This window comes from Lontra canadensis, unplaced genomic scaffold (genome assembly GCF_010015895.1).
Source record: "Lontra canadensis isolate GAN:19392208 unplaced genomic scaffold, GSC_riverotter_1.0 scaffold155, whole genome shotgun sequence".
In the NCBI taxonomy this organism is placed as follows: domain Eukaryota; kingdom Metazoa; phylum Chordata; class Mammalia; order Carnivora; family Mustelidae; genus Lontra; species Lontra canadensis.
Window position 1 is genome coordinate 1829345 of NW_022631149.1, and position 144179 is coordinate 1973523.

Here is a 144179-nt window from a genome sequence, read left to right on the forward strand (position 1 = left end):
CCCCTTCTTTTGCATACTAGGATCTGATGTCTCCAGCCTTGCAGTTCCCCCATCCGTACCTTTGCAAGCAAAATTTCTTCACCCTATAAGGCCCTTCCTCTTCTTTTTAACCTGGTGAAATACTCCCCTTTCAAAATTCAGCTACAGAGTGCCCTTCTCTTCCCAGGCAAAGGCCATCCCTCTGGTGCCATCTGGGCATCAGAATTTTTCACAGCTCTACAAGTGATTTTGATGTATGTCCAAGGTTGAGAACCACTGCCACCATATATCGCCAATACTACACTGTACTTCAATCACTTTTCAGCATATTTGTCCTCTTTTCTACACTCTAAGATCTGCGAGGAAATAAACCAAGTCTTACTCAGTTTTGTGTAATCCCATGCTGAATGAATGAACCTTATAAGTAATAGAAAAACAAAAGTTTCCATTAATACTGGTTTTTAAGTGGCCTTCACACCCAACATGGGGCTTGAACTCATAACCCTAAGATCAAGAGTTGGATGCTCTACCAACTGAGCCAGCCAGGCGCCCCTCCATTACTACTTTTGTTATAACCATGTAAAGTTCTCTTTTCTAAAAATACGATGCAATGTTACCTTGTAAGAATGTAAGAATTGTCTTGCTGATTTAAACTAAATATTGTCACTAATAGTATAAAGAACATGGTTGTCCTCACTGACAATATCTCAATCTGCTCAAAGATATGGCCGTAATAATTCTAGCTTCCTGTAATAATTTATCATCAAACCATTGTAGGTAAATTAATAAATCTCTTCAGCAGCTATTTATAATTCCAGCTAGTCCTGTTTTGTGGGGATAGATTTACTATTGGCATGCAAGAACATTCCAGGGCCCGGTATTTGACACAGAGTGCAATGAAGCCACCTAAAATTTTCTTTTTTAGACAGAACTTGATCTTGGGACGGAGGACAATTTATCCCCAGAGCAGCTTCCTTGGATGCCTTCATTACACCATCACATTCTTATCAACAGCTGCTTAGATAAAAAGTCCTGAGGACAGCTCAGCCAGCCTAGCCCAAGGAACCTGAAGATATTTCTGGGATTAGAAGAGAGATAGTTGACAGACCATGGAAATAGAGGACATCTGTTGTTGTCATTCCACAACAAAGAAGACACCAGAAAACTGGAGCCTTTATCCTAGGCGGGAGTGCCTAACCATGATTTGGAGGTCTCTAGCCATGGGGAAATGTGAAGGCCCAACCCAGGCTGGGTCTGCGACTCTAATCTGTGCCCTGCTTTGGCAGGGGTGTCCTATTAAAGGGCCCTCTCAAATCCTTTCACCCCATTTCCCTAGACACACATATGGTATTTGTGGACCAGGACCATTACCCCTCTCTAAAAGAACAGATCCCTGAATATTCGAGAAGGCCGTGAACTGGCAGTAAGAAAGTGCCTTCGTGCATGTGTGGTCAGAACAAGAAAGCCAGTGTTCAGAAGGAGTTGGGGCACATATCCACAAACGCACACAGGAGCATAAACTAAAGCTACAGACAGCTGGGAGCCTAGTTGTTGGCCGCAGACCTGGTCTAAGGAGGACTGTTTGGATATAAAGGCATTCTTCCTCTTTTCAGGACTTAAGGGGTGAGCATCGTGTTCTTCAAATGAAGGGTCTGTGGGGGCTGTTGATGGAATGAAACGGACCTGGAGGGGTGCCTGGGTGGCTCAGTCGGTTAAGTGTCTGCCTTCAGCTCAGGTCATGATCCCAGGGTCCTGGGATCAAGACCCGAATCGGACTGCCTGCTCAGTGGGGAGCCTGCTTCTCCTGTCCCTCTCCCTCTGCCCCTGCCCCCTGCTCAGGCTCATGCACACTCTCTCTCTCTCTCTCTCTTAAATATGTTAAAAATCTTGAAAAGAAAGGAAGGAAGGAAGGAGCCTGCATACCCTCCAGCTGGGGTCCTCATTGCTGTTTCTCTACTGACCAGGTCCCTTGGTCTATTCCTGATGCAAGTAAATTTAAAGCACTAAGAGGAAAATCCGGGTGGGGGAGGGAGCTATTTACCTTTGTAGTGATGGCAAAGTACAACTCAACTCCGCATAGCCCGAGCTACTAACTAGGTCCTTCCGGAAGTCCTGCTAACATTCCTTATAGTATAGAGGACTCCCCATAGTGAGTAAATCCTTACCAGAAGACCAGTTTTGCTAATTAATTTTCCCTACTTGCACCTCTAATCCCAGATTACGATATAAGCCTTTTGGTCTTTTGAGGAGCAAAGTTCTTTTTTTCTTTTTCTTTAAGATTTTATTTATTTGACAGAGAGAGACACAACAAGGGAGGGAACACAAGCAGGGGGAGTGGGAGAGAGAGAAGCAGGCCTCCTGTGGAGGAGGGAGCCCAATCCCAGGACCCTGGGATCATGACCTGAGCCCAAGGCAGCCACTTAATGACTGAGCCACCCAGGTGCCCCAAGCAAAGTCCTTTCTTGTCTAGCCTTCAGCAGACATGGTTTTGGGCTTTGGACTGAAGCAGCACTAACTTTCTGCCCACCTCTCAATACCCAGAGGGCTAGTTTCCCTCTGGCTGCTCCCAGGATGTCCTGTTTCTATCTCTTCCTCCCTGAGGCCCTGAACCCACACTGTTCCTATCCCTGCCCCTAGGATTAGAGCATCCTGAATGGTCCACAGTCTTTCTCTCTGTTGTCTCTCTCCAGGCTCCCTGGCTGCTGCACCTTCCAACTTCCAACATATATTCTGTACCTAGCTTTCTAAAGCTTCTCTCTGTCCCTGACTCTGGTTGTCCTGCACATTTTCTGTCTCTTCTTTTTCAATAAACACTTTAGAATTTTGGATCTGTTGTTTTTTTTTTTTTTTACAAATCTACCCCTAGGGAACACACCCACCTTCCCCAACATTTCCTTACCTCCCTCTAGTTCAATTTTCTCCCCCATTCAGGCTTGAATAACATTTATCTTCAGAACCATCCCACATATATATGCTAACTGCCATCAAGCATTTGCAAAGACTTAAAATACTTATATTTATATTTTAATAGTCCTGGGGTGCCCGGCTGGCTCAGTTGGTGGAGCATGTGACTCCTGAGCTCTGGGTCATGAGTTTGAGCCCCACAGTGGTATAGAGATTACTAATCTATATATATTTATTTATTACTAATATGTATGTATATATATATTTACACTAATATATATAAAAGTATGTTTATAACTACATAAGTATATTTCTATATAAATATATGTAATATATTTGTTACATATGACATACATAATATATATTAGAGTATACATATACACTAAAATATATATATTTTTTAATAGTCCCACTTTTAGACCCCTCCTCCCCACTGTCACAGTCACTTAGAGAAAGGAAGCCATTTCTTCTATAAACGTCTCTTTCTTCTATAAAAGTTTTGATGGCTGGGATCTTCAGTCCGATGGCCAAATGGCAATCCTTAGGTATAAAAACATAACATGAAGCTTCTTCAAATCAACTTTGCTTAAAGTGTTGCCAAAGCACCACCTGCATCACAGTAAAATGCTGATTTCAGGGGCACTTGGCCGGCTCATTTGGTAGAGCACATAGCTCTTGATCTCCGGGTTGTGAGTTTGAGCCCTACACTGGGTGTCGAGATCACTTAAATAACTTTTTTTAACTTTTAAAAAATAAATAAATAAAATGCTGATTTCAGGGTCTTCTCAGAGATCAGATTTGACAGGTCTAGGGTAAAGTCCCAGAATCTATATTTTAACAGGCTCCCCACATGAGTATATAGTTTGGAAAGCACTGCAGTGAGACATGCTGCTTCACGGCTTTATTTCCTTCAGGTGTCAGGACCTTGACTGTGGTCATCATGACAAACCCATTAACAGGTGTTTGTTAGAGAGAGAGAGAGAGAGAGACAGCGTGACTGGCAGAGGTGAGGAGCAGAGGGAGAGGGAGAGAGAGAATCTTAACCAGGCTCTACGCCCAGCATAGAGCCTGATTGGGGCTCCATCTCACATCTCTGAGATCATGACTGGAGCCAAAATGAAGTATTGGGCGCTTAACAGACTGAGCCATCCAGGCGCCCTGTGGTGTTTTTTCAAAGATTTTCTTTTTTTTTTTTTAAGATTTTATTTATTTATTTATTTGTCAGAGAGAGAGAGAGAGAGAGAGGGCACAAGCAGGTAGAGCAGCAGGCAGAGGCAGAGAGAGAAGCAGGCTCCCTGCTGAGCAAGGAGTCGGATGTGAGACTTGATCCCAGGACCCTGACCTTAGCCAAAGGCAGACACTTCACCAACTGAGCCACCCAGGCGTCCCAAGATTTTCTTTTTGAAATCAGTTTCTAACAGATTAAACCTCCATTACTTCCTAGACAGACTAGATACCCTTATACTCTTCCGGAGAGAATGGAGTCTCACTTTCTACCCAAACAGTGCTCGAACCCCTTTCTGCAATTCTCCAGAAAAGTAGCCTCTTCAGAACCAGCTGCGGGGTAAAGTAGTTGACACACTACCTGATCCAGGGCCTCAAACATCCTTATTTTTTCAGAGACACTGTAAAATCTGATGACAACATCTCCACCTCCACAGCTATGTTATAGCCTGATCAAGAGAAAGCCAAAGGCTGAGCTTCTGTATAGTCACTTTTGCTATCTGCCAGACAGACTGCGTCCATGACAATTCTCCCAGAACTGAATCCCCCCTCCAAAGCCCTATCTTTCCGTGGAACAGAACCGAATAGAGGTAATAGAGCAGTGGAGATGGCTGAAGAAATACCTGTAGTATAGCACATCTTAAAATGAGAGAAGAGACAGAGAGAGGGAGGACAGAGAAACTATGTCCTTTTAAAGATTTTATTTATTTGAGAGACAGAGAGTGTGCGTGAGCACCCACGCCGGGTGCAGGGTGGGGGAGGCAGAGGCAGAAGCAGAGAGACAATCCTAAGCAGGCTCCACGCTCAGCATGGAGCACCCCATGCACGGCTTGATCTCAAGACCCTGAGATCATGACCTGAGCCGAAATCAAGAGTCAGAGGCTTAACTGACTGTGCCACCCAGACACCCCAGACAGTGTCCTCTTAAAAGCAGGGCTGATGGTTGAGATGGTGGGAAAATAAGAGCCAATAAGAAGACATTGAGCACTAATCCAGAGGAAACAAAGGAAGCTATAAAGCTGGCTTTTACCCTCCGAGAGCTACTGCTTCTTCAGGATCCTGGAGAGTAGTTTTAATGGGTCAACCAAGTGCAAGGGACAAAAGGAACAAATGGCCCAGGCAAGGTTACAAGTTGGATCAGGCACACAGCATCTCCCTCCTTCTCTGCTTAAAGTCACATCCCCAGAGATGATGTCCTTAATGGATGAAAAGGGGGGGAGGGACCAACAACAACAACAAAACACTACCTAGAGGCAGATGGAAGAGATATGTGCTGGTCTTGGTTTTGTCTCTGGATAGAACAGAAAAAGAGTGGAGAGAGAAAGAAAGAGAGACAGACACAGAGACAGAGAAATTCCCTTTAGACATCATAACCCCAAACTTGTACTCAGGCATGTTTGGGTCCAGAATTCACATTACCTATGCAGTTAAAACCCCACACATCAGAAATGTAGCTTAAAATAGGTTGTATTGGCAGTACAATTGATCCTTGAACAACACAGGTTTGAAGAGCAAAGGTCCACTTACATGCAGATTTTTTTAAATAAACACAATATAGTACTGTAAATGTATTTTCTCTTCCTTATGATTTTTTTAAAAGATTTTATTTATTTATTTGTGAGACAGAGAGCACAAGCAGGGGGAGGGGCAGAGGGAGAGGGAGAAGCAGGCTCTCCTCTGAGCAGGGAGTCCGACGTGAGACTCGATCCTAGGATCCTGGGATCATGAACTGAGCTGAAGGCAGACGTCCAATAGACTGAGCCCCCCAGGTGCCCCATCTTCCTTATGATTATTTTTTAAGTAAGCTCTATATCCATGTGGGGCTTTGAACTCACGACCCTGAGATCAAGAGTCACATGTTCTATTGACTGAGCCAGCCAAGCGCCGGTCCTATGATTTTCTTTCTTTCTTTTTTTTTATGATTTTATTTATTTGACACAGAGAGAAAGAGCACAAACATGGGGAGTGGGAGAGGGAGAGCAGGCTTTCATGCTCAGCAGGGAGCCCGATGCAGGGCTCGATCCCAGGACCCTGAGATCACAACTCGAGCTGAAGGCAGATGCCCAACCAGCTGAGCCACCAGGCGCCCCTTATGATTTTCTTAACATTTTCCTTTCTCTAACTTACTTTACTGTAAAATACAGTGTATAATATACACAACATACAAAATAAGCGTTAATTGGCTGTTTATGGTATCAATAAGTCTTCTGGCCAACAGCAATCTATTAGTAGTTAACTTTTTTAGGATGGCAAAAGTTATAAAGATTTTGACTACATGGGGGTTGGTACCCCTAACTCCCACATGTTCAAGGGCCAAGTGGATTTCCAGGTGACTCGTAGGAGGAAATACAACTCTCTTCCGGAAGAATTCACTTCAAAACCAGATCTCAAAGAATCTCCAAAGAGAAGGGTCCAGTGAAGGTGTGCTCTCAAATAAATATCACATCCACGAAAGGAAAAACATGAAGCACAGCTTAAAACATATAAAGGATCTAATGAGAAGGACCAACATGCATCTAATAGGAATTCTAGAAGGAAATATTAAAGAAAATAAGAGAGGTGGGGCACCTGGCTGGCTCAGTCAGTAAAGTATGTACCTCTTGATCTTGGGGTCATGAGTTCAAGCCCCACACTGGGTGTGAATATTATTTTTTTTGAGACTTTTTTTTTAATTAAGAGAGAGAGAGCAAGAGAGAGAGATAGTATCTAAAGACAATGGCTGAGGATGTTCCAAAAGTAATGAAATGAAAAAACCCTCAGATGTAGGCCACAGTTAGTTAGCAGCCTTACTCTGTCTACTAAACTTACTAGGCTAAGGCCAACCCTTCACTTGCCCACATGAGGTACCCAGTCATGTCTCATCCCCAAAAGGAGCAAAGGACAATTAGCATAGTTGCTTGTGTAAGTCTCAGAAGGACTAGGCCATACCTTGTCATCCTACCACATGGCACATAGTAAGCCCTTAATAAACGTCTACTGAATGAATGAATGGATGATCAAGCCGCCACAGGGAAGCCGGAGAACAATACCGAAAGGTCGTAGTAACATTAACATTGAAACTCAACTCAGATTCTGAATGCAAGGAGGTTCATTCAAGGGTAAAAGACCACAGAAGCAGGGGCTCCTAGTCCCTAATATCACATGGGTAGCAGGATTACAAGGCTTCAGAGATTTTGCAAATGGGGTTGAATTTGGGGGTGTAGTCTGGGTGGGAGTGTACATGAAGCAAGATACTTATTTCATATTGTAAATGCATGTTGGGTTATTTTTTCTAAATTCACTGTTTTTCTCTTCTGTTGCATTACACCCGAATGTTCGCTCCAGCATGAACATTCTTTCCCGAGTGCGTTCAAGGACTTCAGAAAGCAAACAACATCTGTTGACCTATTACATTTGTTTTACCATGACCTACTTAGATCTGCTGTCCTTTTTTTTTTTTTTAGATTTTATTTTTAAGTAATCTCTGCACCCAATGTGGGGCTCGAATTTACAACCCAGGGATCAAGAGTCGCATGTTCTGCTGACTGAGCCTGCAAAGCACCCCTAGATCTGTCGTTCTTAACTGGTAGAGGGAGAATAGGGATATTTATCCCTGTAATTGTTTTTTGTTCTTTTTTTAAGTAATCTCTATGCCCAACGTGGGGCTTGAGCTCATGACCCTGAGATCAAGAGTCACAAGCTCTACCCACTGAGCCAGTCAGGTGGCCCTCCCTGTAATAGTTTTTATTGCTTTGTAACAAATGACCCCAAAGTTAGTGGCTTTGAAAAATACAAATTTGTTATCTTGCAGTTCTGTAAATCAGAAGTCTTGGCGACAGTGGTGGCCAGGCTTGGCTCAGGGTCTCACAAGCCTGAAATAAGGGTGTTGGCCTGGTTGCATTCTTGTAAGGAGCTTGGGGTCCCTTTCCCAGCTTGTTCAGACTGCTGGCCGAATTCAGTTCCTTGCAACCACAAGACTGAGGGCTCCAATTCCTTCCTATCAGGAAGGGGCCATTCTCAGTTGGTAGAGGCCACATTCCACACCTCATCAGCGGTTCACAGCATGTTTGCTTTCTTCCAAGCCAGCCAGAGTGCATTGCTCTGACTTCCTCTTTCCCACCAGCCAGAGAAAACTTGGCTTTTATAGGGTTCATGTGATTAGGTCAAATCCACCTGTATAATCTCCCTATCTTAAAGTCAACTGATTTGGGACTTTAATGACATGTGCAAAATCCCTTCCTAGCAGCACCTAGATGAGCGCTGAACTGAATAACTGGGAGGAAGGGTGAGTCCACTGGAGCTAGGAAATCCTGGGGTCTATCCTACAATTCTGCTGACCACAACACCCAATGTTGAGATGTACCCATTTAGATTAGGAATATATAAAAATAGAAGAGAGAAAGAAAGATCAACAAGTTGCTTTAATCTTTTTGTTGTATGTTTGTCATTTCTGACACTTTGCTTGTTAACATGGCTCAGTTGCTACAGGCTAGTAAAACTACAGGACACTCAGGGGAGATAATGAATAAAATAAAATAAAAGTGTGACCTTCCGCTCAAATCTTGACCACTAAATGCCAGCTGTGGAACTTTGGGCAAGTTACTTAACTGCTCTAAATTTGTTTCCCTAATTGTAAAATAGTATATTCTTCATACATTATATGGATTACGTGAAATAATACATGTAAAGTACTTAATAAAGTACCTAGAACTAACTTAATGAGAGCAATTATTATTATATTATCGTTGAATGACCTAAGAGATGTGAAACTATCTCAGAAAGTATAGTTATTCTTTTTTTTTTAAGATTTTATTTATTTATTTGACAGAGAGAGAGAGATCACAAGTAGGCAGAGAGGCAGATAGAGAGAGAGGGGGAAGCAGGCTCCCCGCTGAGCAGAGAGCTCAATGTGGGGCTCGTTCCCAGGACCCTGAGATCATGACCTGAGCCGAAGGCAGAGGCTTAACCCACTGAGTCACCCAGGCGCCCCTATAGTTATTCTAATGTAATATATTATTACTAGGTACACACAGAGAGCATACTGTTAGGCAAGTACCCTACATAAGGGTAGACATATTTAGCATGTACACATATTAGCCCATACTTCTTTATTTTTAAAGATTTATTTATTTGACAAAGAGAGACATAGCGAGAGAGGGAGCACAAGCAGAGGGAGAGGGAGCATAAGCAGAGGGAGAGAGAGAAGGGCTTCCCACCGAGCAGAGTACCCGACGTGGGGCTCGATCCCAGGACCCTGGGATCATGACCTGAGCCGAAGGCAGAGACTTAACGACTGAGCCACCCAGGCATCCCTGTCCCCTACTTCTTTAATGTACATTTGTGCATTTGAAATTCCCATTTGTCTTTGTCTCTGAACACATTTAGTGTAAACACATCAGTGTATAGTCTCAAAATAAAAAATAATAGAGGACGGATAACCATGTTTAAATAGATTAAAGGTTTTATATAGACTTACTAACCAGAATTATAACCAGTAGATGTAAATTAGAAACACAGATTCGGGCTAAATACAATGAAGAAATTTGTTAACATTTATCAAAAAGTAGGTTAGGAAAAAAAGAACAAAAAAGTAGATTGGGTAGGGGTGTCCTGGTGGGCTCAGTCAGTACAGCATGTGACTCTTGATCTTTAGGTCGTGAGCTCGAGCCCCACATTGTGTGTACAGATTAGCTAAAAAATAAAATAGTATAAAATAAAATAAAATAAAATAAAATAAAATAAAATAAAATAAAATAAAATAAAATAAAATAAAATCAGGGGCGCCTGGGTGGGTCAGTAGGTTAAGTGTCTGCCTTCGGCTCAGGTCATGATCCCCAGGTCCCAGGATGGAGCTCTGCATTGGGCTCCCTGCCCACTGGGGAGTCTGCTTCTCTCTGCCCCTCTGCCCCTCTCATTCTGCCCCTCTCCATGCTCATGCGCGCTCGCTCTCTCCTTCTCTCTTGGTCTCTCTCTTGCAAATAAATAAAAAAATAAAATCTTTAAAAAAAAAAAGGTAAAAAAAAGTGGATTGGGAAAATAGTAAACTCCATGTCCCTGAACAACCATTTATCAGGGAGGCTTGTAAAAGGAATTCATGTTTCAGATATGAGGTCTGGACTAGTGATTTTTAAAGTCCCTTCCCGTTATAAGAGTCCATGAAATTCTAATTGTTGCTATTGAGTGTGTCTCTGTGTGTACACGCACATGTGTGTATTTGCCTGATGACTGAGATTTCTAAAGAAATGTTTGTCATCTGATTCAGTTTTAGCAATTAAAAATACATGTAGGGGAGCCTGGGTGGCTCAGTGGGTTAAGCCTCTGCCTTCCGCTCAGGTCATGATCAGGGTCCTGGGATTGAGTCCCCCATCTGGCTCTCTGCTCGGTGGGGAGCCTGCTTCCTCCTCTCTCTCTGCCTGCCTCTCTGCCTACTTGTGATCTGTCTCTGTCAAATAAATAAATAAATTCTTTAAAAGAAAATACATGTAAATGTCAAGGTGGGGAAAAAAAAACCTCTTCTCTAGTTTTTGACCTTAAGTAATATTTGAAGCATAAAGTTGATATGTTTTAGTTTACCCCTGTTTAGATCAGGCCATATATATTGCTTGTTGTTCTGAAAAACAAAATTATGGTTAGTTCATATTATTAAAAGTAAACCTCTAATATTATACTTTGCCTCTAGAAGCTTCACATCAATCCATCATTTCATAGCTGCTTTGGAAATTTCTATTATCATTCTCTGTCAGGCCTGCAGTGCAAAAAAATAGTACTTTTTACTGGTAGACTAACTATATTCCAAGATTTGCTTTATGGGTATTTTTTCCAAATTCAGCTTTTTAGTGGCACTTACTGAACTGGTCTTGAAGCTAAGTGTGACACCTTCAATAGGCCCAGGACTTAGAGTCGTGTATCATACAGGCAACAAATCTCAGCTCTTTATTTTGTATTTAAGTCTACCTTGGATATGATTGGTTATTATTTCTTTTACTATTTTCCCTCATTTATTTTATTTTTTTAATTTCTTAAAAGATTATTTATTTTTTAATTTATTTGAGAGAGAGTGAGAGAGACAGAGGGAGAGAACATGAGCCGGAAGAGGGAGAGGAAGAAGTAGACTCCCCTGCTGAAAAGGGATTCCAATTTAGGGCTCAATCCCAGAACCCTGGGATCATGATCTGAGCTGAAGGCAGACGTCCCAACTGACTGAGCCACCCAGGCATCCCTATTTTCCCTCATTTAAAAAGTAATATGGGGCACCTGGCTGGCTCAGTCAGTGGAACATATATATGACCCTTGATCTCGGGGTTGTGAATTCAAGCCCTGCTTTGGGTGTAGAGATTACTTAAAAATAAAAATCTTAAAAACAAAAAATAAAAAGTAATATACAGGGGCTGCCTGGGTGGCTCAGTGGGTTAAGCCTCTGCCTTCAGCTCAGGTCATGATCTCAGGGTCCTGGGATCGAGTCCCACATCAGGCTCTCTGCTAGGCAGGGAGCCTGCTTCCTCCTCTCTCTCTCTCTCTCTCTCCCTCTCTACTTGTGATCTCTCTCTGTCAAATAAATAAATAAAATCTTTAAAAAAAAAGTAATATACATTCACTGTAGAAAATGTAATCCTTATATGAAGATATAAATAAGGCACATATCTCATTATTTTAATTAGCAGCCAAAGACCATCATCACCAATCATTTCTGAACACTCTTCCAAAATTCTCTATGCTTAGACACACATATACATAGATAAATGATTTTACATAAATGGGATTATTCCACATGCAGTATTTCATAACATCTGTTTTCAATTAACACATCATGAGCTTTTGTCATGTCAATGACTACAGAGACCAAGCCATTAATAACTGTGGTTAGCACACTGTTCCTGTCTGCTAGTAACCCTCTTTTGGAAAAAAACAACCACTGCATATTCCATGTGGTCCTAGTGAGAAAGATACTCACAGTTGTCTCTTCCCGCTTGGTGTGTAGCAGGGAATAAGCCTGCCTCAGCCTGACAAATAAGAGTTCTCTATGCCCTTATCTAGAGGAATTTCCTAAGGCCAATCAACATCATCTCTGAGACTTAATATATGACCACTGGGACAAAAAAAGTCTCACTTCTTTTAGGATTGAGAATTATTAGGACATTATAAACTCAAGTTGCCTGTAGCCCTCTTCACTGACTTCAAGAAGGAAGCTGTCTGTGATAGGAAAATTGAAGCCACATGACAAAAAGAAGAAGAGATAAGCAAAGATGAGAAATGGGTAAGAGGAGAGAGTACTCATATATTGGACCCTGGATCCCACTATATCTAAAGCTACTTCTTCTGGACTACAGTCAGTGCTGCCATGTGGTGACACATGCTTTCCTAAAAATCACTCCACTATACAAAGTTGTTCAGTAAAAACCCCAGGGTTTATGTGGAAAATGCGGCTAGGAGTACACCATTCAAAAACTTCGATTATAGACAGGGTGCCTGGGTGCCTCGGTCGGTTAGGCATCTGTCTTTGGCTCAGGTCATGATCTCGGGGTCCTGGGATTGAGCCCCACATTGGGCTCCCTGCTCAACTGGGAGTCTGTTTCTCCCTCTAATCCTCCTCCCTGCTCATTCTCTTTCTCCTTCACACTCTCTCTCAAGTAAATAAAAAATGTTTTTAAAAAACAACTTTGTGGTGCTGTGAAGTGTGTAAACCTGGAGATTCACAGACTTGTACCCCTGGGGGGAAAAAATATATATGTTTATAAAAAATAAAATTAAAAAAAAAACAAAAAACAAAACAAAACAAAAAACAACTTTGTGTATAGAGATGTGAAGTCACTATATTGTATACCTGAATCTAATGTAACACTGTTAACTATACTCAAATAAAACATTTTTTAAAAACCATACAAGAAAATATGTGTTTCTGAAAACTGAATAACACCTAACTGCTCCAAAAAAACCCCAAAAACTCACACCGAAAACCTTTGTCAGTGGCACATACCCAAAAACATACAAACCTAATAAAAATGGTAGTGGCAGGATTTTACACTTATTAAGTGGTTATGAAATAAATAGATAAATAATGAAACAAATAGGGCACTTTATTTTGAAAAAGACCCGAAGTTTGCTTGTGGAAATAGGTATCAGAGGGTCTGTAGCTTGTGAGTTATTGTGAATGGGTAGAAGGAGGGTTCTCTGAAATCAGACTCAGAAGGAAAGTTCTAGTGCTTAGATATGGATGGGTGGTGACTCAAAACACACACAATGATCTGAGGTAGCTGGTGGTTGTCTGAGGTAGATGGGTGTGTATTTTGTGCACGCCTATGGGACTTGATTGAGCTGGGTATACTTTTCTGCTTTTACCTAGTGCTGACAAAAATCACACTTAAGGAAATGCAAAATTTGCTTTATGCTCAAATTCTTCTCTAATATATGAATCACTAAGGAACAGACAAGTGTTATCACCGTCTATGTTTGATTACGCAAATGAATAAAATCCTTTTTTTTTGTTGTTTTGTTTTGTTTACGATAATCCCAGTTAGTTTGATTCCAGAGTCCTGAACAGAATACAGGGCTACTTAGTATTCCACTACATAACAGTAAGACAATTTAAATCCCAAGCTGACTTTCCTGCATCTCTCTTTCTTTTTCCTGCCTCTCTTTTTTTAAAAATATTTTATTTATTTATTTGACAGAGAGAGATCACAAGTAGGCAGAGAGGCAGGCAGAGAGAGAGAGGGGGAAACGGGCCTCCCCTGCTGAGCAGAGAGCCCGATGTGGGACTCGATCCCAGGACCCTGAGATCATGACCCGAGGCGAAAGCAGTGGCTTAACCCACTGAGCCACCCAGGCGCCCCTCCTGCCTCTCTTAACACATTTCTAGACTCTCTTTCTCTACTTTCAGTTCTTGTGTGCGCAGATATTGAAAATTCACTTTAATATTAATATCAAGAAAACATCATTAAGAAGGTGGTACAGACCTAAAAAAGGTATAAAGATTCCAAAGCCAAATAGAAATGATTTTTTTTGAATATTTACCATCATAATCTGGAACATAGCTGATCTTTCCAATATAACTGGCAGTTGATGATTACAGAATTTTAGCTTGGTCCTGAGAAATTTTGGCCAGTTTCAGAATTATTTTCTTTTACGGACTCTGATACTCCAAAATCCATAAAAACTCTCACAGAGATTGCAATATTAAATCAGGTCATGTCAATATTGTATCTCAAATCCTGACCCTGTGTATAAAGTTTCTCCCTGCGTTATCACTTTAACTCTTGTTTGTAACAAAAGCCTACCCCCGTGACAGTCTTGTCACTGATCTTCCCAGTGATTACCCTTGAGGTTAGAGCAAAGTTGGCCCCAAGTATACTTCTGGTTTGTATTATTCTTGCCAAGTGAAGAGAGAGAGCATCCCACAGACAAACTCTTCCATACACTGACTGTGACTTCTTGCTTTTTAACTCCTAAGTAGAGTTTATGCTGTGCAGATGAGACAGAAAAATCTTCCTTAAACCCACTTTAGCCTTAGACTGGGTAGTTTTTATTTTATTTTATTTTTTATTTTTTTAAAGATTTTATTTATTTGAGAGAGAGAGAATGAGAAAGAGAGAGAGAGAGAGAGAGAATGAGAAAGAGAGAGAGAGAGAGAGCATGAGAAGTGGAGGGTCAGAGGGAGAAGCAGACTCCCTGCTGAGGGAAGCCTGACAGGGAACTTGATCCTAGGACTCCAGGATTACGACCTGAGCCAAAGGCAGTCGCCTAACCAATGGGAGCCACCTATGCGCCCCTAGACCTGGGTAGTTTTTAAAGCTACTAGGAATGAGCCGGGGGGGGGGGGAGTTTAATCCTCATTCTTATTTGTATATATGATTTTGTGGCATTGTACAATTCTGTTGTGAAACGAATTCAAATAACCATTTAATATGCATGTACTTTCAGTTCTGGGGTACCCTAGACAGTAGCATCCTATGGACCAAAGGTGGGCAAAATTTTGTGTAAAGAGCCTGGTAGTAAATATTTTAGTCTTTGTGGGCCATGCAGTCTCTGTCCCAATTACTCAATTCTGCCCTAAAAGCAGACATACAATATGTAGAAAACTAGGCCTGGCTGTGTTCCAATAAAACTTTACAGTAGTCCTGCTTTATCCATGGGGAATATGTCTGAGGACCCCCTGAGAAACTGAACCCTGCAGTACCTGAAACTACATATAGAACCAAACCCTATATATACTCTGTTTTTTCCTATACACACATACCTACGATAAAGTTTAATTTATAAATTAGGCCCAGCAGAAGATTAACAACAATAACTAATGATACAGTAGAATAATGATAACAAGATAGTGTAAGAAAAGTTATGTGAATGCAGGCTATCTCAAAATATCGTATGGCATTGTACTCACCCTTCTCGTGGCGATATGAAATGATAAAATGTCTATGTGATGAGATAAAGGGAGGTAAACGATGGAGGTGTTCTGATGTACTGTTAGATGACACGTCAGAAGGAAGAGCATCTGCTTCTGAACCACAGTTGATCTTGGGCAACTGAAACTGCAGAAAAGCGAAACCACAGATAAGGGGGAATTGCTGTTTTCACAAAGACAGTGGGACAGATTTGTCCAGTTTACCATCATTTGCCAACCCCTGCTTTGGATCAGTAGCCTCTGATTTTTTTTAATGGTGCCCTGGGGCAGTCTCTGGACCCTCAGGGACCTGAACTATTCCTGCTTCAACTGGAGCAGTTTTTCTTTCTATGATAAGTAGACTTTAGGTTTAATTAAAAAGTTTCATTTCTAATAAGGAGAAAAGCTTTAAAACTACTCCCTTGGACTAAACCTAAAACCTGCTGCTTTAAAACTTTAGATGATTCAGGCAAAACATCTTTAAAAATGATGACACGGGGTGGGGGGAGGTGGCTGGCTGGCTCCGTTGGTGGGAGTGTGCGACTGTTGATCTCAGGGCTGTGAGTTCAAGCCCCATGTTGGGTGTACAGATTACTTAAAAGTCAAATCTTAAAAACAGTTATGAGGGGCACCTGGGTGGCTCAGTGGGTTGAGCATCCAACTGTTGGTTTGGGTTCAGGTCATGATTTCAGGGTTACGGGAACAAGTCACTGGTCAAGCCCCTGCCTCTCCCCCAACTTGTGCTCTCTTTCTCTAAATAAATAAATCTTTTTTAAAAAAATTATGACACGTAGTACACATGTGTTTTGATTTTACCAGAAACTCACTGTCTCACATAACTGATAAAAGCATTTAAACAGGCAACTTCAATAGCTCTAATATGTTTTCTGCTTATCATTTCTCCACTTTAATTTTTTCTAAGCATAATGTTTATGGTAACTGAAAAGGTCCAAGAGGAAAAGAAAGATCCAAGAAAGGTGATATGGTATACTGAAAAAAAAGGCACCAAATTAGGAATCCATATTTGGATCTGTTGCTAGATTGTGAGTTCCTGGAAGACAGGAACTAAAATATCTTACTCATATTTTTTTAAATGATCTCTATGCCCAACATGGGGCTCAAACTCAGGACCCTAAGATCAAAAGCCACATGCTCTACCAACTGAACCAGTCAGGCATCCCAACACCAAACTTAATTTTTAAGGCAAACATAAATTCACTACTAGAAGACTAGGAAGAGAATACACTCAAGTAGTTTATCTTCCCATAATCCATAAGGAAACAAAGCATATCTTTCCTAGTGAGCAATAAAACACATAAAAGCTAATAATTACAAGATTGTGACAAAAGGACACAAGGACCCAGAAATCTGCTATTTTGAAATCCAAAAAGCTCTGGAAACTAAGAATTTTCTTTGTAGTTTTAGTAACTTATTTGACAGTCTAATTAATCTTACCTAAACTTATTTGGCAGTACCATCTGACCTGAACCGAATGAGGTTATTCACTGCTATTCATTTACTCCATATGAATTATTATATGGTTTGCTGAAAAAAAATTACCATATTTGAACATGCAGTGTTTCCCCTGAATTTCCTGGGATGTTACAGAAGTTACAGTATATGGCATTTGGTTTTACGCCAGTACACCAGACAACGCCAGGTCTTTCCCTGGTTGCTTTACAAGGAGAAATTTAGAACTTCATTTTAGCCTCTAAAGCCAAATGCCCATACCCAATTCAGTCTTTCCTGCTGCCATCTTGAGCAGTAGTTGAGTCTGAGCAAACAGTCCTGAGAGCCTTCCTGTCATGACGTCAATGGTAAACAAATGTGTTTCAGCGATCATATAGAAAGTCAATGTTACCACTTTGGTGGTTAATGATCCGGTAAGAAAGAACATCTTGGTCTTTCAAAAACTATTTTTCTATTTTCATCACTGGACATTGGGCAATCAAGGGTCAGAATAAAGTTACTAGCTCTTAGCTTTGCAACGGTATCTGTTCAATATATATTTACCATTGACTGATCCACCTCTTGGCCAGTCTAAGAATTTCTCTCCCATTAAGCATGGGCAGCAACAAATATTTGTAGAAGAGAGTAACTGGAGGCCCTATGCTGGCTCTGATCCAGCAATAAATCCATCATTACTTCATGGAATTGGCACACTCCCCACGTATCTCTCTTGGACCCCACCCTCTGGCCCGTAGAATATTATCTAGGGGGTCTCAACTAGAGATTCTGTAGTAAATAGGGAGAGTTATTCCCGTAACCCTAGAGAAGGTGTACCTGCCTATGCCCTAGGGTGCGATATTCTGGGCTTGAATAAATTAAGACGACGTAAATAAATGTAAACCACAATGCCAATGCTTCCCGACAGCATTTCCTCTCAAGGGAAAAAAGCAAACTCAAAACCACCCCTCTGAAGATGCCTCTCTTTGGAACTGCAAAGTTACAGTGTAAGATCATCTGCCGGACCCCACCTACGTCGGGCTCGCTCGCTCAGCTCTAAGGTACCACGCTGTTCCTGCGCAGGTTTAGACTCCACCCTCCTCGGCTACTTCCGGCCTTCACCGAACGCCCTCAACGCGCTTGCGCCGTTTTGATAGGCCTCCCGGGTAGAAGAAATCTGAGCGCTGCCGCTCTGGAACCGCCCCCGCCTCCTCGTCGCCCCGCCCACGCTTTAACCGGCCCCTCCCGAAATCTCGCGAGGTTAGGTGCGCGTCCGTATTTTGCGGGCAACTGACTCTCTCAGCTGCTGTAATTGCTGCTGCGGGAGAAATTGGAGCTGCTGTCGTCGGCGCGCCCGCCCTCCCCCACAGAGAGCCACCGCCTCTTCTCTCGCTCTCCCTGCACACCTATCGCCGGGAGCGGCGACTGCAACAGTCCGTGGACCTACCGCCGCCTTCTCAGGCTGCCGCTCGGCCGATCATTCCCGCAGCCCGGCAGCTGACGACGGCCCCTGCCCCTCGTCGGCTCCTCACTCTAGATCGTCTCCCCGGTCCCTGTCCTCGCCCAGGACCCACCACCCCACGGTCTCGCCGGAGCGGAGGACGACGAGGAGGAGACGAAAGTCACCCTCCCTCCAGGCGGCGCCGGCCCCCTCACCCGCGGGTGTGTCCTATAAATGGCGTCGGAAAGCGACACCGAGGAATTCTTTGATGCCTCTGAAGATGTGCACCTGGGGGGCGGCTACCCTGTGGGGTAAGTAACTGGAGCTATGGCCCAGAAGCCGCGCGCTCCAGTCCCCGGGCTTCCCCGGTGCCTTCCTCCGGCACCCCTCCCAGGTCCCGCTGTGTCCGCCACCGCTGCTCCTGTGTCTCCCTCGGGCACTTCAGAGGGAGTCGGGGGAGGGGGAATAGCCCACCTCGGCCAGACCCCCTCCTTTCTCTGGTGAGCGGCCCCTGGGGCTAAGGATCCCCCTCTCCCGTCTGGTCTTCGAGGTGGGACAGCTTACGTGCCCGAGAGCTGGCGATTTGTATTTGTGGGGTTTCTGCGCTTTACCTTCGAAACATCCGTTTTGGCCCTGGGGACCACAGATTAAAGGAGCAGTAACAGGACAAATTGCATTTCCCATGGGTTTTTTTCTTTTGCCGCTAACTTACCTGTTCGTTTCAGAGGTAGCTGTAACTATCTGCCGTCCTCTTCGTTGCACCGAAAGAAAAGGAGCGGGGGAATGGTTGGGTATTTTACTTGGGAAAGTCCTCTAGCTGATGTCCTGTAGATCAACAGTGTTTAATTAAAATAGCACCTTACGGTGAGGCAAAGGAAATCAAAGCCAAGGTCCTTACCATTAAGGGAGAATGCCGTCTTAAAAGAGTAGCTGGACTCAGTTGTACATAACCAACTACAGAGATACAAACAAGTGCTGAGTAATCTGGTGGTTGGAAGGAGAGCCACAGCTTTGTGTTATTTATCTAATTCTGCAAGATGTTTTAGTGATGATTCGAATGAGAGATTCTGCGTAAGGAAGCGCAGTACTTGGAATGCTTCGCTTGACTGGGACTTCTACTTACCCGCTCCTCCACTTTTCAAAGTTGAAACAGGATTTAAAGCTATTTGCCGAACTCTTCTACCGACTTGTGTGGAAGTAGAGGCAGTGAAATATATTTTCACGCTGTAAGAACTTAAGAATTGGTAAAACTTGTATGTTAATGTAAGTAGACAGTAATACAGTTACAGGAGTTCCACTGCCTTCAATTCCCACACTTAACCCCTTGGAAGAAATACCGTGTTTGATGCAAATAAAATTCATCTGTACTTTCCAGAAGTCATTCTAAAGCCCAATATATTTTATATATAACATCCACCAAAAAAGTTGGGACAGCAAAATCAGAAAGAAATGTACATTCGTGGGTCGCAGATGTGTTTCCACCAACCTCCTATCACTATTATGAGATTTTTGGGTGGCAGTGACCAGTCTTGAGATGGTACTGAGTCTCCAAGTTCAGTATCTGAAACGAGTTCATAGCTGGATCGTAGAGGATTGAAAATACTTTTGAATTTCCAAATAGATTGGATTCCCTTGAAATTAAATTTTGTTTCCCCTCAAAGTAATGAACTGTTGAACTGTCGATTTAGGTTAAATGACAGACCTAATGCTTTAATGCTTTTGAGTGTGTGTATGTGGAGTGGGGGAAGGAAATAACTATATGATCTTAATCAGTTTAGAAATATGTGAATATTGTTCCTTTTCAATGAATGAAACATTTAATTTTGAAAAATAGTTATATCAGGAGAGGAGTGTATATTGTCTAGCCTAGAACCTGGCACAGAGAAAGAACCCAAATGTCCATTCCCTTCCTTCTTTCTTGGAATTAAAAAATTTAACTTCACACAGTGGTTACTTTGGGAGGAAGTATGCAGAACTTGGAGCTGTTTAACTTATTTAAACCCAATGAGTCATTTTGATAGAATTGATAGAATCACTTCTTGCTTCTTGGGATAATAGAGCTTCTCAAGCACTTTGATCCTTTGATATTAGGTGAAAAGTAAAAACGTCTCTCCCATGGGACCCAGCCTTCTTATTTTAACTCTGACCTCTCCAACCTCACCAAATACTAATGGTGTTGAGCTCTATGGGTAAAGCTTTAGTGTCAGTCTGTGAATTTCATGGCTTCAATCTGTACTAGTTGGGGGAAGGGGTTGGAAGAGAATTAGATTCATCTGGAGAATTGCATCTGAAAAGAACTAGCAGTACCGGGAGGACTGAAAATGTTAGCATCATTAACATTTCCTCTGTCTTTTGTGACTGCTTTTGTCTTTTGCATAAGGTACCATAAGGTACCGTGAAGAGAAAGGCAGTGAGAAATCTTGATTTGTGGAAACAGGTGGTTATCACTAGATAATCTGGTCATCAGAAGTATCTTCTGTCCCTTGATAATGAATTGGAGTGGCACACCATACAAACTATGAGAGGTTAACAGACTGAGTTTGCAAACTTTAGTAAATGATCCTTGCTGTTGGGTGTGCCACAGTACACAGACCATTTCATCAAATTGTAGTAAACGGATGGGCAAATGAGAGTTCTCATATGTTTTGTTAATCAGAATCCAAATACACAATCCTTTGTGTTTCCTGAAATTTATTTATTTCTTCTGTTCCCCCCATTGGTGTCTTCAGCTTTGTTGTTCTACTCTTTGAAAGTTCAAAATCAGCCCAGTTTTTTAATAGAAAGACTTGATTGCAGTACAGCCTACTTTTCCACAGTGGCAGATCTCCAGTCACCCAGCTTTGCAATATTACCATGTTAATTTTTTTTTTAATTTTTAAAAAGATTTTTATTATTTATTTGAGAGAGAGAGCACAAGCGGGGCGGTGGGGGGGGGAGTTGTCCGGGGAGAAAGAGAGAAGCAGGCTTCCCACTGAGCAGGGAGCCTGAAGGGAGACTCGATTCCAGGACCCTGGGATCATGACCTCACCTGAAGGCAGAGGCTTAAATGGCTGAGCCACCCAGGCGCCCCTTGTACCACATTTATAATACTTTATTTTGATTTATATTTTAGGTCAGATTTCCTTGTTTTCTCCATTTTTACCTATGAGGAGCCTTTGGCTCAGAGAGGTTTATGAATTGGCCTCAGAGACATAGCTTGTAAGTGACAGAACTGGGATTTGAAGCCAGTTCTTCAGACTCCTCGTCCGGTACTTTTTTTTTTTTTTTTTTCCAGTACATTATAGCTGTCTCACACTCTGTATGCATTTGTGTGTAGAGATTCCGGAGTAAAATGCTTTAGGACCAGTTTGCTGAATTGAACTGATAATTTCTTTATATAAATTGTGAAAATCGAAGCCTAGGGACTTGTCCAAGGTGCCACAGCAAATTAATGGCAATTAGATCCAGAATTCAGGTCAGTTTCAGTCTAGCATTCTTTTTGCTACTATGCTGTCTTTTGATAAAGCAGGAAAGGGAGGAGGAAGTGTGGTATAGTAGAAAAAAGCCCTGGACTCTGAGTCATTTCATTTCTTCATCTTTAAATTGAGATTACACTGAGAACTCTTCTTAATTCTAAAAGTCTCTCATCGTGTTGAGGTTTAATAGTGTGCTTTTACTGATAAGCTTTTGTTCTTGGGAAATCTTTCCATTTTTTAAAAATATTTTGTTTATTTGACAGAGAGAGAGACAGGGAGAGAGGGAACACAAGCAGGGGGAGTGCGAGGGGGGAGAAGCAGGCTTCCTGCTGAGTGGGACTCAAACCCAGGACCCTGGGATCATGACCTGAGCTGAAGGCCGATGCTTAATGACTGAGCCACCCAGGCGTGCCCCTATTTTCTTAAAGTTTTTGAAAAAATATTTTATTTGAGAGAGAACGCACAAGCAGTGGGAGCGGGAGCCAGAGAATTAGGCTCTCCGCTGAGCAGGGAGCCGGATGCGGGGCTCCATCCCAGGACCCTGGGATCATGACCTGAGCTGAACGCAGACATTTGACGGACTGAGCCACTCAGGCACCCTTTTTTAGTTTTCAGTTTAACAAATCTGTTACTATTTAGTACATGATTCAGGACCCATAGACTTTATTTTTTGTTATTTTACGATCAATAGATTTTATTTTTATTTTAAAAATTTTTAAAAAGATTTTGTTTGAGAGAGAGCGAGCGTACATGTGCAAGAAGGGAGAGGAGCAGAGGGAGAGGCGAAGCAGACTTCCCCGCTGAGCAGGGAGTCCCACATAGAGACTAGATCCCAGGACCCTGAGATGGTGACCTAAGCCAAAGTCAGATGTTTAACGACCCAGCTGCCCTCAGACCCATAGATTTTTAAATTAAATGTTTACTGGGTAAATTATATATGAGATGAATGCTCCTCCTAGTTTGTGTGAATTATACATACACATACTAAAGGCTGGCAGTGAGAACATGTTATAAAAATGAATGACATTTTGAGCAGTCTTTATTTTTTTAGTGGCAACCAAAATATTTTTGAGGCCTTGAAAGGATGGATAGAATGGTAACATTTTTATTTTAATGGAACACAAGCAGGGGGAGTGGGAGAGGGAGAAGCAGGCTTCCCACTGAGCAGGAAGCTTGATGAGGGGCTCCGTCCCAGGAGCCTGGGATCATGACCTGAGCCAAAGGCAGGCGCTTAAAGACTGAGCCACCCAGGCGCCCCTGATGGTAACATTTTTAGAGAGGAAAGGATCAGAGATCATTCAGTCCAACCCTCCCATTTAACTGAAAGAGAAACCTAGGCTCAGAGAGGGGAAGTCAACACATTGCTGATTAATGGCAGACTTGAAACTGGAACCCAAGTCTTCTGATTCCTCATTTATACCATGCTGCCTTTTCTCTGGAAGGAGGGAAGTATTGATAGCTATTCCTGCTCTAGGTTACTGGCACTTACCCTGTTAGTGGGGCTCTGTTTGTTTTTTTTTTTTTTTTCTTCTTTTTTTTTTTTCCTGTTAGTGGGGATCTTAAGGTGGTCTTCTATCTAACGTGATTCTGTTTTGTTGCTGTCAGAGGGCATGGACTGTTCTTTCTAGGGTTCTAACTTTTGCCCACTAATTTTCACCGAATCAAGATGGTGGCAGAATAGTTGATCTAAGAACAGTGATTATTATTTAGTTCAGTTTCAGGAGTCTATAATTAGTATGAACCCCACTCTTTTTTTTTAAATAGGCTCCATGCCCAACATGGGGGCTTGAACTCAAGACCCTGAGATCAAGAGTTGCACGCTCTCCCAACTGAGCCAGCCAGGCGCCCCACTAGTCTATCGTAATGGGTGAAATCTTGATTTTCAAGTCACGAGAACCGAGATCAGACTGTCCTAAAGAATTGTTCAATCTGAAAACAAAAAGTTGCATAGCCGCCTCTGTTGAAAACATAGCTTCTCTCTTTCTTAAGGCATTAGATTTCGTTCTGAAGTGAAAATTGATACAAGTTTGAGTTTAAAAAACGTTTGTGCAATATGGGTTACTTTAAGAATGTTTGCTTCAAATGGCTGTTCATGGGTTGGATTTAATCAGATTATATTTATAAATCCTAGATTATTGTTGATTGCTTTTGGCTTTGTGGATTGATAGAAATACATTTGTAAAAGCTGTTTATCACACCCACATAACATCATGTTGAAGTGAGGGGAACCTACATATAAGGTAAATTCAGGCTCTAAATTTAGTGTCCTCCAGCTGTCAATTGGTGACTCTTGGAGGTAGGACAGTCCTTATTAGTATGGCAATTTGGGGGTCTCAATTTGAATCTGTACAAACTCCTATAAACTAAAAATTTTACTCGGTTCTTGTGATAACCTACTGCATAAAATAGAGTAGATAAAATTTGATTTTGGGGGGCGCCTGGGTGGCTCAGTGGGTTAAAGCCTTTGCCTTCAGCTTGGGTCGTGATCCTAGGGTCCTGGGATCAAGCCCCGCATCGGGCTCTCTGCTCAGCGGGGAGCCTGCTCCCCCCCCCCCGCCCCCGCCTGCCTCTCTGCCTACTTGTGATCTCTGTCAAATAAATAAAATCTTTTAAAAAATTTTGATTTTTGAAATGTATATAGTTTTAGGATGTTGACAGTTCAGTGGTGGACCTACAGAACAGAAAGAAGTTTGTAATTATTGGTATTTGAGACTTACTGTGTAACCTTTATATTACACAGCCATCCATGTGTTCTCTATATTATTTTAACTTTGAAAAAGTCAGGTGAATTTGCCAGGCAAGCCCCTTAAAGACGCTGTTTGTTTCCCCCTCATACTGGGCTGCAATTCTGGTAATTACCTCCTGGGGTAGTGTAGGTGGAGGATGGGTTTGGTTGGTGGGGGTGTGGTGATGGAGGTAGAGGTGGTGGAGGTAGGCCCAGCAGCTGCCATGGAGACCAGGTTATAAGGCTGCTTCCTGGAGTGTAGATAACTGAGATAAAACAAAGCACACCACACCTACACAGTGCGAATTAAATAATCCTTTTTGTAAGAGATTAAGAGCCCATAAGGAATAACTCAAAATTTAAAGTAACAAAAATTAATAGGTACTTTAGGATGTTCTCCTGAAAACTAACTTGATAAATAACCTACATTCTGTTTTTCTACCCAGAGCTAAACTAATTTCTACAGACTTTCACAAGGCCTGTTCTCTTTTAGCTGTGGGATATTAATGAGCTAAACAGCTAAACCTTTAATTGGGTGCTTTCCTTACTCTTCAGAGCAGAAGCCCATTCTCTTCTTTCAAACCGAGTGGTCTTTGTGTTAGTCATCTGGTGATTGAAAATTGAGGAAAGAAGCACATGAAACATAATGTGGGCCTCATACCTGATGGCAACCCCAGTGTTTTTCCCAAGTCAGTATACAAATTTACCTTGGTTACCCTAGCAACCAGCCTATCAGTTATTCTTCCAGCTCCTTTGCCTTGTCTCAGATACTGGGATTACCATATAATCAGGTTCTGCTAAAGCTCTTCAGGTTTTAGCGTTTTATTACCAGCTACAGCTGTCCCGCAGTTTACAGTTTGGCATTCCATCAGGGTCAATTAGTTTTAAGTCCACAAAACCTTTTTGTCTCCCAACATTTTAAGCATACAGAATTTAACAAGACTGCATGCATTTAGGCAACAGTTCCTCACTCTCATGTTCCCAGTTCCATTGTTAGTCCTTGTCCTTGTCACGGACATCCAGTGGCAGGGACATCCAATGGCCATCCTTTTGTAATATCAGCTAGAGTAAGTTTCAAGATCAAGAGTGGCCATGTAAGAAATAGTATTTGCAAATGTGATTTTAGACTAAGTATCATCAGAAGCTAGCTCAAGTGATTTAAAAACCACCTTGATTCATCAGCAGCTACCAAATAAGTAATCTGGCTTATAACAAAAATAATTTCCATAGGTTATAGAAAGAATGGCCCTTAGATTAATTCATTCTAATTTGAGAAAATTGTTTAGATATGTAATAGGAAAGGTTATCTTTCTTTTTCAGCCTTCGAATAAACAGGAAAGGAAAGGTAAAGACTGAATAGTTGTGTGGGTCATTATTATAAGCCTTTCTATTTACTTGACAAGTGCATTTTTTATTTCTTAAAAAACCTCGGAATTCATATAAATATATTAGTTTTGAATTATAAATGTTTACTTGTCTTGCTAAAAATAAGAATATTGAAGGGGCATCTGGATGGCTTTGTTGTTTGTAGAGGGTGTGACTTGATCTCAGGGTCATGAGTTCAAGCCCCACATTGTGTAGAGTTTACTTTTAGAAAAAAAAAGGATATTGAAATATTTAGGATTTATGAATGGTTGGTTTATGTATTAGTGTTTGTGTTACTGTTTGTCTTTGGTGCTAATGCTTGTTAATACTGTATGGTGTCGTAGTGACTTCTAAATATGCACAATTAATCTCTTGGGTTACCTGAATTGGACATGGTTAATCTGCTAATGATTTAGCCAATACTGGTATCTGTTTCCATATATAAGTAATGTCGATTTAAAAATCAAAGTAGAGGGACACCTGGTGGCTCAGTCGGCTAAGCTGCTGCCTTCGGCTCAGGTCATGATCCCCAGGTCCTGGGATGGAGTCCCACATCGGGCTTCTTGCTCAGTGGGGAGCCTGCTTCTCTCCCTGCCTCTGCCTGCTTGTGCTCTTGCTCTCTCTCTGACAAATAAATAAAATCTTTAAAAAAAAAAATCAAAGTAGAATTTCAGTCTTAGGATTTTTTTTTTTTTTTTACTTTTCAAAACATGTTTATCTTGTTGAACTAGAAAATTACATAGTAAGATTGTAAATTTGTGAAATGATTACATCTTCCCGGTTTGAATTTTTGTTGAAATCATGATTTGAATGGCTTCATTTTAGGACTGGTGTATCCTAATCAAAACTGTGGTTAAAGTCTGATAATTCTCCAAGGAGAACTTTATTTTAGTTGCACAGATAGATTTAGGGGCAGTAGAAGTTTTACTTTATCCACAGGGCCCTAATCCTAAACATTGTTTTATAGAAAGCCGGGGGTGTAGTGGGGCGGAAGATAAATAGTTGTGTTGTGTTTTGTTTTGTTTTAGAAGCGTGAAGGGGGTGCCTGGGTGGCTCAGGTCGTGGTCCCAGGGTTCTGGGATCGAGCCCCGAATTGAATCCAATCGAGAATCAGGCTCCCTGCGCAGCGGGAAGCCTGCTTCTCCCTCTCCCACTCCTCCTGCTTGTGTTCCCTCTCTCTGTCTCTCTCTCGCTGTCAAATAAATAAATAAAATCTTTAAAAGTAAATAAAAGCATGAAGCATAAAATTTTTAGAAGCATAAAATTTTTAGAAACTTCTGACTGAAAACCTTAACAATATTTTCCAGTAGGCAGCCTGTATAGAGCAAGCCATTCCTGTGTAAAACCTACCTGAGCACTACTAATTGTCATAGACTGTTCCAGTGCAAACTAATTGAACTGTGGGCATTCTTTTGAACCACAGGTCAGACTTTCTAGAGAACCAATAAATAGAATGTAGAGCTGTATTCAAACCCACTTTCTCAGAAGCGAGCATTCTGGTTACTAAGTAGGTTCATGAGAAGAGGTAGGAGTGGTTTTTTTGTTTTTTTTTTTTCTGGCATTGCTCTTGAACTGGAAAAATTAGCCATGGATGAACTTAATATCAATAGTTCTCTTTTAAATTTGTTCCTGAAAGTGTGTTTAAATTGGGAGACTGAGGGAATCATCTTTCTGGTTATTAGCAGTACTATTAATAATTGGTGTTTTAATTTATTTTTTAAAATTTATTTATTAATAAACATATAATGTATTATTAGCCCCAGGTGTACAGGTCTGTGAATTGATGCTTATTTATTTTTAAAAAGATGTTTTAAAAATGTGCTTATCTACTCATGTCAAACTGAAAATGGCAGGTTGTTTGAACATTACCCCAGCCCCAGTTTCACCCCTTTTACCCCCATCTTTCTCTTTTGCTTACCCTATGTCATTAGTACAGAGATTCACTACATATAATAACTTAATTGTCCCTTAGGACGGAAAAGGGGCCCTGATGGCTGAAATATAGTGGGTGGGTCTTTGGGAAGAGGTAGAGAAAAAAGATTGATCAAATAGGGTGTAGTGAATGTGCTGGTAAGTGGGATAGGTTAGCATCGCAGGTGGGGTAGATTTATTGGGTTAGTGGAAGATAGGTGAACAGAGTGAATAAATAGGTAGTTTGATAAAATTAGGACATTTGTGAGTGAAAGTGAGTATTGTCAGTATTTTGGAATTGGTATTTCTCTTTATTGGGTTGGCTTTAGAGATTACGGCTAATGACTGAGGTCAGGTTTTTTTTTTCCCTTTAGGTGAACTTTACTATCCCTATTTTGTTTCAGGTCATAGCTCTTGGCTATTGACTTTGAATCTTTGCCTTATTTCCCAGCACAGAGAGACGTCTACAGCTGCTGTGTAGTAGCAACAAAGGGTTCAGATGGTGATAGGGATGGTGAGTAGGCATGCTCTGTGGTGTTCCACTTCTTTTCCCATTTTCTTCTACTTTTGAACTTCCTGGTTCCCTCAAATCTGCACTCCCACCCCCACCCTAGTTCCTTTAAGAGCAAAGAGGGAGGAAAAGAAGGGGGCTGAGGCCAGGACACTGGTTTGGATTTATGGAACCTTTGTAACTTGAGGACATCCTGTACTCAGCAAATATTAAATGTTAACAGTGAAGCCTTGGGAGGCGTTGCCAGTTATCCTGTAGTCCTATCAATTTCTTATTATCAACTTTTTCTTCTAGTGATGAATGGGTTCATAATAAGAACCCGTAATAAGAATATAGCCCTATGTGTTGTTACATGTAAAGAATGATGGTATACCATCAACCGATGTTGGTCATTAGTTTACAAGGTACTTCTTTAGTCTCATACCGCTTCTGATTTCTTGCAGCTCCGTGAGACAAAAGGACAATTTTTGTGAGATAGGTAGGACAATTATTATGCTAATTTTGCAAATAAAACTCAGCTCGGGGGTAGATTAAGGCCAGCCAGCAGAAGTGAAACTTCACTACTTTGTGATAATTAGGTGATGGTTTTGAATGAAGATCTAAAACATTAGGTCTCATGGCGCCTGGGTGGCTCAATTGGTTAAGCATCCGTCTTCAGCTCCGGCCATGATCCCAGGGACCTGGGATTGAGTCTTGGCATCAAGCTCCCAGCATCGCAGGGAGCCTGCTTCTTCTGCCTCTGCCTTCCTCTCTTTCTCTGTCTGTCTCTCATGAATAAATACATAAAATCTAAAAAAAAAAAAAAAAAAAAAAGATTAGGTCTCTCCTTATTTTGCTTTTCTAAACTATAAGCATTTGTGATGTCATGTTTTAAATGTGAATTATTAGAATGATGAGACTAACTCTTCTGCCATTTGGGTATGTATAATTTATTGTTTAAAACAATAAAAAGCAGTGTTCTTAAAAAAGATTTTATTAGAGAGAGTGAGAGAAAGAGCGCACACGCACACACAAGCAGGGGGAGTGGCAGGCAGAGGGAGAGAGAGAAGCAGGCTCCCGCTGAGCAGAGCCTAGACCTGAGCCAAAGGCAGATGTTTAACCAACGGAGCCACCCAGGCGCCCCTAAAAAGGAGTATTTTTAATGTTCTTTTCAAACTTTGACGGAATTAATTATGGTACAGTAGCTGGGTCAGAAAATGACCTTGCTACTGCAAGAGCTGGAATTCCAGATACTGCAAACTACATTTCTTAGGGTGTGTTCTTTGTTTCTAAAGAAAAACCCCTCGAGATGTGAGCCCCTGCTGATTGGGCTTCTGTGCTGCATCAAAGAAGTCTTAATCCTAGATTTTTTTTTCCCCTGTATTTGTTTTATAGCTTGTTGTCAGCTGTTTACTTAGACCACAGTTCGGGGTGGGGGGGGGACGGGGGTTAGGTCTTTTGTTTTTTGTTTTTTAGTATAACTGATTCATATTTTTGGCTACAAGCCACTAATTGGAAACACAATGCTTCCTTTTTTCCCCTTCCGAGGTGTTTTCTAGCAGTCACAATGAATGCATGTGGTAGTTATTAATTTTTTCCACCTAATCAAACCTCTGTTGGCTGTCAAATTAATGGGGAAAATGCATTCCTCGTAGCTAAGTAATTAGAAAAATAACATTATCAGTAATTACTATTTAAGATCTAAATAAGATTGAATAACCATTTTTTTTTTAAGATTTTTATTTATTTATTTGACAGAGAGCGATCACAAGCAGGCAGAGAGGCAGGCAGAGAGAGAGGAAGGGAAGCAGGCTCCCTGCTGAACAGAGAGCCCGATGCGGGGCTCGATCCCAGGACCCTGGGATCATGACCTGAGCCGAAGGCAGAGGCTTAAACCACTGAGCCACCCAGGTGCCCCTGAATAACCATTTTTTATAATAAATAATAAACTTGCCACTCAGAATGTGATTTTAAAGATTTTATTTATTTATTTGAGAAAGAGAGAGCCTGAGAGGGGCAGAGGGAGAAACCAACTCTCTGCAGAGCAGGAAGCCGGATGCGGGACTCGATCCCATCCCAGGACTCCAGGTAGTCGCTTAACCAACTGAACCACCCAGGCACCCCCACTCAGAATGTTTTATGTAGGTAAGCATTCTAGGTGATTCGATATTTTTCGAGAGAATTATCAAGTCTTTAATACATATTTCATTAAAGAATGCAAAAGTAGAAATTCAAATACATAAAGCATAGTAATCAAATTTATAAAATAAAATGCTTACTATTAAATGTACTGAAATCTGATCATTTTTCTATTATTCAGGATATGTGTGGAGAACATGAACAATTAAAAACTATCAGTTACACCAACGCCTCAGTTCACTTATTAGTTTTCAGCCTCCTTTCCCATCAACCTTTTATCACAGATAGCAGTAAATAAAAAAAAAATAAAAAACAAAATAAATGGTTTCGTTTGATTTTTGTCCCTCTGCCCATCTTTGGCGATAAGCAGTAAACTCAGAGAAAAGTGAAGAATCTCAAAGTCTGAATAAACCTGTTCACTGATCATAGAATTGATTTATGTAAAACTTTTTAAAGGGGGAATTGTGACAGATTTTTTTAAAAGATTTTATTTATGTATTTGACACAGAGATAGAGAAAGAGCACAAGTAGGCAGAGCAGCAGGGGCAGAGGGAGAAGGAGAATCAGGCTCTCCACTGAGCAGGAAGTCCGACGCAGGGTTCATTCCCAGGACCCTGGGATCATGACCTGAGCCGAAGGCAGACTCCTAACGGACTGAGCCAGTCAGGTGCCTCATGACAGATTCTTTAAAGCTCTAATTTTTATATAGGGTGACCTTAGATGTTACAGGGATTTACTTTTTTTTTTAAAGTAAGCTCTGCCCAACATGGGACTTGAACTCAAGACTGAGGATCAAGAGTCCCCTGCTCCACTGACGGAGCCAGACAGGCACCCCTGGCATTTACTTTTTAAGATTAGTACACCACTGGATGTTTAGATAACTTGCAAAATCATATTAGCACATTAACTTGCTAAAGCTTTTGATATAACCTGTAGACCAACCTCTTGTTTACTTTTTTAAAAAGTAGGTTACAAAGTGATTTAGCATGACTGCATTAGTAATGACTTCTCTAGGCAGTCAAAAATTTAGTTACCTGTTTCTGTTATGGTTTTACTAAAAATTACTTGAAATCATTAAGAGATGTGATTTTATCTAACCCACTCTGACAAATTGGGACATTGTGAGATAGATGCCCTCTCCTTGAATTACTGTTTTAATGGGGGTATTTATTGGAAGTCTGTAAGTGTGCAAAGTAGAATGTTTTTAGTTTAAAATTCTTTTTTTTTTAATTTAATTTTTTTTAAAGATTTTATTTATTTATTTGACAGACAGAGATGACAAGTAGGCAGAGCAACAGGCAGAGAGAGAGGGGGAAGCAGGCTCCCTGCTGAGCAGAGAGCCCGATGCGGGGCTCGATCCCAGGACACTGGGATCATGACCTGAGCCGAAGGCAGAGGCTTAACCCAGTGAGCCACCCAGGCGCCCCTTAGTTTAGAATTCTTGAGTAGGTCCAGGGAATGGATATATTTTTCTGTTATTTTTGTCAGTAAATAGATTATCAAGATGTTCTTTCCGGAATATGGCATAAAACTACATGGAGTATGTAAATTAGTTTTGAAAAATCAGGTTGTCATTTTAGAAAAAATACATATCAATAAGGATCTACTTTAAGTTTGTAATTACTTCACATGTGACTAGATTTATATTTATGAAGTTTTCTTTTATTACAGACTATTTATAAATGTTGTCACAAAAATACACTTTGAAAAAACAGAGCCATTGTGCCAAAATTTTTTTCACTATCTATTCCCATTAATATGATGGATAAAATAGTTATATTAGGTATTTTAGATATATTCTACTTCACTTTCATAGTATTTAAAACTTAAAATGGTCTTTCAAAGAATAATAGAAATAGTAATTCACATCTCGAAGATTCAGTTAATTCCCTATTTGATAATTGTAACTATATTCTTGGCTTTTGTTAATCTTGTTAATAAATCAGTGTCTCCATGTATCTAGGGAAATATAAGTCCTATTTTCAACTGCTTAGTTAAAACATGCCATTATAGATTGTACTAGGAAAGTAAGACTCATTTGTGATTGCCTAGCATTTTTTTTTCTGCTATTCCTGGACTTTTCCGGTTGGGATTTTCACTTTTGGTAGCAGCCAACTTAAAATAGAGCTGTGAGAATGGGTGTGGTACTGTCACAAATTATTTTTTTTATTTTTACAAATGACTCGATTTTGAAAGGCCAGCAAATAATTTTCTCTTAGATCTCATTTCTTTAGTTCGAGTACTGTTATTAATTGAAGGTGTTCTTTGACTTACCACTTTCTGTGGATGATTTTATTGCTTCATATTTGATTAGTAAAACTTACCATAAGAATCTGGGCACCTGGGTGGCTCAGTAGGTTGGATGTCTGCCTCTTGATTTTGGCTTGGGTCATGATCTCAGGGTTGTGGGATTGGGACCCTCATCGAGCTCCACACTCAACGTGGAATCTGCTTGTCCCTCTTTCTCTGCTCCTCCCCAAGTGCGCTTGCATGCGTGCTCCATCTCTCAAATAAATATTTAAAAAATATTTTTAAAAATGTGATTAATAAAATCAGTGTATATACCTCAATTCCAATAATACTGCATAACAAATTTTATTCATTCATTTATTTATTTATTTTTAAGATTTTATTTATTTATTTGACAGAGATCACAAGTAGGTGGAGAGGCAGGCAGAGAGAGAGAGAGTGGAGGAAGCAGGCTCCCTCCTAAGCAGAGAACACAATATGGGGCTCGATCCCAGGACCCTGGTATCATAACCTGAGCCAAAGGCAGAGGCTTAGCCCACTGAGCCACCCAGGCACCCCTATTTATTTATTTTTTAAGATTTTATTTATTTGACACAGAGGGAAAGGGAACACAACCAGGGGGAAGGGGAGAGGGAAAAGCAGGCTTCCCGCTGAGCAGGGAGCCCTATGCGGGGCTTGATCCCGACCTGAGCCCAAGGCAGATGCTTAACAGCTGAGCCACCCAGTCACCCGCCCCCCCTTTTTAAGATTTTATTTATAGAGCAAGATTTAAAAGATAAAACTGTATCTTATGTAAATTTGAACTGTTTTCAGTTTTTGTTCAACCCTGGGTTTTTGTTTTTGTCTTTGGCTTTCTGTTTGATGTTCTTTTCCTGCCTGACCTAAGTGGGGAGAAAATCTTCATGTCAAGGTTTTCTGATCACCAGAACCCTTCTGATTCCTAATTTAGACTTAGCCACTTGGGTGTTGGTCTTAGTTTACCATCATATCTTCCTGTTTCAGCTTACTGGGTTTTAGAAAGCAAAACTCTTTAATTACCTGCTTGCTTTAATGATTTGGTAAGGCCTTATCTATGCTCATATCCTATTCACCTCAAGGACCTTAGAATCCCAGCACCCGCTTTGTACAGGCAAGCTGTTCTTTGTTGTGCTTGATTCAGTTCCCTAAAAAACTGTTTAAGCTCATTTTACTTTTATATTTTCCTGATGGCAAAGGCAGAAAGAAGAGGAGGATGAAAACAAGATCAAGCTGTAGGGTAATTCTCTGTTAAGCCATTGGTAGTCACCTTCTTGTAAGAAAAATGTTCCCCCGGCTTTGTTCCACTTGATTCATTTTATATTCCTTCTTCCATGGCGTTGCTGCTTTTTACCCCTTTAGGACTCTGCCAGGAATTTTGCAACCTGACAAGAGACTTCTTCAGAGCCAGCTACCTTTTTTTTTTTTTTTTCCCTCAGAGCCTAGAAAAAGGTGCATCCTCTTACTGACAGAAAAAGACTTTGTTCATCCATTTTTCTTTGTGGTGCAAAATTGTTTTGCTATATTCTTTTCATCCAGTATAGTATAAAGTCTGGAAATGTGAATGTGAAGTATGAGACTGCTTTTAATATTTTATTTGTGTGCTGTAGGGAGTGGGTCTTTGAGTTCCTAGTCGTTTAGTTGACTATGAAGCGGGTGGCAAATGTAGGTTTAGTTTGCACTCTTCTTCCTTCCTGTTGTCAGAAGGCTTACAGATTGTGTTTGTTTGCTTTTCAGATAACCCTCAGGTAAGAGGTAGAGGAACACCAAGCCCAAAGGCAGGATCTGTAACTAAAGGATGAGAAACTAGAGGTAGGGTGGTTTATGGGATCTGGTTTTTTTGAAACCACAGAAATGCAGTATTCTTTTCTAAAGCAGACTTAAGCACTTGCACCATGATTTTAAGGCCTGATTACCATAAAGCGATAGCACATGAGTGATGAAGATTTAAGTTTAAAATTGGAAAAGGTGGGGCGCCTGGGTGGCTTAGTGGGTTAAAGCCTCTGCCTTCGGCTCAGGTCATAATCCCAGGGTCCTGGGATTGAGTCCTGCGTCGTCGTCGGGCTCTCTGCTCGGCAGGGAGCCTGCTTCCCTTCCCCTCTCTGCCTCCCTCTCTGCCTACTTGTGGTCTCTGTCTGTCAAATAAATGAAGTCTTTCAAAAAAAAATTGGAAAAGGTGATCCAGTGATTGCCTAGAGAGAAACCACTAGCTGAAGCTCTGAAAAAACAAGTCTCCTATCTATAATCACACAGGTCAATACCTGATTTCAAAACGTGGGTTTTGCAGTAAGCCAGGCAAAACAGTGCATGCAACTAGCTTCTATTTGGGGAATTTAATCTATAAAGGTTCTTAATACACACTTGTATTGATTGCCATTCAAATCTAGGAACTATTAGTGCTTGTGGTTGTGGAAGGATTTTGAGATTATGTAATGACAGACTTGGGAAGCAAATCCTTCATATTGCAGAAGACTCATCCATTTTTTGGTTGACAAATAATGTATCTGAAATATTTCTAGTATCCTTTTTATAAAATGAAGAGTGTCCTGGGGTGCCTGGGTGGCTCAGTGGGTTAAAGCTTCTGCCTTCAAATTCAGCCCAGGTCATGATCCCAGGGTCCCGGGATCAAGCCCCACATCGGGCTCTCTGCTCCACGGGGAGCCTGCTTCCCCCCCTCTCTCTGCCTGCCTCTCTGCCTACTTGTGATCTCTGTCTGTCAAATCAATAGGTAAAATCTTTAAAAAAAAATGAAGAGTGTCCTAAAAAGATATTGTATATATAATAATTGAATCCCCCCCCCATTTTTTTAAAGATTTTATTTATTTGGGAGAGAGAGGGCATGAACAGGAGGAAGCTTCAGAGGGAGAAGCAGATTCCCTGCTGAGTGGATCATGACCTGAGTAGAAGGCAGATGCCTAAAGGCCTGAGCCACCCAGGCACCCTGAGAGAATTTTAAGCAGGCTCCATGCCCAGCACAGAGCCCAAGTAGGGCTTAATTTCACAAACCTGAGATCACGACCTGGGCCAAAATCAAGAGTCGGACACTTAACTAACTGAGCCATTCAGGTGCCCCTTATTTATTTAAAGGGTTTTAGTTCTTTAAGTAATCTTTATACCCAATCGTGGGGCTTGAACTCAAAACCCCAAGATCAAGAGTCATATGCTGCACCTACTTAGCCATCTAGGTGCCACTTGAATCCCTTTTTAATGACAACATAATTTTAATTGATATTGATCTAGAAAGTTGGCTGTTGTTTATTTGAACTATATAGGTTAACCTCACTTTGAACATGTTGACTGAGGACAGCTTCAAAATGATATAAATATCTTTAAATAATGGTTATAAGTCAATTTGCGTATCTAGAGGTTTTGTCAATTTCTTACAGTAGCCATCTTGTTTTTTTATTTATTTTTTGCTTTTTGGGGAAGGGGATAATCTAAGCCAAAGTAATTAAGCTATTAATACTCCTTCGTACTCTTTGCTGAGCGCTTTTGAAAAATGTACTTAACTGCATATATACATAGTATTTGCTTTTGGGCATATGCACTGAATGCATTGTGGGAAAGCTTTGAATTCACACATGTGCAAGGTTTTTTTTTTTCTTTTTTTCTGGTCAGTGAACACTATTGTATACTTCAATGAATATTTATGCAATGATATTGGCCATTCAATTCCTCCCACTTTTTCCCTTTACCACACACTAACAGATCATAGGATTAATTGTCCACTTAATTAACTTGGGTGTGGAGTAGAGTCACCAAATAAAATACAAGACTGCCAGTGAAATTCCAGTTTTAGGTAAATATACCAAAAATGTATTTGTTATTTATCTGAAATTGGAATTTAACAGGACAGCCTATATTTGTAGTTGCTAAATCTGACAGCCCTTGGTGGGGGAGAAGCAGAAGATGACTGGTGGTTATGGGCACAGTTGTGAGATTTAAATACAACTAGAGTGTGCAATGATAAAGGTAGCCTTCACTCTAACAGGAATACTAAAATTTTTGAGTGCAGTGTTTAATTTTGAGTCCAACACTTTTTTCTTTGGAAGTGCATCAGTGAAAACAAAGCTCAGAAACAAAAATGTATTGTTTAGGGATACCTTATTTTTTTTTTAAGATTTTGTTTATTTCCTTGACAGACAGATCACAAGCAGGCAGAGAGGCAGGCAGAGAGGGAGGGGGAAGCAGGCTCCCCGCTGAGCAGAGAGCCCAATGCAGGGCTCACTCCCAGGACCCTGAGATCATGACCCGAGCCGAAGGCAGAGGCTTAACCCACTGAGCCATCCAGGCACCCCGATACCTTACATTTTTAAATGATAAAGTAAGGGAACAATAAATCAAATCTGGGCTAGTGGTTTCCTCAGAGGGAAAGGCAGCAGATAGAATAGAGCAACACAGTAGCCATACTGGTCTTGACGCTATTCTCGTTCTCAGGTGACATGGGGAATCATTGTTCATTGTATTTGTTATGCTTCAGAATTACATGCATATGCTACATGTACTTTTTTGTACATATCAAATATAAAGTAAGAGTTTAGAATATGTTTCAGTGAGAAAATTAGACTATATGCAAAGTTTCACTGCCTGTACTTTCCAAAATAAATTCCAAATCCAAAAAGTAGAGTCATTCATTTCCTTCCTTATCTTCTCCAGGTTAGCATCCTTAGTTTTATGTATAATTCTGCTTGGTTTCTAGAACATTCACTAAATCGTTTCTCTTTTTCAGATATGTTCTGTTTCATCAGTGCTTCTCTTAAAATGTGGTATCCTAATTATACACAATATTCTTTATTTATTTATATTTTTTTACAGAGGGAGAAAGAGTAGTGGGTGGGCGGAGGGAGAGGGAGAGAGAATCTCAAGCAGACTCCCGGCTGAGTGCAGAGCCTGATGCAGGGCTCGATCTCATGACCCTGAGACCATGACCTGATACCTAAATGTTTTTACCTGGTTTGCTGTTAAATCACATCTCCCCAGTCATGCATTTTACCATTATCCCTACTATACTGCAGTCTTTTAAGATTTGGTTTATTGTTCTAATGTGTTATAAAATATTTTTGGGCCTTGTCAGTTAGTATATTCCTTATCCCTCACTTTGTGTCATCTGTAAATTTGGTAGATAGGCCCTCAGTGTCCACATTCAAGACATTAATAAGAATAAATAGGATGGGGTGCCTGGCTGGCTCAGTTGGTAGAGCATGAGACTCTTGATCTCAGGGTTGTAAATTCAAGCCACATTGGGTGTCAAGATTACTTAAAAAAAAAAAAAAAGGGAAGGAAGATAGAGCACAGGAGAAATTATTTAATAGTTCTTATGATTTTTCATTGATCCATTAATCAGCATACCTTGAGTAATGTTTAACCAGTTACAAACCTACCTAAGTGTATTCTAGCCTACATCTCTTTGCTGTCTATAAGGATATCATGGCTGGCTCAGTCGGTCAAGCATGTGACTTTTGATCTCAGGGTTATGGGTTTGAGCCCCACATTGGATATAGAGATTACTTAAAAATAAAATATTGGGCGCCTGGGTGGCTCAGTGGGTTAAGCCGCTGCCTTCGGCTCAGGTCATGATCTCAGGGTTCTGGGATCGAGTCCCGCATCGGGCTCTCTGCTCAACAGGGAGCCTGCTTCCCTTCCTCTCTCTCTGCCTGCCTCTCTGCCTACTTGTGATCTCTGTCTGTCAAATAAATAAATAAAATCTTAAAAAAAAAATAAAATAAAATAAAATATTTATTTATTTATTTATTTATTTATTTCAAGATTTTATTTATTTGACAGAGAGATACAGTGAGATAGGGAACACAAGCAGGGGGAGTGGGAGAGGGAGAAGCAGGCTGCCCACCAAGCAGGGAACCTGATGCAGGGCTTGATCCCAGGACTTTGGGATCATGACCTGAGCCAGAGGCAGATGCTTAAGGACTGAGCCACCCAGATGCCCTTAAAATCTTTTTTTAAGAAAAGGGATTTAGGTAGCTCAGTGGGTTGAGGCCTCCGCCTTCGGCTCAGGTCATGATCCCAGGGTCCTGGGATCGAGCCCCACATCGGGCTCTCTGCTCGGCGGGGAGCCTGCTTCCTCCTCTCTGCCTGCCTCTCTGCTTACTTGGGATCTCTGTCTGTCAAATAAATAAATAAAATCTTAAAAAAAAAAAAAAAAGAAAAGGGATTTAGTGCTTAAATCCAGATTTTTTTGTATGTATAGGTATTCCTTTATATTGTAGGCCAGTAACCCTATCAGAGAAGGAAATTAGGTTAATCTCATATGATTGGCTTTCTGTGAATGCTTACTGACTCTTAATTATCTTCTACCCACACCTAGGGCCCTTAATCCATTTAATAGTATACTCAAGAATTTTGCTTAGAATTGACTCTGTTTATAGTTTTTAGCATCTACCTGCTTTCCAGTGTTGACTATCTAGTGTTTTTCTCATTTTCTTCTTCCAGACTCTGATTCTTTAAAGGTTTTAGATAAGGAATTAAGCTGTGTAAATCCTTGGGGGTATGCTAGGGTATAATTTGTCTGGGACAGGAATACTGAAATCATTTAGATTATCTAGATAATTTTATCTCCTTGAATGCTTTGGGATTAAATTTCCTCATTCTGCAGTTTTGTTTTTCCTTTTCTGGTTTGACTATCAGTAATCATGATTGGAAAAAGAAAAAGAATCAAGGCAGCCTTTTACATTATACTATTTGTCTGTACATATAAGCAGACCTGCACCTTTTCTTGTTCTTGTTCTTGTTCTGAATATAAATTAAAATTTGTGTCTGTTTTTTTTTTTTTTAAATCCTAGCACATTTTGAGCACCAGTCTTTGTGATATTGTTCTTAGAGGTGTTTGCAGTTTTCTTTGGACAAGTACCCATTTCCTCCTTCCAGTTTCTTCTGCATGTTTTCCTTTATTTTTTTTTTAAGATTTTTATTTATTTATTTGACAGAGATCACAAGTAGGCAGATAGGCAGGCAGAGAGCAAGAGGAGGAAGCAGGCTCCCCACTTGAGCAGAGAGCCCGATGCAGGGCTTAATCCCAGGACCCTGAGGTCATGACCTGAGCCGAAGGCAGAGGCTTTAACCCACTGAGCCACCCAGGCGCCCCCTGCATGTTTTCCTTTAAAATATTTTTTATGATATGACATTGTGGAAATGCAGTCAACAAAATTCAGACCATGAGAATTTCTACAGGATGAACAACCTAGTTTCTTTTTTTGTTGTTTGGTTGGTTGGTTGAAGACCTTTTTTTTAAAGAGCAGTTACAGGTTCACAGCAAAATTGAGAGGAAGGTACAGAGATTCCCCATTTACCTCCTCCCACTCACACACGCATAACCTCCCACATTATCAGCATCCCTTACCGGAGTGGTACACTTGTTACAATTGATGAGTCTGCATTGACACATCATAGTCACCCGAAGTCCATAGTTTACTTGAGGGTTCACCCTTGGTGTTAGACATTCTACAGGTTTGGACAAATGTATGACATGTACTCCTCATTATGGTATCATAAAGAGTAGTTTAACTTCCCTGAAAATCCTCTTCAGGATGAATAACCTATTTCTTCCAATACATGATCTGCAAGAAATAAGAGATTGAAGGGGACCCTACTCATTGAGAGAGACATATCAACTGATTATAACACATGGACCTTATTTGGATATTAATTGAAAGAAACCAGCTGTAAAAACTAATTGAGACAATCTGGGCAATATGAATTCGTGACTGTGTGTAATATTGTTAAATTTGATAATAGTATTGTGGTTATGTTTTATTTTTTAATATGTTTTTTTAAGAATTATTTATTTATTTGACAGAGAGAGAGAGAGACAGAATGAGTGCAAGCAGGCAGAGTAGCAGGTAGAGGGAGAGGGAGAAGCAGGCTCCCTGTTGAGCCAGGAGCCAGATGTGGGACTCCATCCCAGGACCAATCATGATCTGAGTCGAAGGCAGTCACCAAACCAACTGAGCCACCCAGGTGCCCCTGTGGTGTTATGTTTAAATAGAAGTCTCTTTTAGATACATAACATTTTTATGGGTAAAAATAAAACAGTTTCTGGAATTTGCTTCAGAATAATCTGGCAGGAGTGTGGAGGAAGAGTATTGGTATCATTATTGAACATGGTCAATATATTGTACATGTGGGTTCATAATATTCTCCAATTTTGTATACGTTTGAAATGGCCATAATTGAAAGTTGGAAAAACTCCCCCAGAATATATTTTTATGGTCAGTCACATTGTTACTAGCAGATTCAGGACTAAAAGTCCTATCTCTTGATTCTAGCTCATGTTATTTTACTGTGTAGCTAAACTTCTAGCCCTTCAACTTCCAAATTGATGTTATGTTGCCTTCTCGGTCTCTGGGCCCCCCATGTCTTCCCCGGGCAATTTGTGGTGGCACTTTGGATTATCAAGCCTTCTCGGTCTCTGGGCCCCCCATGTCTTCCCCAGGCAATTTGTGGTGGCACTTTGGATTATCAAGGCTATAATAAGTGGCCAGTTTTACTTGGTTGGCTACATACCCATGTGAAACCATGGTTTTTAGAATTATTAGGGTAAGTTCACAGGCTGCATGGGTTGTTAGAATCAGCAGAGACTTGTGTCCTAGTCCTAACTAGGCCTTTGATCTTAGCTTAAGCTCTACAGTGGTCGGGATCATGTTGGCTTTGTTCCTTGTTTCACGCCCAGTGCTTGGCACTGTGCTGGTACATGGTAAACAGTAGGTAAATGTTAAATGAATGGGTTAATGTCTCCTTATCTAGCCTCGTTTTCCTCACATATGAAATGAGATCATTAGTATAAATGGTTCTTAAACTTCCTTCAGACACTTTAAAAAAATTATTTTCCCCATGGTACCTGAGTGGCTCGATTGGCTAAGCGTCTGATTTAGGCTCAGGTCATGATCTCAGGGTTGGGAGATCAAGCCCCATGTTGGACTCCTTGCTCAGTGGGGAGTCAGCTCCCTCTTCCTCTGCTCCGAACCCTGCTCGCTTGCCCGCTCGCTCTCAAATAAGTAAAATCTTCAAAAAAATTATTCTTCCCTTTAAAAAAAAATCCTTTTAGGATTTCAGGGTTTGGTTTTGTTCTGTTTACTTTTTAGGATTTTGAAAAGAATTACTATAAATTTCTTTAACGCTAGGCAACATCAATAGATAGGTATATGCACTTCTGTCCCCTGTGACAGAAAACCCACCGTTATATTGCATCCACATCTCTTAAAAATAGCCTGCTGCTCTGCATTTTCTTTTTTTTTTTTTTTTTTAAAGATTTTATTTATTTATTTGACAGAGAGAGATCACAAGTAGACAGAGAGGCAGGCAGAGAGAGAGAGAGGGAAGCAGGCTCCCTGCTGAGCAGAGAGCCCGATGCGGGACTCGATCCCAGGACCCTGAGATCATGACCTGAGCTGAAGGCAGCGGCTTAACCCACTGAGCCACCCAGGCGCCCTGCATTTTCTGTAAGACTGATTTTGTTTTTCCAAAGTAAATGAGTATGTTCTTGCATTTACTAGAGAGTCAGGTTTAGCAAGTTACAAAGTCAAGGTATCTAAGAGGATTAATAAAGTGTTGTTTGCTTGCATATTTGTTAAGCTTTCACTGAAATTGTATTGAATGCAGTATTATTGTGTCAGAGTGTCGTGGCCGGCGCGACAAATCGACCAGGGTCGAGAGGGTAAGAGGATGCTGAAAAGAAATTAAGAGACAAAGAGATGGGGGCAGGAGGAGCACCAAGGAGGATGTCCAATAGTGCCAATTTTATTCAAAGCCGCAAGGCATTATATAGCTAACAGAAACAATCATAAGAAAGTATCTATTTTTAGCTGATTACTAAAGAGTTTGCAACATGCACAGAAAATCCTTCAAGCTTTCCCATTCTCTATTTCCCAAGCACCAATAGCAGACCCTCTAGCGCCAGATGTACTGACTTCAAGGCCACTCAAGACATAGTTTATGTAAGCACAGCACAGTCTTACAGTGGTGTAGTCTATAGCCCGTGCAAGGACAGCAAGGACCAGCCAAGAATTTCTGACCCCGGCCAAATCGTTTCTATCTGACTAGCAAATGTGTGGGAAGTCACGTAGGTGAGCGCACAACACATAGCACAGACAGACCCTTTCTCAGTGCTACTCGACTTTATCGACCTAAGCCTTTTGTTCGGCTCTTGAGCCTTTAAAGGAGGCACAAGTCAGGGCCTGGTTTGGTTCTCGTCTCAAGCCTTACCGTGGCCTCCCACATCAGAGCTTATAAAGGATTGGACATTGTGCTTCCCATGGACACTTGGTAAGCAATTTTTAGGTAAGTTGCAGTTATTGTCCTCAGATCCAAGTCTAGTGACTGGGCACCGGAAGTGTGACCTTACTATTCTAATGAAATTGTGCTGAAGGTATGTATAGGCTATTGCTGGATCAGGTCAGAGTTTATAAAAGAAAAATAACTCCTGTACTGTCTTGCACAATCACCAAGGCAATGTTTTGAAGCCATGTAAATTTAAAAAATAATGAATATTGTGCAGACGTTAAAATGAATTGTTCTAAACACAAATACCCTAGCTGCAAAAGGAAAACTATAATTAAAATGCTAAATGGATAGGGACTTAGAGAAGCCATCTGTCACATGTTATTTTATATATAAACATGAACTTTGTTAGTGTAAGCTCCACATAGCGAGTACATGAAAATAACTTTCTTATACAAAACAGAAAATAATGAGGGGCGTCTGGGTGGCTCAGTACATTAAGTATCTGCCTTTGGCTCAGGTCATGTTCCAGGGGTCCTAGGATGAAGCCCGGTGCTGGACTCCCTGCTCAGCAGTGAGTTTGCTTCTCCCTCCTCCTCTCCCTCTGTGATCTCGCTCACTCTCACTTTCTCTCAAATAAAATCTTTTTAAAAAGGGTTTAATGACTTGAGATACTCTCTCTGCATTGAAAATTACTGAAGTTCTAGTTTGATAATTTTATTTGTATTCAAAACCCAAGTGGAAGCCACAGTAAAAATAATTTTAATGCTTGATCTGTAAGCCCTGTGGGGGTTTTTTTAGTAGAATACCAGTAATTTTTTTTTTTTACAACAGCCTTTATTATAAAGCTGTTTTAGAAATTGCTTGTTTTTCATGTTTAAATTTAATAGTGTCATTGGTAGATACTGTCTTCAATTTCAGAAACTTGCAAACTCAAAGATTTTCTTTGTTTGTAACTAGTATTATTAGTATGTTTGAAGTTTTACTTATGCTATTAGGTAGTCAAGGAAGTTTAGCTTTTATGTTTTTGTTCAACTTCAAAGGAGCACATTTATTATTTAAATTAAACTTTGTCAATCAGATATTTAAATATGTTGAAAATATTTCATTAAAAAATACCCTGTTGGGGCACCTGAGTGACTCAGTCAGTTAAGCATCTGCCTTTGGCTCAGGTCATGATCCCAGGTCCCGGGATTGAGGCCTGCATCAGATTCTCTACTCAGCGGGGCCTGCTTCTCCCTCTCGCCCTGCCTGCCACTCCGCGTGCTTGTGCTCTATCTCTGTGTCAAATGAATAAAAAAATCTTTGAAAAAAATAAAAATAAATAAAATTACCCTATGATAAAACTTTTCAAATGAAAAAATGAACTTTTAAAGCTCTCATTTTGGTTTGTTAAGTTTTATTTAAGTAGGGGTATACCACCAATACATAAATATATCTACCTATTTAGAGTTTGGTTTGGTTTGTTTTTTTTAAGCAGGCTCCATACCCAGTGTGGGGCTTGGATTCAGGACTCAAAAACTGAAAGTCCTTTGCTCTACCGACCAAGTCAGCCAGGCGCCCCACTTTAGAATTTCTTTAAGATTTCACTTGTGTGGGGCGCAGTAAAAGTTATTTTATGTAGGCATTTAGACTTTTCCTGGGGAAAAAGGTACTGACCTTATCCTGTAAAAACAAGGAATCTATTTTACAATATTTAGTATCTACAAAATTTTGAAGGAATATTTTTCTAGTTAACTAGATGTATGAAGTAATACTGGCCGTTTCTGGATGTGTGTGTTGGATTATGTCAGTGTTTCCTACAGTATATCTCAAGTTTAAGGGAAATCCGAGGGTATAAAATTTAGATCATTAATCATGGTATAAATCAGCATCTTCTCTCCCAAGCTAATGAACGGTCTTAAAATTTCCTAAAATTACAGGAACTCTTAAAAAACTCCTGCTTAAAGGTCATGCAGCTGTTTGTTGGAAATACCTAAAGTAGAACTTAATTTTCTTGACCTCTAGACACCCATTTCTCCTGTCCCCAAACTTGAACATGAATAGTTTAGGCCCATAATCGCCTTGAAATAGTATAGTGTTATCTCTACCTCAAAGTTAGAGACTGAGAAACAGAGGCTGAGTTGAGCTATTGTCCAGAGATACTTAAGATTAGGGACCCCTCCCTTACCTGGACACTTCTTTGGAAATGGATTCTCTAGTACAGCTGAAAATAAGTAATCACTTAAACAGTCTGACCAGTCAAAAAAAGTGCCACAAAGTCCACAGTAAAATCGTGTACAAAAATTCTCATGGGGAGACCCCCACTCAGAATTTCTGGATTCTTCCTTTAGTAGATTTACAATTCCATTTTTGAAAACCTGGTTTCCCCTCTCAATGAGGATTAGAAGCAAAAATTAGAAGGGGCTGGGGTGCCTGGGTGGCTTAGTCAGTTAAGTATCTGCCTTTGGCTCAGCTCATCATCCCGGGACTCCTGGGGTTAAGCTCTGCGTGGGCTCCCTGCTCCCAAGGGGGAGACTGCCTCTCCCTCTCCCACTGCCTGCCGCTCCCTGTGCTTGGACTTGCTCACTTTCTCTCTCTGTCACATAAATAAATAAAATCTTTTTAAAAAATTAGAAGGGGATGGGGAGAGAAGCTTTTAAAGACAGGTACATGGCCAACTGTAAGAAGTGACCAATTAAAATGACCACTTAAATTGAGGAAAGAGATTGAAAACTGTACAACAGACATTCCAACCATAATAGCCTAGGGTCCTATAGTGTGAAGGCAAATAAAGTCCCTGCAAATAAGTGTCCCTGGAGGGCAGTACTATATTAAAATGTAGTGTGGTATTTGAGCATAATTACTCTAAGTCAGTAAGAAAGAGAAAATTTTATATCCTTTAAGAAGGTATTTTCAAGGGAAAGATTACTGAAATGGCAAGACTTAGCTCACCATGTGCTTATTTACAAACAGCTTTTGAAATGGAAATTCAAAAATAATTAAAATACTTTCAAAAATTTGGCACTGAAAGAGAAGCTTCATCTCTCTTGAAATATTATATATGGAATGTTTCATTATTTTATTCCCTAGCAGTGTCAAATCAATTAGGTGTTAATTGTATGTAAAAGGCAGATTAGGATTCAGAGCTTTTGACTTAATCAGTCTGGTCCAACTCAAGAAGCAGCACTAATTGCTTTTACTTCGGTGTTCATTCATAGCACCAATTAGGATATTTTCATAATCGTCATCTTAACACCTTACCCAGAAAGGAGGCAGTATTGCGAAGTATTTTAGAGAGTGGGCTCTCAGCATCAAACTGCCTGGGGTCTGATTCTGGCCCAACTATTTATTAGCAGTGCAATTTAAATGACCTCATCTGACCCAAGCCTCAAGTTTTGTTGTGTAAAATAGGGAAGGTAATAAAACTACCTCATAGGATAGTTGTGAGGACGAAAGAAGCTGGAACAAGTCAAGTCTTAGCAAGGTTTGGGGCACATGCGTAATAAATGATGGCCATTGTTTTATTATTATTACAATGCCCCATTAGGAACACTTCCTGTGGGAATACTAAATAATGATTTACTGTTTCTTAGGGTGAAACTAATCGTCCTTTTCTCATCTTGGCACATGATACAAATCATTTTAGCTAAGATTTTATTTATTTGACAGAGATCACAAGTAGACAGAGAGGCAGGCAGAGAGGGGAGGGGAAGCAGGCTCCCCGCAGAGAGCCCTACTTGGGGCTCGATCCCAGGACCCCGAGATCACAACCCGAGCCAAAGGCAGAGGCCCAACCCACTGAGCCACCCAGATGCCACTACTTTCACTTTTTACTAGATGCCAATGTTCTATAAATGGTTCAAAAAAATGTATCATAAAAGAATTCTGGTCTTACCTGCAGGCTACCCTGGTAAAGACAATCTTAGGCTTGATTAGCCTAGAAGAAGGTATAGTAGTCTGAAATGTTTTACTGCCTACCAAGGCCATAACAACTTCATAACATTTAAAATATGTTTCAAACATGAGTGTCTTTTGTTACTAGTTTTTTTTTTTTAATGGCATCATAGAATGTAAGCCAGATCCCATTTTAATCACCAGCTCAATATAATCTGATTTTTTTCATATTCCCTGTTGGTAAGTGGGCTGGAGTTTGACAGCCTTTAGGGTATCTTTCCTGTGTTCAAAAACTGGACTCGGGCTCCCCGCTGCTGACAAACTGCCAGAGTATCTTGGAGGCACTTGCTGAAGCTCATCATTTGTGAGTTTGGATGAAGCAGTTTAAAGCTGCTGAAGAAACTCCCACTTACTGTGCGTGCCCCATGGCTCTCACTTAGTCCTTACAGAAGTTCTGTGAAATAGAGTGCTTTTGCCCTTTTACAGAGGAGATTGAGGTTTGGAGAAATTAAATGATTTGATCAAGATCACATGTAGAGTAAATGGTAGAAAAGACTATTGAAGCAGAGTCCATATGCTTGAAAGCTCTTGCTCTTTTCATTATGTCCCCTTGGCTCTCAGAAGGAAGTAATAAATTACTCTTTACAGTTTGTACATCGCTATATGTAAAGTCCTGTTAGAACCAATCTGGAATATTTCCATGTGTGTCAACAATTGGCCCATAATTTAGATCCTGTGACTCAATGGCCAGAAAGCGTTCTTTATGAAATCGGTTACATAACAGATAAATGTGGTTCCACATTCTGTGTGTATTTTTTTTTTCTTTGACAGCTAAAAAACCTGGTCAGATTTCTCAAAGTGAAGATCATAGGGAAAGTAGATTTTCTTTTTCTTCCCTTTTCTACCTCATACGGTGCTTAAGTTTTTTTTTGTTTTTTTTTTTTTTAATCTTATTTCATCTTGCAGCTACACCTCTGAGGCGGGTGATTTTTTTTCCTAATTGGCATTCAGAATATATGCTGCATAGAAATTCAAGCCCCTTCAAGGTTTTTGTTTTTATTTTTGTAATTTTGATTGCACTTACATTGTTTTAGACATCCTCTGTGTGGAATCTTTTTTCTTTTTTTAAGATTTATTTATTTGAGAGACAGTGTGCTTGAATGGGGGTAGAGGGAAAAGGAGAAAAGCAGACTCCCCATGGAGGGTAGAGCCGAATGTGGGGCTTGATCTCACCATCTGAGATCAGATCAAGAGTCCAAGGCTTAACCTACTGAGCCACCCAAGCACCCCTCTTTTTCCCTTTTTTTAAAAATCATAATAGCCTTGGTCCTAATCACCTCTGGATAAAGAGAATTTTGTTACATAGCAGTATAGGTTTGCCTGGGAAGCCAAATAATTGGGAATATATTTTTCATTTCTGGAAATTGTCCTTTGTTAACATGGAATTATATTGTCCGGGTACTACAGTTACATGGTGCGCACTATTTTATATAGCTACTGGGGTTTTTGTTTGTTTGTTTTGGGTTTTGTTTTAAGATTTACTTATTTTTAGAGAGAGAGAAAATACACATGGCATGGGGAGGAGGGGTGAAGGGAGAGGGAGAGAGAGAGACTCTTAAGCAGGCTTCATGCCCAGCGTGGAGCCCTGCTGGGGTCTTGATCTCACGAACCTGAGATCATGACCCGAGCTGAAATGAAGAGTTGGGAGCTGAACCGACTGAGCCACCCAGGCACCCACAGAAAATTTACTTTAAAGACATTTATCATGGAAGAGCACAGAATTTTATTTCCAAGGATGCTTATTATAGTGTTATACATCATAAGTACCTGGGAAGAGAAAAGGTACATACTCAAATCTTTAGATTGTAGGATTATGGGTCACTTGTATTTTCTTCTCTACTTTTTTATGTTTTCTACATTTTCTATGTGCACAGAAGACTTTTTTTCAATCACAAACTATATAAATTTTTTTTTTGATGTGGGCTTCTCTTTAATACATGTATAGAAGTATTTCCCTTCTTGATTCCACTCTTCACCTCCTTCCTTTTATTTCTGTACAGGTCTCCAGGAAAGGTTGGGATTTCAACATTAAAGGTAAGTTGTGTTTTCTCAGAGTTATATTTCTACAAGTAGTGTACACTTCTCATTCATTTTTCTATTTTATGTAAATCTTCATTTTCTTGCTTTTGCTGTTACTTATTTTTTGGTAAATAATATTGTCCCTGTGTCCTACTAAGGTTTTATTAGGTACTCTAGAAATAACAAATATTGTGCTATAAGGAAGGGACTGTAAATATTTTAGATTTCCACTAATTTTGTTTTATAATTTTTAGAATAGAAGAACACTATAAAATACGTGTGTATGTTAATTGAAAAAATAATACTTGCATGACAGAAATGCAGAATAACCAAAACAATTGTATACTTCTTATGGGCACATGCGTTGGTATCATCACTCTATAAAAATCAATCCCAGCTTTATTTCCAAGCAAAGGAGTTTGATATTGAGATGTTATGCAAGTGAGAGCCATTTTAGGTCCAAGAATATCACCAAACAAAACTATTTCCATCGAACAGAATATATACTGTATGTGTATGTTTGAGTATATCTGTGTATAATGTATGTATAATTTCAAACATGCTATATATATATTTTTAGTACCAGTGTCCCTACCTTCTATTTATACACATTGGATACTGATCTCTTTGATAAATTGTGATATGTTCATATGGCATATTCTACAGCAGCAGATACGAATGAATTGGTAATATACAGTGACATAGATGGATTTCAGCACCATAGTGTTAAGTGGGGGAAAAACAAGTCACAGTAAGATACATACAGTAAGATTCCATTTATATTAAGTTCAAAAACACGTGAAAGAATATATTCTTTAGAATATAATGTTTAGCGATAGAAACATGGTAAAACTGTAAAGAACGGCGAGCGATGACAAACACAAAATTCAAGGTATCCGGCATCTCTGAGGGGAAAAGAATGTAATAAAAATGAAGAAGGATATGCAAGAGGTTGAAAGCTAATGGTAATGTTCTTTTTCTTAAACTGAGTGTTTAAGGTTGTTCTTCATTCCTTATATTTTTTAATAAAAGTTATCGTATTTACTCTATTTGATGAAAACAGTTTTTAAAAATAATTCCTGATGTGGTTAAAATCTGCTCAGTACAAAAAGTGGATGGTTGAAAATGGAGCTTCCCTCCCATTCCTCATCCTCCACTTCCCAGTCCCCACACCCAGAGACAATTGCTGTTTATGCCTATACGTTTTAAAAGCCACTTAGCTCTAAGATATTTATAGGTTATAAGAAATAGGTTTGTGAAATTTACTTTATCTCAGTAATTATAGATTGTGCTTAACTTGAATAAAATTAGATAGAAAATGTACATATTTAGTAAAAAAAAAAAAAAGTTGGTTGGTGTTCTTTTTTACTTTTTATTTTGAAATAATTACAGATTACAAGAAGCTGCGAACAGAGTACAGAGGACTCCTGTGTATCTGTCATGCATTTCACCCATTGGTTTTATCTTAATTATAGTACCATATCAAAATCAGAAATTTGACATTGGTACAACAGGAGTGTATGGTTTTGCTTCAGTTTATTACATATATATATTTGTGTAACTACCACAAGGTGCAGATCTATTTCATCACCACAAAGATCTCCCTTGTGCCACCCTTTTATAAAGTCACACCTGCCCCCTTCCTCACATCGTCCCTAACCCCAGGCAGCCACTAAGCTGTTTTCCATTCCGGTAATCTTGTCATTTGAGAATATCCTATAAATGCAGTTATATAGTGTGTGACCTTTTGAGACTGGCACAAAGGATTGTGAGCCAAATTGTTGCTTGTATCAACAGTTTATTCCTTTTTATTAAATAGTAGTCTATGGTATGAATGTACTCAGACTATTGAGTGCATATCATGTATAACAGTGTATCTATTGGTATTAAGCAGTCCAAAGAAAGATTTGGTATAGTCCTGATTTTTTTCTGATTTTACATTCTCACAGAAGAGGGATGTATATGAGGTATTAGTGTTTGTAGAATAGAGTACACTTTAAGTGCTCCAAGCAGTTTGGAAGAGGAAGGGGGAGATAGAACAACAGGAGAGAGCATGGGTACCTGGAATAGCAGAGAAAAGTTTCAGGGAGGAGGTAGAACTTGGGCTGGCTTTGAAAATTGGGAGAGAACTGCATAGGCAGATAGAGAAAAATTGGGAAAGCATTGTATGTTAGGCAATAGTATAAAGCTCATTAATATGCAAAAGTATAGAATTTGCTGGGAGCATTGAAAAACTGGTGTGACCTATATAAATGTTTCAGCAGTGAAATGATGGAAAAATAAAGTGGGGCCAGATTTTGATGAACCTCAAATGTCAGTTTAAGAACTCTGGGCTTTGGGACACCTGGGTGGCTCAGTCGGTTAAGCTTCCAACATTTGGTTTCTCTTCAGGTCATGATTGAGCCAGGGGTCTGTATGGAGTCAACTTGTCCCTTTCTCCCCTACCCCCCACTTTCCGATAAATAAATAAAATGCTTAAAAAAAACTCTTGGCTTTAAAATTTTGAAGCAAGACATTTAAAAGTCAATTTTTATATGTCTTAACAGTTGTGCTCTTCAGAGTTTTTTGGCTGGGGGACTTAGCAAAAGATTAAATGGTGGAAGGGTGGGAGATAGTTTGGAGGAAAGAGACTAAGTGCAGAGAGAGCTGTTAAGAGGCATTTAGAATGTTAAGACTTGAGACTTGGACAAAGGAATTGTGTTGATAGGAATTGATGGATGGACATGACCACTATTTTAAGAATTATTTCTTGGTTGTTTTTCTTTTTTACTCTTCGCAGCAAAAGAGAGTAGAGGTCATGTCTCTAAATTAAATGTTTGTTTGTTTGTTTGTTTGTTTATTTTTAAGATTTTATTTATCTGACAGAGAGGGACACAGCCAGAGAGGGACACAAGCAGGGGCAGTGGGAGAAGGAGAAGCAGGCTTCCCGCCAAGCAGAGAGCCCGATGTGGGGCTCAAACCCAGGACCCTGGGATTATGACCTGAGCCAAAGGCAGAGGCTTAACAACTGAGCCACCCAGGCGCCCCTAAAATATTTTTTAAAATTTCACTTTTGGGGCATGTAACTGCTTCAGTCGGGAGAACATGTGACTCTTGGCTTGATCTGAGAGTCATGAGTTGGAGCCCCACATTGGGGGTAAAGGTTAACAAAAAATAAAAACAATAATTGGGGCGCCTGGGTGGCTCAGTGGATTAACCCGCTGCCTTCGGTTCAGGTCATGATCTCAGAGTCCTGGGATCGAGCCCCACATCGGTCTCTCTGCTCAGCAGGGAGTCTGCTTCCTCCTCTCTCTCTGCCTGCCTCTCTGCCTACTTGTGATCTCTCTCTGTCAAATAAATAAATAAAATCTTTAAAAAAAATAAAATAAAAACAATAAATAAACTGTAAAAAAGTAAGTAAATACATAAAATTTTACTTCAGTCACTGTTAATAGCTTCCCCTTCCTCACTAATAAGAACTAGAAGTGACCTGAATTTTTTAATAACTGACATTTTTAGCTTACTGTTCTTTAGTAGATAATAATGAAAATCTCCTAGAGTGTAGATTACTTTTTTTTTAAGATCTTATTTATTTGGGGCACCTGGGTGGCTCAGTGGGTTCAAGCCTCTGCCTTCGGCTTGGGTCATGATCTCAGGGTCCTGGGATCGAGTTCTGCATCGGGCTCTCTGCTCGGCGGGGAGCCTACCCCCCCCTTCTCTCTCTGCCTGCCTCTCTGCCTACTTGTGATCTCTGTCTGTCAAATAAATAAATAAAATCTTTTTTAAAAAGATTTTATTTATTTTACAGAGCACAGGGAGGGGGAGCAGCAGAGGGAGAGGGAGAAGCAGGCTCTCTGCTGAGCTGGGAGTCAGATGTAGGACTTGATTCCCGGACCCTGGGATCATGACCTGAGCCCAAGCAGACACTTAACTGACTGAGCCACCCAGGCACCCCAGGTATAGATTACTTTTGTACAAATTATTTGTTAAAATGATTAGTCTTTTATTGGATGTGCTTATTAAAATTAAAAGCTCAAACTGTAGAACTGAGTACTGTGAGGAGGGTACAAGTGGCTTTCTAATATCCAACAGAGGTGGAGGGAAACAGTGGACTGAGTTGCTAGACACTGAATGATCCTACCATACCTCTTTTTTTTTAAGGTTTTATTTATTTATTTGAGAAAGAGAGCATGATCAGGGTGGGAGGGTGGATGGGGGGAAGGGACAAAGTTTGAGGGAGAAGCAGACTCCCTGAGCAGGGAGCGGGATGCAGGACTCAGTCTCAAGGCCTTGAGATTATGACCTGAGCTGAAGGTAGATGCTTAACCAGCTGAGCCACCACCCACGCACCACCCCTCCCCCAACTGTACCTCTTAAGGACATCTATTCCTGAGGTTGTGATAGGAATGGGTTAGAGCAATGGCCTGATGGTGGGAAGCTGGGATTTGGTAGGCCTTGTGCTTTAGTAATGCAGCAGCCCATCTTCCGAAGGAGGTAATAAATGAGGAGTGTCTGAAGTTCTAGTTGGTGTTGGTTGTCTGCAGACACACTCTTGGCTTCCATTGCTTTACCTCCACAGCCTGATCAAGGTGCTAGGGGAAAGGCTTGGACCTTAGACATACCTGAGAGAGAATCACAGATGACTCTATATGTGCTAGATCAGGTTTTACTAAGAAACCTTCTGATGAACTTCTCTAGAGATTAGATCCTCTGGTAGGTGCCATATCACTCCATTAAACTTGTGACTTAACCACAGTTTACCTTATAGAGGTTGATACCTTTCAAAGGTTCAAAGTTCAGGAGAGTTTTGTTAAAGCTAGATAAAATAGAAGTCTAACCACTGCTTGGCAGTTTTGATCAGTGTGACAATGTTAATCTGTGATGGTTGTAAGTACTTAATTCAAACAAATTAAATTGAGGCACAGGAATTATTAGTGTGTATGTTTGCTAGGTTTAATTTAGGGAACATACCCATGGAATTAATGTTGTATAGTGCTTCTGATTTTCCTACTAATGAACAGTTATTGGAGGATAATTGTATAAATGTACTTAATTCTTAAGGTAGTTGAAGGTGGTTCTCTAATATGCATTAACTGTACTTGATGACCATCAGCCTTTCAAATATTCTCTGTCCTTCATCTTGTCAAGATTATCTTACTAATTGGTTTTGATTAGAGTTCTTTTTCTTTTAGTTTAAAACCAGAATTTGATTAAAGATACATAAACTTAAGGTATGTGTATTTACTAAAGAAATGCCAGAGCCATGCGTTATTCAGCATTCATTTAGCAAATGATTACTTTTCCTGGCACTGCTTTAGGTACTGGGTACATAGTGGTAGACAGAACAAAGCCCCTGCTTTCATGGAGCTTACATTCTAGCGGGGCAGGGAAGAGACAAAAAAAAATAAGTAAGTTAACAGGGTCGTTTCAGATGGGGATAAGTACAATGAAGAAGTGGAAAATATAGATAATGTGATAGAAAGTTAAGCAGGTAAGGATATTTTAAGGTGGTCGGGGAAGGTTTTTCTAATGTGAGAACACTTGAGCTGTCACTCTAAGGTGGTAAAAAACCATCCAGTTGGCCACAGTGTGATTGTGGGGTTATGGTGGACAAGGGAGGTGAGGAATAAAGAAGGTGTCAAAGATGTAGGCCTTCATGGGTTGTGGTACAGTCAGGATTTTTTTTAACCTGACACTTTAAACTCCATGAAACAACTTTTCAGCTTGAAGATATCGGAAATCCTACAGAAATGTCTCTTAACGCATTAAATCTTCAGCATTATGTTGATCTGGAGTAATTTTATCACATCACCTATCAAGATCATATCCTAATACTTATATAAGTGCTACCTTCATACGTACATCGTTATGTGCCTTAGGTTGCTTATCTGTCAAAAATGGTTATTGTGACCTTCTCTGACTCAATCATGTATGCCAAAAATTATGAAAAGATTTTTTTCTCAGTATCATTAATAGCATTCAAATTGCTATACTTTTGTAAACATAATGACATTTTAGAATGGAGACAAATACTATGTTTACATTTGCAAATGTGTAATTGTCTTACTTTACCAGAATTTTTTTTTCCAGCAGAAAAGCCGTATCCATTTCTACGTTGTCTAACCTCCCAAATATATATATATATGTACGTATGAGTATATGAATGTATACGTAGATATATATGTATTTTTGGTGGGTTTAATTTTCATCTGTTACTGTTTGGAGGACTTTAACTTCTGTTGTCTTGATTCCTTTCATCTAAAGCATGTAACATTTTTAAGAAAACTATTCTCTGAATGTGTTTTTTTACGTTATGTACTTTTGTATTTATGCATATTTATGGAGCAATACTCTGGGAAAAACAGGAATTCTGATTCTTGCTTTAAATCCTTCATCTTTTTTTTTTTAAATCCTTCATCTTTTAAGCTACAGAGGTACTCAATAGTTTTTACCTTCCTGTATGGTTCTTAATGTTAAAAAGATAGGCACATTTATAGGAAAATAACTTATTGCCATAGAAATCTGAAAATTGGGCACCTGGGTGGCTCAGTGGGTTAAGCCTCTCCCTTTGGCTCAGGTCATGATCTCAGGGTCCTGGGATGGAATCCTGCATGGGGCTGTCTGCTCAGCGGAGAGCCTGCTTCCTTCTCTCTCTCTCTCTGCCTGCCTCTCTGCCTGCTTGTGATCTCTCTCTGTCAAATAAATAAATAAAATCTTAAAAAAAAAAAGAAATACCAAAAATTGCTAACTAGTAGTAACCTTATACAAATCACATTTTCCTGCTTAGCATAAAATATCTGGGCATCTTCCTCAGACAAACATCTAAGCCCTTTATGGGCCTTTGCTTTATTAATGCTGTGTTTCCTAATTTGTACCCATCTTAAGCAGAATTTTAAAGAAGTCATCATTTGATCTGTTTTTCTTTTCTTTTTAATATAGGAAACTGAGAACACTGCACACCAAGTTGGAAATGAGTCTCCTGTGCAAGAATTCAAGCAAGATGTGTCTAAAAAGGTTGGTAAGATATAATGCCAATATTAGTTTAACAGATGTCCTATGTACATGTTGTATTTAAAGTGGAAAATTTTCTGTATCATTTGAGTATAGTGCCGTGTACTTGGCAGATGTTCAGTAAATGTTCCTTGAATCTTGAGTCTGAGATTGAAGACACATCAGGCTTTTTAGAGGTCATTTCACAAGCAAATTAGTCTATCATTGTTCCTTTAAACAATATTTTGAAAAATGTTTTGTAATGTTTTTTTATTTTTTATGCTCTGTTTTTATAGAATAAGCTGTAGCTATTCTTGAAGTTATTACCAAGAGTTAAAAAGGTTTTGAAAAGCTCTGCGCAGCAAATTCTGATGTCTTTAGGTGCTAGAGGCTACAAGAAGTCATTACTCTGATAATGCCTTTGATACCTTTTAAAGAATTGATGCTTTAGAGCTTTAGAGTTCGGTTTACTAGAAGAGACTGAGCACAAGATAACAATTTTGACAACGAGTAGTTCATAGAATCAGGAGAAAACCCGAGGAGAAAGGATGCCGTGTGTTCATTCAGTTACACTGCTTGTGAGTACTTTCTGGGCCTCTGGCCCCACGTTAGCCAGTGGGTTTCTGGAGACCAGCAACATGACACATTCTCTGTCCCAGAGTTTCTCAATAGTGACACTTTGGGCTGAATAATCTTTTATTGCGGAGGGAAGGGGACACTTTTCTGTGCGTCACAGGATACTTAACAGCGTCCCTGGCTTCTGCCCACTAGACATCAGTAGATTCCTCCCTACCTGCACCGCGCCGTGGCAACTAAAAATGTCCTACAGACATCACCGGAATTCTGGGAAGGAGTACTAGGCCAGATCACCCTCGATGAGGATCCATTGTTCTTCCCTTACAGAATTTATAAATTTAATGGACTCCATATTTTAAGTGTTATTTTATTTATTAGGGAGGGAGAAAGAGTGGGGAGGAGCAGAGAGAGAGAGAGAATCTTAAGCAGACTCCATGCCCAGCATGGAGCCCAGTTCCACAACCCTGAGATCATGATCTGGGCCAAAATCAAGAGTCAGATGCTAAGGAATGCCTGAGTGGCTCAGTCAGTTGAGTGTCTGCCTTCAGGTCAGGGTCATGATGCCAGGGTCCTGGGATCGAGTCCCACAACGGGCGCCTTTCTTGCCAGGGGGCCTGCTTCTCCTGTGTGCCATTCTTCTTGCTGTCCTCTCTCTGTGGCCCTCTCTGACAAATAAATAAATAAAATCTTAAAAAAAAAAAAGAGTCTGATGCTGAACCAACTGAGAGACCCAGGTGCCCCATTGGACTCCATATTTTAATATTGATCAGCTTTTTTCCTTTAAAAGGAATTTTGGGGGGAGAAATGGTATTGTGTATCAGCATAAATAAGACAACAAAACTAATACCATTTTTTTTTCTTTTTAGATCAGAAGTTGCCCACAGTTCTACACTGTAACAAACAGTGGTCTTAATTTTTCAGCATTCCTTTCAGCATTCCTCTCACCCATTTGCATGCATTTTTGTTTTTTTTGTTTTCTTTGCCTAATAATAGTGTAGATAGAATTCTGTATTTTACTTTTTCCTCTTACCATTATTAGTTTTCATCATATTTCTACACAATTTCAATATTCAATTTTCATTTGATAATGTCAGTTTCTATCTAATGTATTACAAGGCATCTAGCCATTTTTATTGTTGAAAACTTGAAATGTTTCTATTTTTTCCACTAGAGTTCTTCTTTTCCTTTTTAAGAATTTTTTCTTAGGATAAATAATAGTGTCCAAAAAAGGTGATTTTTAAGGAGACTTTAGAAACTGAAAAAAATAGTAAACATTATGGAACAGTTGAGTGAAGCTTAAGGCTAAGTCTCACTTTAAGTTCTAGTCTTTTCAGTTAAGTATCACATCTGAATGATAAAGGCTGTGGGGAATATACACTGCTCCAGGCAGGACACAGTCCCTGTCCCCAGGAGCTTATTATGTTTTAGTAGAGGCAATTAGTTAAACACAAAACTGAATGTAAAGTGTTCGTATAAACTTACAGACTGTAATAAGAACAGAAAGGGAGATTTAACTTCCTGCTTGAGAATAGGAATGGGGAAGACCTCATGGAGGAAGTAACATCTGAGCTAGTTCTTGATGAATGGATAAGATTTGCACAGGCAGGAGTGAGAGTTGAAAGGCATAACCAAAGGCTTGGAGAAGAGAAAATGAGCAGAATGGTTGCAAATGAGACTAGAGCCCCAAGTTAGGGCCAAACTATGGGAATGCCTCTTATATCATTCTAAAACATCTGGTTTTATAGTCACTGGAAAATCAGTTTTTTGAAGCAGGGGGGTGTTGTGGAGCTAACAGTTGCTTTAGCATGTTTATCTCTATGTTGGTATCTTTTTTAAAAAAAATTTCATTTGTCATTATGCTCATTATGCCTTTATTAAATATAAACAACAAAACAATTTTGGGCCTGACTACAGCACCATTTGCCATAGAGATCCTTTTAGTTTAAAGAAAGTACATTTTGGAAGTATGTCCAGGGGAGAATATGATAATTCTTTTGTAATACAAAGGGTGAAGTGATGGAGTTCGTATCACAGAAGATGAGAAGGGAAGATAAGAGGGTATGTCCCCTGTTAGTGTGTCTTTTTTTCTCTTCTGTTTTTTTAAATTAACATATAATGTATTATTTGTTTCAGGGGCACAGGTGTGTGATTTATCAGTCTTACACAATACACAGAACTCACCACTACACAAACGCTCCCCAATGTCCATCATCCCGCCACCCCATCCCCCTCCACCCACTTCTGCTCCAGCAACCCTCAGTTTGTTTCCTGAGATTAGGGTTTGTCTCCCTCTCTGGTTTGGTCTTGCTTCATTTTCCCTTCCCTTCCCCTATGATCCTCTGTCTTGTTTCTCAAATTCTTCATATCAGTGAGATCGTATGATAATTGTCTTTCTCTGATTGACTTATTTCACTTAGCATAATAACCTCTAGTTCCATCCACATCTTGCAAATGGCAAAAGTTCATTTCTTTTTCGATGGCTGCATAATATTCGTGTGTTTATGTGTGTGTGTGTGTGTGTACACATATATATACACATGCATGCATACACCACATTTTCTTTATCCATTGATCTGTCAATAGAATTCTAGGTTCTTTCCAGTTTGGCTATTGTGGACATTGCTATTAGAAACCTTGGGGTGCACATGCCCCTTCGCATCACTATGTTTGTATCTTTGGAGTAAATACTCAGTAGTGCAATTGCTGGGTCGTACAGTAGCTCTATTTTCAACTTTCTGAGGAAGCTCCGTGCTGTTTTCCAGAGTGGCTGCACCAGCTGGGATTCCCACCAACAGTGTTGCATCCTCACCAACATCTGCCATTTCCTGACTTGTTAATTTTAGCCATTCTGACTGGTGTGAGGTGGCATCTCATTGAGGTTTTGATTTGTATTTCCCTGATACCGAGTGATGCTGAGCACTTTTTCATGTGTCTGTTGGCCATTTGGATGTCTTCTTTGCAGAAATGTCTGTTCATGCCTTCTGCCCATTTCTTGATGGGATTGTTCTTTGGGTGTTGAGTTTGATAAGTTCTTTATAGATTTTGGATACTAGCCCTTTTTATCCGATATGTCGCAGGCACATGTCTTCTCCCATTCTGTCAGTTGTCTTTAGGTTTTGTTGACTATTTCCTTTGCTGTGCAAAAACTTTTGATCTTGGTGAAGTCCCAATCTATGTTGGTCTTGATTCTCACTGTTCTTTTGGTCTTTCCCTGCCTGCTACCTCCTGAAACCCAGAAAATAAAAATTACAGGGTTAGGTACTACACGTAGGTGCCATGAGGGCTTGTCAAGAGGGGGAAAATATGGGCCTTGTGTTTCAAAAGCTAATATCTGCTATGGAGAAAATATTTATATAGAGCTAGCCCATATACTACTTTGTGTTTTTATTATAGTTCATACTGTAGTGAATGGTAAGACTGATAGAAGTTTACTGAAGGGATAAGGGATTGGGGAAGACTTACGGTTTTTAACCTCATTTTAACCCCTCTTCTGGCATTAGCCTTTCCATTATGCATTTCATACCTTTACAGTCACTTCATGCTCACTGCGCCCACATGTATCCTGTTTGCTTTCAGCAGATAACCTTGTTTCTGACTGCACGAAGATATTAGAGACTAAGAAGCCTGAATTTACACCATTTCTGCTCTCACTTCCCTTACCTGCAAATTCGTTTTCATCTTTTGCCTCTTTTTCAAGTCTGAGAATTTAGTTGTTGTTTTTTTTTTTTTTTCTCTCCAAAGTAGCATGGTATAATATAAAAAACACTGGATTTTTGGGGAAAACCTGGATTTCAGATTTGACTTTGTAGTTTACTAGCTGTAGGACCTTGGACAAAATTTTTTTTCTTGGACAAAATTCTTAATGCCTTTACCTCAGATTCTTGCTTCTATAGAAGGGAGATAATCTAGCTATCTCAAGGCCTGCGTGATGATTAAATAGAAAATATGTGTGCAGGCCTAATACACAATAGACTCTCTTTCTTTTGTTCTCCAGGACTTTGCTATCTTACTTTCCATTGGCTCCTTCCCCTCAGCTTGTGAAAATGCTGGGTCACTTTCTTACAGCCTCTTCCATTTATAGTCAAGCCTTTTGAAAACATGGGTTGTACTGGCTATCTCTATGTTGTCACCTCTTACTCATTCTTAAACCCACTGGCTTCTGTTATCACTGAGGTACTCAGTGCTCAGCAACCACCTAATTGACAAAGTAGGTGGACCCTAGTTAATATTCCTGTGTTAAAAGTGTGATCAGGGGTGCCTGGGTGGCTCAGTGGGCTGAACCTCTGCCTTCTGCTCGGGTCATGATCCCAAGGTCCTGGGATCAAGCCCCGTATCGGGCTCTCTGTTCGGCAGGGAGCCTGCTTCCCCTTCTCTCTCTCTCTCTGCCTGCCTCTCTGCCTGCTTGTGATCTCTCTCTGTCAAATAAATAAATAAAATCTTTAAAAAATAAATTTAAAAAAATTTTTTTAAAAAGTGTGATCAAAACTAAGATAAGGGGCACCTGGGTGGCTCAGTTGGTTAAGTGACTGCTTTCCACTCAGGTGGCCCTGGGATCCAGCCCCATGTTGGGCTCCCTGCTCAGTGGGGAGCCTGCTTCTCCTTCTCCTTCTCCCTCTCCCTCTCTCTCTGCCTGCCACTCTACCGCAACTCCCCCCCCCCCGCGAGCTTATGTTCTTTCTCTCTCTTGAATAAATCTTTTTTTAAAAAAAGACTAAGGTAAAAATTTGAAGGTTGAGAAAAATCATTATGTGGACTATGCTGAGAAATCAGAGAGGAATATTATTAAGCAGCAGTTATGTTCGGTTCAAGTCAGCAAGAATTTGTGGTAAGCGAGATCAGGATGGCTCTGTGATACGTTCTGTTAACTTTCTGGAGCCAAGGAATTGAGAAAGCAGAAGTCATCCATAGTTGGGCATGGTGGAAATATAAGTGGACTGGGAGATTTTATGTGGTAATAATGACAGTACTGGGTAGAAAATATCTTTTCTTTTAAATGTTGGTAGAACATATAGAAACCCCATCTGTAATTTTCAGCTACAGAGAAGAAATAAAACAGGAAAGGCCAAGATGGGCTGAGTGTTCTGAACGCTTTTCGTGGTCCTGCCATTTCTCTGAATAGTGCAATATTAGGTGTAGTTTGTTTAAGAGTGTTAATCTCCCTGCATCTGCTGGCTTTTTCTGTCTTAGGCTTGAGTTCAGAAGTAAACAATTCTTTGTGCTAGGTGGTTTTGAGTCTCATGGTTTTGTTAACGAGGCTCAAAGCAGTAGGTTGTTACTGGACCTAACTTGGCATAAATATGTAAATGAAGAATGACCTGAAGAGTCTGAATGTAAATTTAGGTCTGAACTTTATTTTACAAGGTTCGTTGAACTTTGTGATTATACATGCTGACAGATTCCCTATTGTAATGGTTAAAAGTTCAGATTCTGGAACCAAACTCCCAGGATTTTTGCCAACTTCATCACTTACAAGCTCTGTGTCCTGGGACAAATCACTTGATCCCTCTATGCCTTTGTTCCTTCATTTGTGTAATGAGGATATTAAGAATGCAATTGCATATGGTTATTTGTAAAGATTAAAAATGTAGGGGCACCTGGGTGGCCCGGTGGGCTAAGCCTCTGCCTTTGGCTCGGGTCATCATCTCAGGGTCCTGGGATCGAGCCCCGCATCAGGCTCTCTGCTCAGCAGGGAAGCCTGTTTCCCCCTCTCTCTCTCTCTGCCTGCCTCTCTGCCTGCTTGTGACCTCTCTCTGTCTGTCAAATAAATAAAATCTTTAAAAAAAAAAAAGATTAAAAATGTAAACTGTTAAGAACATTCCATGGCACATAGTAAGTACTATGTAAATGGTTAGCTGTTATGTTCTTGTAAATAGCCTCATTTTTTTAAAGCTGGTTTTTTTTTTAACCTTTCATCAGATTATTGAAAGTATTATAGAGGAGAGTCAGAAAGTACTACACCTGGAAGATGACTCCTCAGATTCCAAAGGAAAAGGACACTCTGACCAGGCTACTGCCAGTTCTATCGTGGCTGGAACAGATCTTAGCAATATACCTGGACTATTAGCCATAGATCAAGTACTACAGGAAGATTCCAAAAAGGCAGAGAGTCAGAAAGCAACTGAAGAAACTGAATTAAAATCAAAAAGACGTTTTCCTTCTGATGACACCTATGAGAAGTCAGTAGATGAAATCACTAAGTTAACTGAAGTAAGTTCAACTGAGCAACATCATGTGCCTGAAACGGAAACAGAAGTATTGAACAAGGAAGCCATGGAAGTCAAAGGAAGTGAGGTTCTAGAACCTGTGTCCTCAGACTCTTCATCTGCTAAAGATTTTGCTGCCATGGAAGAAGTGGCTCCCGCCAAACCCCCTAGACAGCTCACTCCAGAGCCTGACATTGTGGCTAGCACAAAGAAGCCTGTTCCAGCGCGCCCTCCCCCTCCAGCTAACTTCCCGCCTCCAAGACCCCCACCTCCGTCTCGGCCTGCTCCACCACCAAGAAAAAAGAAAAGTGAATTGGAGTTTGAGGCCCTTAAAACACCTGATCTAGATGGCAAGTATTTAACTGAGAAATAACTTTTTGCGGAGAGATTCTGGAGTTGAAACTCTGACTTTCTGGTTTTGTTTCAGTTTATGCTATATACAACCACATCATGACTATGCCCAAGTTTTAAAAGTTATTTTAGTAATGAAAAGTGAGAATGTTTACATTGGTAGTAACTATGTTCTAACATTTTAGTAGACTTCAAACTTTCAAATCTGTTACTATGGGAGACTTAAGAGGAATTGAAATGACTTGTTTGAACCCTGGTTTCTCCATATATAAAATGAGAGTAATAAAACCACTTTCCTCATGAGATTGTTGGTAAGAATCAGACAAAGGTTAAAACACTTTTCAAGCTCTATATAAGGTCCTGTATAAATACTAGTTATTGCCATTATCCTCATCATCATTATTATTATCATCGTCGTCATTGCAGTTCCCAAAGAGAATATTACATCTGATACTCTCCTAAGTTCGAACATGGCTTCAGAGAATACAGTCAAGGATTCCCAGCCCTCTCTTGACTTGGCAAGTGCTACCAGTGGAGATAAAGTGGTTACTGCCCAGGTGGGTGAATTCATGTTATATTTGATAGAGGCTTTAACTTTCTCGAGCTGTCCGGCTTGTTGCTTGTTGAACCTTCTTCTCCAGGCAGAATATTTTCTTGTCCTTAAAATCTAGCCTTCTTAAACCCCTTTTTTAGCTCTGCTACTGCATAGCTAGGTGATTCTAACAAACTATTTAATATCTGAGTTTCAGATGTCCCATTGATAAAATGAGGGGAAACCTTCCTTGGAAGGTGTCTTGCAAGGATGAAATGAGCTCAAGTATACCAAGTACCCGGCATGCAGTAGGCAATCAAAAAAATGAAAGATGCTGCTATTTGTAATATTATTATATTGTTAATAAACATCAACTATAGTCTTCGTTTACCTTACCTGCAATGGTCAAAATTGAGGACTTTTATTGATAATATCCTCTACCTAATCATGAAACAAAACCTTCATACATAGGCTATATATCTACATATGAAGCAATAGAAAGCACCTCGTAGCATGAATTTTTACCATAGCCCAATTTCTGGGACTCAGAGCTTACGTATGTGGTAGCTGTGGTAGGGACAGGTTAGCAAACGCGAGATACGGCACTTCGGTCTTGTCATAGCCTTAGAACAGAGACTGGCAGTGGTGTGTTTCTGTAGAGTCCCTGAGCTAAGAATAGGCTTTACATTTTTAAAGGATTATAAGGGAAAAAAAAAGGATATGGGGTAGACATTATATGTGAAGCAGAAAGCCTAACACATTTACTATCTGGCTCTTTATAGAAAAAGTTTGCCAACCCCTGCCTTCAAGATAAGCACAAGTATAACCCTGATTAATGGCACTCTTAGTGCTGGCATTCTGCTAATAGAGAACTGCTTTTGGGTCAGGTTCGAATGGAACATTTATTTGCTTTCAAGACGAAGACATTTTTCATGGGCAGCAATGTTTTTCAGCATGTTGGGAATAATAAAGGACCGAAATGGAGTATTTCGTTTAAATTTTCAGTAGGCTCCATTATGTGAATTACGGAATTCTTTAGAGCTATGTGTGGTAATGAATAATTGAGTGTTTATAGAAATTGACTCCATCTACTTTCTGTTTATAAAATTATAATTTTAGGAAAATGGAAAAGCACCTGATGGGCAGACCATAGCAGGGGAAGTGATGGGCCCTCAGAGACCTAGGTCCAACTCCGGGAGAGAGCTTACTGATGAGGTATAATTAGATTTGTTTTGTTCTTAACATAAAATATAAAAACCATAATGAGAAGATGAGAAGTTCTTAAGATGAATGGTGGTGATGTTTGCACAGCACTGTGAATGTGCTTAATACTGCTGAGCTATATACAACTATAAAAATATTTTACCGTGATTAAAAAAATTTTTTAAGTTTATTGCTGTTAAGCAAAAAAATATAATGTAGAGGAAAAAAGGAAAATTGATGATTTTCTTAGTTTTGAAACATTCATTTATTTATTTATTTATTTATTTTTAAGCACTACATCCAGTGTGGGGCTCAAACTCACAACCCTGAAATCAAGAGTTACGTGGTCTACTGACTGAGCCAGCCAGGCATCCCAGTTTTGGGGTTTTTTGTTTGTTTGTTTTTTTGGTTTTGTTTCTTTGTTTTTAAAGACTTTATTTATTTATTTATTTATTTATTTGAGAGAGAGAGAGAGAGAAGCAAGCCCCCCACTGAGCAGGGAGCCTGTCTCAGGGCTTAATCCCAGGACCCTGGGATTATGACCTGGATCAAACGCAGACGCTTAACTGACTAAGCCACCCAGGTACCCCAGGTTTTTTTTTTTTAATATTTTAGAACTTGTAACTCTAACTTAAAATTACCTTTTTTATACCATTATGTGGTAGAATAAATGTATTGAGAACAAAGACCAAATTTAATAGAGAGTGGGCTTAAAAAGAACTTGATGTTATAATTACATGTTTTTATACTTGTTGGGTGATAATACAGTGTTATACGACCCAGTACTTACTTAACCGTTAAAATTTAGTATATATTGATTGGCCAATTCTGAATAAAGTTTTGAAGCAAAATCTTAGTTTTGTTTCTTTTTTTTTTTTAAGATTTTTTTAAAGCAATCTCTACACGCAATGTAGTGCTCAGACTCAACCCCGATATCGAAGCTGCATGCTCCACCGACTAAACCAGTCATGCGCCCCAGTTTTCATTTCTTTTAAATGATACATTTAAAAAAATTATTGTATTTTGGAAAACAGTATGGCAGTTCCTCAAAACCTTAGACATTGAGTTACCATGATCCAGCAGCTTTACTCCTATGTGTACACCAATAGAAATGAAAATATATATCTACCCAACAAATGTACACAAGTGGGGCGCCTGGGTGGCTCAGTCGGTCAGGTGTCTGCCTTCGGCTCAGGTCATGGTCTCAGGGTCCTGCATAGGGCTCCCTGCTCAGCGGGGAGTTTCCCTCTCCTTCTGCCCTTCTTTCCCCCCAGCCTGTGCTTGTGTGCTCTCTCTCCTCCCCTCTCTGTTATATAAATAAAATCTTTTTTAAAAAAGTACAAAAGTATTCATAATAGCCAAGTGTGGAAACCACACAAATGTTATTTCATCGCCCATGAGTGGGTAAATAAAATGTGGTATGTCCAGTCCACATGGACTGTTTTTTGGCAATTAAAAGGAATGAAGGGGCTCCTGGATGGCTCAGTTGTTAAGCGTCTGCCTTCGGCTCAGGTCCTGGGATCGAGTCCCGCATCAGGCTCCCAGCTCAGCAGGGAGCCTGCTTTTCCCTCTCCCACTCCCCCTGCTTATGTTCCCTCTCTCGCTGTGTCTCTCTCTGTCAAATTAATAAATAAAATCTTTAAAAAAAATTAAAAGGAATGAAGTTCTGACACATGCTGCAGTATGGATGAACCTTGAAAACATGGTGCTGAGTGAAAGAAGCCGATCACAAAAGACCACATACAGGATGACTTAACTTATATGAAATGTCTGGAATAGGCAAACCATAGAAACAAAGAGTAAAATAGTCATTGCCAGGGGCAGGGAGGAGAAGGGAATGAGGTATGACATTTAATGGGTATGGGGTTTCTTTCCGACATAGTGGAAATACTCTTAAATAAAGTTGATTGTTGCACAGCTCTGAATTTACTCAAAATCATTGAATTACACACTTTAAATGAGTGCATTTTGCAGTGTATGGATTGTGTATCATGAAAAAAGTTCAAAATTACTGTACACAATACTGAATGTATCTAGAAAGTGCTTAGCTTAAATGTTTGAGGATTTTGAAAACTCAAAAAGATAATTAAATTATAGGTCCTCTTGGTGTTATTTTTTACCTCAGGAAATTTTAGCCAGTGTCATGATTAAGAACCTGGATACTGGAGAAGAAATACCTTTGAGTCTCGCGGAAGAGAAACTGCCAACAGGTATTAATCCTCTCACTCTACACATCATGAGAAGGACTAAGGAATATGTAAGGTATGGCCTGTTGTTACTATTTATCATTCGTAGTATTTCAGAGTGTTGAAGATTTCTCTGTTAATGAACTACAACAGTTCCTAATTTGGTTTTACTCAGTCTTTTTTTAAATTTGGGATTAAAATAGAGTTAGTTAATGTATGTATTCAACATTGTTCTCTCTTAAGAGCATACAGTTACTTGGGGGAAAACAGTATATATCCAGAATCTCTTAGTATTTCGTTTCTCTTCTAAAATGATTTCTGTAATACTGGAGACATTATTGAAGCATTTTGAGGGTGAAAAACCATGTGAAATGAAGACCTGGTTTCTGAAACCTTGCTTTAAGGACCACAAATTTTATAAGTAATTGTATTATCTGTGTAGGTCAGAAAATGGCTTTAGAGTGAGGTGATTGACTTTACTGTGAGATCTGTGTAGATCGAAGAAATGATTATTGTGAAAGGAAATCTTAATAAAGTGTAATACATGATGTACCTGAAGAGCAAAGAGGAAGCTAATTTGTCATTTCTGTGCAGCACGTTTTATCCAGCAAAAAGCCTTGTTGGTAGTAGGTTTTCCATAAGTTCCTAAATTGCTTTCACTTGCATTTGTACATTACACCATGCTTAACGATCCTATTCTTTGATCTCTCAAGTCTTACATTCTCAGGATCATCATTAAAATTAAACTTAAAGTATGTTGATGTAGTTTTATTCTGAGTACCTGAGTATATCGTATACATGGATTGTTGGGAGGTGTAGGGGAAATGGCTTCTTTTAAAATGACTTTTTCCCCTTCTTGTAGTAATGACGCGGCACAGTCAGATGATGAAGAGAAGTTACAGTCTCAGACGACAGATACTGATGGTGGAAGGTTAAAACAGAAAACGTAAGTTACAATACATTCCTTTTCTTTATTTTGCACATGAGTTACGGTACATCTCTTTATTTGAAGCATTTATTTAAAAAATATGTGACTTGCCATACTATTTTAAATCTGTGTTCTATCTAGTTTATAAGTCCATCTGCCACCAGCGTTTCCTGTCCCCAGCCAAGGCATTAAGAGTCGTTCAAGGCTGTGTTGGTGGTCATTTCTATAATATCTGACAAATAGTAAATGATCAATGAATTTTGCATCATGCCTGCATTATTTTTCTGATGGTAGGTCCCAGAAGTGTTAGTAGAACATGATTGTTCTTGAAATTGCTTTCAAATCCTATTTGTTTTTCTAAACTCCACAATTTTTCCCAACTACTCCGTGTCCTAGTAAATTTCTCTTTCTCAATTTTAGTGACATCTGCAGTCTGCATAACTTACACTTAAATTTTACCTTTATTTTATGTTATCTTAAAGTGTTTTCTGAGTTTTTAAAATTTTTTAAAATATTTTATTATTTATTTATTTCTCTATCTACCAGAGAGAGAGAGAGACAGCAAGAGAGGGAATATAAGCAGGGGGAGTGGGAGAGGGAGAAGCAAGCTTCCCACTGAACTGGGAGCCGGATGTGGGGCTCAATCCCAGGACCCTGGGATCATGACTAGAGGTGAAGGCAGACGCTTGACTGAGCCACCCAGGCGCCCCTTCTGAGTTTTTTTTTTTAAAGATTTTATTTATTTATTTGAGAGAAACAAACAGAGCATGAGTAGGGGGAGGGCAGAGGGAGAGGAAGAAGCAGACTCCCCGCATGAGCAGAGCACAGGACTCAATCCCAGGACCCCGGGGTCATGACCTGAGCCAAAGGCCAACCCTTAACCAACTGAGCCATCAGGCACCCTGTTTTCTGACTTTTATTTTTTTTAAAGATTTTATTTATTTGTCAGAGAGAGAGAGTAAAGCAGGGGGAGAAGCAGGCTACCCGTTGAGCAGGGAGCCCGATGTAGGACTCGATCCCAGAACCCTAAGATCATGACCCAAGGTGAAGGCACATGCTTAACTGACTGAGCCACCCAGGCATTCCTGTTTCCTGACTTTTAAAAACAAGATAAATGGGTGCTAAATAACTAAATCATATGTTGCAAAAGGATTGTAATCATGACATCCTTCTCATTTCCTTACAAACATCCAGCAGAAATGGTGGGCATATAGATTTTGCTTGACTATACACTGGTCATTTATTTGACAGTAATTCCCCAAAGCAAATTCTCCACTATACTCTGATCTTTGCCTAGTGTGGGAAGTGTATCAATGAAACCACTGAGAATTCTTAGAAAAGATCTACCCACAATACAGGTGTATAGACGAAACCTCAGAGATCTGGAGCTCGGCTGTCCAGCAGTGGCAACTATCAGAAATCGGAATTAGGAATGATTAAAAAGATAGGTAAACACCTAGGAGAACTGTCACTTACTCCATGCATTAAAGCTCATTCTTTTTCTTTCTTCTTCTTTTTATTTTAAGTCCTGCATGAGGTTTGAACTCAACCCTGAGACCAAGACCTAAGTTGAGAGCATGAGTTGGTTAACCCACTGAGCCACCCCGGCACCCTGGCTTATTATTTTTCTAAAAGAAAAGCTCTTTAGGTTTAGTCAAGGCCATTATACTTACTTTTTACATAATTTTTTAAAAATCTGGTCATCTGGTATCTGAGGTCAAAGCAAAATAGAAGTAGCAAACTGTGACAACATGTAAGTCGACACATAAGAATGTCAGGTAATATTGTGATTACACGAATGGAATCCAGAAAATGGTAAAAGGACTCATACATAGCATAGCAATTCCATATGTTACTGCTTTCAACTTTTTCTCAACATAACACACACAAAACACGGTAATAGGTCCTCTGAACACTGGACAAGCTAATGAATCTGCTAATGGCCAGAGGAGTCTGCCCAGGGTTCTGGCTTCCCTGGATCCTGCTCTGTCACCTTGAAGGCTGAGGGGGAGCTAATATGGCCCACTTAGAATCCATATGAAAGGCCCTGGATATATTAAAAGTGAAGGTGGTAACTGGCTGTTTTTAATAAGGAAAGCAATTTATCGAACATTGAGTGCCATTGAAGAAGTCACAAAAACACACATTTTAGAAATGTTCTCATCCAAAATGATTAAAATATGCTTTCTTGCCTAAATAGTAGTAAACCTATAATTATCCAGAAAATACAACTTCTGAGTTATAGGTAGCAGAGAACTTAAAATGATTAAAAAAAAAAAAAGATTTTATTTACTCATTTGAGAGAATGCATGAGAGAGCGAGCGAGCGAGAGGGGCAGAGAGCCTGATGTGGGGCTCGATTCCAGGACCCCGGGATCACAATGTGAGCTGAAGGCAGATGCTTAACTGACCGACTAAGCCACCCAGGAGCCCCATGATTTTTTTTTAAGATTTTATTTTTAAATAATCTCTACATCCAACATGGGGCTCTAAACCACAATCCTGGGATCAAGAGTCACATATTCCACCAAGCCAACCAGACACCCCAAGACCTTATAGTGATTTTTTTTTTTTTTTTGAGCGAGAGAGATTGAGATCACACATGCAAGTGGGGGGGTGGGGGTTGTTAGGGGAGGGCAGAGGGAGAGAGAGGGCATGGAGCCTGATGTGGGGTTGGATCTCATGATTCTGAGATGAAATCAAGAGTTGGACACTTAACCCGCTGTGCTACCCAGGCACCCCCTTATAGTAGTTTTAAAAATGGTTTATCATCTGTGTTTTCTTATTATCAAAACTAAAACAGGGACACCTGGCCTGGCTGGCTCAGTCAGTGGAGCTGCAACTCTTGATCTCAGGTTTGTGAGTATAAGCCCCATGCCAGGTGCAGAGATTACTTTAACAACAAGAACAGAAAAACTAATACAGAAATACGGAAAATGAGGGTCTCATACTCTCACCCCCAGAAATAACCAGTGTTAATAATTACGTGTATTCTCCATAGAATTTTTTTTTCCTCACAAAAGTAGGATTAATACTGTGCCTGTAGTTTGTTGGCTTGCTTTTTTTTGCGACCCCCACCCCCTGCTTTATTTTAAAGTAAACTCCATGACCAACGTGGTGCTTGAACTCACAACCCTGAGATCAAGAGCCACATGCTTTGCTGACTGAGCCAGCCAGGTGCCCCGTCAGCTTTTTTTTTTTTTTTTTTTTAATTTTATTATTTTATTTATTTATTTTAAAAGATTGATTTTATTTATTTCACAGAGAATGAGAGAACGCAAGCAGGGGTAGCAGCAGAGGGAGCAGGAGAAGCCTCCCTGATGGGAGGCTTGATCCCAGGATTCCAGGATCATGACCTGAGCCAAAGGCAATCACTTAACCATCAGAGCCATCCGTGTGCCCCAAGCTTGCTTTTTTAAGAATACCTGATACATAATGTACATCTTTTCATACCAGTATCAATAGTAAATATATTATAGCCTTTCTGTCAGCTCTCAGATAATGGGAGTTCAGTGCTGTAAATATAATAGTTAAGACAGTCATAGTCTCTGCCCTTCTAGAGCTTCCAGTTAAACAGGAGAAACAGATACTTAAACATAATTGCACAGATAAATCTAACTACATTTGTAGTAATTGCAATAAAAGAAATACATGGGGTACTGTTGGCATATAAAACAGGAAAACCTGCTCTGAAGAGTCAAGGAGGGCTTTTCTGAGAAATAATGTTTGGTCTAAGTCCTAAAAGATGAGTAGAAATTAGCCAGGGGAGGAATGTTCCACGCAGAAATAACATGTGCATTGGCCCTGAGGTGACTGAGAGTTCAGTACTTCGGAAGAACTGAGGTTTGCCTCATTTTTTTATTTTATTGCATTCCATTTTGAGAATATACTGGTGTTTACTTATGCCTTGTTCTTTTAATGAAAAATCAGTTTGTCTCTACTTTTTATGCTTTTTTTCCCTACTTTTTACACCTTGTAAATAATGCTGCAGTGAACATCTTTGTATATATAGCTTAGCAGCTTATTCAGGAACTATCCTTTAATATCATGAACTTCCATGAATTGGTAAAAAATTTCCTCCTATAAATTCTGTCTCGGTTTTAGATATCATGTATATACTGTGCTTTGTTTTTTATTATCTTAATATATGAAATTGGAGACTGAGATTATTAGAAAAGCAATAAGTAAGTCCTATTTATAGAAGCTTCAGACGCATCCTTGCATTACCTTGTGTTTGGGAATACTTCCCGGGAAAGCTCAACCTAACTGTATTGCATGCAAATACCCAAACTGAAAGAGAAGAGACAAACGACCATCATAGGGTACCAAACATTTTATTCTGTAAGTAAATACCTCTTCATAGTTTCTTTCTTTCTGTCTGTCTTTTTTTTAAGATTTTATTTTTAAGTATTCCCTATATCCAAGGTGGGGCTTGAACTCGGAACCCCAAGATCAAGAGTCACATGCTCTTCTGACTGAGCCAGCCAGGCATCCCTATAGTTTTTTTATTGGTGAAATGTGTTTTAAGGTTTACTCCTTTTTTTTTTTTTTTCAAGATTTATTTACTTATTTTAGGGGGAAAAAGAGCTGGAGCTCACAGTGGGCCGGGGAGGGGCCAAGGGAGAGGAGAAGCATCTCAAGGAGACTCCATGCTGAGCTCAGAGGCCAAAGTGGGACTCAGTATCATGACCGGAGATCATGACCTAAGCTGAAACCAAGATTCAGCCATTCAACCAGCTGAGCCACCCAGACACCCCGAGGAGTATTACTCTTTAAAGCAGTCTTCTCAAAGACATTCTCATTGCAGATTAATGGCCTGACCTGAGACACTCTAAATCATATGATCTGCAGATGGGTCTCAGGTTCATGCGCTTTAAACACTCCCGTCCCACCCCATCCCCACCAATTTTTTATTCACCACTGAAAGCCAGTGCTTGAGGAGTGCCTGGGTGGTTCAGTCAGTTAAACGTTAGACTCTTGATTTCAGCTCAGGTCATGATCTCAAGGTTGTGAGATCAAGCCCCTTGCTGGGCAAGGAGACGGCTTAGGATTCTCTCTCTCCCCCTCTTCTTGTGACCCCTAACCTTTGCTTGAGCTCTTTCTCTCCCAAAGAAAGGAAGAAAGAGAGGGGGGAAAAGGGAAGGAAGAAGGGAAGAAAAGAAAAGAAGGAAAACCAGTGCTTTAGAGTATATGATGCTGTACATCCAGAAGTATCTGTATTTTCTTTGTAGCCATATTGACTTGAATGTATTTATTCCATAGAACAAAGGATACAGGAACTCAAAGACCTATTTTTTATGTTAAAAAGGAGTTATTTCAAAATAATATACTTTTCTTGTGGCCGTTATGAAATTATCTGTGAATTATTGAGCTTTTACAGTTAGTTAATAATTTTGGTTTTAGGGATCACCTGGGTGGCTCAGTTGGGTAGGAGTTCGTGATTTCAGGATCCTGGGATGGAGCCCTGGGTCAGGCTTCTTGCCAGCAGGGAGGCTGCTTGTCCCTCTCCCAGTGCCCCTCTCTCTGCTCATGAGCTTGCTCTCTCTCAAATAAATAGGTAAAATCTTTTAAAAAAAATAATTTTGGTTTTTTGTATTTTTGGTAAGGACTCAACTAAAGAAGTTCTTAGGAAAATCAGTAAAGAGAGCAAAGCACCTTGCAGAGGAATATGGTGAACGTGCTGTGAATAAAGTTAAAAGTGTTAGAGACGAAGGTAAGTGAAATAGAACATTGCAAGTGAATATTTAATTGATTTGTAATCATCCAAATTTAGTCTATAATTTATAAGAGGCATTCTTCTTATTGAAATTAAGAAACCTTGGTAGCAGACATCTTCGCATTTCAGTAAATCATGTTATTCTAGGTATCACTTAATTTTATGAGCAGGAAGCAAAATAAATTTTTTCATCTTGAACATGAATTTGTACATACTTTGTAACTATGGCAACCTGGAAGAGATGAGTGTTCATTGTTCAGTTGTAAATTAGTTTTGTAAGGTTAGTTTTTATAAGTATTTTCAAAATTTGGAAAATTTTCTAAATTTGTACAAGTCTTCACTTCCTGTGTCATTTGTTATAATTGTACTAATAAGCACTAATTCAGTAATTATTTTGTACTAGACACTGTTCTAAGCACTTGGAACTATATTCATTCATTTACCCTTCATAAAAACCCTGTGAGGAAAGTACTATTATTATCTCCATTTTACAGATGAGAAAACCAAGGCACCAAAAGGTCCAGTCTTTGGCTATGGTCACACAGAAAATAAATGACAGAGCTGGATTTGGACCCAGACAATCTGGCATGAGATCCCGTGCTCTTAACCAATATGCTATTTAGTAATAGACAGATACACTTTTTCCATTTAATAAATTTTCTTGGTTAACAGTAGAATGAAAATCTTGATAGTATCTTTATCTACATCAGCCAGTGATGATTTCTGTATTGCTTTTCTATTCAGTGTTTCATACTGATCAAGATGATCCTTCATCAAGTGATGATGAGGGAATGCCGTATACAAGACCAGTCAAATTCAAAGCAGCGCATGGTTTCAAAGGACCTTATGATTTTGATCAGATCAAAGTGGTGCAAGATCTTAGTGGTGAGCATATGGTAAGCAATCTTTCTATTTTTCAGGATTGATTCTGTTTTCATTGAGAGAAGTACTTTGGCTTCCATAAAGCCAATCTCTTATGTACATAATTTTGCTAACCTGATTCAAGAAAAGTAAATTAATATTAATAATGATTTAATGCCTAGGTAATGCAGAGTCTATCTCTGGATTATTGTTTAAGAACTGAGGGGTTTTTTAAATTTTTTTTAAGATTTTATTATTTATTTATTTGAGAGAGAGAGAGAGGATGAGAGGGAGAAGGTCAGAGGGAGAAACAGACTCCTCGTGGAGCTGGGAGCCCGATGCTGGACTCAATCCTGGGACTCCAGGATCATGACCTGAGCTGAAGGCAGTGGCTCAACCAACTGAGCCACCCAGGCGCCCCAGGTTTTTTAAATTTTTATTTAAATTTTAGTTCATTAACATTCAGGGCAGTACTGGTTTCAGGAGTAGAATTCAGTAATTCATTACTTATATACAATACCCAGTGCTCATCAAAGCAAGTGCCCTCCTTAATACTCATCTAGCCCATCCCCCCTCCACCTCCCTCTTTCAACCTTCAATTTGTTCTCTATTGTGAGGAGTCTCTTACGGTTTGGGGCACCTGGGTGGCTAAGTCAGTTAAGCATATGACTCTTGTTTTCAGCTCAGGTCATGATCTCGGGTTTTGGGATTGAGTCCCTTGCTGAACTTTGTGTTCAGCGGGGAGTCTGCTTGAGATTCCCTCTGTTTCCTTCTCTCTCAGCCCCTCTCTCCACTTGTGCGCGCACACGCTCTCTCTCTCTCTCTCTCTCTCTTGCTCTCGCTCTCTGTCTCTAAAATGAATGGATAAATCCTTAAAAAGAAGAAGAGTCTCTTATGGTTTGTGTCCTCCCCCACAACTTCCCTACTGTTCATCTGTTTTGTTTTTTAAATTCCACATATGGGGGCATCTGGGTGGCTCCGTTGTTTAAGTGGCTGTGTTGGGCTCAGGTCATGATCCTAGAGTCCTGGGATTGGACCCCGCATCAGACTCCTTGCTCAGTGGGGACTCTGCTTCTCCCTCCCCCTTCTCTTGTGCTCTCACCTGATCTCTCTCTCTCTCTCTCTCTCCCTCTCAAATAAATAAAAATAAAATCTTAAAAAATTAAATTCCACATATGAGTGTGAAATCATATGGTATTTGTCTTTCTCAGATTGACTTAGGATAATACATTCTAGCTCCATCCATGTCATTGCAAAGGGCAAGATAAAATTTTTTCTGATGACTGAGTAGTATCCCATTGTATATATGTATATACCACATCTTCTTTTGCCATTCTTCAGTCAGTGGACATTTCGGCTCTCTCCATAGTTTGGCTGTTGTTGATAATGCTGCTGTAAACATCGGGGTGTAAAAACCCTTCGAACCTCTATTTTTGTATCCTTTGGATAAATGCTTAGTAGTATACTTGCTGGATTGTAGGGTAGTTTTATTTTTAGTTTTTTGAGGAACCTCCATATTGTTCTCTGGAGTGGCTCCACCAGTTTGCATTCCCACCAACAGTGCAAGAGGGCTCCCCTTTCTCCATATCCTTGCCAACACCTGTTGTTTCTTGTGTTAATTTTGGCCATTCTGACAGGTGTGAGATGGTATGTCAACATGGTTTTGATTTATATTTTCCTGATGATGAGCGATGTTGAACTTCTTTTTATGGGTCTGTTAGCCATCTGGATATCTTCTATGGAAAAATGTCTATTCCTGTCTTTTGCCCATTTCTTAACTGTGTTAATTGTTTGTTGGGTGTTGAGTTTGATAAGTTATTTTGGATACTAACCCTTTACAGATAGGTTGCTTGCGGGGTGCCTGGCTGGCTCAGTCATTAAGCCTCTGCCTTCGGCTCAGATCATGATCCCAGGGTCCTGGGATCGAGCCCCACATGGGGCTCCCTGCTTCACGGGAAGCCTGTTCTCCCTCTCCAACTCTCCCTCCCTCTCTGGCTGTGTCTCTCTGTCAAATAAATAAAATCTTAAAAAAAAAAATTTAAAAGATACGTTGCTTGCAACTATCAAAAAGTGAAAGTTTTTGTTTTTAAAGATTTTACTTATTTGAGAGAGAGAGAGCATGAGCAGGGGGATGGGGGCATTTGTTTTTAAAGATTTTACTTATTTGAGAGAGAGAGAGCATGAGCAGGGGGATGGGGGCAGAGAGAGAGGGACAAGGAGACTGTGCTGAGCATGGAGCCCAATGCTGGGCTTGATCCCAGGACCCTGAGATCATGATCAGAGCCGAAGTCAGACACATAACCAACTGAGCCACCCAGGCGCCCCTTAAGAAGTGAAAATTTTTTGAATAAGTAAACTCTAGGCCCATATCATGAAGAAAGCTATGTAAAGGTACCAGACTTTAGGGGCGCCTGGGTGGCTCAGTGGGTTAAAGCCTCTGCTTTCGGCTCGGGTCGTGATCTCAGGGTCCTGGGATCGAGCCCCGCGTCGTGCTTAGCAGAGAGCCTGCTTCCCCCACTCTCTCTCTGCCTGCCTCTCCGCCTACTTGTGATCTCTGTCTGTCAAATAAATAAATAAAATCTTTAAAAAAAAAAAAAAAGGTACCAGACTTTAAAGGAGTTAAATTTGCAGGGTGGTCTATGTCTTTGGAAACCATTTAAAATGTTCCCAGGGTATATTTTTAAAAGATTTTATTTATCGAGAGAGAGAGAGAGAGTGAGCGAGCAGGGGGAGGAGCAGAGTGAGAGGAACGAACAGATGCCATGCTGAGCCCAGGGACTGATACGGGGCTCGATCTCACGACCCGAAGATGGCGACCTGAGTTGAAATTGAGTTGGATGCTTAACTGACTGAGGCACCCAGGCGCCCCTCCCTGGGTGTATTTTAAATAATGAACACAAATACTGCAGTAGGTTCGTGTATTTTGTAAAATGGCAGCTAAAACCAGGAAAGAGAGGTATAAGTTTTCTACCAGAGATAAATGTACCAAAGTGGGGATAAAGTACACAAGTGATATTGTAGTTATGCCCCTTACAAATGCCAGGAGCACAGGGAAGCTGGTAATAAACTGCTGGACGGGACAATGATGCTGTCAGTCTTTAATCAGGGAATCTATTTTTCTATTTAGATTTTAAATCCAAGATGTGACTTAACTGGAAGGAAGTGACCGTAAACACATCAGATGGCAGCCAGATTGGAATTTAAACTTCGGTGCTTATGATCTCCACATAAAATATTTGATTTGATTATAGTAACTTCCTTAAGGAACTGATGAACTTCCTTGTACTGTTTTGATTCACTTTCATTATTTCCAGTTTTAGTAAAGTCTCATTGTAGTAGGTTCCCAGTAACAAATTTCTTAATATGCTTGCATTTTATGGAAATGAATGTTATTTCAGTATATGAACTATTGCCTCTAACTTGGATAATCTTTTTTTTTTCAAGTTTATATTTATTTTTAAGTAATCTCTACACCCAACATAGGGCTCAAACTCATGACCTAGAGACCAAGAGTTGCATGGTCTCCCAACCAAGCAGGCACCCCTAAGTTAGATAATCTTTTTGATTTGCATACATATGTGTTGTAGTTATAACAACATTTGTTGTAATAGCATTTGGCTTTTCCACGTTAAGGGTTCATGTTCTTAAATCACGCCACCCCCACCTCCCAGCACATACCCACACACTTCCCTATTGCTAGCAGTATCTGGGAATTCTAACTGCACACTGTAAAATCTTGTTTCTGGGGGGAAAACAGGTCGAGATCACACCATTCCAACACTTGCAAATGTCCAGTGCTACGAGGGTCACTGCTAACATGGGCCTGTATTTCCCTCAGCCTTGGTCAAGGGTATTAGTTGCATCCTGAGGGCTCTGCCTCCTCCAGTGTCACTCCCTCTTCTGTTCAGCTAGGAGACTGAAATCCTCAACTAGGATTTCTGTTTTTACAATGATTTATGGCCTCCTTGCAACTCCGGAACTCCATTTCCATTAATTTTGTAGATAAGGCTTGGGGCTTTGAACTTGTTAGTTTAGATTACAGTAAACTGCTGCTATCTTATCCTGCTTTTCTCTTAAAAATTGCTCTTTGTGCTGTTGTGTCATCATTGAACTGTTGGCCTTAAGTGGTATTAGTAATATGAGGATTATCTTAGTATCATTTGGAATAATTCTTTACTTTGGCTTTAAAATAATGTTTCAACTCTTAGGGGTGCCTGCTTGCTCAGTCGGTAGAGTATGTGACTCTTGATCTCGGACTTGTAAGTTCAAGCCCCACATTGGATGTAGAGATTACTTAAAAATAAAATCTTAAATGTTTCAACTTCTAAAGAAATAACTCTGAACCTTTTTTTGTTTTTATAGGGAGCTGTTTGGACCATGAAATTTTCTCACTGTGGCCGATTACTTGCCTCAGCTGGACAAGACAATGTAGTGAGAATATGGGCTTTAAAAAATGCTTTTGACTATTTCAACAATATGCGAATGAAATATAATACCGAAGGTATTTTTTATTTACTTGTGGGCCTTAAAACTCTAGAGACATCTGGTATTTTTACATTTTAGGTATAATAATGCCCTCTTCTCTGGCAACCATTTGCAGCAACCACTATTTTTAATAGTGGCCACAAACCTAAAAGTAGAACAGAAGTCAACACCGAAAAAGCATCTGAATCCCATGGAAAATGCTACCATAGAGCTTTTGACTTTATCCCATTTGAAGTATTGTGCAGAGTTTAATTCATCAACTATTGAGAATAAAGTTGCTTGGTTTCCCCTGACAACCTTTAATTCTCTCCTGGGTTTAAAAATGAAATAACCTGATTAATTTAGAAAAGGAATTAGAATAATAATATCCATCCAGTAAGGAAAGAAAAAAGGAGACCCAGCCATGAAAAGGAAATATGATTTGTCAGTACATCAGAGGTATATGAAAAAAGGTTAAATGGCAGAGAGAAACTTCAGAATGTGATGTGTGTACACCATGATTACGACTATATAAAATATTTCTGTATATTGGTAACTTACCAGGAAAGCATGTAGAATTGATGTAGGTAAGAGCTTTATGTTTATGGGATTCTTTTCTTATAGTTATTTAACTACAATAAATTTTCTCCACAAACCCCTCCCTTCCACTCCCATCCTCGCCCTAGCCCACTAAGACTGAAACCAAGAAGATAAGGGTTGGGAGAAAGGAGAATAGGTGGCCATGGGCTGGAGGATAGGGCATATTTAAAGCACCGGATTGAGGAACATAGAAATCTGGGGAGATCCACTAAACTGGCAAATGATCCGTGTATACTTCAGTGGCCCTATGAGTATTGCTTGCATTATAATACATAATTGAAGATGAAATTGGGTTGGCAAAAAGTTAAACTACGTTTACAATACATTTTTTTTTATTGCCCTGCCTGGAGCAGAAAGACTGTTCCAGTGGCCCTTACGACTTCTACCACCCCAGACCCTTTGTATGCCTTTATTGTTCATCTTATTTGTATTCACTATGAATAATGAAGATTTAATAATATTTTATTAAATTGATGATATGGTTATTCTAGATTTTATGATAAAAATTATAAAAGCTATTATTTTGGTGCCCAGAGAATTAATGCTTCACTTATTTAGAAAAGGTGTTTTTTCAGAATGTTACATTCTATGACTATTAATTAGGTGTTCATGTGTCATTAATTTTGATTGATGTGTGAGTGTGTGTATTTACATGCCTGTTTATAATTATTATTTTGTTTTTAGGACGTGTATCCCCGTCACCTTCTCAGGAAAGTCTGAATTCATCAAAGTCTGATACAGATACAGGGGTATGTTCTGTATTTTATGGTTACTCTTGTTAAGTACTATAATTTGATTTGTTTACCATGAAATACCTTGTTGTCTGTCAGAAATTACAGTTACATGAAAACAGTTAATTAAGATACATTAGAGACAAGAGTTTCTTCTGTTAGAAGTGGTAATGAAAAATTGTGATATTTAAAAGCTGTCGTACAGTGCATGATACTACTCCAGCTACCAAACTACTAATACAAACTTAAATAAACAAAATCCCTTCCCCTCAAATCCATGTTACAATTTTAAAAAATATTGGATACTGAATAAGGAGTGATGGAGGAAAGAGAAAAAGTACAGAAATATTTTAATTTTTCCATCTTCTTGGTTTAATAAATGCTTCCTCACAGTTTCAGGTAGTTTAAAATATTTTGATGGTTTTCATTTGGTCTGATAGCTGGAAGGTTAAATATAACCAATTTTTCACCTAAAAAGCAAACTGGAGAATATTATTCTAAGCTGTCCCTTATGCTTCTTGTGTATTGACCTAGACAAGGGTGATGTAAAACGAAGAACCTAAAATGTCCACCTGCTCAACAGTATTCTCCTGAAATTTCATTGTCTTTATAGTATTTGACACTAATGTTTCCCTACTCTAAACATATTCCTCTCAGCTTTCTAAGGTTCTCTTTTTCCTTGTTCTTTTCCTACACCCTTGCTGTCTCTCCCTCTTTCTCTCACTTAAATGGTGCAGTTTTTCAGAGTTGTGTCCTTGGCCATCCTTGTCTGACATACTCGTTTGTTGCCTCCAGACCTGAATTGGCTTTTACCTTCATAATTCTTGTTGCCTTTGAGAATAGCTTGATGGTTTCTAAACAAGCAGAAGATCTTACTGGGCATGCTACCCTTTGCACGTAGCAGTGTGTGTAGGATCTCTCCATCGGTGTATTCACCATGCACACTGGCTGATAGGTCTAAAACTGAACTCCCTCAACAAATGTTTTTTGAGCGCCTGTTAATGTGCCAGATACTGCTAAATTGTGCAGAGTCAAATGAGACATCGTCTTTGCCTGGGGACTGTGCTGACTGGTGAAGTTAGTGTATCCACAATTCTAGTATTGGATGGGAATATTCTACAGAAGGTACTACACAAGTACAGGAGTTTTAGTTATCCCAGCAAATCAGAGCGTGAGGAAAGTCTTCCTGGAGGCGTTGTGTGCGAGCCAGGAGTTCCCTGTGTGAGAGAAGGAAGGCAGCAGCGCGTGGGAGCGATCAGCTAGTGCAGAGGCCTGGAGGCAGAGACGGCCCAGCACGTTAAGGGTGCTGCGGGAAGTTCCCGGTGGCTGGAGCCAAGCGGGCGTGTGTGAGAGTTGGAGGAGAGGGAGACAGGATTAGGATTTTCAGTGGTCCTTTGTGTTAAACCAAGACATTTGGACTTCGTCCTGTAAACTGCAGGGGAGTGGGAAGGGGCTTTCAGGGGCTTCAATCAGGAGTTTAATTAAAATATTAAGATTTTTGTTTCCGGGAGAGCTTTCTGGTAAATACTGTAAAGGATCAGCTAGATGGGGGCTCAAGGCTAGAGACAAGGGAGACTACTTAAGAGGGTATTAACCCAGGAGAGAAACAGTACTTTGATTATGAAGCAGTGAGTCTAGAAACCATAATGATGAGCTGAATTTGAGAGACTGTGGAAGAGATAGGACCTCTGGCACTTGGTGACCGACTAGCTGGGTTGGCGGGTGAATAGTTTAGGACGATTCCCAGCTGTCTGGCTTGAGTAACTGGCTAGATGTTAATGTTCACTCATGAAAATATTTTTATTACCTACCCAGAACCCTGCTTCCCTCTTTGAGTCTTTAATGGCATCACCATCCATAAGTTAGTTTTTTAACTGCGTCAGAAGATACTCCATTACTTTTTTCCTTACCCAGATATCAAATGAGTTACAAATTTCTATCCACTCTGCCTCCATTTACAAATGCCTGTGGAATGTGTTCGCTCATTCTCCATTGTCACTCACATTATCTAGGCCTTCAACATTCATTGAGATGTTTGCTGTAGCTTCCTAATTGCTTTTTCTGTCTCCGGTCTCTACGCAATTAAATTTTCTATACTGCCACCAGCTTTTTTTCAAAATCCCAATCTGATGCCATTTTGTGGTTTAAAATCTTTTGATGGCTCCTTGTCACCTGCAGAATAAGGCCCTTCCTGATACTGCCTCATCTTACCCTTTTAAAAAAAAATTTATGATAGCAAATGCAATTTTTTAAAAAAGATTTTACCTATTTGAGAGTGAGAAAGAAAGAGCATGATCTGGGGAGGGGCAGAGGGAGAGGCAGACTCCCCGCTGAGCAGGGAGCCTGATGTGGGGCTCGATCCCAGGACCCCCGGATCATGACCTGAGCTGAAGGCAGATGCTTCACTGACTGAGCCACCCAGGCACCCCCTCATCTTACCTTTTTAAGTCTGTCCTAATTCCCTGGTGCCTATGCAGCCTACTCACCAGGCTGGACATGCGTCTATACCCTAGTCATTCTTTTACTTTCCTGCCTTTGTCTGTGCTATTTGCTTTGCCCTCAGTGCCCTCCTTTTCTCACTGCCCTCCCTTTTCTCACTGGTCAGAGCCCTATTCATCCTTCAAGATTCAGTTCAAAAAAAAGAAAAAGGATTTGGTTCACATATCTTATCGTCTCTTAATATTTTCCCTGAATCAGGCAGGCAGAATTGCTCCTCATTTTTATTCCGACAGAACGTTACAGGTATTTTGACACTGATATTACTTACCGTGTCTTCTTTGGCAATTTGTCTCACTGGCTAGACTCTGGGCTGATTTAAGGCAAAAAACTGTACTTCACAGATCTTAGTGTCCTTGGAACCTAACCCCATGCCTGAGTGTAGTGGGCCTGAATCAGTGTTGAACTCCTCCTTCTGTGCCTTTGTTCCTATCCTCCTTGTCTGGAGGCCTGTAATCTCCTTTCTTTCTGTTCCAAAGCTTGCCGGTTCTTCAAGGCCCACTTCCTCCATAAAGCCTTCACTGACTAATGTAGCAGTAAAAATTTTAACCACTTTGCTTTGGGGGAAAGGTTTTGCTTTTATTAGTTTAATTCACCGTAAAGCTTCCAGACATTGATTATTATTAAAAACCGGAACTATTTGTCCCAACTTGTATTGTGCTTATTTCAACAATCCTACAAACAGATCATTTTATGTATTTTTTTAAAAGATTTTATTTATTTATTTGACAGAGAGGGAGATCACAAGTACACAGAGAGGCAGGCAGAGAGAGGAGGAAGCAGGCACCCCGCTGAGCAGAGAGCCCGATGCAGAACTCAATTCCAGGACCCTGAGATCATGACCTGAGCCGAAGGCAGAGGCTTAACCCACTAAGCCACCCAGGCGCCCCGATCATTTTATGTATTTTTTATTTAGTTTTTTAAAGCTTTTACTTATTTATTTGACAGAGATCACAAGTAGGCAGAGAGGCAGGCGGGGGTGGGGCGGGGGAACAGGCTCCCTGCTGAGCAGAGAGCCTGATGTGGGGCTCCATCCCAGGACCCCAGGATCATGCCCCGAGCCAAAGGCAGAGGCTTTAACCCACTAAGCCACCCAGGCACCCCGTTTTATGTATTTTTTAAGATTTTATTTATTATTTATTTTAGAGAGCGCAAATTGGGGGTAGGAGCGGAGGAACAAGGAGAGAGAGAATACTAAACCAGCTCCAAGCTGAGCTCCGAGGCCTCAATCCCAGGACCCTGAGATCATGACCTGAGGTGAAATCAAGAGTTGGAAGTTCCAACTGACTAAGCCAGCCAGGCTCCCTCCTACTGAACAGATCCTTAACTACCCCACTTCATCTCTGCAAAAAGCCCAAGTAACTTCCCATCTTGTTTGAATACAGGCCTTTTATTATTTTTTTAAAGATTCATCTATTTGAGAAAGTGAGAGTGCAAGCCTGTGGGGTGGGGTGGGGCAGAGGGAGAGGGAGAAAGAAACTCCAGCAGATTGCATGCTGAGCACAGAACCTGATGCGGGGTTTGATCTCACGACCCTGAGACCACAACCTGAGCCAAGAATAAGAATCGGGAGCCCCAAATACAGGCCTTTTAAATGAGGAGCATAACAGTTCTCTGGCACAAAAAGTAGTGACCTCCACCCCCCGGAGTACTGAGCTTTTTTCCTGTAGTAGTTGAGAATCATTTATATCTGTTGTTTTCAAGAGTAGATTGGTATTTCTTTCGCTTCTGTCATTTTGATTGGGGATGGTTAGAAGAGGCCTGTATTTCATATGCCTTTGGATTATGGTACCTGCTGTGTTATCTGGGAACCTAGTGCTAGCTATAACGAGGGGCAGTATGCACAGTGTAGTTTATTCATTTATTAATTTTCCTGATGTGTGTGGTTTTTTTTTTCTTTTCTCATGATAGTGATGTATTTATATCTTTTTAACTATATCCTCACTCTTGTTAGCACTCATGTAAAATAGAGTACCTGAAAGTGTACCTATAGTACTGTTGGGCATGTAGAGTGGCACACCCAAGATCCCTAACTTATTCATTGGTCACGCCAAGCCTAGAATTCTGCCTGCTGTGCTCTCCATTCCTACTGATTTCCAAAAGCAGCTCAGTGCATGTATGCAAGAAAGGAAGAGGGCCTGCCTAGCTTGCTCCATTATGGTAGATTTGTAAAATTTCTGCTGGAAACTAGAAGTCGTAACTATGCTGTTAACCTAGGAATTGGCGCTTTGCTCGGGTTCGCTCTGTGTTGGGTGTGCTTGACTAGTGGAAACATCAGTATGGGTGCCTCAGCATTTCGCTGCTGCTCGGAATTCTTGAGAGAAGATTGTAGGGAGGGAAAAAATTTGCTCTACTCTCTTGGGTTCCACAGCAATGATTTTGCAGCTGGGATCCATGAATAACTTGACAAATACAGATTCACAGGAGAAACAGTTTACTATGTTTGTGTGTATATAGACACACACACTATATGGAGGCCTTCATAGAAAAATACTGAAAGCAAAAAAAAAAAAAAAAGGAAAGAAAAGAAAGAAAGAAAGAAAGAAAAATACTGAATGCCTAAAGAGGCAGTTAGACCCAGGGGTTTATATATGATTTTAATAAAGAATGGTAAGTTTGTTGAGAAGTGACAAGAAAAAGAGGGGCGGTGGGCATTAGGGGCAGTATATTGTGACCAGGTAAAAATATTGGGGGAAACTAATGGAGGATAAGGATTACTTAGTACTATCTCCAGAGGTAAGATTTATTTTCCCCTTCCTGGCAAGGAAGAGGTAAAGGGGACACACCTTCACAAAGAGAATTTCATGCCCTGCTTTCAGGTAGAAGTAAGGAGGGCAAAGACTTTTTCTTGTGTCTGCTTATTCTCAGTTGCCTTTAGCCCAAAATGATCTTTATGCAAAGGGAATATTTTGGGGTGACACAGTCTGATCTCCTTCAAGATTATTAGGATCTAAAACTTGGATGAAAGGAGTTAACCATAAGGGGGTGAAGTAATTTTTGTGAAATTGTACATGTGTAACATTTTATTTAAAAAATATGTATTGATGGGGCACCTGGGTGGCTCGGGGTCGTTAAGCGGCTGCTTTCAGCTCAGGTCCTGATCCCAGTGTCCTGGGATCCTTGCTCAGCGGGAGGCCTGCTTCTCCCTCTCCCACTCCCCCTGCTTGTGTTCCCTCTCGCGTTGTGTCTCTATCAAATAAATATAAAATCTTTAAAAATATATATGTATGTATTGCTGGGCACCTGGGTAGCTCAGTTGGTTAAGCCTCCCACTCTTGATTTTTGGTTCAGGTCATGATCTCAGGGTCATAAGATCAAGCCCCTTGTCAGGCTTTGCGCTCAGTGCAGAATTTACTTAAAAATTATCTCTCTCTCTCTTCCTCTGCCCGCTCCCCACTTTCTCTTTAAAGGAAAAAAAAAAAAGAATTGGCTGCTCCCATATTGGGGGCATAGATATTTACAATTGTTAGATCATCTTGGTGGATAGTCCCTTTAAGAATTATGTAGTGTCCTTCTGTATCTCTGACTACAGTCTTTAGTTTAAAATCTAATTTATCTGATAGGAGAATCACTACCCCGGCCTTCTTTTGAGGCCCATTGGCATGAAAGATGTTTCTCCACCCCTTCACTTTCAGTCTGGGTGTATCCTTAGGTTCGAAACGGGTCTCTTGTAGACAACATATGGATGGGTCCTGTTGTTTTATCCAATCTTCAACCCTGTGCTGTTTTATGGGCGCATTTAGGCCATTCACATTGAGAGTGATTATTGATAGATACGTTTTTATTGACATCGTATTACCTTTGAAGTCTTTACTGCCTAGAGCCATCTATACTTTTAATGCCATTCCGATCAAAATTCCACTGGTATTTTTCAAAGAGCTGGAGCAAATAATCCTAAAGTTTGTATGGAATTAGAAGAGACCCCGAATTGCTAAGGAAATGTTGAAAAAGAAAAAACTGGGGGCATCACGTTACCTGATTTCAAGCTTTACTACAAAGCTGTGATCACCAAGACAGCATGGTACTGGCATAAAAACAGACACACAGACCAGTGGAACAGAGTAGAGAGCCCAGATATGGACACTCAACTCTATGGTCAAATAATCTTCGACAAAGCAGGAAAAAATATACAGTGGAAAAAAGACAGTCTCCTCAATAAATGGTGCTGGGAAAATTGGACAGTTATATGTAGAAGAATGAAACTCGACCATTCTCTTACACCGTACACAAAGATAAACTTAAAATGGATAAAAGACCTCAACGTGAGACAGGAATCCATCAGAATCCTAGAGGAGAACATAAGCAGTAACCTCTTCGATATCAGCCACAGCAACTTCTTTCAAGATATGTCTCCAAAGGTAAAGGAAACAAAAGCGAAAATGAACTTTTGGGACTTCGTCAAGATCAAAAGCTTCTGCACAGCAGAGGAAAAAGTCAACAAAACAAAGAGGCAACCCACGGAATGGGAGAAGATATTTGCAAATGACAGTACAGACAAAAGGTTGATATCCAGGATCTATAAAGAACTTCTCAAACTCAACTCACACAAAACAGATAATCATGTCAAAAAATGGGCAGAAGACATGAACAGACACTTCTCCAATGAGGACATACAAATGGCTATCAGACACATGAAAAAATCTTCATCATCACTAGCCATCAGGGAGATTCAAATTAAAACCACATTGAGATACCACCTTACACCGGTTAGAATGGCCAAAATTAGCAAGACAGGAAGCAACGTGTGTTGGAGAGGATGTAGAAAAAGGGGAACCCTCTTACACTGTTGGTGGGAATGCAAGTTGGTGCAGCCACTTTGGAGAACAGTGTGGAGATCCTTAAGAAATTAAAAATAGAGCTTCCCTATGACCCTGCAATTGCACTACTGGGTATTTACCCCAAAGATACAGATGTAGTGAAAAGAAGGACCATCTGTACCCCAGTGTTTATTTTATAGCAGCAATGGGCACGGTCGCCAAACTGGAAAGAACCAAGATGCCCTTCAACGGATGAATGGATAAGGAAGATGTGGTCCATATACACTATGGAGTATTATGCCTCCATCAGAAAGGATGAATACCCAACTTTTGTATCAACATGGATGGGACTGGAAGAGATTATGCTCAGTGAAATAAGTCAAGCAGAGAGAGTCAATTATATGGTTTCACTTATTTGTGGAGCATAACAAATAACACGGAGGACATAGGGAGATGGGGAGGAGAAGGGAGTTGAGGGAAATTGGAAGGGGAGATGAACCATGAGAGACTATGGACTCTGAAAAACAATCTGAGGGTTTTGCAGGGGCGGGGGGTGGGAGGTTGGGGGAGCCGGGTGGTGGGTATTATGGAGGGCACGTATTGCATGGAGTACTGGGTGTGGTGCATAAACAATGAATTCTGTTATGCTGAAAAGAAATTTAAAAAAGGAAGAAGAAGAAAGTCATGAAGGTGTAGATGGGGCAAACAATGTGTAAGCCATTACAGGGACTGTGGCTTTTACTCTGAGAGAGATGGAAGCCAGTGGAGGGTCTTTGAACAGAGAATGACAAAATTTAACATATTTTAAAAGGTTCATTCTGGCTTTTAAATAGTGAGACTAGATAATTAGAAACTAAGAAATGTCTTATTTATTTTGTTATCTCAAATAACTAACACAGTATTTGGTATATAGTCAGTGCTAATAAATATCAAAAGGCTTACAAGTTTTCATAGCAGTCCATCTTTAAAATGACATTTTTAGATAACCAGGATATTTTAATATGGATTAGATATTAGATGATATAAATGGTATTTTTTAGGTGTGATACTAGTATAGTAGTTACATTTGAAAGAGGGCTTATTAGTTAGAAATACATAAAGAATCTTTACTGATAAAATCAATAGTGTTTAGATCTTGCTATAAGTGTTCCAGCAAAAATAAGCAAATATGTAAAAGTGGGAGGACTGATAAAACAAGATGAGTAAAATACTGATAACCATTAAAGCAGGTGACGGATGTATGGGATTCGTTCTATTTATTACTATTTATATTATATTTACTACTTATGACTATTTATTCTACTTCTGTGTATATTTGAAATGGCCATAATAAAGTTGTATATATGTTTATATAGAGACATAAATATATATTTATCTTTCTAGATATAGATACCTGTTTATAGAGATGTATACGTATAGATAAAACACATAACATTTTACTTGGTGATTATACCTTTAATAATTCTACCTTTAAAAATCTATCATAAAGAAATAATCAGATCGGGGTACCTGGCTGGCTCAGTCAGTAGAGGAAGGGACACTTGATCTCAGGATGCTGAGTTGAAGCCCCACCTTAGGTGTAGAGCTTCCTTTTAAAAGAAAAAAGGAGGGGTGCCCGTGTGCCTCAGTTGGTTAAGTGGCTGCCTTTAGCTCAGGTGGTGATCCCAGGGTCCTGGGATCCAGCCCCCCCCACCACTTCCTTCCTCAGCGGGTAGTCTTGTTCTCCCTCTCCCACTGCCCCTCCCCCCACTCGTGGGCATGCTTTCTCTCAAATAAATAAAATCTTTTAGAAAAAAAAAAGAAACCATCAGATAGTCTCGGATGTAAATAAAAAGATTTTCATCTTAGTATTCTAAAAATAGCTAAAATTTAAACAACTACATTTTTAACAGCTGGAAAATAAAAACTATGGTATTATTGTTAAAGTAGAATACTCTGCAGTCCTTAGGTTGTTTTCAAAGACTATTTAATGACTTTAAAAATATTCAAAATAAAATGTTAAGTGAAAAAAGCAGAATGAAAAATTGAATACAATATTATCCCAGTTTTTACTAAGCATATCTAAATACTTTGTAGATTAAAATTTCAAAGAAATACACTAAATCTGGGGCACCTGGCTGGCTCAGTCGGTAGAACATGCAACTCTGGATCTCAGGGTTGTGAGTTTAAGCCCCACATTGGGTGTAGAGATTACTAAAAAAACAATCTTTGGGAAAGAAAAGAAATATACTAAATTATTACTAGTAGCATCTCTAGGTGGTGGGATTTTAGGTCTTCTTTATTTCTTTTACTCTTTATACTAATCTGTACTTCTAAAATTTTCATTATTTTTCTTTTAAGATATTTATATGACAGAGAAAGATAGAGGGAAAGCACAAGCAGTGGGAGCCGCAGGCATAGGGAGAGGGAGAAGCAGGCTCCCCACTGAACAGGGAGCCCGAAGCAGGCCTAGATCCCAGGACCCTGGGATCATGACCTGAGCCAAAGGCAGATGCCTACTGACTGAGCCACCCAGGCACCCCTAAAATTTTCTTTAGTAAACATACCTGCTTTTATTAAAACAGATAACAGAAGATACTGTCAAAGTCTCAAGCTCATAAACCTTTTGACCATAATACCCTTTATATTAAGATAAATAAATAATAAAATAGACATAAAGATTCATGTTCCAGGATGTTCATTGAATTGCTATTTATGCTAGCAAGAAACTGGAAATATCTAAATGACCAACCAGTTGGAGAATGATTAAATTATGGCACATTGATGTGCAGCTAGTAAATGTTTTCAGAGAGTGAATTACTGAAAATATTCATGGTATAATAGGAAGATACTGAATCGTGTGTGATTTAAATTAATGTTTTTTAAAAAATGAAAGATGAAGGCAGTCATCGTGTTAGCAGAGAGTTGTTTTAATTTTTGTTTTATTACTTCCTGTGCTTTCTGATTTATCTACACTGGCCATGTATTTATAATCAAAAATGTAATTAAGTATTTTGAAACAAAATACCAAGTCCAAGGAGAAGAACATGGATGTTTGAGGAGAAAAATAAGATCTGGAATCACTGCTAGAGGATTAATGCTGAGTACTTAATGAAATGTAAATGATTATTAAACAAAAGGTTGGACTTTATGTAATAGGTCAAGCCTGTTTAGTTTTATGTGTTCCAGCTGTGCTCACCAGGCTGGCAGCACAAGGAGAGGCCAGAGCCTAGTCCTCTAGGATTAGGAGTGCTTGACAGAAGGTCAGGGCACCATTGTAGCTGCTGTACCTCCACAGTGGTATGAAGATGCTTTTCTACTGTCAAGTTCTAGGCAAATAGTAGTGGTAGTTCTCTTCTGTCCCTTGGCTCCCGGCCTAGTTGCAGCCCTCCTTATTCTTATTCACACTTACTGACTGCTCTTTCTGCCTCCACGCTTCCTCCCTACCATCTTTTGCCTTCCTGCTTAGCTTTCTCTTTCTAAAGCACCAGTCACGTCGTGTTATTCTCTTTTCGGAAGCCTGTGCTGGCTCTCCATCTCCTTAGAATATCTGAACTTTTAAGCCACAAATGCAAGGCTCATTAGGATCTGGTCCCAAAGTACCTTTCCCGCCTGATCCCCTGCTGTATATCTCCATACACCTTTTTCCTGGGCCTCGCCATCCTACCTGTCCTTCCCTGAGTAAGCGAAGCTTGTTAGCTGACAACTCCGTGTTTTTGCTCTTGCTACATCCTCTGAAGCATTTGAGGGACAGTCTTTGGACTTACAGTTGTTATTTCTGCTTTGGTTCGGCTGTTTACAAGTGGTTGTGTGAGCTTTAATATGTTATTTTGATCTCTTTGAGCCTCAGGTGTTTTTCTTAAATTCTTCATCTTCATAATGTTACTACTTACCTGACAGAGTTGTTAGGAATTCACTCTGGTAATGAATACAAACGCATGTTGTAAGCTAAATGCACACACGTATGGCATTATTTTCTACCTACCTCTGTTAGGATGCTTTTGACTTCAAATAACAGAAATCCAACTGAAAATGGCTTAAACAATGAGGAAGCAAGTCTGGAGGTAAGGCGGTTCCAAGGTTGGTTAATGCAGCAGCTCAGTAGTGTCATCAGGGACACAGGGTCCTGCCATCCTCCTGCTCTGCTCTTCTTTGTTATTCTTAGGTTTGTTCCCCTCATGGTAGTAAGATGGCAGCTACAGTGTTAGGTGTCACACAGATGGCTATGTTCAGAGGAAGGAGAGAACATCCCTTTAGGATGCCCCTTAGGAAATCTTTCTGGAAGCTTCTTCCCTGTCTCCACCCACCGTTTTCCCCCTATAAACTTTCCATCATGTCTGATTGAAAAAAACTGCAGCACATGCCCATGCCTAAGCCAGTCATCACTGGGAAAGGGAATGAGCTCATCTTAATTAGCTCAGACCAATCATGACTCACCCCCTGGTGCTGGCTCCCATCTCTCCGAAAGGAGCCAATGCTCAGAAAAGGACAAAGTGGAGGCTCTGTTAGGGAGGGAAAGATTGCGATAGCACAGGCTTCAGGGATGATCCTGGTTTGTTGGAACAGGGAGGTAAATGAGTGATAAGTAGTAGATTCATCGTAAAGGAGAGTTTGTTTCTGGTAGATCAAGATTTTGGTCAGGCAGCAAATGATGAGAGGACAGACGGGGTGGGAAGAGTGTGAAGTTTTTGCTTTTCTAGTTTTAACATTTGTCTTTATATCTAAATAGGTGTGCAGTGGAGCTGACGAAGACCCTGACGATAAAAACGCACCGTTTCGGCAGCGGCCATTTTGCAAATATAAAGGACATACCGCCGATCTCCTTGATCTTTCGTGGTCTAAAGTAAGAAATTCTTACTTGGAGAGTGTATTAATTCTACATAACTGTGACTTCAGGATAAAAACAGATGTTTTGTTTTTCAAGTGTCTTGTTATGTATACTACATGGGAGTTACCTACAAAGTAATCAGTTAAAAGAGGAGAAACATTCAATTAGGCTAATACAATGTTTATATTAAGAGCTTCTGTCTGGATCTGTCTTTAAACTTTTATTTTTGGCTTCTTTATAAACTAATTGTGCAAAGTTGCTGTTCTTACAAAATGAATATATGATTTCAGCTACAGTGCTGAAGTCAGATCTATCTAATCAAGACTGCTTTGGTTAATCTGCTATATTTATTAAATCATTAAGTTTAACAATATATGACTCTTTGATAAGTCATCACTTTATGTGTTTTTTCCCTTAGAGCAAAATTATTTCAGAAGTAGAGGGCCTGTTTTGCCACTGAACAAATATCTTAGCAGTTTTGCAAAAATTTAGAGAGATACTTTTAATTTTATTTAAGGCATTTGAAGCATGAAGCAGTGTTTAGAATTCCATCTCCTACCCAGCTCCCCTCCAGCAACCCTGTTAGTTTCCTACAGTTAAGATGTCTGTCTTTCTCAGACTGATGTAGTTCACTTAGCATAATACCCTCTAGTTCCATTCACATCGTTGCAAATGGTAAGATTTCATTCTTTTTAATGGCTGAGTAATATTGTAACAGAATTCTATTTTTTGGTTGTATAATACACTATCTATTTATTTTTATTTTTTTTAAAGATTTTATTTATTTATTTGACAGATCACAAGTAGGCGGGATGGGGGGAGCAGGCTCCCTGCTGAGCAGAGCCCAACGTAGGGCTTCATCTCAGAACCCTGAGATCATCACCTGAGCCAAAGGCAGAGCCTTATTAACCTGAGCCACCCAGGCACCCTTACACTATCTATTTAAAAACAAGTAGGGCTACCTGTGTCACTCAGTTAAACATCAGACTCTTGATTTCTGAGAGTCTGCTTAAGGATTCTTCCTGTCTTCCTCTGCTCCTCCCCTCCATGTCCGCAGGCAGCACGCGTGCGCATGCTCTCTCTCTAATTAATTCATTAAATAAAAACAGGTAGACTACATAAAACATACACTTTTACAGCTAGCCCCAAATGTCATATATTTATCAGTACAGTAACATATCCAAATTGATATTTGCGCTTAGTATTTAACATCTCTGTGCCTCAGTGTTCTCATTTGTGACGGAGGATAATGATATACCTAGTTCATAGTATAGTGTTAACAATTTAGTACATTGCAGGTACTCAATAAATGTCATCATTGCTTTGATTTGCTTAGCACCTTTAGGAATACCAGAGAATACTAGGGTCTCTTTGTGTTGCCTCATTCAGTATAACACATAGGTCTTAAATTATGCCAAAAAGTTAAAGAACTTCTGCCAGCTAGAAACTTTTGACAGATGTTTGGATCCTGGGTGATGGACCCTCACCGTGCCTAAAGCAGTTACACTCCCCTCTTCTAGCTTCTAGAAAATTCTATGATCTATTCTGAGATGTTTGACGATTTCTCTTCTCTCATTTTCTTGCCTTGGGTGTGACAGGTGCACAATAACTTTTCATTTTCATGCTGCATTATAGGGTAATCTTTTTGAAGGCATTTTAAGTGGCAATTAGGGAATTCTTGTGAGTTAAAATTCACCAGTGTTGCCAATGTCAGAATAACTAAAGTGACAATCTTGTGAATGGATGTCTTATATTCATAGCCTGGTTTCACTATATGGGGACTATAAAAACTAAGGCACACCTTAGTCGTCTTGGTGCTTAGCAGATTTTTTTTTTTAAAGATTTTATTTATTTGACAGACAGAGATCACAAGTAGGCAGACAGGCAGGCAGAGAGAGGGGAGGAAGCAGGCTCCCTGCTGAGCAGAGAGCCCGATGTGGGACTCGATCCCCGGACCCTGGGATCACGACCTGAGCGGAAGGCAGAGGCTTTAACCCACTGAGCCACCCACGTGCCCTAGCAGATTTATTTTAACATAGATCATAAGATAATCCTAATTTTAGAACAGGTCATATAAAAAAAAGTCTTAGAACCAAAGGAATATGGCATGTAAAGGGGAGAAAAATAGGATCTTCCAAGTGAATTGGATAATCTTTTGTTCTTTCTAATGCTAGGTATAACATAATAATAACAAAACTGTTGAGATACATAGAACTGAAAGTTTGCTTTTATTGTGCAAGTAGTGTTTTCTTAGGGTGATAAAATGATCAATGTCAATTTCTCACTAGAACTACTTCCTGCTTTCTTCTTCGATGGATAAAACAGTCAGGTTATGGCACATTTCCAGAAGAGAATGCCTTTGCTGTTTCCAACATATAGATTTTGTCACTGCCATAGCTTTCCATCCAAGAGTAAGTAATTGTTTTTTTGTTTTTTGTTTTTAATTTTATTTATTTATTTGACAGAGAGAGAGATCACAAGTAGGCAGAGGCAGGCAGAGAGAGGGGGAAGCAGGCTCCCCACTGAGCAGAGAGCCCAACATGGGGCTCAGTCCCAGGACCCCGAGATCATGACCTGAGCTGAAGGCAGAGGCTTTAACCCACTGAGCCACCCAGGTGCATTATTAAAAGCCACATAGTTGAGAATAACTTAATTTAGTCTTTCTCTTTTTTTCCTTCTTTCCTCCCACCTCCCTTCCTCCCTTCCTCATTTATTTATTTTAGCGTAGGCTCCACACCCGGCATGGAGCCCAGTATGGGGCTTTAGCTCACAACCCAGAGATGAAGACCTGAGCTGAGATCAAGAGTTGGACTCTTAACTGAGCCACACAGGCAGCCTCTTTTTTTTTCTTTTTTTGGTTAAGATTTATTTATTTTGAGAGAGAGAGAGGCACCAGCATGAGGTGGGGTGGGGAGGGAAAGAGGGAGGAGGACTGTCCAGCAGAGCCCGCCCATGTGCGGTTCATTCTCACAACCCTGACACTTCGACCTGAGCCAAAACCAAGAGTCAGATGCTCAACCACCTGAGCCCCCCCAGGCGCCCATTAAGCATCTGACTCTTGATCTCAGCTCAGGTCTTGAACTCCAGGTTGTGAGCTTAAGCCCCACCTTGGGTTACAAGCATGTAGCCTATTTAAAGAAAAGAGAAGACAGGAAATATTCTGCTAATCTGTATTAGAACTAGAAACGTAACTATAATAATGAAAAGCCATCCCAAATCTTTAATAACATATGCAGGGTGTGAATAATGTATGCTGTTAAAGATGAGAGAGGTTGGAGGTGGAGGAAGAAGAGACAGCAGGTGGGTAAATAAGCTAGGGAAGCATATAGGGAAGAATAGTGGGAGGGGTGGGGTGAGAAGAGACAAAGAAGAAAAGGTTGAAAGAGGCAAAGATCAAAATTCATTATAAGGTATACTGAATTCCTGTATAATGTCTGGAAATACTGTTTTTGGTTTTTTGGTTGGGTGTTGTGGGTTTTTGTTTTGTTTTGTTTTGTTTTGGTGAACTCTGCACCCAGTATGGGGCTTGAACTCAATGACCCTGAGATCAAGAGTCTCATGCTCTAGCGACTGAACCAGCCAGGCGCTCCTGGAAATACTGTTAATCATGAGATCCATGTTAATTCATTTTCAGTGTAGAAAATCCCTCACAATCTTTCCTCTGAAAAGGAAGTATTTCATATGATTTCAACCAAAGGAGGAAAATTCATCTTGGAATTGCTGACTTTATTATGTTCTTATAGGATAAAGCCACCAAATGAGTAAGGCTAAATTAATTTTCGCTCTTTACAACTGTAAGCACAAGGGAAGGCCCATGCCGGTGCTGCTCCACTAGCCGGGCTGAGATAAGTGGAGGACTTGAGCTGACCTGACTTACCCTCCCCCGTGTTGACGTATAAATCCTATTTCTGTTCACGTCCCCATCTCTGTATGTTTAACACCCATTGTCATGTTAATGCAGTATTTTATTTACACTCATATTTCTTCCTCTTTTTCCCCAAATTAAGAGAGAAGAATGACTTTTTTCCCCCTTCAATATCATTTCCCTCCCAGGGCGGGCTTGTAATATAGACCCTTAGAAGACTTTGGTTCAGAACTTGGCAAATTAAAAATGCTTAATCTTTGCAGATACCTTATCAGTTTGGACCGTCAAGCTTTTTGAGGCTTCTTTCTGAATAACACCCCCATCCTGTCAGCCAATGATGCAGCAAAAGAATGGCTTTACTCCTGTCAGCAACTGTGAACAAAATCCTTCCCTCACCTCTATTTTAACTAATATGTCAGGGTGGAAAGGGAGAGGTATTAGGTGTGATAGTTACCTGTGTAGTACTTTATTATTAAGGTTCCTGTTTAGTCAGTACTTTTTCTATACTTATATTTGGTTTCATTTTTGGAAACCAAAAAGCCCTAATTCTAAAATTCTGTAGATCTGAAGGATTTTTAAGAGGGGCTGGGGTAGGATGGTGTGGTGTTAACATTTTCTTAGGAAACATGACTCTATTAAAATAATGTTATCTAGAAAGAAGAAAGCAGAATTATAAAAGAAATAGCAAAATGAAGATAATATATGCACACACATATACACACACGTATGCATGTATGTAAATAAAATTCTGATTTGTAAGACCAACATGAAGTCTTTTTACTTGTTCTGCTCTTCTACTGGTAGTCATTAAGTAGAGCCTACTATACCACAGCCATAAAAATGTCCTTTCTCTATAAATTGTCTTTGACAATCTTCAGAGGTGAGTAAAAATGATAGTCTTAGATTTTTTTTTATTATTTATTTATTTTTTTGACAGAGATCACAAGTAGGCAGAGAGGCAGGCAGAGAGAGAGAGGGAAGCAGGCTCCCTGCTGAGCAGAGAGCCCGATGTGGGACTCGATCCCCGGACCCTGGGATCATGACCTGAGCCGAAGGCAGAGGCTTTAACCCACTGAGCCACCCACGTGCCCTAGCAGATTTATTTTAACATAGATCATAAGATAATCCTAATTTTAGAACAGGCTCTAACCCACTGAGCCACCCAGGCGCCCCTAAAAATGATAGTCTTAAGCAGAAGGGAATACTTCTTGTTTTGGCATTCCAATTATTTTACTCTTAATTCTTAACGTTACCAATAGACCAGTTTAGGTGATCATTTTTGCAACATATACAAATCTTGAATCATTACGTTATACCCCTGAAACGAATAGAACATGGTCTGCCAGTGATCTCTCATTATGCCAGCTTGGTGGTAGGCCTGCTTTAGTGTATAGCAGGGTTTCTCGTTCTTGGCACTTGACATTTTGAGCTGGATCTTTCTTTGTTGTAAAGGGAATAAATTCTGTCCTGTGCATTGCAGAGTGTTTAACAGGATTCCTGTCCTCTCCCCACTAGATGCCAAGAACATCCCATCCCCAGTTGTGACAGTCAAAAATGTCTCCAGACATTGCTAGATGTCCTCTGTGGGGCCAGCTTGCCCCCTGTTGAGAAGCCCTGCTTTGGGATTGAGAATTTGAATACTGAAGCAATTTCCTACTGACATGGTGTCAAAATTGACCACAAAACAACTGGTTCTCTGGGCTAACCATCGTTAGTCTTTTATCCAAGTACTATGTGGATCCCAGAGGAAGATCCGGACAAACATATCATTACAGGATAGTTTCTCCCAAAGCGTGTTCCTTGAGGGTACTAACCCTGCTAGGTGTTCCTGCCGACTCTCTCCCAACCACAACACCCCCCCCCAAAAATGTCCCTGGTTATATAAGTTGGAAAGTGCTACCTACTTTATTCCTCTTTTGGAGATTGAGAATGCATATTAACTGAGAATCCTAACTTTCTGTAACCCAGAATCTCTCAAACTTACATGAACCATTCTCCCACACAACCATTCTCCAACACATCCATTAACATCCATACTTTGGGAAAAGCAGTTTAAGGATATGATAAAGTAATTAGAAATCATTTTTCTTTTTTGTTAAGATTTTATTTATATGACAGAGATCACAAGTAGACAGAGAGTCAGGCAGAGAGAGAGAAGCAGGCTCCCTGCTGAGCAGAGAGCCCAATGAGGGGCTCGATCCCAGGACCCTGAGCTCAGGACCTGAGCCAAAGGCAGAGGCTTTAACCCACTGAGCCACCCAAGCGCCCCTAGAAAGTCATTTTTCCAAAGTGAATACTGAAGTTTCTAATAGTTATTTTTAGTGAATAAAATAATGCTTGCTTGGAGGTGCCTCCCTGGCTCAATCCGTAGAGCATGTGACTCTTGATCTCCTTGGGGTTGTGAGTTCAAGCCCCACATTGGGTATAGAGATTACTTAAAAATAAAATCTGAAAAAAAAATACTTAAAGAATAGTATTTTATTAATGGGATCTAAATATGTTTTAAGGATTAATTCTAACAGGCTTTATGTTTTGATTTGCTAATGAATTTTTCTTGATCTGGTAAAACGAGAGCTTTCTCTTTTGCAACATTTTTAGGATGACAGGTATTTTCTAAGTGGGTCATTGGATGGAAAGCTCCGCCTTTGGAACATACCTGACAAAAAAGTCGCTTTGTGGAATGAAGTAGATGGTCAAACAAAATTGATCACAGCTGCAAATTTCTGTCAGAATGGCAAATACGCAGTGATTGGGACATATGATGGCAGATGTATTTTCTATGATACAGAGGTAAAGGATTATGTTGTGTAAATTGCATGATGGAATACTTAGCAGTTTCGTATAAGTTGGTATATCCTCTCTGGGCATATAAATTGGGGTGAATGATACTCGGCCTCTCTGTAGCTTGTATCAGATGATCTTTGAGGTTCCTTCTAATCCTATTTTAAATTTGTGATTTCTTTTCAGCATTTGAAATACCACACACAAATACATGTCCGGTCTACCAGAGGACGCAACAAAGTTGGAAGAAAAATTACTGGTATTGAACCTCTACCTGGAGAAAATAAGGTACTAAGTATTCAAAACCATCTCTCCTCACACTGTATATAGACTCCTGAAAATTCTTACTGTCTTGGCTTAAGAATGTATTTTCTGTCATGTGGAATATAGGCTTTTCTAGTTTTGAGGTATATTCTCTCTGTATATGTGTATGTAATACCCTTTTTGGTTATACCTTAACTTAGATTAAAAGATGGCATTTTTAACTTTTCCTTTGATTTATTTTTAGATACTGGTAACCTCAAATGACTCCAGAATCAGACTATATGATCTTAGAGATTTGTCACTGTCCATGAAGTATAAGGGTTATGTCAACAGTAGCAGCCAGATCAAAGCAAGTTTCAGGTAAACTGGCAATGAGAAATTCCCAAAAGAGATATTTCTCTTCTACTCCCATATTTTCTTTGATCTATGCCTTACGTCTCTATGGTGTTTTTCCTTTCTTTGCACTTTTAAAACTGACCGCTCACGTTGTCATCCTGCAGTCCTAACCGTGTCTACCTGTTCAGTCGACAGAGTTGAGTTGCCCCTATTCTGCAGACAAAGAAACCGAGACTCAGAAAATGAAGTGATTTGTCTGAAGTCACTGGTAGTTGCAGAGCTGGGATTAGAAGACTCACTCCCAGCTCTGGAATTTGTGGTTTTGTACTTTTTTTTTTTTAAGATTTTATTTATTTATTTGACAGATAGAGGTCACAAGTAGGCAGAGAGGCAGGCAGAGAGAGAAGGGGAAGCAGGCTTCCTGCTGAGCAGAGAGCCCAATGCATGCAGGGCTCGATCCCAGGACCCTGGGATCATGACCTGAGCCGAAGATGGAGGCTTTAACCCACTGAGCCACCCAGGCGCCGCATCTGGTTTTGTACTTTTAGGTCAGCTTTTCTAAGAGGAAGCTTACCTGCCACCCACCCGTGGTCTTGATTCTTTTAGGTACTGAAGCCGATAAAGCATTTTAACACCCTGAAGTCCGGCATCCTGTATTTATACCTTTACATCACATTATTATTTGAACTCTTAATTGGGGGTCTGGAGGCACTCCTGAAATTACTGCATCTTCTTCCTCATAGCCCTCTTTCGTTCAGCCCTTTCCTTAACAGTTTCCTTTCTTCTTGAATTACCCAGTAATTACCGAGAAATTTAGTTGGTGAAGTGTTCTGCTTCTCTCTTTCATCTCTTAAGTAGGCGTTTCTCCCCGTGTGGGTTAACAGACAGCACAGTTATCTAGAGCTTTCGTGAAAATCCTTGTGCCTCTGGGCTCCATGTTAGACCTGCATGTTCAGAACCTCTCGAGTAAGACTAGGAGTCTGTATATCAACAAGCTCTCCTGGGTGTTCGCTTGGGAGTCTTAAAGTAGGAAGGGCTGCTAGAAGGAAACCTAAAATATCCAAAACTGACTTTTTTTTCTTTCCCAAATTTAGCCATGATTTTAGTTACCTCGTCAGTGGCTCAGAAGATAAGTATGTTTATATCTGGAGTACTTACCATGACCTCAGCAAGTTTACTTCAGTCAGGAGAGACCGGAATGATTTTTGGGAAGGTATTAAGGGTAAGTAAATGCCTGCTCCTGTGTGTCCTCCAAATGAGTAAAGTTAAGATGGAGATGTATTAGGGGCGCCTGGGTGGCTCAGTGGGTTAAAGCCTCTGCCTTCTGCTCAGGTCATGATCCCAGGGTCCTGGGATCGAGCCCTGTGTCAGGCTCTCTGCTCCACGGGGAACCTGTTTCCCCCTCTCTCTCTGCCTGCCTCTCTGCCTACTTGTGATCTCTCTCTGTCAAATAAATAAATAAATAAATATATTAAAAAAAAAAAAAGATGGAGATGTATTACAAGTAAGTGTGAATAGGCATTACTTCAGAGACAGTCTGGTAGCCATAACTGCTTTTGCTTTGTATTTGGCTTTGTTTGACTTTTCTATACCAAGGCCGAACTTAGACAGGCACACCTCATTTTAATTAAGCTGGGTACGTTGTTTTTGTACCTAATTCTGTTGCACATTAATTGACTGCAGCACAGGATAGATACAATTTTTATATATGCACTGGCAAACAGAAAAATTCGTTTGACTTGCTTAACTGCAATGTCCGCTTTTTTACAATGATCTGAAACAAAACCTGCAATATCTCTGAGGTATGCCTGTGTGGGGTATTTTTTTTAAGCACATATATTTGGGTTTTAAATAGTTCTTAATGGGGAGCCTGGGTGGCTCAGTGGGTTAAAGCCTCTGCTTTCGGCTCAGGTCATGATCCCAGGGTCCTGGGATTGAGCCCCACATCGGGTTCCCTGCTCAGCAGGGAGCCTGCTTCCCTCTCTCTCTCTCTGCCTGCCTCTCTGCCTACTTGTGATCTCTGTCAAAAAAGTAAATAAAATCTTTAAAAAAAAAAATAGTTCTTAATTACTTATGTGCTAATTTTAAAGGATACTAGCTAATAACATATACTGGTTTAAAAAATACACTATTGTATTTTTTGCATATGATGCTTTCTGTCTGGATGTTTAGGATCAAGTTTATTAGTTATGCTGAAATACATTTTTTTCCCCAGCACATAATGCAGTTGTTACATCAGCCATCTTTGCTCCAAACCCAAGTTTGATGTTGTCTTTGGATATGCAATCCGAAAAAGCAGAAGGGAATGAAAAAAGTGAAGATGCTGAAGTTTTAGATACCGTGCCCTCTGGTAGGTACTCAGTTTATTTGACCTACATTTTTTCTAGTCAGCACTTATAGCTTCATTGACCTACGTTTGGTATTGTCAGGTTTTTGTGTGTGTGAAGAAATATTTCTTGTTTACGACTTAAGTGTGAGTTTCCCCTTCCAAACATTTCAGTAACCTCTTTCTTGCAAGTTTTACTTCATTTAGATTTACCTTTGAATTAAAAATGAAAATTTTGGAAGTTCTTTTTTTTTAAAAGGTTTTTGTTTTTTTTAAAGATTTTATTTATTTGACAGAAAGAGATCACAAGTAGGCAGAGAGGCAGGCAGAGAGAGAGAGAGAGAGAGGAGGAAGCAGGCTCCCTGCCGAGCAGAGAGCCCGATGCAGGACTCGATCCCAGGACCCTGAAATCATGACCTGAGCCAAAGGCAGAGGCTTAACCCACTGAGCCACCCAGGCGCCCTATTTTTTTTTTTTTATTTGAAAGAGAGCACAAGCCAAGTGCTTGATCTCAGGACCCTGGTAGAACCACCCAGCTGCCCCCATCATTAATTATTATTTTTAAAGATTTTATTTATTTGAGAGAATGAGATCATGAGCAGGGGGGAAGGGTAGAGGGAGAAGCAGACTTCCCGCTGAGCAGGGAGCCCAGCGCAGGACTCAGTCCCATCATGACCTGAGCTGAAGGCAGACACTTAATCGACTGTGCCACCCAGACTCCCCAAAAGTTCATTATTTTTTTTTATTATGGGCAGTTGTTCCCTTTGGAAAAGTGCAAACAAAACATACAAATACAAAATTTCTTTGTTGTCTGTCTCTTCTAGCAGACTCCAATTCTGAGGACAGAGACTTATTATGTCCTATATATTATTCTAATGCCATTGCCTACATATAGTTGGTCCTAATAAGCATGTGTTGAACAAATGAATTAAACCAAATAAAAGTAGTGTCCTTTTCTACTTGTCACAAACTGATAGCTTTATAACTTCTCAGGTAGCTATTTACAAGCCTGTGATTTCTTGTGATTTGCAGCATATGTTTAGGGAAATAAGGAGTAATTCCAGTTATATAAAATGGTCAGATTAGGAAGTAAAAGGAAACCACCAAAAAGTTGTACCGAGTGTCAATTATATAAAAATGGTTCCTGTTAGGGGTGCCTGGGTGACTCAGTCGGTTGAGCATCTGACTCTTGATTTTGGCTCAGGTCATGATCTCAGAGTCGTGAGATCAGGAGAGAGTCTGCTGGAGATCCTCTCCCTCTCCCTCCCACCCAGCTCTCTCTCAAATTAAAAAAAAGAAGAAAAAGTCCCTGTTAGCCCTTAAGAGTATGGTGAGACCATATAAATTTGGAAAACAAATGTATTGTTGAAATGAATTTCAGAATAGTTTATTAAATGTTCTTTTTCATTCTAGAGACTATAGCTAGACTTTTTAGAGAGTTTTAAAACCACAACAAAAGTTACAGTATACAAACGGCTCTTCTAAAAGTATTTGAATACTTTAGAGTTCACAAGTATTTTATTTCATTTAATCTCAAGTAATTTCCCTTGCGGTATTATTTACACTGTGCATTACACTAAATACACTATTTCTTCTGTCTGTGATAGCAAAGATGAACTTCAGTCTAGCACTTCCTTCAGTTACAAGATTTAGAAATATACCAAGTCAACATTATTAAACCTTTACTAAATGCCTGTTTGGCAATTTTTCTTTTTCGTTTTCTTTTTTTCTCAGAACCAGATCCAGTGTTCTCCCTTTACTCATCATTTGGGCTGTTTTTTTTCCCTCCCAGTGATACCTTTTTATACTCTGTGCATCTCCCCTCCACATTTCACTGAAAATTCTAGCCTTTTTAAGGATTTTTTTTAAAGATTTTATTTATTTATTTTACAGAGATCACAAGTAGGCAGAGAGGCAGGCAGAGAGAGAGAGAGAGGAAGGGAAGCAGGCTCCCTGCTGAACAGAGAGCCTGATGTGGGGTTCAATCCCAGGACCCCTGGGACCATGACCTGAGCTGAAGGCAGAGGCTTTAACCCACTGAGCCACCCAGGCGCCCCTTAAGGATTTATTTTTATAGAGAGAGTGTGAACTGTGGGGGAGGGCCGGAGGGAGAGAGAGAATCCCAAGGAGTCTCCACGCCCAAGTGCAGAGCTCTCACAAAAGTCTCACAACCCTGATACCATGACCTGAGCTGAAATCAAGAGTTGGACGCTTAACTGACTGAGCCATCCAGTTGCCTCTGAAAATTCTCACGTTTAAAACAACTTGAAAGATGAAAAAGTCCTTTTTAAATATTTTTTTCAGAACTCCACCATATTAACAAGGTTCAGTTGACTTGCTGGGTCCTTTTTATAGTGGCACAACTTTTAATGGATTATACTCAGATTTGTGTTTGCTGTTTTGTACCCATCGAGGTAAAATGTAAAAAGAAAACTCTGAAAACTGGTATGAGATCATAAAATATATCTGATTGCCCTCTGTCTGACATAGTTGGCAATTTATGCTTCAGTTTTTCTCATGTATAAAGTCATGATAATCCCTAGTTTATAAGTTTGTGATAAGAATTAAAGAGAACATATAAAGTGTCTAGCAAAATGCCTGCTGTGTAGGAGACGTCTTTATTGTTGTTCTATCTTACAGAGCATTTATCTGTACACTAGGAATTGTGTTCTTCTCCAGCCTTTCTCATCATCTCCTATCGCAAGTCCTTTGCTGCCTCCTGCTGCCTAGCACAAGGTTGAGATAGGCCAGAGAGTGGGAAGGAATGTTCACAGGCTTAGGATATGTTTTTAGCAAATCTAAATGAAGCCATTTTGTCTTAACCCATTCTGTACCCAAGTTTCCAGTTAAAGTTTGGATTATTTTCTTCCTTACTAATCAGTCCTTCATAAATCGATAGTTCTTACCTATACATAATGGAATTGTGAATTTTGTTTGTTAAATGCTTTTTACTGGTAAATGTCAGAGGTAGGCATTTCGCCCTTCAGCACAGCTACACGGCTCTTCATACAAACCGTGGAAGCAAGTTGCTGTCCGCATTCACAGAGCCATCATGTGTACTTCATTTCCTGGCAATTTCAGTATGTCTGCTGGACCATGAACCTTACTGTCAATCTCACTAGAGACCCCTGATAACAGCACACTTGGCCCGGCTGATCCCATTCTGCCTGCATTCCAGTTCTGGAGCTGAACGACATGCTGTCCTCTTGCCGTGAAGTGAAGCATTGGACAGTTTAGGGGCCTAGGATGCCTGGGAGTAAATCCAGGCATCCAGGCCCCAAGGGACTGTAATCTCCCCAAGCCGGGGAAAGACTGGCTAAGGCACTGGAAGTGGAAGTGAGCCTCAGAGAGGAGAAGAGTACAGGAGAATGAAAGGATTACTGGAGCGAGCTGGAAAAGAGACTGGCACCTGGCTGGCTTGGTCAGGGGAGTGTATGACTCTTGATCTTGGGCTTGTGAGTTTGAGCCCCACTTTGGGTGTAGAGATTACTTAAAAAAAAAAATCTTGGGGCGCCTGGGTGGCTCAGTGGGTTAAGCCTCTGCCTTCGGCTCGGGTCATGATCCCAGGGTCCCGGGATCAAGCCCCAGATCAGGCTCTCTGCTCGGGGAGCCTGCTTCCCCCTCTCTCTCTGCCTGCCTCTCTGCCTACTTGTGATCTCTGTCTGTGAAATAAATAAATAAAATCTTTAAAAAAAAATCTTGGGGGGAAAAACTGAAAACGTGGGGAAAATATGTGGGGTCATGGGCACGTGACACTTAAAACAGCAGACTTTATATTCAACTAAAAACTTTTTTTTATGCTTTTAAGGTATCATGAAGACAGATAATACAGAAGTTCTTCTTTCTGCTGACTTCACTGGAGCAATCAAAGTGTTTATTAACAAAAGGAAAAATGCACCTTAATTTGAAATGACATTTAAAATAAACATATCAGTAAGTTTCTGTATGTATCAGAACTGAAAAAAGTAGATTATAGTGTTTCAGGCTAACATCCTTTTTTTTGTTGTTTAATTTTTATTGGAAGTTGTTCAAATATAATATATTTTTTGAGCGGCAGTGTTAATGACCTATAAACCCTGGACTGATAGACTAGACAGAAATGTGGCTAGAATAACATTGCCAAACATTAGGCTTTATGTTTTGTTATATTTGTGTTTTTGTTACATAATTGTGAACATGCACAGGTTTCTGCATGAAAATATATTAATATATTAATCACATGTGTGTGCCTTTTGGTTACATGCACTAAATCTAACAGAGTTAAATTATTTCATTGGCCCTTTTGGCCTCTTACGGTGGGGGGGGGGGGGGTCTTGTTTCTAGCTTATAAAGTTTCTTTTGCACAAAACTTCATTTTTCAGAAAAGTGGTATTGACTGAGTTACTGTTTTGAAAATGTTATACAGGTTTTCAATAGGTCAACAACTATGTGTAAATGGTTTTTATAAATTTCTCAATTTGGGGACAAGATTTTTTTTGTGTGTGGTCTAAATTGTGAACTTAAGATTCTTTTCTTTGTATGTATATATATAATTTTTCTTCTTTTCTCTTTTTCTTTATCTTCTTTCGTTTTTCTTTTTCCCATTCTTTTCTTTCTTTCTTTCTTTCTTTCTTTTTTTTTTTTTTTTTTTTTTGCTACACTGGAGCACAATGTTTCTATGTAAAAAATTCTTTTCATTCTTTATCCATGAGCACCAGGCTTTGCTCACTTAAAAAAATTAAGCCGCATTAAGGAGTGAGTCTTCTTTTTTACAATAATGTAAAAATGAACTGTTTACATTTTTTTAAAGCATTGTAGTTTTAAAAATTAAGCTGTTTTGTTTTGTGTTGTTGAATTTGAAAGCCTTTGTAAATATTGATATAATGTACCAATGAAATAACATCTGGGGCAATGGAACCCTGATCATGTTGTTGATGGTTAGCATATGTTTCTGAAAATTAAATATGTATTATTAAAAGTTGGTCACCAAACACTTGTTAAATATGTGACTTTATTTTCAGATGACCTTGGGAAACTGAGGAATGTAAGAAAAACAAAGTCTTACTTTATACTTTGATTTTTAACGAGAAGACCAGATGCTGGACCCCTGACTTACAGTGCATTAACCACATACCTTACGAAAAAATATTTTTCTAATTCTAAACTGATAAGAGTTCACCTGTATGCTTATGTGTTCTTTATTGCATTTGGTTTTGGTATCTGCGTGAGAAGCTCAAAGCCATGATCGTATCCTTATTCGTCAGCATCGTCTTGGAGTGTTCTGGATACTCTGTTTCATTGCATGTTGTTTGCCTTGGTTTCACCCCTGTGCTGCCTTTTTTTTCTTTTTTTTTTTCTTTTTGCTATTGCCAGTGCTGTGCTCTCCCCCTTCTCTGCTCTCTCTGCTGTACTCTTCCTGACACATGGAGTTGTTAGGCCACTGGCTCTGTAACCGGTCCGTTGCTTTAGTCTCAAGATCTGGCTGGTAGTTGGATTGATCTAGTGTTTCAGAGAATTTGATGTCTTCAACTCTTAGAGGCAGCTTGGCTTTCACTGACTTCTGCCCAAAGACTTGTAGTACTGTTGTGGCACTAATCATTTCAATTGCAGATAATTGGGGCCTTGCCATATGAATATTTCCTGATAGGTTTCATGTGGTTTCTGGAACGAAAAGGCAAAAAATAGTTGGCATGCAAGTTTGAGAGACTAATACTAACCTTTCTAGGTTTAGTTTTTTAAATGTTTGCTGACACTACATAAATAACATGCAGATTTACAAGTCAGAAGGTGAATTTGAAAACAGACTCAAGATGTATACTAAGAAAAACTGATTAATATTTCTCTGTAAAATGAGTATTAGAAACTCACTGTAATAAGTGGTGCGGAAGAAAGAGCACAGAGTGTAGAATCAGATAAACTTAGTTTTGGCTCCCTCCATTAGCACATTCCTTGGGTAAGTTATTTATCCTATATTAATTTTCATTTCCTTGTCTGTAATAGGAGAACACCTAACTGAAATTATAAATTTTTACTGAGAAATCATGTATGTCTAAAGCTTGGTGCCTGGTAAGTAGGTGTTCTCAACAAATGTACATTTCTCACTACCTTTCCCAAATCCCTTCATGCCCTCTAAACCCTCTTCCCCCGTAAAAAATATATAGAAGTGCTTTCTAGACATCTGAGATTTCTTGGGTGAATAGCCTTTTAGGGGTTGACATAAGGCACCAACTTTTTTTTTTTTCCAACTTGATGCTTTAATCTTAAACCATCTACCATCACCTCTTCAGGAGAGAGATCATTTTATTTTTTTTAAAAGATTTTATTTATTTATTGGACAGAGAGATCACAAGTAGGCAGAGAGGCAGGCAGAGAGAGAGGAAGAAGCAGGCTCCCCGCTGAGCAGAGAGCCCGATGCGGGGCTCAATCCCAGCACCCTGGGATCATGACCTGAGCCAAAGGCAGAGGCCCTACCCACTGAGCCACCCAGGCGCCCCGAGAACATTTTAATAGTTAAAAAAAAGTTAGCTATAATCTTACCATCTTAGAGCAGTGAACAATCTATTAAAGTGAATAAACCTAGCTTGTGAAAAAAAGAAAAAAGTAACCATACTCTCCTTTTTTCCAATTTCTCCTTCTGTGTATTAAAAGCTCTTTGAAAAGTCATTTTGAGCTTTTTTCTCTCTCTCTCATTTACCTTAATTGGAATTAAAATATTAATGACTCAACATAATTTAGCATGCCATTTTCTATGATCTTCAAATGGTACAGCTGGGCAGAGACTTTTTATTCTTAAAATAACATGTTTAACAATGTATTATCCCTCAAATCCTGATTTCAGTTGTGTAGCTTTGAGAATCAGAGGCCAGATATCCCTACTCATGAAAAAAAGAATATTTTTCTTAAGGATTTCAGTTACTTTTAGTTAAAGAAAAGCAGCCTTTTCCAAGGGTTAGAATATTTTTAAATAACCTCAGTTACTATGAGGATTCAAGGTGAAGACCTGTTTGGGATTTAATGTTTCCCCATCACTTTTCAAAAGAAAAACATTCCCAGTTTTACTGGTTTCTAGCTCTCTGACTTACTTATTCATGAAGCAGGTGTTTATTGAATACGTACCACACACACAGCACTGCTGGGACTACAGCAGAATAAGACAACATTCCTGTGCCAGGAGAACTCACAGTCTGGCGGAGAAGATGCCCACAGAAACAAGTAAGAGGCTTGGAACCATCTTGTGGCTGTGGCCCCAGAAATGCCCCTTCTCGTCCTCACCCCTCTCTGTTGCACCCTTCCTGGTTACTGGTGGCAGCCACTTGATCTCAGGCCAGTCTTTGTTCATCTGATATTATCAGCCCCAAGGATAGTATGGGTAACAGAGTTTATAAGTAAGCCAGAGAGAGGTAAGGCAGAGAAAAGCAAGTACCCTCCGTAGTGACATTTTCCCTGGTCTCTGGTCCTCTCCTCCCGGCCTGAAATCTTTGTCTTATTTCCCCCCAAAATCTTAGAACTGTCTTCTGCTTTGAGCTAACTCCAGCTTAATAGACCCCTGCGCTCAGCTGCTCTCCGGTTCCCTTCAGTTCGGAAGCTTTGCCTGTTCGTTTTCTTCTGTTTTGTTCTCTAGATTGGAGTCATCCAGGCTTCCCTTCCTGACCACAGGCACTGCTCAGGTATAGATTCACACACGTGAAAGCCATTCAGGTGGACGCAGCGAGGTGGAGGGCGGTGGCAGTGTAGACCGCAAGGAGAGATCAGTCGCAGAGTCCCAAACAAACCAAATGCCCTCATGGAAGTTAGCTAGGGTGGTCCAAGCAGATAGTTTGCTCCATCATCCAGCTACCCTGCATTACATTTTTTAAAATAAAATTTTTACTTTGGAATAACTTTAGATTTACAAAAAAGTTGCAGAAAATACGGAATTCCCATATACTCCTTTCTCAGTTTCCCGTCACGTTGACATCTACATTACTATGGGGCGTTAGTCAACACTAAGAAACCAACCTGCTACACTACTGTTAAGTAAAGTCCAGACTCTTCAAACTGCAGCAGTTTTTGTCCTCTAGTGTCCTTTTTCAGTTCTAAGATCCAATACAGAATACCATATTGCATTTAGTCATATGAAGTTTTCTTAATTTAAATAAACATTTTATTTGAGAACATTAAGGGGCGCCGGGGTGGTTCGGTTGGTTAAGCGCCTGACTTGATTTTGGCTCAGGTCTTTATCCTTGGGGTCGTGAGATCGAGCCCTGCATTGGGCTTCGCTGCACTCAGCGTGGAGTCTGCTGGATATTCTCTCTCTGCCCCTTCTCCCCACCTTCAAATAAATAAATCATTTTTTAAAGAGAAATAGTTTAGGGGTGCCTGGGTGGCTCAGCAGGTTAAAGCCTCTGCCTTTGGCTCAGGTCACGATCCCAGGGTTCTGGGATCGAGCCCCGCATCGGGCTCTCTGCTCAGCGGGGAGCCTGCTTCCTCCTCTCTCTCTCTGCCTGCCTCTCTGCTGACTTGTCATCTCTGTCAAATAAATAAATAAAATCTTTAAAAAAACTAGTTGATAAGGTTTTCAGGAAAGTTTGCAAAGAGTTCCTGTATCTCCCATACCACTTTCTCTGTTGTTAATGTCTTACGTTACTGTGGTACATTTTTCACATCAAAAAACCAACAATTGGTACATTACTACTAAACTGTGTGCTTTATTCAGATTTCAGTAGTTTTAAAGCTAATGTCCTTTTTCTGTTCTGGGATCTCTTCCAGGATATGATATTACTGTGCTTGTCAGGTCTCCTCAGTCTCCTCTTAGCCATTATGGTTTTTCAGATTTTTCATGCTTTTGATAACCTCAACAGTTTCGAGAAGTACTGGTCAAGTATGTTGTTGAATGGCCCTGGGTTTGGGTTTGTCTTTAGTTTTTCTCATCATTTGACTGGGTTTATGGACTGGGAGGAAGGCGACAGAGGTAAATTGCTCTTTTCATTGCATCACATTAAGGAAACGTACTATGAACATGACTTAGCACCTGGCTGAGGTTGTGTTTGTCAAGCTTCTCCACTACAGAGTTAATGTTTTCTTTCTTTCTATAAATCTGCTCTTTGGAAATGAATCACTAAGCACAGCCCAAACTCAAAGTGTGGAGAGGAGTTACCGCCCGCCTCCTCGAGTGGCAAGTAGCTCTGCAACTTACTTGGCATTGTCATGTGCAGAAGATAGGTCTCTTCTGTCTCATTTATACGTATTAACTCAACCCTTTCTTGATGTTAGCATGCGCTCGTGGGTATTTATTTTATGCTTTGAGTTGTAAACCAATACTGTATTATTTTGTTGTTTAGCTTGTTCCAGCCCTTAACAATTAAGAATTCTTTCAAGGTGGCTTCTGTGTCCAGTTGACAAAGCCCCCCCCTCTTTTTTTGAGCATTTCCTTGCTTGCTGTCACTCCAAGATGCTCCAGGCTCCTCTTATCTCTTTCCTGCCCCAGCCATTTAATCAAGGAGCCCTGGTTCCTTTTATGGGAGAAGGGCATCAGAAACCACCATCTGGGTGGTAGATGTGCTCATCGCCACCAGGTGTCCTTTCTCTTAGGCCTTCTCAGCTGGCAGAGCAAGGACATATGTGTATACGCTAATATCTGTATATACAAATTACAAATATTTCTATGTAACTATCAGTATTTAATTAAATATGAGTTCTTATTGCTGTCTCTGTCTAATCCATTAATACATAGATCTTTCTAGTTTCTTCTGCTTGCTTATCAGTAACCTCCTCCAACAGTGAGAAACCTGGCTCCCACCATTTACTCTATCCATTTACGTATTTATTCAATCCCAGCACAGCACATTCAGCAGTTTCAGAATTGGTAACCCATACCCCATGAAAAACAACTTTACCAACAGGAGTGCAGTTTTTACGTATAGTCCTTTATCTTTGGTGTCATGGTTCTGGTCACAACACTGTCTTCTAAAGTTATGTAGGTGAGCACCTTTCTCTCCACCCACATTATCTTTTTTAATATTAGATTAAATTATCTGTCCCTTTATAAAACCACTTGGGATTTGATGACGTACATAGCCATCCTTATGTAATAAGCTGTGGCATTTTTTTGTAGACCACTTCCTGCCTTGCTTTCAGATGCTTATTCCTAAAGTAGTTACTGTCCTGTCCTGTTACTGCACTGAGGTTCCACTCATTCAGTAAACATCAAGGGCTTAGTCTGTGTCAAGATCTTAAGGGAGTCTAAAAGGAGAAACAAACAAGAATGTAATTCTGTTAAGACTGTGTTTACATGATTAAAGTGGTCATCTCTGATTTTCTTGCCTCAATGTCAGCCCATTTATTGAGGGAGAGGGGAATATATATGTATTTGTGTATATAAATAACTTACATGAAGAAAAGAATTTATGGGGCGCCTGGGTGGCTCAGTGGGTTAAGCCTCTGCCTTCAGCTCAGGTCATTATCTCAGGGTCCTGGGATCGAGCCCCATATTGGGCTCCCTGCTCAGCGGGAAGTCTGCTTCCCCCACCCCCACCACCTGCCTCTGCCTACTTGTGATCTCTCTCTCTGTCAAATAAATAAATAAAATCTTTAAAAACAATTTATAAGGAATACATAAGTCTCTACATATGTATAAAGAATGTCAGTTTCCTAGAAACCCACTTCTCGAATTCAACATGCAAGCAGGAGTTCATTACACTTGGCTTATATATAAGCAGGATTCTGAGTTGTCAAAAGGCAAACATTTGAGAATACATGATTTAGTGACATGAAGAATTAGTAATTCTTTAGAAGATAAGAAAGGCATTCTTTCCAAGAAGGTCATTTCTTACTTGGTTATGCACAACTTAATCCTCTCTCTCGATGAAAAGCCACTGAAGTACCCCCATTCTAAGGGACACTGTAGAAGTTGAGGGCACTGGTGGTTGGGATTCATACTGTGGCTCTTCCTGGAGGCGAGCCTGACAGCCCATAACAGTTACAGATGAGTCTGCCTGCATTCATTTGCTTGTTCTGTCATAACAAAATACCACAGCCCGAGTGGCTTCAACACAAACTTGTTTGCTCACGGTTCTGGAGGTTAGAAGTCTAAGATCAAGATGCTGGCAGCTTCGGTTTCTTCGGAGGCCTCTCTCCTTGGCTGGTAGATGGCCGCGCTCAGGCTACTCTTCCCGGGGTCATGGCTCCGTGCACACGTGCCCCTGATGCCTCCCTTCATGCCTTCATGTCCTGATCTCCACTTCCTAAAAGGCCACCACTTAACATTGGATTAAGCCTCACCTGAAGGCCTGACTGTATCACCTCTTTAAAGGCCCTATCTCCATATAATAGAGTCACATTCCAAGGTTTTAGGGATTAGGGCTTCAACATAGGAACTTGGGGGCAACATAAATCAGTTCATGACACTGCCCTGACAGTCATTTTATTTAAAATGAACCTAAAAATTGACAAAACTGTACTAAGAAGAGGAAACGGGGAAATTAAAAATACTAATGACTGGGCACCTGGGTGGCTCAGTTGGTTAAGCAGCTGCCTTCGGCTCAGGTCATGATCCTGGAGTCCCGGGATTGAGTCCCACATCGGGCTCCCAGCCAGGGGAGTCTGCTTCTCCCTCTGACCTTCTCCCCTCTCATGCTCTCATTCTCTCTCTAAAATAAATAAAATATTTAAAAAAAAATACTAATGACAGCATCCGAGCTCAGAGTTATACATGAAATCCATCTAAAACAGAAATCTCAAATATGAAAGTGACTGTAAAATAGAATGTCAAGGCTTATAAATTTATATATACACATTTATATATACACATATACATTATTATCTATACACACATAATGCACATTTTGTATATACACACACAGTTGGCCCTTGAACAACATGGGAACACAAGTTTGAACTGTGTAGGTCCACTTATAAGCAGATTTTTTTCATGAAAGGTTTTTTTGTTTTGTTTTTTTTATGTCAATCTCTACACCCAGTGTAGGTCTTAAACTCACAACCCTGAGATCGAGAGTCACATACTCTACCCACCAAGCCAGCCAAGCGCCCCTATAAGCAGATTTTTTTTCCCCAGTAAATACAGTTCTGTAAATGTATTTTCCTTATGATTTTCTTAATATTTTCTTTTTCCTAGCTTACTTCGTTGTAACAATATGGTATATAATACATGCAACACAGAAAATACGTGTTAATCAACTGTTTATGTTATTAGTAAGGCTTCCAGCCAAGAGTAAGCTATTAGTAGTGAAGTTCTTAGGAAGTCAAAAGTTATAAGTGGATTTTTGACTGCATGGGGGTGCAGCCCCCCCAACCCCTGCATCATTGAAGGGTGTGTGTGTGTGTGTGTGTGTGTGTGTGTGTGTGTGTGTAGTGTTTACACATATACAGATACTAAAATGTCTAAAATTCAAAGTCATTCCTTCTCGTGCACTTTTAAACATCTTTATTGATGTAAAATTCACATGCCATAAAATTCACCCATGTAGTGATGTGCAACCATCACCACCAAGTTTATAATATTTTCATCACCCCAAGAAGAAATCTTGTGCCCACAGCAATCACTTCCCACTTCCCAGTTCCATGCACCCAGCCCCAGCCCCAGCCCCACTAGTCTACTGTCTCCGTGGATTTGCTTATTGTGGACATTTTGTACAAATGAAATCATTAAATATGTGTTCTTTTGTCTCTGGCTTTTCTTAGTTAATATTTTCATCCATGTTGTATCATATATCTGTATTCCATTTCATGTCTAAATAATACCCCATTGTACCTTTGTCTTATTTCCCATCTTTGGCTACTATGAGTTTTGAACTTTGGTGTACATCTTTTTGTGTGGACATTTGTTTTCTTTTTCTTTTTTTTTTTTTAAGGTTTTATTTATTTATTTGGCAGAGAGAGACATAGCAAGAGAGGGAACACAAGCAGGGGGAGTGGGAGAAGGAAAAGCAGGCTTCCTGCTGAGCAGAAAGCCAGATGCGGGCTCGATCCCAGGGTCCTGGAATCAGGACCTGAGTCGAAGGCAGCTGCTTAACGAATGAGCCACCCAGGCGCCCCCTGGGCACTTGTTTTCAATTCTCTTAGGTATAAACCTAGGAATAGAATTGCTGGGTAACATGGTAATTTTTTATTTAGTTTTTGAGGAACTGCAAAGCTGTTTTCTTCAGTGGCTGCACCATTTTGCCCATCCACTAGCGGTGTGTCAGGGGTCCAGTTTCCTCACATCCTCATTAACAACTGGTTATAGTCCGTTTTTTAATTACAGCTATCCTTGTGGAAGTGAAATGTATTTTCATTATGGTCTTGATCTGCATTTCTTTTTTTTTTCTTTGAAAGATTTTATTTATTTATTTAACAGAGGGAGAGAGAGATCACAATTAGGCAGAGAGGCAGGCAGAGAGAGGGGGAAACAGGCTCCCCGCTGAGCAGAGAGCCTGATGCGGGTCTCGATCCCAGGACCCTAAGATCATGACCCGGGCTGAAGGCAGAGGCTTAACCCACTGAGCCACCCAGGTGCATCTTTTCATGTGCTTGCTCAGCATTTGTATGTCTTTGGAAAAATGTCTATTTAAATCTTTTGCCCATTTTTAAACTGAGTTATTTTTCTTTTTGTTACTGACTTGTAAGAGTACTTTATGTATTCTGGGTACAAATCCCTTATCAGCTATATGATTTGAAAATATATTGACCATGATGTGCCCTTTGAAGCACAAGTCTTTCTAATTTTCATATACTGATTTTTTTTCTTTTGTCATTTTTGCTTTTGATGTCGTATCTAGGAAACCACTGCCAAAATCGATTAGAGATTTATTCCTAAGTTTTTCTTTTTTTAATAAAAGTCTTACGGTTTTACTTCTTACATTTAGGTCTATGATCTGTTTTGAGTTTTTTATTTTTTTTATTTTCGTTTTTATTTCTGGGGTCACAATTCTGTTCCATTGATCTATATGCCCATCCATATTCCAATGCCAAATTGTCTTGATTACTCCACCTGGGTAATAACTTTTGAAATTGGGAACTATGAGTTTTCCATCTTTGTTTCTCCTTTTCAAAATTGTTTTAGCTGGGGCGCCTGGGTGGCTCAGTGGGTTAAAGCCTCTGCCTTCGGCTCAGGTCATGATCCCAGGGTCCTGGGATCGAGCCTCGCATCGGGCTCTCTGCTCAGCAGGAAGCCTGCTTCCCTTCCTCTCTCTCTGCCTGCCTCTCTGCCTACTGTGATCTCTCTCTGTCAAATAAATAAATAAAATCTTTTTTAAAAAATTGTTTTAGGGGCGCCTGGGTGGCTCAGTGGATTAAAGCCTCTGCCTTCAGTTCAGGTCATGATCCCAGGGTCCTGGGATCGAGCCCCGCATCGGGCTCTCTGCTCGGCAGGGAGCCTGCTTCCTCCTCTCTCTCTGCCTGCCTCTCTGCCTGCTTGTGATCTCTGTCTGTCAAATAAATAAATAAAATCTTTTAAAAAAATCGTTTTAGCTGTTCTGGATCACTCGCATTTCCACGTGAATTTGAAGATCCGCTTAGGAATTTCTGCAAAAACTTTTGGTATTTAATGGGAAAAGTAACCCTAATTTCTCTGACAAAATATATTTTTGATGTACTTCTGAAGAGCTCATCAGAATTTCCAAACTCCGTGTGCACCAAGTTTGAAGCAGCTAGTCGAGGCTAAAACAAGACAAGAATTTCAAAGCAAAAAATTTTCAGATAATCACCTAGGTTGCCTTGAACCATGTGTAATATGAATGCTTTGGATCTTAGATACTCATGAAAGAGTTACAATATATGATTTCAATCATTTTATTGCATGTTTTCTGAGTTCCTACTATATTAGGTACTGTAAAGGGCAGAAAGATAATAAGGTACGGCCCTTTCCCTCCAAAGTCACAGTCAGAACACCCTTCATTAATTGAGAGCTTTCCCACTGTTAGAATTGGTAATAAAGCCTTTTCAGATTAATGCAAGGACATAAACAACGTGAAGATCTGTGACATGTATACTCAAGTTTCAGTTTCATGAGAAACCTAAATCTTAAGAAGATTTAGTGAAGGGGCGCCTGGGTGGCTCAGTGGGTTAAGCCGCTGCCTTCGGCTCAGGTCATGATCTCAGGGTCCTGGGATCGAGTCCCGCATCGGGCTCTCTGCTCAACAGGAAGCCTGCTTCCCTTCCTCTCTCTCTGCCTGCCTCTCTGCCTACTTGTGATCTCTGTCTGTCAAATAAATAAAAAAATCTTTAAAAAAAAAAAAAAAAGATTTAGTGAAAATCTATGATTTTTAAATCATTTATTTTTTTTTAAATTTTTTTAAATTTAAAAAAAAATTTATTTTAAAATTTTTTTAAATTTAAATTTTTAAATTTTTTTTAAAAAGCCATGATTTAAGGATTATGTACATGCAAAATATTACCCTTGGGGCAGCATTTGTGGGACCAGAGTTGAGTTCTATATGCTGATTGCTGGCTGGGACTAGTAGCAAGGCTTAGACATTAGAGATGATTTGGTTGCTGGCATAAAAGGTGTATAAGCTGACACAAATTCATAAGAAATCTTTTTTAACTTAAGATTTTATTTATTTCACTTTAATACTTGCTCATCATAGAAAACCTGACATATACCAAACAGTATAAATAATCACCCGGAATATTGTAATTCAGAGATAACCAGTACTAATATTTTAGTGTATTTAATCTTATGCATATATATTTTTAAGAGCTTATACAATTATACAAGGTAACTTGAATAATATGCTACATATGGGCAGTTTCCGTATTTTTTATGGCGTATAAATGTTCTATCATATGGACACGGTTTAAGCATCTATTAAACATTCAGGACGTACCTGTATTTTATTACTATGAGTAACAATGAGAGATATAGACATAAATATCTTTGTCAGAATTTCTAATTAGAAAAATAGGGCATTGAAAAAATGTTGGAAGAAAGGGAAGCAGAGGGGGTTGCCTGGGTGGCTCAGTCGGTTAAGCATCTGTCTTCAGTTCGGAACATGATCCCAGGGTCCCGGGATCAAGACCCACATCAGGCTCCCTGCTCAGCTCAGTGGGAAGCCTGCTTCTCCCTCTCCCTCTGCCGTTCCCCCTGCTTGTGCTCTCTTGATCTCTCTCTCTCTCTGTCAAATAAAGAAAAATCTTTTTAAAAAGATGAGAGAAAGGGAAACAGGGGATATAGGAATTGCTTCTGGAGCTGGCTGTGCTAGACCCAGAGCAACTAGGAACCCCAACTGGGCCAACCCCATCACCCCGTCTCACCCAGCTGCCAGGACAGGTCAGGCTTTGTGCTAGTAACGTCTTTTTTTTTTTTTTTTTTAATATAGTTGACACACAACGTTACATTAGTTTCAGGAGTACAACTTAGTGATTTGACAAGTTTATAGCTTATGCTCCGCTCCCCACAAGCATAGCTCCCATATGTCGCATTGCTCACTATGACAGCATCATGGACTTTACTCCTTTTGCTGTGCCTTTTATTCCTGCGACTCGTTCATTTGGTAACTGGAAACGTGAATCTCCCGCTCTCTCTCACCCATCTTACCCAGCGCTCCCCTCTGGCAGCCATCAGGGTCTGGTTCTGCTTTTTGTTTATTCAGTTGTTTTTGTTCTTAATGTCTTTATGTTCTTCTGATCTGTGGCACCAGAATGACATAATCAGTGACCTGGGTTCTAGACCTTGAATTTCCTTTTTTTTTAACAATTTTTTAAAAAAGATTTTATTTATTCATTTGACAGACAGAGATCACAAGCAGGTGGAGAGGCAGGCAGAGAGAGAGGAGGAAGCAGGCTCCCCATGGAGCAGAGAGCCCGATGTGGGGCCCGATCCCAGGACCCTGGGATCATGACCTGAGCCGAAGGCAGAGGCTTTAACCCACTGAGCCACCCAGGCGCCCCAGCCCTCGAATTTCTATTTACAACTGGTCGTGGTTCACATCAGTATACTGAGAAGCATTTTCTCTAATGTTTTTTCCCCAGACACATGCATCAGCAGGATCAGTGAATATTGCCTCCCCACCTGGTACTCAGCATTAGTGTACAGTATTCATTATCTGGATGAGAAAACCAAAAGCATGACTTCAAATTCCTAGAAGAACAAGGGCTTAGATTTTCACCAGCCCCAGCTGGCAAGGGGAGTGGGGAGGAATATCACAGCAAATGGCAGTACTTTACTTCTCCTGGGACCATACCCAACAGAAGGAGCCAAAATACAGGAATGAACTGAACCCCCAAACGAATTTCACATCTATTTTATTGAAGCGTGAGACTGACCTGTTATTTACAAAATAAAGTGTTTGGCAAAACAGTGCTTTACTAAAAGCAGAACCAGAACGAAACCGATTTTCTTAAAATGTTGGCTATGAGCAATTAAAATAATGGCCACAGAGAACTTAAATAGAATCTCACTTAGATAGGTCAGAGTCCTATCTCCTATAATCAGGAGAGTCTTCAGAAAGGTGAGTTTTGGATGAGGCAAAAAAGAAAGGTACACTTGGTCTTAATGAAGCTCCGTGTGTGGTAAGAGTGAACCCCAAACTATGAGGCCTGTGGGGTGCAGACTGCAGAGTCTGCACCAGCGGAGACAGACACAGCAGGCAATGGGACTGGAAGGTGGCGGAAAGCCTTAAAACCCTCTGGGAATCAAGTTGAAATAAACACAGAAAACAAGTGAATCATTCCTCTTCCTTGTTAATTATTACGGACTGACCCGTAGGTGCATATGACAATTGATCCCGAGGCCTTATAAGTATGAGGTGCGCCACAAATGTTCCATCTGAATTGTGTCTGCTGCGTTGCACAGTACAATGTGGAAAAGGTTGGAATAATAGAAGAGAGATTGGAAATTACATGTGACTACTTTGGTTCGATTTTTGCCTTGACATGAGCATTCACTAAATGAAAGGAATAAACCATTAGAGGCAGAGTTGGGTCAGCCAAGCTCTCATGCATCTCCATTAGAGAAAGGGTTTATTTTAAGTTTATAAAATATAAACAAGTACATGAAAGCTTTTTGCCCTCATGCATTCATGTCAAGAACAGGACATTTTGTTTCTCCTTTTTCCAGTTCCTCTCCCGTTGCTCTGATGTTCTCAAATTGTGGTCTGTCTGGTTGGTTCACCTTCCTCTCCTCGGAAGCACCTGGGGGCTTGTTAAACATGCAGACTCCTGGGTCACACTGAGTCAGAAATGGCGGAAGGGGGGAGGAGGGTCAGGAATCTATTTTGGAAAACTTTCTAGAAGATTGTTTGGACCCTCAAGTTTAAAAACCCCTGAGCTAGGAATGGAAGTTCAAGGAACTAACTCAGTTTGGTAAAGGCTAAGAGGCAGACAGGCAAGGCCACCAATTTGCCCAAGGCCAACAACCAGCAGTGGGCATGCAGAGAAGGGCTTAAACGGATGGCGCTCTAAAAGCGAGCCCTGATTCACAGCATATGCCATTTTTGTTGTGTGAACATGCTCACTGGAGCCCCTTTCTGTCCACCAGCGACCCAACCCTAATGCGCAAGGAGCAGAGGCACAGGGCAGAGCGCTTTTCTGTGGCATTTCCACCATACAGAGGTGAGAGATGGAAATAATCACAAGATCGTAAGTGAGAGCAAAAAGTGAGGAAAAAATTAGGAAGGGACATGTCCTGAGTATTATTTTTTACCTTCGTCTTTATTATATTTTTATTTTGCTGCAATTAAATTTTCTTTTTTCTTTTTCCTTTTTGCAATGTGAATGGTAACTAGGACTCTTGAACAAATGGCTTGCAGCTTAACACCATCCCAGCCATTCCCTGAAGACACACAACCTACGGTTGGCCTGTGGACCCATCATGGCGCATGACTAAACTCAGAGAAACTGCCACCTGCCCGGCGACCAAAGAGCAGGGTGTCCAAAGAGCAAGGGTGTGGGGAGGGTGGAGGACGGGCTGTTTAGGGAAGGATTTTGCCAGCGGCCAGCATGCATGAATTGCTGTTGGTTTGTTCGCTCCACTGGGACTTAACATGGCCCTCATGGAGCCCACTAGGCAGCTACCTGAGCCTCATTCAGAGCCCTGCCCTTGACCCTGAGCTAAGCGAAAAGGGCCCCAGGTGGTTGGGTATCTGTGCATGCCTGCAACCCACGAGCAAACTGTCCTCTGCCTCTTGAACTCTAGCCCAGGCTATCCTGAGTGTCAAGCCCAGACAACGCGCACCCTATGGGAAGGCGGATGTTGGGGAGGAGGGGCGGGGCGGGGGGGGGCCCTCCCGATTATGCATCACAAGGAACCAGCCCCAGAATCTGCTTCTTTACAAACTCGCCAAGCCATTCCAGGAAGCCGTAAAATCTTGGAAATCCTGGGTTGCAGCTGCTGGGAAGGACACATGCCTCCACTTTCGTATGTTCTCGGAGTTCCTAAAATCCCTCTGTCTGAGGAAGAGGCAGCATGGAGACTCTCCTTTCCGGAGCACCTGTCTCTCCCCTTGACGGACAAGAGAAAATCCTGCTTCTCCTCCAACAGAAGACTTACTGCAGGGATTGGACCAGGGCAGAAAAAGCTCCCTGCAGACAGAGGGACGATTCCAAATACTGGTGCCAGGGGCCAGTCTAGTGGTTTCTGATGCTTTGCCCACGGAAAATTGAAGGAATACCTCGTCTGGGGCTCAGTCCCACCGGGCTCAGTCGGTCGGGCCTGAGACTCCTGATCTCAGGGCTGTGAGTTCAAGCCCACGTGGGGTGTGGAGCTTCCTTTGCAAAACTACCTTTGATAATGGATCACTGCGTTCTTTATATATACTTGGAAAGGGTTCAAAGAACTGAATGGCATAGCTCTAGCAAAATTGTCACCTACTGAAAATTGTGAATAAGGTTCCTCAATGCTGATATCTATAAAAGGAAAGAAAAATAGGAATACAATTGAGGCTGAACCCCGTCTCCTTTTAGCAGCAAGAAAAAGTGATCCGCAGGGGCGCCTGGGTGGCTCAGTCGGTTGAGTATCTGCCTTCGGCTCAGGTCATGATACCGGGGTCCTGGGATGGAGCCCCACATCTGGCTCTCTGCTCAGCCCGGAGTCTGCTTCTCCAGCTCCCTCTGCCTCCTCCGCCCCTCCCCGTGCTTGTGCATTCTCGCTCAAGTAAATAGATAAAATCTTAAAATTTTAAAGAAGAGTCATCCACAGAAATATGAACTAATTTAAATATAGTCCCATACACCTCATTTAGAGCTGTACTTCCAATAAAAATTTACTTCTCAGGGGGCCTGGGTGGCTCAGTCAGTTAAATGTCTACCTTCGGCTCAGGTCATGATTCCAGAGTCCTGGGATCCATCCCTGAGTCGGTCTCCCTGCTCAGCGGGGAGCCTGCTTCTCCCTCTCCCTCTGCCTGCCCCTCTCTCAAGTAAGTAAGTAAAATCTTTCAAAAAAAATTTACTTCTCATGTTTAATAATTACTGGTTAAAACTGATCCAGTGTGCGGCAACAAAACTGTAAGACTAACTCGCTTCAAGAGAGGTGTTGAACATTTAGAGCACTATGGTCACAGGAAATGAAAAATACAAGTTTAACGTGTGTATCTGTCTGTGCTGCACGGAAGTATGATGGGATGATCAATATAAATGCTTTCAAGAATAAAGATACATGGCATTAGGATACAAAGAGGAAGGGAAAGGAAGTACAGTCCATCCCCCCTTATCCGTGGGGGATATGTCCCAAGGTCCCCACTGGATGCCTGATAATGCAGATAGTAATGAACCCAGTATATACACTATTTTTTCCTATACAAACATACCTTTGATGAAGTATAATTTATTAATAAGGCTCAGTAAGAGATTAAGAATAATAATTAATGAACTACATAATTATAGCAATAAACTGTAATAAAAGTTATGTGCATGCGGCCTCTCTCAACCTATCTTACTGTACTCCCCCTTCTTGTGATGAGGGGAGATGAGAAAATGCCTACGTGATGAGACGCAGAGGTGGGAAATGACGTCAGCATGGTGATGTAACGTTAGGCTCCTAGTGACCTTCTGACAACGTGTCAGATAGAGCAACATCTGCTTCTGGACAGTGTTGACCACAGGTAACCAAAACACAGATGAGGGGGACTACTTTATATATTCAAGGAGAAAAAGAGAACCAATGGTTTTCAACTGTTAAAGAAACTTGTCTGTGTGTTTGTTAAAGAAATGGTGGTAGCTATCAAATTATTATGGTACGAATCTTATGATATATGAAATGTATCTTAATAAAGCTATTATTCAAAAAGAAAAAAAATGGAATAGGATGGGATATATGGTATTTTGGAATAACTAGTAATTGCCCCTCCATTCCTAAAACCAAATTTCTGGGGGCGCCTGGGTGGCTCACTCGGTTAAGAGTCCAACCCTTGATTTCAGCTCAGGTCTTGATCTCGGGGTTGTGAGTTCAAGCCCCGTACTGGGCATGTACCCTACTTAAAAGAAATAAAATAAGTCAAATGGGATTTCTGAAAAATATATATTGGATGATAAAATACTACAACATTTAAATCAGTTCTTCTGCTTTCAACCGGACTAAGTTGCGTTTTGTTTTGTTTTGTTTTGTTTTTTTAAACAGAAAAGTTTCAATGATTTCTTTAAAATGATGGTGGATACCAGGAAAGAGAGTATATTCTGACTCTGCCATTAGCTTTATGACTGAGCAAGTAGCTTGCTCCCTCCCAGACCTCAGTTTCCGTATCTGCGAAAGAAGGGATTGGACACAAAGGTACTTCAAGTCCTTGCAGGTCTAGCTGGTGATCACAGCACCCAGCTCACCTAGCTGGTTGTTTAGTCTTCAAGCCATTGTATCATTTCAGTTCATGTCCACTAGAGGGTAGCCAGAGAAAGGAGATCAGACTCCCAACACTTGCCTGTATTCTTTGCATTTAGTCCTGACCCCCCTCGCAACATCCCACCCACCGGGCAAAAAAAGTGATTCAGTGATGTTACACAGGCAAAAACAAAACAGGGATTTCTGTTGGTTTCCTTTATTTTAGCTGTTGTGCTGCTAGATTACACAAGGAAATTATGAGAGAGATGTTTTGCAGAATGTTCTTTTTATTCCATTTGAGGAAACCAAGAATATACCCGATTGTCAGGGCACCTGGCTGCCTCAGTCAGGGCAGCATGCGTCTCTTGATCTCAGGGTTGTGAGTTCGAGCCCCACGTTGGGGATCTTGAGGGGGGGAGAAAATAAAACTCTTGAGGGGGGGGAGAAAAAAAGAATATACTTGATTGACAATGCCATGTCCAAACAGTCTATCCCCAGCCAAAAATGTCAATCTTCACCAAACCAGCCCTTCACATTTTTCTTCCTGGGATTTCCAATTGAAAATTCTGATCAGGAACTTTCAGTGATTTCCATTTGCTTACCACAAGAAATCTCAGCTCTCTAGACAACTTTCTAATCAACCTTGTCTCCCATCACTCCCCAGAAATTATCTTGGCCCCTCGAAAGGCACCTTTCCATAAAAATCTCACAAACATTGTCTTGGTGTTGGCAGGGCGGACCCTGTTGTGGTGTGATAGAGCCATAAATGGGGAGGCCTGGGTGGCTCAGTCGGTTAAGCATCTGCCTTTAGCTCGGGTCATGATCCCGGGGTCCTGGGATTGAGCCCTGCGTGGGGCTCTCTGCTCAGTGGGGAGCCAGCTTCTCCCTCTCCTTCTGCCTCTCGCCCTGCTTGTGCGTTCTCTCTCTTCCCTCTCTCTCTCAGCTGAAGAAATAAAATATTTAAAAACAAATAAATAAAAAGGGGGCACCTGGGTGCCTCAGTGGGTTAAAGCTTCTGCCTTCGGCTCAGGTCATGATCCCAGGGTCCTGGGATCGAGCCCCACATCAGGCTCTCTGCTCAGCAGGGAGCCTGCTTCCCTTCCTCTCTCTCTGCCTGCCTCTCTGCCTACCTGTGATCTCTGTCTGTCAAATAAATAAATAAGAAAGAAAGAAAAAGAAAAGAAAGAGTCACAAACTGAACTCGCAGAGCTCCTTGGAGAAATGGCTGATTCCGGACTGGGCAAGGTAGGCACAAGATAAGCCAGGAACACACTGTTATGCCAGAAATTAAGGAAGTGCTCAAAATAAATGACTGGGGGATGCCACAAGGACAGGAACCAGCTTGACAGGGCCGTCGGCCAAATCTGTGACAAACTGAGAATCAAAATAATTCAGTACAGTAATAAATTATGAAACATTGGAAAAATAGAACGCCATGAGTCTGTACCAATAAGAAAAGGAACTGAATAACTAACTAAACAAAATAGACTAGGAGGGAGGGCTCTCATTTACTGTGAATGCAGCTGGTGAAGCGAAGCGAAAATCAGCATTTTGCAACCAGCACATTAAATATCAGACAAGGGCCATCAATGGCTTTCGATTAGGAGTAGGATATTTGCATGGTCTTAAAGCATTACCCCACAAAGCGCTTGTTCACTGCACAGTAAAACAATAATTATACAGGGAAAAAATGGAACAACACCTTCCCCGAGTGATCAAAATTACCACCACCTGTGTGGTGCAGATGGCCACGTATCTCCAGACCTGAGACCCCCAAGTAGGACCCAGCATCACTGTCATTAGATTCCAGCTGGGACCACATCACCTGAATTAACGGTGAGGAAACTTCAACCAAACCCCAAATAAGGAATGTTCTGTTGAAGGAGGCGGGGGGTGTGGGGGGGAAGAGGGGCATGAGGATGGTATTCTTCAAAAATGCCCATGTTGTGTGGCACCTGGTTGGCCCAGTTGGTAGACCATGCGACTCCTAATCTCAGGGTCACAGGTTTGAGCCCCGCATAGGGGGTAAGATTATTTAGACAATTAAAAAAAAAAAACTTTAAAAAATGTCAATGTCATAAAAGCAAAGCCTGTGGAAGTGTTTCCAGATTAAAGGAGATTGAAGAGACAACACCATTAAATGCATACCTGATCCTAGACTGGAGCCTGTAGGGGAGGGTGGGTAATGTTATAAAGAACATCATTGGCTCAGTTGACAAAATCGGAACATGATGACAGATTACATAAAATCGTATCGATATTAAATTCAATGAAGTTGGTTACTGTGGTCAAGGAAAAGCATATCCCCATTCTTTTTTTTTAAAAAGATTTATGTATTTATTTGAGAATGAGAGAGCATGTTCGGGGGGAGAGGGAAAGGGAGAGGGAATCTCATCAAGCAGACTCTGAGCAAAGTACGGAGCTGGACTCGGGGCTTGATCTCATAATCCTGAGATCACGACCTGAGCTGAAACCAAGAGTGGGAAGCTTAACTGACAGTGCCATCCCGGCCCTCCAAGAATATCCTTAAATTATGAAATAAACACTGAAGTATTTAGGAGTAATAGGTCATACATTACGTAACTTCTCAAATGGGTCAGAAAAGAAGAAGAGTACAAACACACAGAAAGAGAGCAGGTACCAATGAGCTGTAAAGATAGTAATAGGAGTTTTCTGTACCATTCTTATTTTTGCAACGTTTCTCTAATTTTGGAATGATTTCTCAATTTCAAAGCTTAAAATAGAAGATGTGGTTGCCAATCCTGGCCATGCCCCTTAGATCTCTCCGACCACAGACAACATATATGAATTCTCAGCAGAGACAGTTACCAATCACTGAGCACTTACCATGGGTCAGGCACCATGGTGAGCATTATCTCAATCCTAAAAATAGTACTTCAAGAGAGGTTCCATCTAGGTTGGGATCAGGAAACCAACGCTCAGAGAAGTTAAGCAGCTTACACAACATCATCCGGTTATTAAGTGGAAGGGTTGAGATTCGAACCAGGTCTGAAATTAATACCCCATTTCTTTTTTTTTAAGGTTTTATTTATTTATTTGACAGAGAGAGAGAGAGAGAGAGAGAGAGATCACAAGTAGGCAGGGCAGCAGGCAGAGGGAGAGGGGGAAGCAGGCTCCCCACTGAGCAGGGAGCCTGATGCGGGGCTGGATCCCAGGATCCTGGGATCATGACCTGAGCCGAAGGCAGCCACTTAACCGACTGAGCCACCCAGGTGCCCCTTTTTGCTGTAACTTTTAAAAAATATTTTCATTTATTTTCAGAGAGAGAGCGAGAACAAGGGGGGGGGAGCAGAGGGAGAGGGCAAGGAGACTCTGTGCTGAGCGCAGAGCCTGACATGGGGCTTGATCCCACGATCCACCCAAGAGCCCGACCTGACCCGAAACCAAGAGTCAGATGCTTAACTGACTGAGCACCCTCTCCCCAGGCGCCCCTGCTGTAACTTTTGAATGAGTTTGTATCTTTCAAGCAGAGACCCTATCAGTTCTTTCAAAGCTTGGGGAGCAATGGAAAGTCTCTTGCTCACAGAACAAAGGTGGGAGGGCTTCTACCTTGCATGCTTGTGATCAGCTGGACAACAGCCAGGCAGGCCATAGGCACACTCTGCTTCCATCTACGAAACATCTTGAAAGCACTCAGTTACTGGAAAGTAATTTTAAAATATGGGTAGTTTCCAATCTTTTTTGGCTCTTGAACACTTGCAAGGAAACCCTTCATTTCCAAAGGAGACAGATTTTCTGTGCCATTGGAAATGAAAATTTGATGGTAATATCTCCGTTCTAGGAGCCCCAAGAAAGGCTAAAAAATCTTGGGGGACTGGCAGGAGAGGAAAACTCAAGACCAGACCAAACAACATGGAGATCTCAGACATGTCCTTGGTCCATTGTTCTGGCTCCACCTTAAGGAGGAAAGAAACAGAAAGAATGAGAAAAAAAAAATATGTCAGCCAAACAAGAGGAAGAGGTAGTGTGTGATTGTCATGAGAACATGGTCAGGTTTTGCTAACCCCTTAATCCCGGGCCCTAGCCTAGTACCTGGCATATAGTAGGTACTCAGTAAATATTCATGAACTGACAGGCTGTCTGCTTTTGTTGCAGAAGCTGCCCCACACGTCTCAGATACTTACGACCAGTCTTGCTCTTTTGCAAGAAGGAAGTCCAAATGCAAGAACACAAAAGCCAAAATACAAAAATACAACACCTCTTACAGCCTAGGCTCAGAACATTGAATACGGGCCAAATGGAGTCCGTGGTCAAGATAAGACATGGGACCAAGGTCAAAGTCAATGGAATGGGGAAATGTATTCCACTTACACTACCAGGTGTGGTGTGCTGCGACGTTGCACAGCAAAGGATGCAGATGTATAATTCTATTGTAGGGAGAAGGTAGAGACAAGAAGAATCATCCCACATCCCAGGCACTCTGGTCCACACGCCAGAGAAGAGCTGAGAGGGCTGTGAAGGCCTCTTTATGTTATTCTGGTTATAATCATTCATGCACTGTGACTTACTTAATTAAGACCTACCTCTTGCACTGGATAAGAGCTCCTTGAGGGTTGGGATGGTGTTAGGTTTGGCTCATCAGTGAATCCCCAGCACCTAGAACAGTGCCTAATACATAAGAGATGCCTTCTTTTCTTCTTTTTTTTTTTTAAGAACAACTCAGCAAAATAAAATTCCTTTTTACTGTTGGATATATAGTAGATACTTAATAAATGTTGTTAAAATAATGGGCAAATGAATGGCACGCTCTGTGTCCCACTGGCATTTCCACATGACCCTCCACTCCTAAAATCTCAGTGTTTTCACAGTTCAGCCCGAAATCCCCTGCAATCACTTCAGGGAACAAAGGTCACTGTGAGGGTTTGGAAGAAAATATTACAAAAGGACAAAGGTTTGCTTAAGAGATTCTAGAAGAGGAACCTACAAGCTGGAATTTAGGTCTGATTCTGCAATCATAGAATGTATCTGGAAAGCCTTGATAAGAAAGTCCTCTGGGGTGACACTTGATTTCTGGCATATATCGAGTAAAGTTGAATAGAGACAACATTGTTACCCAGTCTCGCACAAGAACTTGAGGACATAAACCATGTAGACAAGGAAGAAAACCTCTTTGTGCAAGCTTTGAGGGAGGAAAAGAAATCATTATTACCCATTTACTTAGTTGTGTTGAATGAATCTTTTTTTCCAGTTTTATTGAAAAAATCATTGGAGCCGCTGACTGGCTCTGTCACTAGAGCACAGAACTCTTGATCTCCAGGTCGTGAGTTCGAGGCCTATGTTGGACATAGAGCTTACTTTCTTTATTTCTTTATTGTTTTTTAAAAGATCTTATTGAGTTATTATTTATTTGAGAAGGGGTAAGGAGCAGAGGGAGAGGGACAAGCCGACTCCACGCTGAGCCCAATATGGGGCTCGATCCCACGACCCCAAGATCACAATGTGAGCCGAAATCAAGAGTCAGATGCCCAACTGACTGAGCCACCCAGGCACCTCAGGTATAGAGCTTACTTTAAAAAATAAAAAGGAAGAAAGAAAAAATAATTGACATACGTCACTGTATAAGTTTAGGGCCTAGGGCGTGATGGTTTCATTTACACATATTGTGAAATGAGTGCCACAATAGGCTAATCTAGGATCCATCTTCTCACAGTCACAATGAAAGGAAAAGAGGGGAACCTGGCTGGCTCAGTCGGTAGAGTGTGCGACTCTTGATCTTGGCATTGTAAGTTTGAGCGCCATGTTGGGTGTAGAGATTACTTAAAAATAAAAAAAAGAATCTTAAAGAATGAAGAAAAGGAAAAAGGGGGGAAAAATCCTCCTTGTGATGAGAACTCATGGGATTTACTCCCTTAAGAATTTTTCTATCACACAGCAGTGCTAACCATTGTCATCACGCTGTTACATTCTGTCCCTAGTACTTATTTATCTTATAATTGGAAGTTTGTACCTTTTGACCACCTTCCTTCAATTCCTCCTCACTCTTGCCCCCACCTGTAATTACAAATCTGATCTCTCTATCTCTCTTTTTTTTCTAAAGTAAGCTCTGCACCCAATGTGGGGCTTAAACTCATGACTTCAAGATCAAGAGTCGTGTCTCCACCCACTGAGCCAGTCAGGTGCCTCTGATCTCTTTTTTTAATTGGAGTATAATTAGCCCAAAATAGTATGTTTAGTTTCAGTAGTACAGTATATTGATTCAACAATTCTATGTATTACTTATGTGCTCACCATGATAATTGTAGTCACTGTCACCATACGACATTACTATAATATTATTATTTTAAGATTTACTTATTTATTTATTTTAAAGAAAGAGAGTGCAAGCGGGGGGAGGCAGAGGAAGACAGAGAGAGAGAAAGTTGAGCAGATTCCTTGCTCACACGGAGTCAGATACAAGGCTCAATCTCATGACCTCAAGACAGTGACCTGAGCTGAAATCAAGCATCATCCATTTAACTGACTGAGCCACCCAGGCACCCCTACTACAATATTATTAACTATATTCCCTATTCTGCATTTGTTATCTGATCTCCTTTTCTATGAGTCTGGGTTTTCTGTGAGAGTGGGGCTTGAACTCACAACCCTGAGATCAAGGGGCTCAGGCTCCACTGAACTGAGCCAGCCAGGCGCCCCTACGAGTCTGGAGTTTGTTTTGTCTTGTTTTAGATTCCACATATGAGCTTGTACTGTATTTGTCTTTCTTTGTCTGACTTATCTCACTTAGAATAGTGCCCTCAAGGTTTCACCTGTGTCACAAATGGTAGGATTTCTTCATTTTTTTAAAGATTGTATTTATTTATTCATGAGAGACAGAGAAAGAGAGAGGCAGAGGGAGAAGCAGACTCCCCACTGAGCCGACGTGGGGCTCGATCCCAGAGTCCTGGGATCATGACCTAAGCCGAAGGCAGACGCTTAACTGACTGAGCCACCCAGGCGCCCAAGAGTTCTTAATTTTTCATGGCTGAATAATATTCCAATATATATATACTATAATATAACATATATTGTATATAGTAATATGTATTATTTGTATATATATATATGTGTGTATACACACACACACACACATCACAACTTCTTGACTCCACATAAATGCCAAGTTGTTAAATAAAATGAGCCTTATTCTCAGTTACTGCCCCTCTCCCACCCCTGGACTCACTACACAGTCAGACAGAGATGTTCTGTGAAGAAACCATATGGCTCAGATACGGGGAGAAATTAGATGCCTACCTAAGAGAGAAGCAGAAGTACCCCCTTCTGTACTTGCCACATTTTTCTACAGAAATAGTCCGAAGTAGAGGTGTATGAATGCTGTAAGCATAAAATTTCACTGAAGTCGGGTTTTACTTTAAAAATCCATGCAAATGGTGATTTATCCACGTGAAATATGTGGATAAAATATGAAATATCCAAGTTTGTTATAATGTAAAAATGCCATTTGGGACACCTGGCTGGCTCAGTGGAGCATGTGTCTCTTGACCTCGGGATTGTGAGTTCTAGGTCCATATTGGGTATAGAGATGACTTAAAAATAAGATCTTAGGGACGCCTGGGTGGCTCAGTTGGTTAAGCGGCTGCCTTCGGCTCGGGTCATGATCCCAGCGTCCTGGGATCGAGTCCCACATCAGGCTCCTTGCTCGGCAGGGAGCCTGCTTCTCCCTCTGCTTCTGCCTGCCTCTCTGTCTGCCTGTGCTCGCTTACTCTCTCTCCCTCTGTCTCTGACAAAAAAAAAAAAAAAAAAAAAAAAGATCTTAAAAGAATTTTTTTAAATACTGTTTAAAGTTACTCATCATCTAATAAAAATGTACACGCCAAGAAGATGCATTTTGTTGACGTTGTTAGCCATATTTTAACATTGAGATCTGCCTTGATACATTTTTCCGCCTCATACAGGAGGGATTTCCAAAAATGGATGTCAGAAGGGAGTCAGGGGCTGCTAAGCAAGCGAAAAGCAAACAATGAGAAGCCAAGTGAGATATTTCTCCAAGGGGCTTGGGGGTATTTTTCCAGAAGTTCTGTTGGGGGCGCCTGGGTGGCTTAGTCATTAAGCGTCTGCCTTCAGCTCAGGTCATGATCCCAGGGTCCTGGGATCGAGCCCACCTCAGGCTCCCTGTTCAATGGGGAGCCTGCTTCTCCCTCTCCCTCTCCCTCTGCCCCTCCCCCTGCTGGTGCTCAAATAAATAAATAAATAAACCATTAAGAAAATAATAAATAAATAAAATCTTTAAGGGAAAATAAAGAAAGAAATTCTGTTGTGAATGGCATCGAAAGAAGCAGTGAGCTCTTTTGCTATCCTGTTCTCATGGCCTAACTCGGGATGTCACTCTAAAATTCCACTCCTATGGGGGCGCCGTGGTGGTGCGGTCAGTTGAGCATCCGACTCTTGGTTTTGGCTTGGGTCGTGATCTCGGGTCATGGGATTGAGCCCTGTGTGGGGCTCTGTGCTCAGTGTGCAGCCTGCTTCAGATTCTCTCTCCCTCTCCCTCTGTTCCTCTGGTTTGTGCTCTCTCTCTCTCTAAAATAAATAAATCTTTAAAAAAACAAACAAAAATAAGGGGCACCTGGGTGGCTCAGTCGTTAAATGTCTGCTTTCGGCTCAGGTCATGATCCCAGGGTCCTGGAATCGAGTCCTGCATTGGGCTCCCTGCTCCACAGGAAGCCTGCTTCTCCCTCTGCCATTACCCCCGCTTGTGTTCCCTCTCACTGTGTCTCCCTGTCAAAAAGAAAGGAAAAGAAAAAAGAAAAGAAAAGAAGAGAAAAGAAAAGAAAAAAACTTCTGGGCGCCTGGGTGGCTCAGGGGGTTAAGACTCTGCCTTCAGCTCAGGTCATGATCCCAGGATCCTGGGATCGAGCCCCGCATGGGGCTCTCTGCTTGGCAGGGAGCCTGCTTCCCCCTCTCTCTACCTGCCTCTCTGCCTACTTGTGATCTGTCAAATAAAGAAATAAAATCTTAAAAAAAAAAAGAAAAAGAAAAACACTTCTTAAAAAATATAAATAAAATAAATTTAAAAATAATAAAAATCCCATTACCATGGAATCCCCACCCCCACAGAAATCACCCAGTTTGTTTGCACAACACAAAGGTGTCTGCCCAGTAGGCTATAGATTATCCAATCGGGTTAGAGAAGAGATTTCTTTTTATGACTACAAGAGCAATTCTTTTTTTTTTTTAAGATTTTATTTTTAAGGGCACCTGGGTGGCTCAGTGGGTTAAAGCCTCTGCCTTCAGCTCAGGTCATGATCCCAGGGTTCTGGGATGGAGCCCCACATCGGGCTCTCTGCTTGGCAGGGAACCTGCTTCCTCCTCTCTCTCTGCCTGCCTCTCTGCCTACTTGTGATCTCTGTCAAATAAATAAATAAGATCTTTAAAAAAAAAGATTTTATTTTTAAGTAATCGCTACACCCAACATGGGGCTCCAGCTCTAAATCCTGAGATCAAGAGTCCCACGCTACCCCCACTGACCCCGACAGGCGTTCCTACAAGAATAATTCTTACTCACGCTGTAACAAATCGAAAAGTATAAAAAAGCAGGAAAAAAGTAAGCTGAAAACCCAGAGCAACCCCATGTGGGCATATTTTCTTCCAGCTTCTTTTCCTGCCTTTTTTGGTTGGTTTTTACACACTAGAGATCATCAGACATATGTACATTTTTATCTTGATTTTGTCAGTTAATAGTATAGCATTTTCCATGTCCTTAAATATTCCTCTAACGATTCCGTTTAATGATTGCACCGAGTCCCTGTTTCTAGAACTAGATGTTTGAGTTAGATTGTTTCCAGTTGTTCCGTTTTCTAAATAACCCTTAGATGAACACCTTTGTGCACAAATTTTTATCCACAGTACAGAGCGTACACTTAAGTAAATGTCCTAGAATGGGGACTCAACGTGCACATTTAAAGATTTTCATTTGTTTAATTGACAGAGACACAGTAAGGAAAGGAACACAAGCAGGGGGAGGGGGAGAGGGGGAAGCAGACTCCCTGCTGAGTAGGGAGACCGATCTGGGGCTCAATCCCAGGACCCTGGAATCATGACCTGAGCCCAGGGCAGACACTTAACAACTCGGCTACCCAGGCGCCCCTTTAAGATTTTATTTGTAATCAATCTCTACATCCAATGTGGGGCTCGAACCCACAGCCCCGAAATCAAGCATCACAAGCTCCACCGACTGAGCCAGCCAGGTGGCCCCAATCAGTCAGGATTCTTGAAATCGGGAGCAATAAATGCTGACTCTGGAAGGTCAAGCCGAAAAGGAGTTTACCGAAGGATATTGAGTTTTTCGCAGCATTGTTGGCAGGACTGGAAAATCAGATCTAAACTGCCAGAAAAAATGCCCCAAACCAGGTCAGCGAACAAGCTTGATGTAACAGATCATAGCCTAAGTAAATGGCACATCCCAGAGTTGTACATATACGGCGGCTTTGAACTTCACTATAAAAAACCCCACTGCCCTACACTGTCGCCAGCCCCAGAAAAAAGCAGAATCTCTCCTTTCATCATCCATGTCAGCAAAAAGAGAAGCTCCATGCAGAGTCTGGTTTAATTACCACCCTCACCGTCAAATCTCAGTCTCCTGAAAGCGAAGCTGAGGTCACCGGCTTACAGGCTAGCGGCAAGACACACTGAGAATCTGAGAAAGGGCTTATATAGACTTGGAATTTCCACAAATATAAAAAAGGGGGTTGCCAGATAAAATGCGGGTTAAGTTCAAATTTCAAAGAAACGATGAATAATACTAAATGCAAGTCTATCCTGAACATGGATGAGACATCATTACACTTCAAAATGATTTGTTGTTCGACGTGGATGGGACTAGAGGGGGTCATGCTGAGCGAAATAAGTCAATCAGAGAAAGACAATTATCATATGATCTCACTAGGATGAGGAATTTGAGAAACAAGACAGCGGGTCATGGGGGAAGGGAGGGAGAAATGAAACAAGAGGAAACTGGAGAGGGAGACAAACCATAAGAGACTCTTAATCTCAGGAAACAAACTGAGGGCTGCTGGGGTGGGGGGACGGATGGGGTGACTGGGTGATGGACATTGGGGAGGGTATGTGCTGCGGTGAGTGCTGTGAAATGTGTAAATCTAGAGATTCACAGACCTGTACCCCTGAAACAAATAATACATTATATGTTAATAAAAAATGAATTATTTGTTGTTTATCTGAAGTGCAAAGTTAACCAGGTGTCCTAGATTTGTATTTGCTAAATCTGGCAACCCTAACAGAAATGTTGAAACTGTCAAAAACGTGACGGGCAGCCATGAATGAGTATTTCAAACACCCACGTCGCTTTACTGAAAAGCAGCACGGGCAACGAATAGAAGTTTCTGACAGTCTCACTTCAAAAAAAATGTTTGCTAGTTTGATAGGCAAGAAATGACATTTAATTATTGTTTTAATTTACCTTCCTGGGATTTTTAGTGGGGCTGAACAACTTTTCAGTCCTTCATTATGTTTATCTCCCCCTTAGCGAACAGATCCGTCTTGCGCACGTCATTTCTCTGTTGTGTTCGTTACCAGAGACAGTGTCAGATCTCCGTGCAATGAGGACATTATTCTTGTGCCTGGCTTATTGTTAATCTTTTAATTCATAATCCTTTTATTTGCAGAGGTTTACACGATCAATCTCTTGCTTCCCTGCCCCCATACATAGAACAATCTTCCCCTTCTAGAGATCAGATAAATATTCACTTAGACCGTCTTCTGGATTTTAATGGTTTTTGCTAATTTAGTTTTACTCTTTCATGTGCATGGAGTGGGACGATGATAAATAGACTTTCTTCTAAACAGTTAACTAGCGGAGGTGCCTGGCTGGCTCAGTCAGTGGGATGTGTGACTCAGGGTCCTGAGTTCAAGCCCCATGTTGGACTTAGAGATTACCTAAGGAAAAAAAAAAATATATATATATGTATATGTGTGTACATATATATATATATAAATTCAAGAGGATTCTATATACTAAGTAGGACTAATCAAAAAATAAAATAGAAAAAAGTACTCATAATAGGACAAAAGCTATTAAACAACTAGATTTTTGTTAAGCAAATTTAACAAAAGATACGTAAAACCTTTCTAATGACAATTAGAAGATGACATTACTAAAGAGAGAGGTACACTATATTCAAAGATGGGAAGACACAATATCATAAAGAGATCCATTCTTTCCCAAATGATCTATATATTTAATACAATTGCAGTAAAATTCCCTGCAGGGGTGTGTGTGTGTGTGTGTGTGTGTGTGTATGAAATCTGATAAGCTGGTCCGCCAAATTGTATGGAAGAGAAAAGAGTCAATGACTCCCACATTCTTAAGGACAATAAGAGTGAATTTTCCTTACCAGATAGGGTGACTTGTTATAAAGATAAAGGAATGGGGGTGCCTGGGTGGCTCAGTGGGTTGAGGCCTCTGCCTTCGGCTCAGGTCATGATCTCGGGGTCCTGGGATGGAGTCCTGCATCGGGCTCTCTGCTCAGCGGGGAGCCTGCTTCCCCCCACCCCTGCCTGCCTCTCTGCCTACTTGTGATCTCCGTCTGTCAGATAAATAAATAAAATCTTTAAAAAAATTTTTTTAAAATACAGCAATGAAGACATTATGGTATTGGCCCAGGGACAGATAACAGTCTCAATGGAATGGAACAGAGAAACCAGGACAGACACACTCATATATGGAGACTTGCTACATGACTAAGGTGACTTTATAAATAAGAGGAGAGAGGATGGACTGCTTGTTAAATGGTTCTGGAAAAACTGGTTGTCCAAATGGAAGACATTGATAATGTTAGATCACTACCACGTGCCATGGACAAAAATAAATCCCAGAATAATGAAATACTTCAGCATGAGAATAGAATGTGAATGCTTTTAAAAGGAAGTCTAATCATAACAATGATTAGGAATTTTCATAAATTGCTAGTTCATGGGAAAGGTGAGGCTGGTCCCGGCTATACCAACTCCAGAGAAACTCTTACCTGGGCGCACAAGGAAACATGTCTAGAATGGTCGTTCCACTGCTCACTTGGGCAACACATACACTGAAATTGGAACGACGCAGAGAAGATTAGCATGGCCCCATGCAGGGATGACACAGAAATTCACAAAACGTTCCATATTTTATTTTATTTTTAATGATTTTATTTATTTATTTTTAATTTTAATTTTTGTTGTTGTTTAAAGATTTTTTATTTCTCTGAGAGAGAGAAAGAGCACCCAAACAGGGGGAGGGACAGAGGGAGAGGGAGAAGCAGACTCCCTGCTGAACGGGGAGCCCGACACGGGGCTCAATCCCAGGACCCCAACACAATGACCTGAGTGGAAGGCAAATGCTTAATCGACTAAGCCACTCAGGAGCGCCTAAAGATTTCACTTTTAAGTAATCTCTGTATCCAGTGTGGAGCTCAAACTCACATCCCCCAGACCAAGAGTCGTAGGCTTCATTGACTGAGCCAGCCAAGTGCACCGCCTTCCCTATTTTCAAAAAAAAGTCACCCTAGTATAATTGGCGATGGTGAAAAAAATGAAACAAACCTGTGAGTCAGTAGGAGAATAGGTAAATAAATTGTAGCGTATTCATACAATGGAATCACTTATAACAGTTCAAAGGAATGAGCTATATATACATTTATTAATATGAACAACAGTCAAAAATCACTATGTTGATTGACATTGGGCTCTTTCCGTATTTCGGGTATTGTGGGCACTGCTGCTATAAACATTGGGGACCCAGACGTCCATCAATAGATGAATGGGTAAGAAGATGTGGTATATGTATGCAAGGGAATATTACTGAGCCATTGAAAAAAATGAAATCTTGTCATTTGCAACAACGTGGATGAAACTAGAAAATATTATGCTAAGTGAAATAATTGTCAAAGAAAGACAAATACCATACAATTTCAGTCATAAGTGCAATTTAAAAAACAAAACAGATGAGGGATGCCTGGGTGGCTCAGTTGGTTAAGTGTCTGCCTTTGGCTCAGGTCATGATCTCAAGGTCCTGGGATCGAGCTCTGCATTGGGGGCGGGGGGTGTCCCTGCTCAGCTGGGAGTCTGTTTCTCCCTCTCCCTTGGCTGCTCCCCCTGCTTGTGAGCACTCTCTCTCTCTCTCTCTCAAGTAAATAAATAAAATCTCTAAAAATAAAAAATAGAAGAAAAAACAGATGAACATAGGGGAAGGGAAGGAAAAATAAAAACAGAGCGGGAGACAAACCATTAGAGTTTTTTTTTTTTTAAGATATTTATTTGACAGAAAGAGCGAGAGCCCAAGCAGGGGAAGCAACAGAAGGAGAGGGAGAAGCAGGCTCCCTGCTGAGCAGGGAGCCTGATGCGGGACCCTGATCCCAAGACCCTGGGATCATGACCTGAACTAAAGGCAGACGCTAAACCCACTGAGCCACCCAGGAGCCCCAAGAGATTCTTAACTCTAGGAAACAAACTGAGGGTTGCTGGAGGGGAGCTGGGTGGGGATGGGGGTTACTGGGGGATGCACATAACTTGATGTTATGTGCAAATGATGAATCATTAAATTCTACCTTTGAAACTAATAATACACTATATGTTAATGAAATTGAATTTAAATCTAAAAATTTTTAAAAATCATTATGTTGAATTACAACAGCAATCTGTAGGACACTGGGTACAATATGCCATTTCTGTAAAATTTTTAAATACACAAAACAATACTCTAGATTGTTACTAGATAAATGCATATGTAGTAAGAGTGGCAAACCTTGTGTAGAAGTTGTAGACAGAATTTAGATAGTGGTTACCTCTAAGGGAGCGGAGAATAGGATTGAGGAAAGGGACAGAGGACATTTTGTATTAACAATGTTTTATTTCTTGAGAAACTCTGAAATTTTTTTTCATAATTATATGGTGAGATGGAGATTAATTAAACTTATTGTGGTAATCGTTTTACAAAATATATACCTCCAGTCATTGTGCCCTATACCCTAAATTTATCCAGAGATGTATGTCAATTACAGCTCAATAAAACTGAAACAGGGGCTCCTGGCTGACTCAGTTGGAGGAGCATGTGACTATTGATCTTGGGGCTACGGGTTCAAGCCCTGCCTTGGGTATAGAGATGACTTAAAGAAACAAAACCTTTATATATATTAAAAAAAAAAACCTGGAACAAAAATTCTATTTATTTATTTTAACTTTATTTATTTAAGTCCTCTCTACACCCAAGCAGTGCTCGAACTCACAACCCTGAGATCAAGAGTCACGCGCTCTTCTGAAGGAGCCAGCCGGGTGTCCCGCAGAACAAAAGCTTTAAGGAAAAAAGAAAAACTCTGAAACCTGTGTGGCAAAACATTAGGATTTGTCACGTCTGAGCTGTGGTTAAACAGGTGTTTATTTTCGGCTCCTTTCTATGTGTTTGAAATATTTCATAAGTTCAAGCCATTTTTTTTTTTTTTTAAGAATCGACAAGACTAGGTGAGTGTGGGTGTGAAGTCAAGAAAGGAGTCAAAGATGACTCAGGTTTCATGGCTGGTGATGATGTCATTGACAGAAGATGAGAAGCTAGGAAAGCTGGCTTTGTTGAAGATAGGAGCTGTATTTCTGGCATGTTCGACTTAAAGACACAGCGGGACAACCAGCTAAGGAACACGCATTGGGATGTGAGCAGCCAGAAGGCCTGAGAACAGGGAGTGGCAAAGCAGGACCTGGGCCCCCAGCCTCACCCTCTCGTGTCGCAGGGAGCAGGCCATACCAGTCTTTTTTTTTTTTTTTCCTTTTCTCATAGAAGCCTTTAATGGAGAAGAGAGTCAAGAGGGAGAGAACAGGGGGCACCTGGGTGGCTCAGTGGGTTTAAATCTCTGCCTTCGGCTCAGGTCATGATCTCAGGGTCCTGGGATTGAGCCCCGCATCGGGCTCTCTGCCCAGCAGGGAGCCTGCCTGCCTGCCTCTCTGTCTGCTTGTGACCTCTCTCTCTCTCTCTGTCAAATAAATAAATAAAATCTTTAAAAAAAAAAATACCACAGACTGGATGGCTCATGAACAACAGAAATTTGTTGCTCACACTTTGGGGGGCTGGAAGTCCAAGATCAAGGTGCCAGTCAGCACGGGTGGGTGAGGGCCCTCTCCTGGGTGGCAGACTACTCATTGTATCCTCACAGGGAGGAAGGGGCTAGGGAGCTCTGCGGGGGTCTCTTCTTAGAAGAACACTAATCCTGGGACTCCTGGGTGGCTCAGTGGGTTAAGTACCTGCCTTTGGCTCAGGTCATGGTCCCAGGGTCCTGGGATCAAGTCCCCGCATCGTCATCGGGCTTCCTGCTCAGCGGGGAGCCTGCTTCTCCCTCTGCCTGCCACTCCCCCTGCTTGTGCACTCTCTCACTATCTCTGTCTGTCTCTCTCAAATAAATAAATACAATCTTAAAAAGAAAAAAAAGAAAATAAGAGCACTAATCTCATCTGTGAGGGCTCCACTCTCATGACCTAATCACCCCCCAAAATCCCCACATTCTAATACCATCACATTCAACATTAGGATTTCAACATATGAATTTGGGGGGACACAGACATTCAGACCACAGCAATAAATATACATAACGGACTATATCTTGATCACGGACAATGCTAATTAAGAGTATTCAAAATCTGCCACAGAGAACAAATAAATACAAATATACATACACATATATAATGACAGGTATGTATATTATATATCTGTGTGACTTTTTAGCTTGTGCAAGGAGGGTATGAAGAAAGAATTTAATATTTAGAATGATCCCAACCTCGAAATTTCAAATGAACTACCATTTTAAGCAGCAGAAAAAGAAAATTTCCGGGGACGCTTGGCTGCCTCAGTCGGTGAAGCGTATGACTCTTGATCTCGGGGTTGTGAGTTCGAGCCCCACGTTGGGTGTAGAGATTACTTAAACAAACAAACAGACTTCTTAGAAAAGTGTTTAAAAAAAGAAAATTGCAGAAAGCTTTTCACACGTACTACTCTGAGGAGGACAAGGAGTCAAAAATACACTGACTCTGTTGACATTTTTAGCCATTTCAAGAGAAATATGAAGCCAAAGTCAATAACCATTAAGGATTAGATACAAAAATAAATCCTCTCAGAGGGGAAAATTGAAAATTTCTCCCTAACTACTCGTGGAAAAACAATATAATGGCAGAACACTTGGTGTGGAGAGATTCGGGCTTCCTTACATTAACAAATCAGAACAGGGGCACTTCTCTGACTCAGTCTGTGGAGCCTGCAACTCTTGCTCTCAAGGTCATGAGTTAGAGCCCCGTCTTGGGTATGAAGACTACTTAAAATTTTTAAAAAATATTTAAAAAAAAATCTGGAGAAGAGCACACGACCATGTAAAGTCACCAACCTGAAGGACATCCAGAAAATTAGGTAAAGGACCAAGGAGATGGAGTAGTTTCTATCTTTTCTTTTTTTAAACTTTATTTATTTATTTATTTTAAAGATTTTATTTATTTGAGAGAGTCAGTGAATGAGAGAGCACAAGCAGGGGGACGAGCAGAGGGAGAAGGAGAAGCAGATCCCCCGCTGAGCAGGGAGCTGGACTTGGGTCTCAATCCCAGGACCCCGGGATCTTGACCTGAGCTGAAGGCAGACTCTTAACTGACTGAGCCATCGAGGTGCCCCTGGAGTAGTTTCTACAGTAGACCAAACAGCACTTCCCACATGTATGTGAACAAGGGACACTCTTAAAATTATCGTGTGTGACTGGGACTCCACCAGGAGCTCAAGATATAATACCCATTTGAATTCAAGCGGACAACCAAACAGCAGAAACATTTTCTGGCAAATTATTTGCTGCAAGAAAGGATTACGATTTGATTTGCATGCTTTAGAAATTTTATAAATCTTAAAAATAAAAATATATTATATTATAAGATGCCAAAATGCCAATGCTAGCACATTTAGAAGATTAAATTATTATTATTTTATTTCTTTGTTTTTAAAAAACCCAGGGGACCTGGGTGGGTGGCTCAGTCAGTTGATTTCATCTCAGGTCATGATCTCGAGGTCCTGGGATCAAGCCCCACATCGGGCTCCACACTCAGTGGGGAGTCCACTTTGGGATTCTCTCTCCCCCCCGCCCCTCTCCCTCTTTGCTCACTCTCTCTCTCTCTAAAATAAACAAATAAATACACTTTTAAAGATTTTATTTTTATTTATTTTTTTTAAAGATTTTATTTATTTATTTGACAGAGATCACAGGTAGGCAGAGAGGCAGGCAGAGAGAGGAAGGGAAGCAGGCTCCCTGCTGAGCAGAGAGCCCGATGCGGGGCTCGATCCCAGGACCCTGGGATCATGACCTGAGCCGAAGGCGGAGGCTTTAAGCCACTGAGCCACCCAGGCGCCCCAGATTTTATTATTTTTTAAAGTAATTTGAAACATGGGGCTCAAGCTCACAACTCCAGATCAAAAGTCATATGCTCTACGAACTGAGCCAGTCAGGTGCCCCTATTTTTATTTTATTAAGAACAAAATACATTAAGCTCAGATATTTCTCTTTTTTTAAAGATTTTATTGAAAAAAATATTTTATTGATTTATTTGACAGAGAATGAGAGAGAGAGAGCAAGCACGAGAAGGGGGAGGGTCAGAGGGAGAAGCAGGCTCCCTGCTGATGCAGGAATTGATCCCGGGACCCTGGGATCATGACCTAAGCCGAAGGCAGTCGCTTAAAACAACTGAGCCACCCAGGTGCCCCTAAGCTCAGACATTTTTATTTTTAAGATTTTTAAAATGAAATCTGACATACAAGAACCAATGTTAAACATTGTTTAAATTAAATAAGAAATTGTAAGTTTTGTTTAAACACAAGAATAGTACGGGGTGCCTGGCTGGCTCAGTCAGTGGAGGGTATGACTCTTGGTCTTGGGGTTGTAAGTTTGAGCCCCATGTTGGGTATAGAGATTACTTAAAAATAAAATATTAAGGGGCACCTGGGTAGTACCATTGGTGGAGCGCCTGACTGTTGGTTTTAACTAAGGTCCTGATCTCAGGGTTGTGGGATTAAGCCCTGCACTGAGCCCCGCACTGGGCTCCATGCTCAGTGCAGAGTCTGCTTGAGTGTCTCTCTCCCTCTCCCTCCGCACCTCCCCTCCCCTAAAATAAATAAATAAATCTGAAAAAAATCTGAAACAAAACAAAACAAAACAAGGACAGTGCATTTGTGTCTTTGTTTTGTTTTATTTAAATTCAACTTAGTTCACATATAGTGTATTATTAATTTCACGGGTAAAATTTAGTAATTTGTCAGTTGCCTCAAACACCTAGGGCTCATTCCATCACATGCCTCCTTCATGCCCATCACCCTGTTACCCCAGCCCCCCACCCACCTCCCCTCCAGCAACCCTCAGTCTGTTTTCTACAGTTAAGAGTCTCACATTTGTGGGGTGCCTGGGTGGCTCAGTGGGTTAAGCCTCTGCCTTTGGTTCAGGTCATGGTCCCAGGGTCCTGGGATCGAGCCCTACATCGGGCTCTCTGCTCAGCAGGGAGCCTGCTTCCCCCTCCCCCTCTGCCTGCTTCTGTACCTACTTGTGATCTCTCTCTCTGTGTGTGTGTGTGCCAATAAATAAACAAAAATAAAAGCTTTAAAAAAAAGAGTCTCACATTTGTGTCTTTTTATTGCATATTTTCTTCATATTATAAGCAAGGTCTGCTGGATAGGAATTTTATTAGTTAGCCATTCCACAAATATTTGTTGGGCACCTATCACATGTCAAACACTGTTCTAAGTGCTATGGTTACAGTGATGAATAAAACAGGCAAAAAATTGCTTGCATAGAGCTTATAATCTACCGGGGGAGAGACAAACACTAAACAAAATATTTAGGTAATAAGTGCTTTGGGAAGAAAATAAAACAGAGAAGAGAAAAAAAATGAGTCTGGGGGGTGGGTGTAGGTTGCAGTTTTAAATAGGATGTTCAGGGAAGGTGTCCCTGCGAAGGTGACATTTGAACAAAGCTGAACGGAGGGGAAGAAGGAGCCACGTGGGTGTCTGGGGCAACAGCATTCCAGACAGAGGGGACAGTAAGTGCAAATGCCTTAAGGTTGAAGCTTGCCTGGTATGTCTGAGAAAAGGCCAGGAAGCCGGTAAGCTTGGTGTGAGCTGCCCAGGGGGAGAGTACAGAGGAGGGCTGAGAGGTTGCTGGACGGCACAAATTGTTGTAAGAACTTTAGCTTTGGGGCCCCTGGGTGGTTCAGTCGGTTGGGTGTCTGTCTTAGCTTGGGTCATGATCTCAGGGTCCTGGGATCGAGTCCCATACTGGGCTCTTGGCCCAGTGGGGAGTCTGCTTCTCCTTCTCACTCTTCCTCTGTGCTCTTGCGCTCTCTCTCTCTTTAATAAATACATTTTTATTTAAAAAAAAAAGAACTTCTGAGCAGAGCTGCTATAATTTGACTTTCGTATTACAGTTGACCCTCCAACAACACGGGTTTGAAGTGCACAGGTTCCCTTATACATGGTTTTTTTTTTTTTCCAGTAAACACAGTACAGTACTGTAAATGTATTGTCTCTTCCTTATGACTTTCTTTCTTTTTTTTTTTTTTTTAAAGAAAGAACAGGCAGGGGGCAGAGAGAAAGGGAGAGAGAATCTTTTTTTTTTTTTTTTTTAATTTGACAGA

General features: G+C 40.5%; 1 protein-coding gene and 1 non-coding gene across 5 annotated transcripts; both read left to right on the forward strand.

Moving 5' to 3' along the window:
- Positions 1-18176: 18176 nt before the first annotated feature.
- On the forward strand, positions 18177-106386 carry WDR44 (WD repeat domain 44). Of its 4 annotated transcripts, XM_032844749.1 has the most exons (22): positions 18177-18664; positions 48870-48903; positions 55807-55881; positions 58441-58491; positions 62350-62986; positions 63414-63544; positions 64639-64734; positions 66848-66984; positions 67771-67854; positions 73442-73548; positions 74296-74447; positions 78775-78913; positions 80161-80225; positions 92169-92282; positions 94556-94678; positions 98731-98922; positions 99100-99201; positions 99422-99537; positions 100608-100735; positions 101729-101863; positions 103447-103503; positions 105648-106386. In XM_032844749.1, the coding sequence occupies exons 1-22, from the start codon at positions 18588-18590 to the stop codon at positions 105740-105742; spliced, it is 2847 nt and encodes a 948-aa protein (XP_032700640.1). In that variant the 5' UTR covers positions 18177-18587; the 3' UTR covers positions 105743-106386. The 4 variants fall into 4 exon arrangements, with proteins under 4 accessions (XP_032700640.1, XP_032700641.1, XP_032700642.1 ...); XM_032844750.1 differs by lacking the exon at positions 58441-58491; XM_032844751.1 differs by lacking the exon at positions 103447-103503 and having other exon boundaries at positions 105648-106385.
- A 30190-nt stretch (positions 106387-136576) lies between these two features.
- Positions 136577-136682, forward strand: LOC116859475. Its single transcript, XR_004381159.1, has one exon. It is a non-coding gene; the product is annotated as a U6 spliceosomal RNA (small nuclear RNA).
- Positions 136683-144179: the final 7497 nt, after the last annotated feature.

Bases quoted from the DNA above. Each gene is read 5' to 3' on its own strand.
- WDR44 (XM_032844749.1), top strand. From the start codon at position 18,588: ATGGCGTCGGAAAGCGACACCGAGGAATTCTTTGATGCCTCTGAAGAT. The intron at 55,882-58,440 runs GTTGGTAAGATA...TGTAATACAAAG, and splicing joins AGCAAGATGTGTCTAAAAAG to GGTGAAGTGATGGAGTTCGT. The intron at 101,864-103,446 runs GTAGGTACTCAG...TGTCTGTGATAG, and splicing joins TTTAGATACCGTGCCCTCTG to CAAAGATGAACTTCAGTCTA.